This window comes from Lolium perenne, chromosome 5 (genome assembly GCF_019359855.2).
Source record: "Lolium perenne isolate Kyuss_39 chromosome 5, Kyuss_2.0, whole genome shotgun sequence".
NCBI classification, from domain to species: Eukaryota; Viridiplantae; Streptophyta; class Magnoliopsida; order Poales; family Poaceae; genus Lolium; species Lolium perenne.
In genome coordinates this window covers 254,110,074-254,252,605 of record NC_067248.2, presented here as the reverse complement: position 1 = coordinate 254,252,605, position 142,532 = coordinate 254,110,074, and the positions used below count along the sequence as shown (strand labels likewise).

Here is a 142,532-nt window from a genome sequence, read left to right as displayed (position 1 = left end):
ACCACACCACTACTTCTGGGGTTATTGATGTTATTGAGAGATATGCAGCAAAAGATCCAGCTTTGCGCAAGGCTTTGACTAAAGAAATGAGGATTTTCAGAGGTGCGGAAGGAGATTTTGGCCGAGTGACAGCCATTGCTGATAGAGATACAATGCTTCCTGGTATGCCACTTTATTTCCTTTGCTCATTTATATTAATTTTTATAACTTCAGCATTATGGTGTGCTAATATGCATCTTTTCTTTGCTCTAGATGAATGGTGGTTGACTTATGGATGTAGTGCTCCAAATTTGCAAAAGCTTGCTATTCGTGTCTTAAGCCAAACTTGTAGTGCTTCTGGTTGTGAGAGAAATTGGAGTTTGTTTGAACACATACATTCCACAAAGAGAAACAGACTTGAGCATCAAGTGATGAATGATATAGCTTATGTTCAATGCAACTCTAGGCTGGAACAAAAGTACTTCATTCTTGCTCTATTACATCTACTTTCTTATTTATTCCCTTGTTTATTTTCTATTTTTATATGGTTGCATCTTTCCATTCCATGTGTAGGTCCCAACTCTCCAAAAGAAACTATGACCCAATTTGTTTGGAGGACATTGTCAAGTTTGCTGAAGATTGGATTCTTGAAGATGATCCCCAAGTATTAAATGTGGAAAAAATTGAGAGATATCGGAAAGGTTTGGTGCCAAATGACAAAGAGATTTGCAATGCCATTGCCATGAATGGTAATGTTTCTCTTATATACTTGTCATTTCTGATTTATATCTATTAGTTCTTATATTTATCACACAAAATTGTGTACTTGTGTAGACGAGGCTCGCTGGATTGATGAAGATTATGAAAATGATATGAATGCTTCTCAAGAAAATGAACATAATGGAGGAGGTGAAGAGGAAGATCACACTGATGCAGGTCGAGTAGTTGAACATAATGGAGATGAAGATGACTCCTTTTATGAAGAGAATCGTGGCAGTGTGACAGATTGGACCTTCGAATACCGTTGAGTTTGGCGCCATGTTTCCCGAACTTGAGACTTTGAAAGTTTATTTCTTGCATCTGTTGCATCATTTCACTTGCATGTATGAGAACCTTGTTATATCAGACGATTATCAGATTATGTTCCTTGTTTAAATTCTAGAACCTTGGAACTTGGAAGTATATTTTCATTGTTACCTGTTTGTTCACTTGTTGGCTTGTTCCTGTACATTACAGTGTACATGCGTCCACTATGGCTGGAGCCAGACCTGGACGCTGCTAGCAGCTAGCCTGCTACATGCATGATGCATCTTAAATTCTTAATGATATATGCTTTGCTTTTGCCTGAATTCATTTTTGTACATATTTAAATGTTTATTTCAGCATTTATGAACAAAAAATATACCATTTTATATCTTAAAAAACCAGCAAGTGAACCGGTAAACCAGTGGTTCGACCGGTAAAAACCTGAACCGAGAGCCTCGCCGGTTCGGTCACCGGTCCGGTTTTTAAAACTATGGTCCTGTACGCTTAACAAACCAGCAAGGCCACCGGTTCCGGTTTTTCCCGGTTCAACCGCCGGTCTGGTCCGGTTTTTAAAACTATGGGATAAGTACTAACTGGCCTCGGATGTGTCAACCTGTAGTATAATTATTATTTTTTTACCTGTAGGATGATTTGCAAAGGTTGCGCCGCTACGTATGGGAAAATCACATGACAGCCGTCAACATTGTCGGTGTCAGCTGGTTCGTTGCACAATTACTGCTCGAGTAGTACAATGAAATTGCCATGTCGCTAATTACATCTCATGCATGCTGCCCAAGGAAAATCTAAGTGTTCCATTTTCATATTTTTGTTCCACATTTGAGTTTTCGGTTTAATCATACATACAAGTTGAACTGTTAGATTTCCTAAAATCAAGATCCTTGACGTACCTATACTGAAATTACCAAAATCAAATTTGACTTTTAGGTTTAAATTTCCATACTTGAACTATACTTTGTTCCCCGGTGTCAACAAAATTAAAATTGCGAGTATCTAATTAGTGACATGTATTTGTTACTAGTACATTAAAAACACTTCGACCAACGACTTAATTGGTGATCCAGGCTAGGCCGAAGGAGCAGACTGGACTTCCAGGCCATTTTCGACCTTGCATATTATCTCTCATAGGAATAGCATCCTTAAAAATTTGCCACATGAAAATTTGTATTTATAAAGGAATGTTTGCCTTCCAAATCAGTTTGTTATTTGGTCCATAAATATCTTTCTCCAGATTTTAATAGACAGATTTAGTGGATTTTTTTGTTACTCGTCAAGTGTTAAGTTACTAAATCAACATCGTTACTCAGCCAGCAAATCTTGTCACGATAGTTTCCCATTACTCAGCCAGGATAACTTGCAATCTCCTCCGAAAGCTCAGATTTGCAATCAGGTGCACATACATGCAACATTCAAAATTGAACTCCCTCCCCATTATCATTTAAACTGAACTGTCAAAAAAATTATCATTTAAACTGTCTCAACATGTCACGCAAATTAATGTGTTCCTTCTAGGACAAACAAAACCATCTAAAAGAGCAACAAGTGAAACGATAAAAAAGGCATCCTAGACCAGTACCAGCACATTCCAGAGCAGACTGCAATTCACACGAGATATAAGAACTGGGAAAGGGGACGATAATCATCTCTAAGTGAAAGAGTACAACAGAGGGCAATTCTTATAGAAGAAACAAGGACCTGTTTACATGAAGAACCTGGTGCTCAGGCAGCCATCGTATAAGCGTATATCATACAAGCTTCCACTTGGATTCTACCAAAATCATCTCTAGATTGCAACGAGTACACAGCAAAAGAGAATAATAATAATCTAGGATTCAGCCGGTTCATCTTCTCATGCACAATCGCTATCATGATTCAAAGGACACTAGTGACGTCCCTCAATAGACTCCCAGCCACATTCATCTGTATATTTTATTACACGGTGCTACTGCTGGAACGAAAGAGAGTATGAACCAGTGTTTGGATCTTTAACAGCCTTGAAATTGTCCACGCTCATTCCAAAGCGCCCCAGCACCGAGTTGCCCAAATCTTTCAGCTTTGCTGGAACAGATAAGGTAGATACATAAATTAGACAGGGAAAATATGAGCTAAATGTCGCAAGGTCAGGGTGCATAACCGCGCAATGACATGATCAAAATTAAATGGGACATTCCATTTAACAAACTCATGATATCTATGTGTATATGTTTAGAAACAGTTGTAAGAGCATATGAGCACTGCAAAACATTGGTACACTCCCTGCATATATTCCGACGCACTTTTAATCACTAAAAAGAATTATGACAGCGCGTAGATAACACAGTCAACCAGCTAGTGTCTCTGAGACTTAGGGGACCACTTCACATATAAGATGTCTAGAAGGTGCACTACAGTGGAATCATAAATACAGATAATGCTATTCTTGAAGTCTAAACATTTGTGAAGAATTTTACCCAGCATTTCTTCCTTCATTTTTTCTTTTTTCTCTGCTGCCAGTGGCTCAAGTCGGAACAGCGATTTCTTAGCTTGTGCATTTGAAGGATCCAGCTCAATTATTTTTTTCATGTCTGTGAAGAGGAACAGACAGACAAAACTCAGCACGGTTGGATTTTCAATGATAGCATACAAACTAATGTATACATGGAGAGTGCAATGATCTCAAATTGACAATATCAAGCACGTAATGAGGAAATAATCCAACCAGCTATAGCCTCGTCAAAGTGTTCGAGCTTTTCATGTGCTTCTCCCCTCCGAAGCAGCGCTTTCACGTATGAAGGATTCAGCTCAAGTGCTCTGCTGCACTCCTTAATTGTTTCATCATATTTCCCCTATATTACATGAAGTTAGCACTGGGGTTTTCATGTAACAAGATATGACCAAAATAAAATGAAATAACTTATTTGACAGGAAGCCCTGGTTCAGGTATATATAACACGCATTTAAAATTAATATTTTCACCAGATTAACAAGGGGCCTAGTCTAGCAAGTTTAGACAGCACAGTTCTTAACGTTGCTTAATAGCAAGCTTACACAATCATCATGTAATAATATACTATTGCAGAACTGCTACTGCATGTTCATTTCAATGAAATGACGAACAATGGCAAGCAAACATGGATAATACTCTATGTCAGTTGTTAACCGGTCAGAAAAAACGTCTTACCAATTTCAAGAAACATACAGCACGATTAGAATGGCATGCAGAGCATATATCTTCAGCAGATTCCAGCTCGGAAGCGATCTGCAATGCAATTTCATATTGGGACAATGCCTCCTCATATTCTCCAGCTCCAAAATGTTTGTTCCCTTCTGCTTTTGCATCATTCGCTTGGCTTCTAGCTTTCTGCGGCAAGTACAAGGGAAATCGATTTCAGTACAATCAAATAAATCCCTTCAATGTGATACTTCAGATACCCAGTCCAATGAAACGATAGCGGAAAAAGAAACAGCATACTAAGATCTGATGTTCCGAACAACAGATCTCACGAGGCTGCTAAAAGGTGGTAAACCCAATCGTTGTTTATCATGTACAATTGCACATGCACTTAGTGAACGTGCAATAATCTATCAAAGCAGCAAATTTGATCAACCATTGATAGCCATCTTTGCATTTGTTACAGATCACTAGATCAGATAAGTTCATACTTGCGAAAGGAAACACAATATGAAAGTAAGCACAGAAAGTAAAATGTCAGGAACACGTTTTGGTTAGCACCTACGGCTTCAGAAATTCTTAAACATGGATTTTCCATACACCACGTGCATAGCTTAGGTGTTTTGTTGGCAACAAAGGATTTATTGCATTCAATTAAACCTCTGTTACTTTTCAACTTCAGTTCTTCGCCTGATAAGGCCCGAGGAGTAAGAACACTGAATCGTGAGCCTAACCTATGGCGCCAGATGCATACCAATACTAAACACGATAGCAGGTGGATTTCAGATGATATCTCCTAGGAAGGCAGAAAGTACAGTTGCAAAGAAATCTGAAGACCCCACAGATCCCAGGAACCCCTAAATTCGTTCGCTGAGCAAGTACTACAAGCCATCAATTAAAATGCAATAATTACTAATCTTCGCATGATCTGTTAGCTCTTCCTGGTTTCAAAAGCAGAAAGGGGGAACTGAATGTTCTGGTTCGGTCCATGACAGTCTAGAGCAGAAACTATAACTAACCCTAAGGAACCAGTCTAGCATCCCCGTCGCTCCGCCTCGACGCAGCAATTCACGAACTCAGCGGAAGAAGAAAAAGAAACGGGGTGGGTACCTCCCGCAGCTGCTCGTCCGTGAGCGCGTCCTCGAAGGCCTCCTCCCCGTCCTCCTCCGCCGTCCTCGGGTCCGCGGCGGCCACGTACTCCGGGGGCAACGAGGGGCACGTCGTCTCCTCGACCCCCGGCTCCGGCTCCGGCTCGAGCTCGATCACCACCATCTCTCTCGTCTACGCGCGGTGGTCGCCGCCGTCCGTCCACGCCCGAGGGTTCGCCGTCGCCGCAGCGGTCAGCCCACGGGAGAGTGTAGAAGCTGGGTTACCGGGCGGAGGACGGAAAGCGAGAAATATCCAGAATGCGCACGCACTTTCGGCCCACGGCGAACTGTGGGCGGCAACGGAAGAGAGGCCCAAGCCCACAATCTGTTTTCCAGAAGTTCAGACAAAACCCTAACAAGTGTGTCTTTGACACTTCTAAGAAAAACCAGTGTGTTTTCGATGATATAATTCCGATAAATTGGAAAATTAATTTCATATTTTTTTTTTTGAAAAATCATCTTGAACACCAGTGAGACTTTTAAAAAATTGAAACTCAAACTTTTAGGTCTTCAAAAAATCTGTCGTAAATTACATAGCTAGATATATACGCTGAGAATGTACGAAAGAATTCCGTACTAACATACGTTAAAAAAAACAATTTCTTGCAAATAATGTTCCTATGTTACTACTCTCTCCGGTCCATATTAATTGTCTCCAACATAGTGTTAAATGTAGATGGGCTGCAGCCCAATAAGGCAGCCCATGTAGTCTACAATTTCTGAAATCTCAAGGCCCATCACGTTGGCAGCTTGGGACAGCCTTGGGGGACAAAGTTTAGTCCCACATTGCTAGTTGGGAGAGAGTTGGAGTGGTATATAAGGGCTACTGTTCTACTCCTTCCAAGTGAGTGAGAATAGAAGGAGCCCTCGCGCACTCCTCCTCCTCCGCCCGCCTCGCCTCGTCACGTCACGTCACGTGACGTGACTCGAGTTCGAGACACACTCAAGGAAGCCTAAATTTTTTGGTAGATCTCTCTCGCGAAGTTCCTTTGGCTGTGCTACTTTCGTCTTCTTCATCGACGATTCGGCTGCTTCATCGACAGATCCGACTACCCCATGGGCGGCATCAACAACTCCCATGGTGGTGGTGGTGCTGCTACTGGTGTGACCTTCCCGGTCGCGATGTACGTGCTTTTCCTCTCCTACCTTGCACTGCTACTTGTTCCATGTTCAGATCTGATGCATGTGCTTAGTCTGATGTGTGTGGTTAAATATGCTTGTGCATCTGTAATGTTGCTTTTGGTAATTAAACTCACACGGAAATTGCCTAATAATCCAACACATAGATATATCTGAAAACAAAATGTGTCTAGATACATTCATGTTAGTGACAGTAAATACAAATCGGAGGGGGTACTATACTATGTATTGTTAGAAATTTGTTTTCCCTAGAGCTCAAAACATAGCGAGTTTTCTAGCGAAATTCCGCACGGATATATGGGCCATGCATATGTGTATTTAGAAATATTGGTCGTAATATTTATAAAACTTACAGGTACCATTTTTTTTAAAGAGACACCGTGCGTGTGCGTGTGTGCGATGCACTGATGATGCTTACAATCAATTGGCACAAGAGGGAGAGGATACATCCCCCACGGAGGAAGAAGTATATCAATGCTGAACCGAATAAGCAATTAACGCAGCAGGCTAGTTCATATGTAGGCATTACATTTATGCAATCAGGAGGTACAATTATGCGGACAAGGAAAGGACAACCCATTGTACAGTGTAGTGGACGTAGGAGATGTCCGGAGTGGATATATGTGTGGTGTGGCGGACAGTTGCTGTCTAAATTAAGCAATGGGCATGCCCTGATGGCCTCCTCCCACTAGGGCTACCACCGTACGTAGAAGCGCTGAATCGGCACACGCCGGACCGCCAACCGACGTCGACGCGGAGCTGCCATGGCCATATATGTACACGCGCGCGTCAACATTCATGTCAGCTTCTCTACACGCGCGTGTGCCAATCGGCAAATCCAGTGTCCATAAATCCGGCAGGCCGGTCCGGATCGGTCAGACGCTCACCGGCCTCAACGTACCAGCCGTGAGGCCCGTGACAAGACGTCGCCCACCAATTGCAGATGTGTCCTGGTTTCACTTTAGCTTATCTCTAGCGGTCCGATGCAAACAGATCAAACGTGTTTATTTCGATCCATGAGGATAGAAAATTGGTAAAAATGTAGCGCAGCGGCATGATGCAAAGGTGACGTGCATGCCCGTCGCGTCTCGACGCATTCTGGTAGCACAAATTTAGACTCGAAATGCGTCGGCACGGATAGTAAACGCGCCCACGTTTGCGTCTCCCTCCTCTACCTACATGGCCCGCCCACCAGTAGCATATAGGCCGTTTCCTCTCCCGCCTAATTAACTATATCCTATGATCGCCGTACATCCAACAAGAGACTAATAGAGTTTGCGCCGCGATCGATTGAGCGGCCTCGGCGTTGCCAATGTGGTAAGACTTGGACTACTTCAATACGGAAATTTACATGGCTATGCATATCAAAAACATCTACCGAATTGCTTATTTTTGTAGGTGCCTCGTGCCTTGGATTACTTCAAGGCCACCGGGAAGAAAGACTACCACATGTTCCATCGTTGGAGGCCGGTCAAGAATGCTCCAAAGTGGAGGCTTGGCTATGAGGCCTACAAGATGAGCATCAAGAATGGCAGGGATGGTGCGGCGATTGCCCTAGATGGGGAAGAGGAAGCCCCTGGTAACATGCTCTTCCATCTCGGCCAAGGGCCACAAGGCCACCAAGGCCGATGTAATGCTTCGGCGCTTGCATTGAGTGAGACGTTGAAGACGGCGATGGCCTGGAAGGAGGAGACTATTGTCAAGATGGAGGAGAAGCGGCACTGAGAGAAAGAGCCCACATGTGCCACCTTCAACGACCTCACAAACAAGCTTTACAAGTCCAATATCTTAACGCTGAGGTCAAGTTGCTCACGGAGGAGAGCCAGATCATGCTCGCCAACTTGAGTGTCATGGATGCGGACCAAAGGGCTTGCTCCGAGAAGAAGCGAGCCATCATCCTCCAACGTGAGGCTTCATAGCACATATCTTTCTCTATCATACTTTGCCTATTTGATATTGAAACTTTCATCCTTTGCACATGGATTCGGTACTATTTGTGTGAACAACTAAATCCCCTAAAATAAAACGTACCGGCCTAGGCGGACCAAATGCGTGGGACCGCTGGGCATTGCCCATACCTAAACAGACACATGTGGTCGGATAGCCATTTTTCGTGTCTGCAGCCTCACTCAAATTAATTGAAATAGACACAAATAGTGCTCAGTAGACTTGTGCAACATCGAATGTATATCGTTATTCGTGTTCTTAAGTTGCAAGTTAGAATGCAACTGAGATTTTTTTAGTTGTAAGAAGGGTTGCAGCTGAAATTTTTCGGTCGTGAAGTTTGTAACCACGAAAAAATACCTCCAAACTATTAGATTTGTTTCGTGATCCGTGCTAATGGTAAGTTGCAACATGGTTATAACCGAGATTTGATGGAGTCATTCCATTAAGGACTAAATTCTCAGCAGAAATTGTCAAAAAAAAAAAAGATAGTCATATCCTACAAATAATATAGGCGCGACCCCGACCGGCCGGCGACCCCCGGCGACGGGGAGAAGTCGCCATGATAGTGGGTGGGCTCCGTGTTTCTCTGCCCCGGCGACGGGGAGAAGTCGCCATGATAGTGGGTGGGCTCCGTGTTTCTCTGCCCCGGCCGTGCCCCTCCCGGCCGGCCGGCCGGCCCTCGCTCCCTTGATTATCCTGATGCCTCTTCCATCCCATCCATGCTTCATCGCCGGTCCCCGACGTGGACACGGAGCGGCCGAGGCAACGACATTTTACTGCCGCTAGCTCAGACGTCAGCGCGATCATCAACAGCAGCCGTTGCGTGCGTGTTAATGAGTCAACCGTCAGGTGCGCGTAGCTGCTCTCTTCCTGATCAGGCGACCAGCTTGCGCGCGCGCCTGCGTGTATATATACTACCTACGAGCTCGATCCGGTACGCCATTGGCCGTCGGATTGCTCCGTACGCGCGCGCGTCCCTCTCCCCGCTGCAAACTCCGGCGCGCTGCACGCGCGCGGCAGACCAAGATGCTCTCGGCCGCCGGCGGTGTGGCGCGCTCCCTCGTCGCCGCCGCTGTCGGGGCAGGTGCGTGCGCGCGGGCGCGGCCACACATTTTAACTACGTACATGCACACCTTACTTATTGCACCGTGATTATACGCAATGTGTGCGGTTTGCAGCTGGTACGGTGATCGGCGCCGCGGCCGGCCTCCTCACGGGCTTCGCCACCGAGGAGTCGGAAGGCCTGCTCCGGGGCGCGCTAGTCGGAGCGGTCACCGGCGCGCTCGTCTCCGTCGACCTCGCCGACTCCCTCCTCAGGGTATGGACCTGCGACGTCTCCGCCATGGACACGCGCATCAAACGCACGGTACGTACACTCCTATGTTGCCGACGAAATTCGTCATTGACGAAGCTTGGGCAGCTAACATAATTAACCGAGTTCCGCTCGCAGCGGCTGCTGCTCCAGACCTTCGCGGCGGGGCGCCTCCTGCGCGGCTGCGCGTTTCCGACCACCAGCGGCCTAGGCGAGCACGACGACCTGTACGAGCCGAGCTCCGCGGTGATGGCCGCGCGGAGGGCCGTCGTGGAGAGCCTCCCGGCGGCGACGCTCACCAAGGAAACCGCGGCCGCGTGGCAGCAGACCACCTGCCCCATCTGCCTCCATGTCAGCACGCACACTTGCCTCTCTTGCTATATCTCCTATTCGATTACTAATTGACTGACGCGAGAGGTGATTGCTATATCTCTTGTTATTTCGATCAGGAGTTCCAAACGGGTGAGAGCGCCAGGAGGCTGCCTGCCTGCGGCCACGTGTTCCACCTAACGTGCATCAACAGCTGGCTCCTGTGGAAGCCCCAGTGCCCGATGTGCCGACACGCCGTCTACTAGCTAGCTAGCTACCGGCGACGGTGCCGCGTCGCCGGCGAGGACTATCTCGAAGATTGGCAGTCAGGAAATCTCCATCTGCCTCACGAACGCAGAGGACCGAGAAATGTGTTGTTTTTCTTGTACTACAAAAAATGTAGATGCTAGTGTCGTATCGTAACTACTGATCTGGATCAGAGTGGTCCTGTAACTACATTATGGATTCAAGTGTCCATGATTTGAAACCAGCTGATCCCTTCGAAAAGGAGATACCCTTGGTAACTGCTAGTCGTTCTCAGGTTTGTAGCTTGTTCAGGTTTACATTGTCTTGGAACCTTATGACAGTTAAACATGCTATTTACGATAACCGGTACATACCTAAGAAAGGAGGCGTTTCAGGAAAAAACAATCTAGGGTTTCGCCCCCCTTGCTAGCGACGCCACCGGTCTGTCTCATCATCATTGGCCTTGGGCCCTTGGAGGTTCGGCGGACCATGGCCTTTCGCCGCGAGAGGTTTCAGTTCTTTCTTATAGGTATTTGTGGTGTTTTCTTCAAGATGGTGAGGCGACGACTGCATGCCGAAGTCAGAATAATGTGCTCATCCCTCTATTCCCGTTCCGGCTGTGCGCCTAGCGCTAGCGGAGGGCGGGTGGAGCTGTCTTCCCGATGGATCTCCTAGGATCTGGTCGGTTATCGTGTTAGTTGGTGTTGTTGTAAGTCTGGCTCTTCCGATCTATGGTTTTTATCTTTGGCGATGGTTGCTGCTCTGGTGCGATGGTCTTTTCGGTTCTTAGCACGACGACTTTCTGTTTGTCTACTACAACAAGCTCTACTACGACAAGTTTTGCCCGGATCCAGTGAAGGAGGGGCGACGACGGCGTCGCGCCTTCGGCTCGCTCTTGTGCTTGTAGTCTTCGCTAGGTGCCTCAAGAATCTATTTGTAATTTGTTTTACTAGAAGAATTCTTTGTAATACTGTTGATGATGATTATCAATAGATCGGAGATGATTTTCGCAAAAAAAACATACTATTCACGACGTTAGTTCTGTTGAAACCAACATTTGCTGATGTGCACTCATTGATGGGGTGCTGGTAGGAGATAAACAACCTCGCAGCCTACCAACATGAAATTGACACAATGATTTACGTGAAGAAAACCCTCAACGTGAGTAGGAAAAAACAAATCTAGATACAGAGTCTTTTCTAAAATATCTATAGATTACAACACACTTCAGTGCATTGACCACCGGCAACAACAATAACAACCGTAAGAGCTAGGGCAGATATATCATAGTTTATGTCCCCTTCGATAATCGGAAAACTTCTATTAAATCGCAGATCCTATCAGCAACTAATTTGGTAAACAAGCAGACACATAAGTTTTCAACATGCCGAAAAAAATCATATCAATCAGACACTATTTGTCTACCCAAAATGTTCGTCTTCCAAAACTGTTTTCACTGATACAAAATGAGCCTTTACACCTGATAACCGCCTAGTGGTATAATTTGCATGGGTTGAGTTAGTTGCACCTTCATTAATAATAAAAAATCACTTGCACCTTGGGAATATTGTGTAATGTCAGTTTGCATCTCGACTATTTGATGTGCCCGCGGATCAGCCCCACAGCATAGATAGTCCTGATGTTGAACTTCTCTGATCAAGTCCTAGTACTACCCCCAAACAGACAATTTCCTGACGGCCTGACACAATCCTGATGGTCCTAGGCGTCCGTCAGAAATAAGTGTGGCTTCCTGACGTGGATGGACTTAAGTCAGGATAGTTGAAAACGCTCCTGACGTAAAGCAAAAAACCTTCAGGAATGAAGCGGGCCGTCGCGATTGGGAAATACTTTGGTGACGGACCGTCACGCTCCTGCTGCGCAGGCGCAGCCCGTCTGCGCGCGAACAGAGAGGAAAACTTTTGGGCCTTCGCGCGAAAAACTGGCCTTTCGTGACGTGGACCGGGCCAAACGTCAGGAAAGGAAGGGCAGTTGGAGCTAGTCTCGCGTGCTCAACCTCAGGTTATTCCTGACGATTCCTGGCTGTCAGGAATTTCAGCGCCTGGGTTATAGTGTAGCGTTGGAGCTCCTAGACCACGCAGGTTTCTTTACCCTGTCTCATTCGCCCGTCAGAATCCTTGGACTGTATAATTTGTTTGTTAATGGGAAGTGCTGGGCGTCCCCCGGGGGATTAGAATTCTAATCCCCCTGGTCCCCAACCGTCCGATCAACAGATCCGGGACGTTTTCGGCCGTCCGATCAAACCAACCAGACCTCTCTCCCACTTTTGCTACCATAATACACCAAAGTAGCAAAAAACGGTTTAATTGTAGCAAACTCTATTTTCACCTAAAAACACAGACCTCGCCGGAGACCCGCCGGAGACTCGCCGGAGACCCGCCGGAGACTCGCCGGAGTCTCGCTGGAGACTCGCCGGAGATGTCGCCGGAGACCCACCGGTAACCTCACCGGAGACTTAGTAGCAAAAAATATATGTTATAGTAGCAAAAACACACAAAGATTGTAGCAACCTTTTTTTACTATTGTAGCAAAACCAACCTCGTCGGAGACTCGCCGGAGACCTCGCCGGAGAATTTGTAGCAGAAAAATATACTATTGTAGCAAACACCTATAACAAATGTAGCAAAACCTAATTTCAATGGATTCTCGCCGGAGAGATTGTAGCAAAAAAAAGAATATTGTAGCGACACCACAAAACCAAAGTAGCAATACAAAATATTGGTATGTAGCAAAGACCTACTCGTCGAAATGAAATCCACAAAAGCGATGCTGCAATAGGGTTGTAGCAAAGGACGAGTTTGGTGCTCTCCGAAGCCATGGCCGCCTCAAGCTGCTTGCTCCATGGCCAACGACCTTTTGTAGCAGGGACGCTCGCAGCAGCGCCGCCCTAGGCAGGGACTCGCGAGGTCGTCGCCGGCGGCAGGGATAGGAGGCGCTTGGGGAGCGGGAGCGAAGCGCCGGACGGAGTTCGACGGTGTGGACCACCTGGAGGCGCGCGTGGTCGTCGCTGGCAGCAGGGGCAGGAGGTGCGCGTGGTCTTCGCTGGCGGCAGGGACCAGGAGGCGTGCGGCGGCACGGGAGCGAAGCGTGGCGGAGGAGCAGCAGCGCGGCGGCGGAGGAGCAGCAACCCGGCGGCGGAGGAGAAGCAGAGCAGCAGGGACCAGGAGGAGCTGCGGCCGTGGAAGGGAGGAGTAGCGGAGGCCGGCCATGAGCCCGGTGGCGGCGCGTCGCCCTACCGGCGGTGAGGAAGAGAGCTGGGCCGGCCAGCGGCGCGGGGGGGGGGGGGGGGGCGGCGCAGAGCTCCAGGCTGCCGTCCTGCTCGGGCGGGGAAGAAGAGTATGTGGTGAGGAGGAGGTGGGGAACGAACGGAGGCTCAGACGATAAGGTGGGCCTCACCTGGGGCGCGTGGTGCTCGGACTGGTGCTCGGTCAAGCGGAGGATTTGATTAGTTTTCCCCCGGGTGATGGCCAGCTTTTCCCTTTGTTAATTTGTGGCATGCTGATGATGTAAATATCATGGTTGGGATATTGTAAACTTGTTCAGCAATGTAGTTAATGAGCAAGCCAATGCACTGAAGTTTTTAGAAGTACTAGGAAGTTTGTCGCGGCGGTACGCCGCGCCCTTGGATGCTAGATTGTTGTTATAATATTTTGTAAGTACTACAATATACAATTATATAAGGTACTGGAAAAGTTTCAGTGTTTTCTAAAAGTGGTACTGTAGCAACATGTTTCGGTTATTTTTTCAGCCCACATAGGCATCGATGAAAAAAGTAGAGTGGTTTCCTCACAAAAAAATCACGAGCAAATTATTCTTCCCTAGAAGGAATCTTGGTTGCGGAGAGAATAAGAAGTAGAAGTGGAAGGGTCAAACTCATCAACCGTGCAAAGATATGAAGGATAAAAGTGTAAAATCAATTGTTTGAAACATATTAAAAATAGCCTTTACAATTAGAAGTTGTATTTTTCGTAGTCAAAGGGAAGGAATCAGAAAAGAGAGAACCGCTAATCTTGAGGTGATGGGAAAATATGGTAGTATGGGGAAAACCATTGGATGATTGTATGATGATGGAAAAAAAGAGGGGAATATGCCAACATCACTGCTAGTAGCACTACACAGTAGTGACCGAATTGCGCAGAACCCACACCAGTTGAAAGTTGTGACATATGATGGATCAATTTTTTTCGGAAACACCAGAAGGTAGTAGCATTTTTTTAATAAAAGAGACGGCGGATGGTCGAGTATTTTTTTTGCTGAGTTGCTACCAAAAAATGATGGTATTTTCTGTGGCTGAAAGATGCCGCGGGTGATGAAGGTACCATAGAAGAAGGTTCTAATATTCTTCCCAGGTGAAAAATGGAACAACAGGTGGAGTAAGTATATAGTTTCGATGGTAACATAGAAGAACACAACTTTATTTTCTAGGATGAAGAAGGTGGCGATTGTTAGATTTTTTTTGGAATTACCGCTGGAAAATTATGACATCGGCAATATTACCATGGATGCTGAAGATTTCTACCGAGAAATTGCTTTACGGGAAAATATAGGTAGCTACCGCCTCGCGGAAATCTAGTGCAAAATAGTTAACAGACAAATTTAAATTACCGCAAAAGAATTATGCTCCGGTGATAAATTATTGGCGGGTAATTAAAACTACTGTGAAATATTTGTACTGACGAATTACTACGTACGAAAAGTTACTATTGGAAACTTTGAAAAATAATTGTTGGAGATTTAAATAAAAAGGCATGAAGAGATGAGAGCGCAATAAAGTGGTGAGTAGGTAAATAGGCCTCGTGGGAAAAACTACTGCGGAACAGTTAACTCGAAAAATTATAATCACCAATGAAGAATTATGCTTCAATAAAAATCTATTGACCCATAACAAAATTGCTATAGTATATTTCAATGAACAAATTACTGCAAAACTTACTATCAATTTTTTAATAGAAATTACTATTGAAAAGTAATAAAAAAATTAAAGAATAAAAAAGGTGACATTGTTTGTGCCGCGTGAACAGTGCTCAACTGAATGAGGAAGAAAAAAAGGCCATTGGCCTTTATATCTAAAAGAGGAGCCGAAATAAGTAGTTTCTTTCAAGGTTTAGTAGCAAAAGGAATAGCAATCGAAGTTTAGAGTGCTCGTAATGCATTTTACATGAGGTAAACTGGTCATGTCAATAGGTACTGTTCATGATCAGTATCTGCAGTGAATGAATCAACCTGAGGCTTTGAAACCCTTAAGGCTTTTATATATAGTATAGGAAGTTTGTCGTGGGGGCACGCTGCGCCCTTGGCTGCTAGACTGTTTCACTAGTAGAAAAAGGGCAACCGTCTAAGCCTTTAGTACCGATTTCCTTACAAACCGGTATTAAAGGGGTTATTTGTACCGGTTCGAGCGCTCAGGCGGGCGAGGAGCTTTCGTACCAGTTCGTTAAGGGCTTTCGTACCGATTCGTGTTAGGAACCGGTACGAAAGATCTTCAACCCGAATTTCAGGCGCGGGTGGGGCCAGGGCTGGACCTTTGGTACCCGTTCATCTGAAGAACCGGTACTAAAGGATGCCTCCATATATGATCACTCCCCCCCCCCCCATCCTTTCTCATTTTCTCCTATCTCTCTCACATTTCTAAATATTCTGCACCTCTCACACTCCAACAAATCTTCATTTTTTTCTCCACCATTTTAACAAGATTAATGACATCCATCTATCCAAGGGTTAGAAATATCATCTTTTCTTCCGGCGTTACTAATTTAGCTCATTTCTTTGCTAGTTTAACTCGTATTATTTTTCTAGTGCTAGCAAGGTGTTCGACGAAATGTCTAAGTTAGGGATTTTATTTTTTTATATGCAATTTGAGCTCAAATTAAAGTATGTTTTGTAGGTTTTAGTATCATCCCCGTCCTCACCACCATCGATCGCCAGCGTCGTCCCCTAGCCGGCACCGTACCACCTCGGTGAGCCTCTTCTTTTTTATATAAAAAAGAAGGTTTTTATGTGATGAACTTGAATATTAATTAAGTTGGTCACTCATATATATATGATGTTGTGTAATTTATGATTTTTGATATACTTATATAATGCAGATGAGTCGATAATGGATGTACGGTGACCGGTGCCATCCCGACTTCATTAATGGCATGCATTATTTTCTCAATGTGGCCGAGGCAAACAGGCGGTCGAATGGTTTCATCTATTGTCCATGTAGTTCCTGTAAGAATATGAAGATTACTCTATGATACGTCTCCGACGTATCGATAATTTCTTATGTTCCATGCCACATTATTGATGATATCTACATGTTTTATGCATACTTTACATCATATTTATGCATTTTCCGGCACTAACCTATTAACGAGATGCCGAAGAGCCGATTCTTTGTTCATTGCTGTTTTGGTTTCAGAAATCCTAGTAAGGAAATATTCTCGGAATTGGACGAAATCAACGCCCAGGGGCCTATTTTCACACGAAGCTTCTAGAAGACCGAAGAGTCAACGAAGTGGGCCACGAGGCGACGATACGCCAGGGCGGCGCGGCCCAAGCCCTGGCCGCGCCGACCTATGGTGTGGGCCCCTCGTGACGCCCCCTGACCTGCCCTTCCGCCTAAAAAGCCTTCGTCGCGAAACCCCCAGTACCGAGAGCCACGATACGGAAAACCTTCCAGAGACGCCGCCGCCGCCAATCCCATCTCGGGGGATTCAGGAGATCGCCTCCGGCACCCTGCCGGAGAGGGGAATCATCTCCCGGAGGACTCTACACCGCCATGGTCGCCTCCGGAGTGATGAGTGAGTAGTTCACCCCTGGACTATGGGTCCATAACAGTAGCTAGATGGTTGTCTTCTCCTCATTATGCTTCATTGTCGGATCTTGTGAGCTGCCGAACATGATCAAGATCATCTATCTGTAATGCTATATGTTGTGTTTGTTGGGATCCGATGAATAGAGAATACTATGTTATGTTGATTATCAATTTATATTTATGTGTTGTTTATGATCTTGCATGCTCTCCGTTATTAGTAGGGGCTCTGGCCAAGTTTTTGCTAGTAACTCCAAGAGGGAGTATTTATGCTCGATAGTGGGTTCATGTCTCCGTGAATCTGGGGGAGTGAGAGAAACCTCTAAGATTATGGATGTGCTGTTGCCACTAGGGATAAAACATTGATGCTATGTCCGAGGATGTAGTTATTGATTACATTACGTACCATACTTAATGCAATTGTTCATTGTTAGCAACTTAATACTGGAAGGGGTTCGGATGATAACCTGGAGGTGGACTTTTTAGGCATAGATGCATGCTGGATAGCGGTCTATGTACTTTGTCGTAATGCCCAATTAAATCTCACAATACTCATCATATCATGTAAGTGCATGGTCATGCCCTATTTATTTGTCAATTGCCCAACTGTAATTTGTTCACCCAACATGCTATTTATCTTATGGGAGAGACACCTCTAGTGAACTGTGGACCCCGGTCCTATTCTTTACATCTGAAATACAATCTACTGCAATTGTTCTACTGTTCTCTGCAAACAATCATCATCCACACTATACATCTAATCCTTTGTTACAGCAAGCCGGTGAGATTGACAACCTCACTGTTTCGTTGGGGCAAAGTACTTTGGTTGTGTTGTGCAGGTTTCACGTTGGCGCCGGAATCCCTGGTGTTGCGCCGCACTACATCTCGCCGCCATCAACCTTCAACGTGCTTCTTGGCTTCTACTGGTTCGATTAAACCTTGGTTTCATACTGAGGGAAAACTTGCCGCTGTACGCATCACACCTTCCTCTTGGGGTTCCCAACGGACGCGTGCTGTACGCGTATCAAGCTCTTTTTCTGGCGCCGTTGCCGGGGAGATCAAGACACGCTGCAAGGGGAGTCTCCACATCGCAATCTCTTTACTTTGTTTTTGTCTTGCTTTATTTTATTTACTACTTTGTTTGCTGCACTAAATCAAAAAACAAAAAAATTAGTTGCTAGTTTTACTTTACTTGCTATCTTGTTTGCACTCTATATTAAAAACACAAAAAAATTAGTTACTTGCATTTACTTTATCTAGTTTGCTTTATTTACTGTTGCTAAAATGGGTACTCCTGAAAATACTAAGTTGTGTGACTTCACAACCACAAATAATAATGATTTCTTATGCACACCTATTGCTCCACCTGCTACTACAGCAGAATTCTTTGAAATTAAACCTGCTTTACTGAATCTTGTTATGCGAGAGCAATTTTCTGGTGTTAGTTCTGATGATGCTGCTGTCCATCTTAATAATTGTGTTGAACTATGTGAAATGCAAAAGTATAAAGATGTAGATGGTGACATTATTAAATTAAAATTGTTCCCTTTCTCATTAAGAGGAAGAGCTAAAGATTGGTTGCTATCTCTGCCTAAGAATAGTATTGATTCATGGACTAAATGCAAGGATGCTTTTATTGGTAGATATTATCCCCCTGCTAAAATTATATCTTTGAGGAGTAGCATAATGAACTTTAAACAATTGGATACTGAGCATGTTGCACAAGCATGGGAAAGAATGAAATCTTTGGTTAAAAATTGCCCAACCCATGGACTGACTACTTGGATGATCATCCAAACCTTTTATGCAGGACTGAATTTTTCTTCGCGGAACCTATTGGATTCAGCTGCTGGAGGTACCTTTATGTCCATCACTCTTGGTGAAGCAACAAAGCTTCTTGATAATATGACGATTAATTACTCTGAATGGCACACGGAAAGAGCTCCACAAGGTAAGAAGGTAAATTCTGTCGAAGAAACCTCTTCCTTGAATGATAAGATTGATGCTATTATGTCTAAGCTTGTGAATGATAGGACTAATGTTGATCCTAATAATGTTCCGTTAGCTTCATTGGTTGCCCAAGAAGAACATGTTGATGTAAACTTCATTAAAAATAATAATTTCAACAACAATGCTTACCGGAACAATTCTAGTAGCAACTATAGGCCATATCCTTATAATAATGGCAACGGCTATGGTAATTCTTATGGGAATTCTTACAACAATAATAGGAACACAACCCCTGGACTTGAAGCCATGCTTAAAGAATTTATTAGTACACAATCTGTTGAAGAAAAGCTTGAGAAAATTGATATACTTGCTTCTAAAGTCGATAGTCTTGCTGCTGATGTTGATCTTTTGAAATCGAAAGTTATGCCTCATGAAAATCACAATCATAAAATTGTTACTACAGCAAATGCCATCCAAGTTAGAATTAATGAGAATATAAGATTGATGGCCGAATTGCGTGCTAGGTGGGAGAAAGAAGAAAATGAAAAAGAAGATAATATAGCTAAAGTCTGGACTATTACCACCACTAGCAATGCTAATGCTTCACAAGTTTCTGCACCTCCTACTAATAATGGTAAAAGAATAGGTGTTAGCAATGTTTCTACTTCAAATGCAAAGCGCGAAAAACTGCCTGAAACTGCTAAAACTGCTGAAACTGCTTGTGATAAAACTGCTGAAATTTTTTCCAACATTGGGGATGATGATCCCATTGCTTTAGATTATAATGGTTTAGATATTGATGATTGACACATCTCTGAAGTTATAAAGTTCTTACAAAAACTTGCTAAGAGTCCTAATGCTAGTGCTATAAATTTGGTTTTCACGAAACATATTACAAATGCTCTCATAAAAGCTAGAGAAGAGAAACTAGAACGCGAAGCTTCTATTCCTAGGAAGCTAGAGGATGGTTGGGAGCCCATAATTAAGATGAAGGTCAATGACTTTGATTGTAATGCTTTATGTGATCTTGGTGCAAGTATTTCTGTTATGCCTAAGAAAATTTATAATATGCTTGACTTGCCACCATTGAAAAATTGTTATTTGGATGTTAATCTTGCTGATCATTCTACAAAGAAACCTTTGGGGAAAGTTGATAATGTTCGCATTACCGTTAACAACAACCTTGTCCCCGTTGATTTTGTTGTCTTGGATATTGAATGCAATGCATCTTGTCCCATTATATTGGGAAGACCTTTTCTTCGAACTGTTGGTGCTATCATTGATATGAAGGAAGGTAATATTAAATATCAATTTCCTCTCAAGAAAGGTATGGAACACTTCCCTAGAAAGAGAATGAAGTTACCTTTTGATTCTATTATTAGAACAAATTATGATGTTGATACTTCATCTCTTAATAACACTTGATATACACTTTCTGCGCCTAGCTGAAAGGCGTTAAAGAAAAGCGCTTATGGGAGACAACCCATGTTTTTACTACAGTACTTTGTTTTATATTTGTGTCTTGGAAGTTGTTTACTACTGTAGCAACCTCTCCTTATCTTAGTTTTGTGCATTGTTGTGCCAAGTAAAGTCGTTGATAGTAAGGTTCATACTAGATTTGGATTACTGCGCAGAAACAGATTTCTTTGCTGTCACGAATCTGGGCAAAATTCTCTGTAGGTAACTCAGCAAATTATGCCAATTTACGTGAGTGATCCTCAGATATGTACACAACTTTCATTCAATCTGAGCATTTTCATTTGAGCAAGTATGGTGCCTCAATAAAATTCGTCTTTACGAACTGTTCTGTTTTGACAGATTCTGCCTTTTATTTCGCATTGCCTGTTTTGATATGTTCGATGGATTTTTCGATTCCATTGACTTTCAGTAGCTTTGTGCAATGTCCAGAAGTGTTAAGAATTATTATGTCACCTCTCAACATGTATATTTTGATTGTGCACTAACCCTCTAATGAGTTGTTTTGAGTTTGGTGTGGAGGAAGTTTTCAAGGATCAAGAGAGGGAGATAATACAACATGATCAAGGAGAGTGAAAGCTCTAAGCTTAGGGATGCCCCGGTGGTTCACCCCTGCATATATCAAGAAGACTCAAGCGTCTAAGCTTGGGGATGCCCAAGGCATCCCCTTCTTCATCGACAACATTATCAGGTTCCTCCCCTGAAACTATATTTTTATTCCGTCACATCTTATGTGCTTTGCTTGGAGCGTCGGTTTGTTTTTGTTTTGATTGAATAAAATGGATCCTAGCATTCATTGTGTGGGAGAGAGACACGCTCCGCTGTTGCATATGGACAAATATGTCCTTAGGCTTTACTCATAATATTCATGGCGAAGTTTCTTCTTCGTTAAATTGTTATATGGTTGGAATTGGAAAATGATACATGTAGTAATTTGCTAAAAATGTCTTGGATAATGTGATACTTGGCAATTGTTGTGCTCATGTTTAAGCTCTTGCATCATGTACTTTGCACCTATTAATGAAGAAATACATAGAGCATGCTAAAATTTGGTTTGCATATTTGGTCTTTCTAAAGTCTAGATAATTTCTAGTATTGAGTTTGAACAACAAGGAAGACGGTGTAGAGTCTTATAATGTTTACAATATGTCTTTTATGTGAGTTTTGCTGCACCGCTTCATCCTTGTGTTTGTTTCGAATAGCCTTGCTAGCCTAAACCTTGTATCGAGAGGGAATACTTCTCATGCATCCAAATACTTGAGCCAACCACTATGCCATTTGTGTCCACCATACCTACCTACTACATGGTATTTCTCCGCCATTCCAAAGTAAATTGCTTGAGTGCTATCTTTAAACAATTCAAAAATTATTACCTCTGATTTGTGTCAATGTTTTATAGCTCATGAGGAAGTATGTGGTGTTTATCTTTCAATCTTGTTGGGCAACTTTCACCAATGGACTAGTGGCTTCATCCGCTTATCCAATAAATTTGCAAAAAGAGCTGGCAATGGGATTCCCAGTCCCAAATTAATTAATAAAAATAGACACTCCTTGATACGTCTCCGACGTATCGATAATTTCTTATGTTCCATGCCACATTATTGATGTTATCTACATGTTTTATGCACACTTTATGTCATATTCGTGCATTTTCTGGAACTAACCTATTAACAAGATGCCGAAGTGCCAGTTGCTGTTTTCTGCTATTTTTGGTTTCAGAAATCCTAGTAAGGAAATATTCTCGGAATTGGACGAAATCAAAGCCCAGGGGCCTATTTTTCCACGAAGCTTCCAGAAGTCCGAAGACGAAACGAAGAGGGGCCACGAGGCAGCCAGAGCATAGGGCGGCGCGGCCCGCCCTCGGCCGCGCGGCCCTATGGTCCGGCACCTCGCGCCGCCTCTTGACCTACCCTTCCGCCTACTTAAAGCCTCCGTGACGAAACCCCCGCACCGAGAGCCACGATACGGAAAACCTTCCGCAGACGCCGCCAACGCCGATCCCATCTCGGGGGATCCAGAGATCGCCTCCGGCACCGCCGGGAGAGGGGAATCATCTCCCGGAGGACTCTACGCCGCCATGGTCGCCTCCGGTGTGATGTGTGAGTAGTCTACCCCTGGACTATGGGTCCATAGCAGTAGCTAGATGGTTGTCTTCTCCCCATTGTGCTATCATTGTCGGATCTTGTGAGCTGCCTAACATGATCAAGATCATCTATCTGTAATTCTATATGTTGCGTTTGTTGGGATCCGATGAATAGAGAATACTTGTTATGTTGATTATCAAAGTTATATCTACGTGTTGTTTATGATCTTGCATGCTTTCCGTTACTAGTAGATGCTCTGGCCAAGTAGATGCTTGTAACTCCAAGAGGGAGTACTTATGCTCGATAGTGGGTTCATGCCCGCATTGACACCGGGACAAAGGACAAAGTTCTAAGGTTGTGTTGTGCTGTTGCCACTAGGGATAAAATATTGATGCTATGTCTAAGGATGTAGTTGTTGATTACATTACGCACCATACTTAATGCAATTGTCTGTTGCTTTGCAACTTAATACCGGAGGGGTTAGGTTGATAACCTGAAGGTGGAATTTTTAGGCTTAGATGCAGTTGGATGGCGGTCTATGTACTTTGTCATAATGCCCAATTAAATCTCACTATACTCATCATGATATGTATGTGCATGGTCATGCTCTCTTTATTTGTCAATTGCCCAACTGTAATTTGTTCACCCAACATGCTGTTCGTCTTATGGGAGAGACACCTCTAGTGAACTGTGGACCCCGGTCCAATTCTCTTTCTGAAATACAATCTACTGCAATACTTGTTCTACTGTTTTCTGCAAACAATCATCTTCCACACAATACGGTTAATCCTTTGTTACAGCAAGCCGGTGAGATTGACAACCTCACTTTGTTTCGTTGGGGCAAAGTACTTTGGTTGTGTTGTGCAGGTTCCACGTTGGCGCCGAAGCCCCGGTGTAGCGCCGCACTACATCTCGCCGCCATCAACCTTCAACGTGCTTCTTGACTCCTACTGGTCCGATTAAACCTTGGTTTCTTACTGAGGGAAACTTGCCGCTGTGCGCATCACACCTTCCTCTTGGGGTTCCCAACGGACGTGCCAACCACACGCATCAAGCAAATTACTGGCGCCGTTGCCGGGGAGATCAAGACACGCCGCCAGGGGAGTCTCCACTTCTCAATCTCTTTACTTTGTTTTTGTCTTGCTTAGTTTTATTTACTACTTTGTTTGCTGCACTAAATCAAAATACAAAAAAATTAGTTGCTAGTTTTACTTTATTTGCTATCTTGTTTGCTATATCAAAAACACAAAAAAATTAGTTTACTTGCATTTACTTTATCTAGTTTGCTTTATTTACTGTTGCTAAAATGGCCAACCCTGAAAATACTAAGTTGTGTGACTTCACAACCACAAATAATAATGATTTCTTATGCACACCTATTGCTCCACCTGCTACTACAGCAGAATTCTTTGAAATTAAACCTCGCTTTTGAATCTTGTTATGCGAGAGCAATTTTCTGGTGTTAGTTCTGATGATGCTGCTGCCCATCTTAATAATTTTGTTGAACTATGTGAAATGCAAAAATATAAAGATGTAGATGGTGATATTATTAAACTAAAATTGTTCCCTTTCTCATTAAGAGAAAGAGCTAAAGATTGGTTGCTATCTCTGCCTAAGAATAGTATTGATTCATGGACTAAATGCAAGGATGCTTTTATTGGTAGATATTATCCCCCTGCTAAAATTATATCTTTGAGGAGTAGCATAATGAATTTTAAACAATTAGATACTGAACATGTTGCTCAAGCTTGGGAAAGAATGAAATCTCTGGTTAAAAATTGCCCAACCCATGGACTGACTACTTGGATGATCATCCAAAGCTTCTATGCAGGACTAAATTTTTCTTCACGGAATTTATTGGATTCAGCTGCTGGAGGTACCTTTATGTCCATCACTCTTGGTGAAGCAACAAAGCTTCTTGATAATATGATGATCAACTACTCTGAATGGCACACGGAAAGAGCTCCAGAAGGTAAGAAGGGTAAATTCTGTCGAAGAAACCTCTTCCTTGAGTGATAAGATTGATGCTATTATGTCTATGCTTGTGAATGATAGGACTAATATTGATCCTAATAATGTTCCATTAGCTTCATTGGTTGCACAAGAAGAACATGTTGATGTGAACTTCATTAAAAATAATAATTTCAACAACAATGCTTACCGGAACAATTCTAGTAACAACTATAGGCCATATCCTTATAATAATGGCAACGGCTATGGTAATTATTATGGGAATTCTTACAACAATAATAGGAGTTCACCCCCTGGACTTGAAGCCATGCTTAAAGAATTTATTAGTACGCAAACTGCTTTTAACAAATCTGTTGAAGAAAAGCTTAGGAAAATTGATATACTTGCTTCTAAAGTCGATAGTCTTGCTGCTGATGTTGATCTTTTGAAATCAAAAGTTTTGCCTAATGAGAATCATCATAATAAGATTGTTACTACAGCAAATGCCATTCAAGTTAGAATTAATGAGAATATAAGATTAATGGCTGAACTGCGTGCTAGGTGGGATAGAGAAGAAAATGAAAAATTAGCTAAGAATGTAGCTAAAGTTTGGACTATTACCACCACTAGTAATGCTAATGCTACACATGTTGCTGCACCTCCTACTAATAATAATAAAAGAATTGGTGTTAGCAATGTTTCCACTTCTAATGCAAAGCGCGAAAAACTGCAAATCGCTAAAACTGCTTAAATCGCTCGTGATAAAGCTGCTGAAATTTTTTCCAACATTGGGGATGATGATCCCATTGCTTTAGATTATAATGGTTTGAATTTTGATGATTGCCACATCTCTGAAGTTATAAAGTTCTTGCAAAAACTTGCTAAAAGTCCTAATGCTAGTGCTATAAATTTGGTCTTTACACATCATATTACAAATGCTCTCATAAAAGCTAGAGAAGAGAAACTAGAGCGTGAAGCCTCTATTCCTAAAAAGCTAGAGGATGGTTGGGAGCCCATCATTAAGATGAAGGTTAAAGATTTTGATTGTAATGCTTTATGTGATCTTGGTGCAAGTATTTCTGTTATGCCTAAGAAAATTTATAATATGCTTGACTTGCCACCACTGAAAAATTGTTATTTGGATGTTAATCTTGCTGATCATTCTACAAAGAAACCTTTGGGGAAAGTTGATAATGTTCGCATTACCGTTAACAATAACCTTGTCCCCGTTGATTTTGTTGTCTTGGATATTGAATGCAATGCATCTTGTCCCATTATATTGGGAAGACCTTTTCTTCGAACTGTTGGTGCTATTATTGATATGAAGGAAGGTAATATAAAATATCAATTTCCTCTCAAGAAAGGTATGGAACACTTCCCTAGAAAGAGAATGAAGGTACCTTTTGATTCCATTATGAGAACAAATTATGATGTTGACACTTCGTCTCTTGATAATACTTGATACACACTTTCTGCGCCTAGCTGAAAGGCGTTAAAGAAAAGCGCTTATGGGAGACAACCCATGTTTTTACCTACAGTACTTTGTTTTTATTTTTTGTGTCTTGGAAGTTGTTTACTACTGTAGCAACCTCTCCTTATCTTAGTTTTGTGTTTTGTTGTGCCAAGTTAAGCCGTTGATAGAAAAGTAAGTACTAGATTTGGATTACTGCACAGTTCCAGATTTCTTTGCTGTCACGAATCTGGGTCTACCTCCCTGTAGGTAGCTCAGAAAATTAAGCCAATTTACGTGCATGATCCTCAGATATGTACGCAACTTTCATTCAATTTGAGCATTTTCATTTGAGCAAGTCTGGTGCCATTTTAAAATTCGTCAATACGAACTGTTCTGTTTTGACAGATTCTGCCTTTTATTTCGCATTGCCTCTTTTGCTATATTGGATGAATTTCTTTGATCCACTAATGTCCAGTAGCATTATGCAATGTCCAGAAGTGTTAAGAATGATTGTGTCACCTCTGAATATGTTAATTTTTATTGTGCACTAACCCTCTAATGAGTTGTTTCGAGTTTGAAAGAGAGGAGTATGATGCAACATGATCAAGGAGAGTGAAAGTTCTAAGCTTGGGGATGCCCCGGTGGTTCACCCCTGCATATTATAAGAAGACTCAAGCGTCTAAGCTTGGGGATGCCCAAGGCATCCCCTTCTTCATCGACAACATTATCAGGTTCCTCCCCTGAAACTATATTTTTATTCCATCACATCTTATGTGCTTTTTCTTGGAGCGTCGGTTTGTTTTTGTTTTTTGTTTTGTTTGAATAAAATGGATCCTAGCATTCACTTTATGGGAGAGAGACACGCTCCGCTGTAGCATATGGACAAGTATGTCCTTGGTTTCTACTCATAGTATTCATGGCGAAGTTTCTCCTTCGTTAAATTGTTATATGGTTGGAATTGGAAAATGATACATGTAGTAATTGCTATTAATGTCTTGGGTAATGTGATACTTGGCAATTGTTGTGCTCATGTTTAAGCTCTTGCATCATATGCTTTGCACCCATTAATGAAGAAATACATAGAGCATGCTAAAATTTGGTTTGCATATTTGGTTTCTCTAAGGTCTAGATATTTTCTAGTATTGAGTTTGAACAACAAGGAAGACGGTGTAGAGTCTTATAATGTTTTCAATATGTCTTTTATGTGAGTTTTGCTGCACCGGTTCATCCTTGTGTTTGTTTCAAGTAAGCCTTGCTAGCCTACACCTTGTATCGAGAGGGAATACTTCTCATGCATCCAAAATACTTGAGCCAACCACTATGCCATTTGTGTCCACCATACCTACCTACTACATGGTATTTTCCGCCATTCCAAAGTAAATTGCTTGAGTGCTACCTTTAAAATTCCATCATTCACCTTTGCAATACATAGCTCATGGGACAAATAGCTTAAAAACTATTGTGGTATTGAATATGTAATTATGCACTTTATCTCTTATTAAGTTGCTTGTTGTGCGATAACCATGTTCACTGGGGACGCCATCAACTATTCATTGTTGAATTTCATGTGAGTTGCTATGCATGTCCGTCTTGTCTGAAGTAAGAGAGATCTACCACCTTATGGTTAAGCATGCATATGTTAGAGAAGAACATTGGGCCGCTAACTAAAGCCATGATCCATGGTGGAAGTTTCAGTTTTGGACATATATCCTCAATCTCAAATGAGAAAATTATTAATTGTTGTTACATGCTTATGCATAAAAGAGGAGTCCATTATCTGTTGTCTATGTTGTCCCGGTATGGATGTCTAAGTTGAAGAATAATCAATAGCGAGAAATCCAATGCGAGCTTTCTCCTTAGACCTTTGTACAGGCGGCATAGAGGTACCCCTTTGTGACACTTGGTTAAAACAGTGCATTGTGATGATCCGGTAGTCCAAGCTAATTAGGACAAGGTGCGGGCACTATTAGTACACTATGCATGAGGCTTGCAACTTATAAGATATAATTTACATGATGCATATGCTTTATTACTACCGTTGACAAAATTGTTTCATGTTTTCAAAATCAAAGCTCTAGCACAAATATAGCAATCGATGCTTTTCCTCTATGGAGGACCATTCTTTTACTTTCAATGTTGAGTCAGTTCACCTATTTCTCTCCACCTCAAGAAGCAAACACTTGTGTGAACTATGCATTGATTCCTACATACTTGCTTATTGCACTTATTATATTACTCTATGTTGACAATATCCATGAGATATACATGTTACAAGTTGAAAGCAACCGCTGAAACTTAATCTTCCTTTGTGTTGCTTCAATGCCTTTACTTCGAATTATTGCTTTATGAGTTAACTCTTAGGCAAGACTTATTGATGCTTGTCTTGAAGTGCTATTCATGAAAAGTCTTTGCTTTATGATTCACTTGTTTACTCATGACATATACATTGTTTTGATCGCTGCATTCACTACATATGCTTTACAAATAGTATGATCAAGATTATGATGGCATGTCACTCCAGAAATTATCTGTGTTATCGTTTTACCTGCTCGGGACGAGCAGAACTAAGCTTGGGGATGCTGATACGTCTCCGACGTATCGATAATTTCTTATGTTCCATGCCACATTATTGATGTTATCTACATGTTTTATGCACACTTTATGTCATATTCATGCATTTTCTGGAACTAACCTATTAACAAGATGCCGAAGTGCCAGTTGCTGTTTTCTGCTGTTTTTGGTTTCAAAAATCCTAGTAAGGAAATATTCTCGGAATTGGACGAAATCAAAGCCCAGGGGCCTATTTTTCCACGAAGCTTCCAGAAGTCCGAAGACGAAACGAAGAGGGGCCACGAGGTAGCCAGAGCATAGGGCGGCGCGGCCCCTGCCCTGGCCGCACGGCCCTATGGTCTGGGCACCTCGCGCCGCCTCTTGACCTACCCTTCCGCCTACTTAAAGCCTCCGTGACGAAACCCCCAGTACCGAGAGCCACGATACGGAAAACCTTCCAGAGACGCCGCCAACGCCGATCCCATCTCGGGGGATCCAGGAGATCGCCTCCGCACCTGCCGGAGAGGGGAATCATCTCCCGGAGGACTCTACGCCGCCATGGTCGCCTCCGGTGTGATGTGTGAGTAGTCTACCCCTGGACTATGGGTCCATAGCAGTAGCTAGATGGTTGTCTTCTCCCCATTGTGCTATCATTGTCGGATCTTGTGAGCTGCCTAACATGATCAAGATCATCTATCTGTAATTCTATATGTTGCGTTTGTTGGGATCCGATGAATAGAGAATACTTGTTATGTTGATTATCAAAGTTATATCTACGTGTTGTTTATGATCTTGCATGCTTTCCGTTACTAGTAGATGCTCTGGCCAAGTAGATGCTTGTAACTCCAAGAGGGAGTACTTATGCTCGATAGTGGGTTCATGCCTGCATTGACATCTGGGACAGGATGTGAAAGTTCTAAGGTTGTGTTGTGCTGTTGCCACTAGGGATAAAACATTGATGCTATGTCTAAGGATGTAGTTGTTGATTACATTACGCACCATACTTAATGCAATTGTCTGTTGCTTTGCAACTTAATACTGGAGGGGGTTCGGATGATAACCTGAAGGTGGACTTTTTAGGCATAGATGCAGTTGGATGGCGGTCTATGTACTTTGTCGTAATGCCCAATTAAATCTCACTATACTCATCATGATATGTATGTGCATGGTCATGCTCTCTTTATTTGTCAATTGCCCAACTGTAATTTGTTCACCCAACATGCTGTTCGTCTTATGGGAGAGACACCTCTAGTGAACTGTGGACCCCGGTCCAATTCTCTTTACTGAAATACAATCTACTGCAATACTTGTTCTCTTGTTTTTCGCAAACAATCATCTTCCACACAATACGGTTAATCCTTTGTTACAGCAAGCCGGTGAGATTGACAACCTCACTGTTTCGTTGGGGCAAAGTACTTTGGTTGTGTTGTGCAGGTTCCACGTTGGCGCCGGAATCCCTGGTGTTGCGCCGCACTACATCTCGCCGCCATCAACCTTCAACATGCTTCTTGACTCCTACTGGTCCGATTAAACCTTGGTTTCTTACTGAGGGAAACTTGCCGCTGTGCGCATCACACCTTCCTCTTGGGGTTCCCAACCCCAACGGACGTGCCAACCACACGCATCACTCCTCCATGGTATGTGATTGTTGGACGGCACCCGAAGGATTCGGTTAGCCATGGCTTGAGAAAGAAAAGGTGGGGAGGAGTGTCATCATAATAAAACTAAAATAAAAAGGCACTCCTTCATGGTATGAGATTGTTGGCAGGCACCCGAAGGATTCGGTTAGCCATGGTTTGTGAAAGAAAGGTTGGAAGGAGTGCCACACAAAAATAAAAATAAAATGGGAGCCGCTCTTTGAAGGTTTGTCTGGCAAGGGGGTTAGAGTGCCCACTACCATTCGTTGACAACAACAAACACCTCTTAAAATTTTACTTTTATGATCTCTATATGTTTTCAAAATAAAAGCTCTAGCACAAATATAGCAATCGATGCTTTCCTCTTTGAAGGACCTTTCTTTTACTTTTATTGTTGAGTCAGTTCACCTATTTCTCTCCATCTCAAGAAGCAAACACTTGTGTGAACTGTGCATTGATTCCTACATACTTGCATATTGCACTTGTTATATTACTTTACATTGACAATATCCATGAGATATACATGTTATAAGTTGAAAGCAACCGCTGAAACTTCATCTTCCTTTGTGTTTCTTCAATGCCTTTACTTTGAATTATTGCTTTATGAGTTAACTCTTATGCAAGACTTATTGATGCTTGTCTTGAAGTACTATTCATGAAAAGTCTTTGCTATATGATTCAGTTGTTTACTCATGTCATTTACATTGTTTTGATCGCTGCATTCATTACATATGCTTACAATAGTATGATCAAGGTTATGATGGCATGTCACTCCAGAAATTATCTTTGTTATCGTTTACCTGCTCGGGACGAGCAGAAACTAAGCTTGGGGATGCTGATACGTCTCCGACGTATCGATAATTTCTTATGTTCCATGCCACATTATTGATGATATCTACATGTTTTATGCATACTTTACATCATATTTATGCATTTTCCGGCACTAACCTATTAACGAGATGCCGAAGAGCCAGTTGCTGTTTTCTGCCGTTTTTGGTTTCAGAAATCCTAGTAAGGAAATATTCTCGGAATTGGACGAAATCAACGCCCAGGGGCCTATTTTCACACGAAGCTTCCAGAAGACCGAAGAGTCAACGAAGTGGGGCCACGAGGTGACGACACGCCAGGGCGGCGCGGCCCAAGCCCTGGCCACGCTGACCTATGGTGTGGGCCCCTCGTGACGCCCCCTGACCTGCCCTTCCGCCTACAAATAGCCTTCGTCGCGAAACCCCCAGTACCGAGAGCCACGATACAGAAAACCTTCCAGAGACGCCGCCGCCGCCAATCCCATCTCGGGGGATTCAGGAGATCGCCTCCGGCACCCTGCCAGAGAGGGGAATCATCTCCCGAGGACTCTACACCGCCATGGTCGCCTCCGGAGTGATGAGTGAGTAGTTCACCCCTGGACTATGGGTCCATAGCAGTAGCTAGATGGTTGTCTTCTCCTCATTATGCTTCATTGTCGGATCTTGTGAGCTGCCGAACATGATCAAGATCATCTATCTGTAATGCTATATGTTGTGTTTGTTGGGATCCGATGAATAGAGAATACTATGTTATGTTGATTATCAATTTATATTTATGTGTTGTTTATGATCTTGCATGCTCTCCGTTATTAGTAGGGGCTCTGGCCAAGTTTTTGCTAGTAACTCCAAGAGGGAGTATTTATGCTCGATAGTGGGTTCATGTCTCCGTGAATCTGGGGGAGTGAGAGAAACCTCTAAGATTATGGATGTGCTGTTGCCACTAGGGATAAAACATTGATGCTATGTCCGAGGATGTAGTTATTGATTACATTACGCACCATACTTAATGCAATTGTCTGTTGTTAGCAACTTAATACTGAAAGGGGTTCGGATGATAACCTGAAGGTGGACTTTTTAGGCATAGATGCATGCTGGATAGCGGTCTATGTACTTTGTCGTAATGCCCAATTAAATCTCACAATACTCATCATATCATGTATGTGCATGGTCATGCCCTCTTTATTTGTCAATTGCCCAACTGTAATTTGTTCACCCAACATGCTATTTATCTTATGGGAGAGACACCTCTAGTGAACTGTGGAACCCGGTCCTATTCTTTACATCTGAAATACAATCTACTGCAATTGTTCTACTGTTCTCTGCAAACAATCATCATCCACACTATACATCTAATCCTTTGTTACAGCAAGCCGGTGAGATTGACAACCTCACTGTTTCGTTGGGGCAAAGTACTTTGGTTGTGTTGTGCAGGTTCCACGTTGGCACCGGAATCCCTGGTGTTGCGCTGCACTACATCTCACCGCCATCAACCTTCACCGTGCTTCTTGGCTCCTACTGGTTCGATTAAACCTTGGTTTCATACTGAGGGAAAACTTGCCGCTGTATGCATCACACCTTCCTCTTGGGGTTCCCAACGGACGCGTGCTGTACGCGTATCACTCTACCTCAAAGTCCCTTCACGTCCACCTGCTGGAGAACGGTTTCATGCCTAGCTATAATTGTTGGACCAAGCACGGAGAAAGAGGGGTTATATTGGAAGACACCGAAGAAGAAGAGGATAGTGACAACTATCCTATATTCACTGAAGACGGGTGATAGTAGAATGGGGGAAGACGAAGCTGAAGAAGAGCCCATTTTTGATGAGCCGATCTTTGATGACCCCGATGACGATTTGGGTTGGGCCATTCTTGATGCGAAGATAAACTCTGGAGTGAAAAGGAGAGGTTGAAGTTGGAGAAAATGTTAGATGATCACAACAAACTGTTGTACCCAAATTGCGAAGATGGCTAGAAAAAGCTGGGTACCACGCTGGAATTGCTGCAATGGAAGGCAGAGAATGGAACTTCTGACAAGGGATTTGAAAAAATGCTGAAAATAATAAAGAAGATGCTTCCAGGGGAGAACATATTGCCCTCTAGTACGTACGAAGCAAAGAAGGTTGTCTGCCCTCTAGGATTAGAGGTGCAGAAGATACATGCATGCATCAATGACTGCATCCTCTACCACGAGGAGTACGAGAATTCGGATGTATGCCCGGTATGTAGTGCATCGAGGTATAAGATCAGGCGAGATGACCCTGGCGATGTTGAGGGCGAGTCCACCCCCAGGAAGAGGGTTCCTGCGAAGGTGATGTGGTATGCTCCTATAATACCACGGTTGAAACGTTTGTTCCAAAACAAAAAGCATGTCAAGTTGTTGGGATGGCACAAAGAGGACCGTAAGAAAGATGTGATGCTGAGACACCCCGCTGATGGGTCGTAGTGGAGAAAAATCGACAGAGAATTCAAGTCAATTTCAGATAACGCAAGGAACTTAAGATTTGGTCTAAGTACAGATGGCTTTAATCATTTCGGGGAGCAGAGCTCCAGTCATAGCACCTGGCCAGTGACTCTATGTATCTATAACCTTCCTCCTTGATTGTGCATGAAGCGGAAGTTCATTATGATGTCAGTGCTCATCCAAGACCCGAGACAACCCGGCAACGACATTGATGTGTACCTGATGCCATTGTTTGAAGAACTTTTACAGTTGTGTCATGAAGAAGGTGTACCTATGTGGGATGAGCACGAACAAAAGGAATTTAACCTACGAGCGTTGTTGTTTGTAACCATCAATGATTGACCTGCTCTTAGTAACATTTCAGGGCAGTCAAACAAGAGATACAATGCATGCACACACTGTTTAGGTGAAACTGACAATATATATTTGGGAAACAAGAATGTGTACCTAGTGCATCGTTTATTTCTTCCAAACGCGTTTATGGAGCATCGACGCGATATGAAAAGATCTGATACCCCTAAACCCCTCCTAAAACTCTAAACCCTGAATTCTCTGCCGCGGCAGAAATTTATGCATTTTCTCTGCCGCGGCAGCCAACCTTTGGTACCGGTTCATATTACAAACCGGTACCAAAGCTCCCTTGCCCTGCGCTCTCCTGGGTGCCCACGTGGAGGCCCCTTTAATACCGGTTCGCAAGGAACCGGTACCAAGGGGGGGGGGCTTTTGTACCGGTTGCTTAACCGGTACAAAAGCCCCTCTGGAACCGGTATTGATGAGCGATTGTCCACTAGTGTCGTTATACTATAATATATAAGTTATCTAAAATACTGCAAACGAGTTTCGGTGTTTTGTAAAAGTGGTATTGTAGCGTCATGGTTTGGATTCTTCCCGCAAGGTAAGAATATTTTGTTGGTGCTTTCTTTGCGAGGAAATTGTTCTATTTTTTCTTGCTATTATAAGTTGTATTTTTGGTAGTGAAAGGAACGGAATTAGAAAAGAGGGAACCACTAATATTGAGGCGATGGAAGGGTAGTATGAGAAAAATATTAGGTACTCATAGGGCGATGGAAAAAAGACGAGGTAATATGACACTACACAATAGTTGTAGTGATCACAGCGGGAACAAAGCATACTGATTGAAACATGTGACATACGAATAGATCAAGTTTGTTTTCAGAAAAACCGAAAGGTTGTAGTATTTTTGTCGACTAAGAGGTGGTGGGGGTGGACTATTTTTATTTGTGGAGTTGCTACGGAAGAAAATGGTAGTATTTTCTCTTTGTAGGTGATAAAGGTATTGTAGAAGAAGGTTATAGTATTCTTCACAGGTGAAAGAGGCTACAAACTGTGGAGGAAGTATGTGTTTTCATTGGTACCATAGAACAATACAACTTTATTTTCCCCGGGTAAAGAAGGTGCCGAATGTTGGATTTTCTCGGAATTACCACTGGAAAATTATGACATTAGGAAATTACCACTAGCGCTATTGATTTCTAATGAGAAATTGCTTTTGGGAAAATATAGGTAGCTACCGCCTCATGGAAAACTACTGCAAAATGGTTAACGGACAAATTAGAACTACCGAAAAGTAATTATGCTCCGGTGATAAATTAATGGCAGGTAATTAAACTACTGTGAAATATTTGTACCAAAAAATTACTACGAAAAGTTACAGCTGAAATATTCAAAAAATTAATGTCAGAAAGTAAAAAAGTCATGTATAGCACGTAAGTAGACGAGAACACAGCAAATTGGTGAATAGGTAAATAGGCCTCGCGAAAAATACTGCAAAATACACGTGGTAAATTAGAATTACCTCTAAAGAATTATGCTATATTGAAAAATTATTGACGTATAATTAAATTTCTATAGGATATTTATGCCGATGAATTCCTAAAAAATATTCATTTTTTAAATTAATGTGGAAAAATAAAAAATAAATGGCACTGTTCATACGCACTGTTCATGACACATAAACAGTGTCAAAATGAACGTTGGAGCAGCAACAAACATCCTATGATATGAAAAACCAGAAGACCAACGATCAAGGGAGGAAAGAGAAAAGAAAGAGCTGAGAAGGTGGAGCAACCAGATACATCAATTAGATGCCGGAGAGGTAATCAAGAAATTTATGTGGGAAGAAACAAGGAAGGCAAATTGGATCTAGCTAGAATGCCACAAAACCATCTATAGTGTACAATGATGGCGTGGTGGACCGTGATTGGATGGAAATTGGCCATAAACAGTGCCTAAACCGCTCTCCGCGCAGCAAAGTCCTTCAGCTTTGATATAGACTAGGAAGTTTGTGGCACCCGTGTTGTCTACGATGCGACATTTTTTTTTAAAAAAAGCTGCATTTTTAGGTATAAGAGTGCAGGAGTCTTTTTCAAAAACAGCTGAATAAACATCTAAAACTCGAGCGCATCCTTGGTATCAAGATCGTTGGTTACAATTTCGTAGAAATAATATAATATCTGGATTGCTGAAGTATCAGGAAAGTGCTAGTGAAATAGACGGTGGATGGTGGAGTGCTTTTGTTTCTAGACCGTTGATCAAAATATTGTAGAAATAAAACAATGTCTGGTTTGCTAAAGTACAGTAGAAGTGTCGGTGAAATACGCGACGGATGGTGGAGTGCTTTTGATTTTGGTATTGCTACAAAAGGAATGGTAGTATTTTTCCGGCCGAAAGAGGAAACAGGTGATGGAGGAAATCTATCTTTTAAAGTTACCATAGAAGAAGGTCATTCAAGGTGAAAATGTGACGGATGGTGAAGTAAGTATATTTTTTCGATGTTACCGTAGAAGAATACAACATTATTTTCCCGAATAAAGGGGGGGGGGGGCGGATGTTGATTTTTTTAAAATCACTTTGAAGAATTATGCACTAATAAAGAAATATATGCGGGTAATTATTGTCCAGAACCACAGTTGAGGTTGAAGGTTCGTGTAAAAATTACTACCCTTGTGCGTCATTGCAAAATGACCGACTAAGAAATATGCGGCCTTAAATAATTAATAGTAGGTAGTTAACAGCGTGTTTCATAGTTGACATCCGCAATGTTCAAGATGTCTATTGAGAAATTGCTTTCTAGAAAAATATAGGCAGTTGTTGTCTCGCAAAAAATTACTGCCAAAACTAATCTTGAGGTTGAAATTACCACGATGTTGCACCGTTGAGAAATTATCATCATTGGAATATACGCCCTCAAATAATTAAATATTAGGTAATTAACTATCTGTTTCATAGTTGACACAAGAAAATTACTGTTGACGGTTCGAGGATTTCACTGAGCAATTGTTTTTGAGAAATTATAGGTAGTTAGGGTTGCAAAAAATGGCTGCTATATTGTTAACGTGACTAATTATTACGGAAGCTAACTATGTTAAATGACCATCTAGTGTGAGAAATTACCATCAGAGTCTTTAAATTTTGTTAGTGCGACAAACTATTACGAAAACCGATGATCTACTGCTAGAAATTACCATCATATACTTCGAAAATAGTATGAGGATTTTTTTTAAAAACCAGAAAAGCAAAAAAGGTGCACTGTTCACGTGCCCAACACTGACCAAATCAAGGAGAGAGCTGCAAAGTGGCTCAACTTTTATATATAATAGTAAATATTATTATATACTAGACCATGATGGCGCGCCCATCCTCTTTAAGACATAGTGATATGAATTTACACAAATGTGTGGAGACAATTGGGCAGTCGATGCTAACTCCAGTTGATGATGCCATCTCATATGATAATCGTTTAGGCAGCCCCATCCTTCATTGGATCAATACACTCCCCCTCTTAAAATATAATAACTTTGAAATTCATAAAGTTTGTATAAATACATGTGAAATGGAAAATATTTACATACCAAATGTAACAGTTTCATTTATATATTCACAAACCATATAATATGCTCCTTTCATTCCATATCAGTTGTCGCTGATTTAGTATTATACTAAATCAACAACAACTAATATAGAACGGAGGAAGTATTATATACTATATTAATTAGTGGTCAAAATCGTACATCAAAGGCTGTGCGAGAAAGGTGTGCCTTATATTTTGAAACCGAGGGAGTATTGCTGCAAACCCATTTAAATAAATCTTAGAGTGTACATAAAATAAGATATAATTCATACAAATAATAATATATACACATAAAAATGAGTGTGGACATTTTAAGTTCAACATAGGGACCTAAAATTCATGTCTCGTATCATTCATTACGAAGCACCACATTCCGTTCGAAAAAAGCTCAGATAAACTTCAGGCAAGTCATATACATTCAGTTCAACTTCTTCACAATTATTATGGCAACTGTCAAAGTATGAGTTGCGAAGAAAAATTCGTTCTAGTCAAATCCAAAAACACTGGATGTAAATCGCTTTATTAGTCACAGTGAGTAAGCTAAAATAAAAACTCCATAAAACTGCATCCAAAGTTCTAAAGGTTGATTTTGGTCACCGTGTTGACTGATTTCAGGAAGGTTTTCTACTAACATGCACATGCAGAGAATTATGTCAAAAACCAAGAGCAAAGAGCTAGGTCTTCCAGCCACCTTAAATTTCTCTAAGCTTTGTAGGAAAATAATATAACAACCAGGAAGATTGTATTAGCAGGTGTTATGGCCATTATTTTTGCTAAAAGAGAACTCTGTAAAAAATATAAGCAAATTACCATATGATTTAATTTGAATAAACAACGGTAAATCATGACTAGAGAAACAACATGTAAACGAAACATGCTGATCAACAAAGTAGATGAATAGATAGCATCTAGACAAAATAAACCTATTGCATCTACTCCAAATAGCAGTACTATAAACTCTAGCAAGATGTGCAATAGGTAAGATAGAAACACGTACGGTTCAGTGTTGGTCACAACAATGGTAGCGATGTTGGCAGCCACAGCAGCAACGTTGGCGTTGTCGCCCATGTTGAGGTTGCCGAAGAGTTTGTCGATGTCCTGGAATAAGTCGTGGTTGGGGAACTCGTCGTAGGACGACGTCGTTTTGCCAATAGTCGCGCGTAAGCGCTCCCTAAAAACCTGATTACCCCTCACCCGTACAGGTCTACAAGAGGCAGGATTCCGGTGGCCTACTGTGTCTGTCGGTGCACTCCGAAGGATGGGATGAGGAAGATGAAGGCGACGACGCAATGATCTGGAAAGAGGCGGTCACATATGGTGTCTCGTACATGCTAGGGTTCGCGTCCATGCTTATATAGTATTAATTTTTGTGTGTGCCACATTCATACATTTTAGAACCCCATGTCATGATATTTAGCTACCTACTGTATATACTTAGAGTTATCTAGTGTGGGTAGTTAGGAGGGTGGTTGTACCCCCAGCCCACCAGAGTTCAAAATATAGGTTTAACATGTGTCTCATAAAGGCGAAATATTCATAGGCGGCGTTCCCGTTGACAGCGAGGCGTCTGTGGCGACTTCATCAATTTCAGGACCCAATCCCCCGACTCAGTCCTCGGAGGTGCTCATGGTGTAGGGTGTGTGCGCGCGTTCATTGGGGTGAGTCTATGCGTGTGTATATGAGCGTCTGTGTTTGTACTGTGTTTCTAAAAAAAAAGAGATTTGATAAAACAGACATGCATCAACTATTATATCATTGGTATTATCATACAATGGAGTCATGGTCTAGACCGCACATAGGCTTATTCATGGGTATTCAGCTAAATACCCATAATTTTTTGCAACAAAAAATTAGATACTATTCATTCCAAGCGATCGATTCGGTGGCGGCGGTAGCGGCCGGCGCAACGATCGATCCCGCCGGTGTGCGGTAGCGGGGGAGGTGGCCGGCGGGAGCACTAGGGGCAGTGTGACGCCGTTGCAAGGGCGATCACGAATCGACGCGGAGCTGCAATCGTTGCAGGCCACACGCATAGTCGCACAAGACATCTTAGTCACGGAATTTTCTCAGGGTAGGTAGGATCAAATTCTGAATCCAAATTGATCTATTTAAGTTTCCAAACTAGCAAATCAACAATTGCTCTTTCAATTAAAGTTAGCTATTGACGGTTAGGCTTACTTTGACGTTTTGCATTGGATTTTTTTTTTTGGCTTTGAATACCCATTGTAATTATCGTGTGCCCACCCATGAGACCGCATGAGTAAGAAAAAAAGGGTGTGTTTGGTTTAACCGCGGATCTATGTCACTACAGGACGGCCCTAGCTGGCGCTCGCGCGCCAAATTCTTATGGAGCGATCAGTTTCCAACTACCTTTTCTTTCCATTTTAGGCAAATTTTGGACTGTAGTGCATGCTATTGAGGGAAAGTTTTGCATGCATACACAAACAGACGAATTTGCTGATGTCAGCCAGAATCTTTCCCAATTTCGTATATTCAAAACATTTTATCTCCTAAATGAAAACTTAGATTTAAGATCCGCTTTCACCAACAAATCCGTCTCGACGAGATCTTCAAAACTAGCACCCATGTTAATATGTTTCGACAAACTTTTTTTCTGGCTAAAAGTTATCAACCCTCTCTGTTTGAATAATCAATCCTCCGTACTTAAGTGATCAACGGTGAATGTATAAAATTATCAACCTGTTGCACCTATTCAGGGAAAGTTCTGCATGCATGCACAAATAGACGAATCTGCTGATGTCAGCGGAATATTTTCCAAATTAAAAAATTTAAAACATTTTAACTTTCAAACGACAACTCCAAATTAAGATTCGCATTTACCAATAAATCCGTCTCGACGAGATCTTCAAAACTAGCACCCATGTTGATATGTTTCGACAAACTTTTTTTCGGGCTAAAAGTTATCAACCCTCTCTGTTTGAATAATCAACCCCTCCGTAATTAAGTGATCAACGGTGAATGTATAAAATTATCAACCTGGTGCAGGCTATTGAAGGAAATTCTTCATGCATACACAAATAGACGAATCTGCTGATGTCAGCGGAATCTTTTCAAAATTTGAAAATTCAAAATATTTTAACTTTCAAACGACAACTCTAAATTAAGATTCGCTTTCACCAATAAATCCGTCTCGACGAGATCTTCAAAACTAGCACCCATGTTGATATGTTTCAAGTTACTTTTTTCGGGCTAAAAGTTATCAACCCTCTCTGTTTGAATAATCAACCCCTCCGTACTTAAGTCATCAACGGTGAATTTATAAAATTATCAACCTGGTGCAGGCTATTGAGGGAAAGTTCTGCATGCATGCACAAAATAGACGAATCTGCTGATGTCAGCGGAATCTTTTCCAAATTTGAAAATTCAAATCATTTTAATTTTCAAACGACAACTCCAAATTAAGATTCGCTTTCACCAATAAATCTGTCTCGACGAGATCTTCAAAACTAGCACCCATGTTCATATGTTTCGAGAAACTTTTTTCGGACTAAAAGTTATCAACCCTCTCTGTTTGAATAATCAACCACTCTGTACTTAATTGATCAACGGTGAATGTATAAAATTATCAAACCGAAAGTTAATTTTATTTTAAACATTTTAGCAAATCTTTTATAGTTTAGAAGCTATCAACCCGGTGTCCTGTTATTTATCCACAGTAAATATAAATAACTATCAACCCTAAAAATCTAACTCCATTTCGAATATTTTGGCGACTCTTTTTAGTTTACAAGTTATCAACTAGGTGCTCCGTTATTTATCAATGGTAATTATAAAAAACTACCAATCCTAAAACGTATTTCATTTAGAATATTTTAGCGAACATTTTTTTATTTTACAAGCTATCAACCCAGTGCCTCGTTATTTATCAATGATAAATATAAATAAATAATAACCCTAAAAAGTATTTCATTTAGAATATTTTAGCGACTCTCTTTTAGTTTAGAAGCTATCAACCCGGTGACCCGCTATTTATCAATGGTAAATATAAATAAATATCAACCCTAAAAATTTAATTTAATTTAAAATATGTAGCGACTCTTTTTTTGTTTACAAGTTATCAACCCGGTGTCCCGTTATTTATCAACGGTAAATATAAATACCTAGCAACCCTAAAAAGTAATTTTCATTAAGAATTTTTGGAGCAACTTTTGTTAGCTTACCACTTAAAACAGTACTTAATTTGAGTAGCAAGTGGTAGTTCATTTGAGTTGCAAGTGGATCTTTCCACCCGTTATTTTCCCCCTTAAAAACCACTGGCCCGAAAAAGGGAATTGCAAAAGGACCCCATTAAATATGAATTACCGTACGAAAAAAACCCAAAAGGGAATTGCAAAAAGAGAATTGAGAGTCTGCCTCGTGCTGAAGAAAAAGAGTGAGATGCTATGTATATGCATGCAACAACTTATGAAAGAGTGCTGAAAAGTTGGCTCATTAAATGCAAATCCATTAGATGCTCTGTGCATGTGCATGCATGCAGTGTGAACGCTCTTGGCTGCATGCAACTTGCAAAGTAGTAATACAAGCTGTTAGTGTGAACACGTGTGAACGTAATTAAAACACTACGTGATACAAAGGGAATTGAGTCGCGCTTTCGCGCGAGCGCTCCGCGCCGACAGAAACCGATCGCTCGAGCGAGCGATTGCCAGGGAGGGGATTCGGTCACTACATGTAACTCGCTAGGATGATAGTCTAAACTGAGACTTGTCCACCTTGCAAGAAAGATAAGATATTTTCTCCAATGTATGAGATGCCCTCTCTTATTAACAAATTTTGCAGTTCAGGTTTTAGTCATGTTCTAAGATAATCTTAGGAGCGTGTGAGCAGTAATTATTGTAGACAACACTAGACATGACCCCAGTGCATACCATATGGTCCTTCTGGAGGACGTGCAATATTATCAACCACTATATACCTAGTCGATATGTCGTGTGTGAGTGCATTCCTTTTTCTAGGAGACTTTCTTTTTGAGCGAGGCCTTCATAGGGAACTTGTTCAACCCATGACAGTATTTATTCGAAATATTGTACTCCCTCTGTATTCAAAAGTGTGTACGTGTGGATTTTTTAAAGCATATTTAGGATTTTGTATTTGGAATGTGTCATTCACCATTCTCACTTCTTCAATTTTTTCACCTCCAACAAGCTAAGTGCATGTTGGAAATAAGAAGACCATATGTTAAATACTATCTGTCTTGATTCTCGTATGAACGAGAGAAAAATATTTTTTACTACTTCAGCATGACTCATGAGAACAGGTAGCTGTAAGCCCTTGCTCACGAGCCACACCCTTCATCACTTTTCTGTTTCTTGCACCATGGTCATACTCAAGATTTATCTATCCCCCAGCAAAAAAGTTTTACATGTCCTTTTCGTCCACTTCATATCATGTTTGTTTTGTGTGAACTCAAGTGGCATCATGCTCTCAGGCATTTCATCAAGCACCTCCTGTGCATAAGAAGGGATAAACAAACCAGCATACACCTCGTAGATTACTGGGGCAGCCAACCAAGATTCACACACAATAGCACGAAGAAGAAACCAGAATACCCATAAGCATCCAAACCAATAATTTCTCAAGCACCTGAGATTACACGCTGTGGTACTGCTGCTGCAGCGAGTGCCCTCGATTCACTGCACATGTGGTCTAGTAAGAGATGAGTACAGAGGGATAGATGAAAAGATATGCCCGAAAAACTCATTTCAATAGAAGCAGAGATGGAATTCTTATGATAGGAAACTAGCTCCATCCCGACTAGTTGACTGTTCCGGTTTCGGCTTGAGGGAAGTGCTTTAAATCGATTCAATGTCATTCTTCTTTCCGGATCAACGATGAAATGGAATCAAAACAGGAGGGAGGTTGCTTTTTGCTTTCGACTCTCCTCGTCTCGTGGTTACTGGTTTCCTTTTCTCAATGAGTCTAAACTCTACTTTTCATCTCGTATGTGATGTGCCAGTTGTTTTTATCGATAAACAAGACGCATTCTATCACAAGCCAAGAAAATAAGTCTAGCACCATGTGATAATATTTCTAACATAGCTCCATTGAGTCCAATGTCGGTTATGGAACCAATTCCTAGAATTATGAAACCCATGTGAGGAAGAGGCTATTCTTTTTTTTAATCCAAGAGAAGTTGAAGCTGCATTCCCCAGGGAAAATCTATAATGAGCATGAGGTAACAATTCCATGTTGATCCGAATCAATCCGTATGCTCCCATCTTTCAGAGGATTCCCGCTAAAAGCATACATGTACTGTAATGCGCTTCCCGAACTCCGATTCAAAAAAAAATGGAACCACCTAGACTTTGGGAAAGGGGAGTAGCGGACCTTAGGCCGAGATGTGCAATCCTACGGCACATTCCAGTCATCAAATAAAGGAAATCGCAATCCAAAATCCCATTCTCAACTAGCAGAGGAAAGGAATAACGATTTAGGGCATGGTTTGACTAGAACAATACGTTCCCCACGAGAGGCGGGCAAAGCCCACTAGAGACTAAGAAAGCATGCCTGTGGAGAAGAGGCGTATGCCAAGTCAATTGGTCCGATTGTACAGGCAGATCGATACTTGTTTCCGGTCTGCTTTGGGCAGAGGGCAGAATCTATTGATTGAGGAAAGGATTGTTATCCTACATACAAAGGAAAGAATCCCGCCAAACCAAGACAAAGTACGGTCTTCCTCACTAGTTGCTGCTGCCCTTACTAGTTTAGTTGCTATTGCCCCCACGCTAAGGGCGCTATTGGTCCATGCGATGCTTGGTTAAGTTATTCACCCGCTTTCTCGGACTCTTGGTAAGCTCGTATGATTATCCACCTCCACCTTTAGCTCGTGGGTTGGCTCTCCGATTTCTATCGCGACCTATCAATATTGGAAAGTAAAGGTAGTGAAAATGCACACCTTAGTGGTAACGGCAGTTTTAGAAAGCACCTCTGCCTTTCCTGAAACTCAAACAACCTACTAGGCTAGGCTGGCTAATCCAGACGAAGAAGATAGCGAGAAAACGACTCCTCAAGCCGAAGTAAGGGCGGGACCATCTTCTTTTCTGACCGTTTGGAGCTGCTCACAAGTATTAGAAAATGAAAAGTACATTTTTTATAAACAAATTTTAAACCTAAACATCCACTTATCTAAAAATGGAGGGAGTAGGTACGAATCTAGAAACCTATCACTTCTATCGTGTAGCTTGTGTGCACGCACGTACTCCAATCAGCAAATCAACTCCCCATAGGGGTCAATCCTCCCCGTCTGCCCGCAGGGTCTCGATCGGGCACCTGTCTCAACCGTATATATGCACCATGACAGACATGCAAATCGACCCACGAATGCAAATCGTGCCCCTCGTTTCTTCCTCCCGCGCTGTCCCAGCCGGCAACGCCCCAACGACGGGGAGAGGTCGTCCTGTGTGGGTGGGTGGGCTCTGTTTCTCTGACAGGTGCCCGTTCCCTCCCGGCCCTTTGCGCCATTAACGCGGGAACCCGAGCTCGCTTGGATATCCTGATGCTCGCCGGTCCGCGCCTGCAGCTCGCCGGTCCCCGACGTCGACACGGAGCGGCCGGGGCAACGACATTTTGCTGCCGCTAAGCTCTAGCGTCAGCGCAATCATTGACAGTAGCCGTCGCGTGCGTGTTAATGAGTCAACTGTCAGCTGCGCATTGCTCCTCTCCTCCTGACCAGGCGACCAGCTTGTGCGTGTGTACACTGGTGGAAAAACAGGCTTCGGGTGAGCCCCATAAGTCGCGATGCTGCAGGATCCGCGACAAATGGTACCTTTAGTCGCGGTTCGGGAGGAGAACCGCGACCAAAGGCCTGGGCCCAGGGCGCTCGGTGGCCAGCCGGTGCACGTGGGGGGTCTTTAGTCGCGGTTGGCCAGGCCAACCGCGACTAAAGGTGCCCGAAGGCCTTTAGTCGCGGTTGGCCAGGCCAACCGGGACTAAAGCCCCTCCCCTATATATACCCATCCAGCAGCCAACACTTAGCCATTTGGTGCCATTCTCTTCACAAGCTCACAAGTGGGTGTTAGGTTTGCTTTTGGTTCCTCTTATGCACATAAGGTGTTTGATGAAATGCCCCAAGAGCATGAAACAAACATGATATGAAGTGTTGGAGCCACACTTGAGCTTTCTCATTTATTTTTTCCTCCTCGATCGCGGTTAGCAACTTGAACCTTTGATGTGTCGTTGATAAAATGTGCATGTGTGTGTAGTTCATTGTTTAATTTATATTGTTTGTAGCTAGTTAGTTTAACAAATGCATGATGGTTAATTATATATTTTATATTATAATAATGCAGATGAATCGACAATGGATGTACGGTAACCGACTCTCCGGCGAGTTCAGTGCGGGTTTGAAAGATTTCCTCGTAGTGGCTAATGCGAACAAGCAGGAGGGTTTTGTTATCTGTCCATGTGTTAAATGTAAGAATCAGAAGGGTTACTCTTCCTCAAGAGATGTTCACATGCACCTGCTTCGGCACGGTTTCATGCCAAGCTATAATTGTTGGACCAAGCATGGAGAAAGAGGGGTTATAATGGAAGAAGATGAAGAAGGGGATGATTTCATCGATGAAAGCTATCTTGCTCATTTCGGTGATACTTTCATGGAGGATGCTGAAGGTGAAGGGGAAGGTGAAGGGGAAGGTGAAGAAGAGGCACGTGATGATCCCGTTGATGATCTTGGTCGGACCATTGCTGATGCACGGAGACGCTGCGAAACTGAAAAAGAGAGGGAGAATTTGGATCGCATGTTAGAGGAAAATTTTGAGACTTAAAAAACTAAAAGAAGACTTGTAATTTGAGACTTAAAATTTTGACTTTTTTTGACTTAATAATTTTGACTTAAAATCTTGACTTAATAAAACGTACTAGATCTAGGGGGGAGACGGAGGCCCGAAGGCCGGCCGGGGGCGCGCGCCACACACACGCATTAGGACGGCGTGCCACACACACGCACTAGGGCGCCGAGGACACATAACTTAACCACCGCGCGAGGGTTATGTGTCCTCGGCACCGCCACCGCCCTTTCGCCACCGCCCTTTCACCACCGCCACCGCGCGCGTATACTGAGGGGGGAGCGAGCCCCTCGTCGCCCCCTCCGCATACGCCTCCCTCTCCGTGACGCCGTCGTCTACCGCCCCGTCTCGCGCTCTTCCGCGACACCCTCTCCCAACCCCTTCCAGCTCGCCGGCCCCCTCCTTTTTGCCACCGCCCTTTTGCCACCGCCACCACCCCTTCTTCACTTAATTAATTTGTTTTGACTACATGTTTTCAGGACTGACATATGGCGGACGATAGAGCTGACCCGATTCTGGACAACTATGATCCGGACGCTGAAGACCATATGTTCGGCATCATAAAAGGCGATATTCCATATGTGCCGACCGGAGAAGAAGAAGATGATATCTCTTCTTATCTGAACCTTGAGTGTGAAGATGAAGGGCGCCGTCGGCAGTTGCAGATGATGCCGAAGAAACGTCGATAAACGACGATCTTCAATTGGAAGTAGCAACCACCTCCGCGCCGAGGTATATATATATATATACATATTGAGCGTACGGTGATACAACTAACTGATTTGAATAAATGTGTGTGTACTAACGCGCGCGACTCTCTTTCTTATTTTAGCCCTCGGCCGGATCGTCGAAAAATCGAGTACGTCGTCAAAGCGTGGCGCAACCAAGACGATGAAAGCAGGAGAAACATGCACCATCGATGTTGTCGACGAAGAAACCGGCAGCCGCTGGAGCCCAGCAAGAACGCCACCAAGTTTGTCGCCCAATGCGGAGCCGTTGTTAGAGACAACGTCTCGATCACCCGCCAGAGTGGAATGAGCCAAAGAAGGCACGTGTTGGTTTCACTTTTGTCGATAAGAGAGAAAAAAGATTGCTTCAACAAGCTTATGGAACATTTCGTTCTACCTCCTAATACCGCAAATACGATGAGGAGGTTAACTATATTGCTGAAAACAAGAAGAGGCTCAAGCTAGTGAAACTGTTCGCTCTTTCTAGGTTGGCCACAGCATTCCGGAAATACAAGCAAAATCTAGCCCATGACTTTGTCAACCAGGGCAAGACTCGGATTTCAAAGGACAATATGAGAAACTGCAACATGATTGGCCAGAATTTGTGAAGCAAAAGAAATCGGAGCAGTTCCTTGAACTATCGAAAAAAAATAAGGAAAATGCGGCCAAGAAGGAGTACAATCATAAAATGGGGCCGGGAGGGTATCGCTTTTGGCAGCCTAAGTGGGAGAAGATGGAGAACGAGCCGAGGGCGCGAGGAATCCGTCCAGTACGGAGGGATGGGACCCAAGGGCCAAAAGCTGGTGGTACGGGCATGGGGGATCGCTGAACCCGGAGACAGGGAGTGTGTTTATCGGGGCAAAATAATTACACCCACCCAAAAGCTTATTGAGGCAATGAGGGAGGCTCAAGAGGGGAGGATCAGGTTCAACAGAGAGAACGACGCCCGACAAAAGCCCTCGGGAATCCCGAACACGGAGGACGTATACGAGGCATGGGGCCCATTCCGTGGAAAATAGGGTTCCCGGAACGATGACCCGTACGGTTCTGAAGCCGTAAGAGAAAGATGGATCGGGATGCAGATGTTGTGGCGAAGTTGGTAACGGAAATGGATGTGATGAAGAAAACCGTGAGTGTACTAGTCGCCGAAAGAGATGCAGCTCGGGCGCAAGATGCTGAAGATCATCCAATGGATCTCGGAAGCCAGCAGAGAAGAAGCAGCGTGGCTTCCACGGAGGCCTCACCGGCTGGTGCACCGACGATAGAAATTACTGCACCGGAGCCTCTCGGTGGTCGAAATTACTGCACCGGAGCCTCCTCGCTACCCCGTGGACGATATAAAGGAGATGAAAGCATGTCATCTGTATTATCCTATCGGGAACATGTCCATGAAGGTAGCCATCGGCAGTGCTTTACCACCTGGAGCACTCCACCACAACAACCCCATTCAAGATGGCTATGCTCGTGTGACGGTGGAGGAGATAGTCCAAGGGTTTGAGAACCTGGACATTGACATTGCTACACCTGAAGGGGTGAAAAGACTTGGAGATGTCAAGCGCCGGTTCATTCTATGGCGAAGAAATTTATCAAGTTTCCGGGCGAGGCGCCAACAAGTCCACCCCGTACGGTGGTGGTGGTGGCGGTGGCGGTGACGGTGGTGGTGGCGGTGGCGGTGACGGTGGCGGTGGCGGTGTCGGTGTCGGTGGTGCTTCACCTAATACACCTCATTCACGTCAGCCCACGCCGCCGCCCCCGGTCCTCGTCCGGCGGGTGATCGACACACCGTACCGCCCCAATCCACCTCCGGCGAAGAAGCGAAGCAGTCTGGGTTATTAACCCGGACCCTTACGTACCTAAGAAAACAAAGGTACCGGAGGTATCAGAAGCCTCTCCCCACGAGGCCTTGGGAAAGTAGTGCCGAGGAAGTCGAGGCGGGCGCGGCTGCTGATTTAGAGAAATGGAAGGCGAGCGTCAAGAGGAAAATAGAGGGCGAGCCCAAGCCGGTATATTCGACAAGGAAAAGCAAAGTGGGCTAAGTCATTTTTGAACACACCGTCCCAAGCCGCGAAGAATCTGCCTCGACGACTATTTACGTGAACTTCGTAGGCAAGCACTCGCGTTCAAGAACAGGAAAGAGTTGGCGGAGAAGAAAGCCGTGAAGGACGAGGCCGAGTCAAAATTAGAAAGGGGGAAAGAAGTTGCCCAGCTCGGGAACAAAGTAAACAATCGATCGCCCCGCTCATAGTGCAAGCCGCCGATCCGGATGCCCCCGATATCGTAGCAGCTGCGGCAAGACATGGATTGACCGTAACGAGTGCCGAGAGAACAAGCGGCCGAGTTAGGTATCACTCTTCGTGCACTCGCTAGGCCTTGATGAGGCGCCAATGAAGGACGTAGTATTTACATATGTGAAGAATGGCCCTCTCGTCGAGCCTGCGCAGAAGGGGATCTACCTCGACAAATGCTAGGTCTGCTAAATTGGTACAAGGGTTACATAAAACATAAAAACGCCAAAGACTATATCTATGCGGAAGTTAGATATGAGCATCACTTCAAACATTACCGGGTACAAATTCCTCTGAGTGAATTGTTCCATTTGTTCAATCTGCGCGACCTCGACAAATCTATCATCGGTTGCTACGTTACGTAAGTGATTTATTAATTTCTACCCCATCTCGTTCATTGCCTCGCACCGTCCTAACTATCTTGTTGTGTACGCTATTATGCGTAATGAAGAAGCGGGAAATGCGAATAAGGAACATCCATGATGTTGGGTTCATTGACCCACACATCGTTAATTCACATGTGTTAGAACACCACCCCGCCGACGTGGAGGATGACTGTGGCGGTTTATTAGAAAACAAAGAATGAAAAGTGATATTCTATTTCCTTACCATTTTGGGTGAGTGTTTCTGTCTTGAGCACATTCTCTTTTGTTTACTCCATGCATGGTATGTGGCTAATCGATGAGTTATGCATGATCGTGCATGTATCGTGTCCGCAGGTTCCACTTGGATTCTTATGGTAATTAAAGTTCGGACCTCCTCGGTTCTCGTCCACGACTCTCTGAATATGGATCCGGCGCTTTGGGGCGACATGAGAAAAATGTTGCAAAAGTAATTATTTTCATTCATTTGCGCTCTATATCGATCGGCCTATTTCGTTCATCATTTCCTAATATCAAGTAACTAATTAATAACTCTCTTGTTTATTTAATTTTCTTTGCCTCGTAGGGTTTGGAGACGGTTCGTAGATACCAAGGTCGGTGAATTCAAAAAGAGCTATCTTTTAAAATGGCGGTGCGGACGATCGGGGATACTCAGCCACCGGGGACCAATCTATGTGGATACTATGTTTGTGAGAGGATCCGGAGATACCGCAATGAGCGGGACCGGACGTGTGAGAACAACATCCGAGGAATAACCTCCGGAAGACGCTTAGTCCGAAGCTCGCTTCCGACCACTTCAAGAGGAACTAGCTGGATGGTTGGCGAGGAAGTCATCGATCCTAGAGGAGAACACTATTACGATGACGTAGAACTTTATATGCACCAGAATTTGTAACTAACTTGTTCAAAATTGTATATGGTCATCCGATATTGAATATATATTGTATATGGTGATCCGATATTGAATATATATTGTATATTCCTCTTGAATTCTTTTTGGTTCTAATTTCAAATTTGTTTGAAATTGTACATTCATATGCATGTATGTATACAGTACCGTAGAATATGTGAAACTCCTTCAAAATTAAAACCCAAAAGAAATAAAATAATACAAATTAAAAAGAAACCAGATTTAGGGGGAGGGGGGCTAAAACCCTAAACCCTGCGGAGGCCTTTAGTCGCGGTTGGCCTAAATATGTGAAACTCCTTCAGAATTAAAACCCAAAAGAAATAAAATAATACAAATTAAAAAGAAACCAGATTTAGGGGGAGGGGGGCTAAAACCCTAAACCCTGCGGAGGCCTTTAGTCGCGGCTGGCGGAAGAACCGCGACTAAAGGTCCTCCGCCCTGGCGCTCGCCTGCGGCCCACGTGGACGGGCCTTTAGTCGCGGTTCGTAAGGAACCGCGACTAAAGGGGGGGGCCTTTAGTCGCGCAGCTTTGGTCGCGGTTGCGCCACCGCGACTAATGGCAGTTGCCAACCGCGACCAAAGCCCTTTTTTCCACCAGTGGTATATATATACTACGTACGAGCTCTGGTACGCCATTGTCCACCGGTTTGTTCTGTATACGTTTACGTCCCTCTCCCCGCTGCAAACTCGATCCGGCGCACTGCACGCGCGCGGCAGAGCAAGATGCTGTGGGCGGCCGCCACAGCCGCCGGCGGTGTGGCGCGCTCCCTCGTCGCCGCCGCTGTCGGGGCAGGTTCGCGCGGTCACACATTTTCAACACGCACATCTTAGATCTTACTTAATTATTCAATATATGGACTTTACGCCGTGATATATATATACGCAATGTGTGCGCTGCGCAGCTGGTACGGTGATCGGCGCCGCGGTCGGCCTCCTCACGGGCTTCTTCAACGAGAACGGCCTGCTCCGGGCCGCGCTGATCGGAGCGGTCACCGGCGCGCTCGTCTCCGTCGACCTGGCCGACGCCCTCCTCAGGATATGGACCAGCTGCGACGATTGCTCCATGGACACGCGTATCAAACGCACGGTACGTGACACTTTGCATGCTGCCAACGAAATTCGACATTTCGTCGCTTGCGAAGCTTGGGCTACTAACCGAGTTCTGCTCGCAGCGGCTGGTGCTCCGGACCTTCGCGGCGGGCCGCCACCTGCGTGGCTGCGTGTTCCCGACCATCAGCGGCGCGCTGGACGCCCAGATGGACGCGCTGCCGCACCAGTCGGCGCACCACTACTTCGGCAGCAGCCTAGCTGATGGCGACGACCTTTTCGAGCCGAGCTCCGCGGTGATGGCCGCGCGGAGGGCCGTCGTCGAGAGCCTCCCGTCGACGACGCTCACCAAGGAAACCGCCGCCGCGGGGCTGCACACCACCTGTCCCATCTGCCTCTATGTCAGCACGCACACTTGCCTCTCTTGCTATCTCCCATCCGATCGATACTAACGCGAGAGGTGATGCACGCGCTCTTTTTTTTTCTTTTTCTATCAGGAGTTCAACGCGGGTGAGAGCACCAGAAGGCTGCCGGCTTGCAGCCACGTGTTCCACCTGGCATGCATCGATAGCTGGCTCCTGTGGAAGCCCCAGTGCCCAATGTGCCGACGCGCCGTCTACTAGCTAGCTACCGGCGAGGATTATCTCGCTAATTGGCAGTCAGGAACTGTACATCGGCCTCACGAAGGCACATGAGGACTCGGGAGTTCTCTCGTGTGACCATGAACATTTTTCCGATAGAGGAATGTGCTGTTTTTTTTTTCAGGTAAAAAGGACCTTTATTAAGTAGAAAGGGCTACACAAAGCGGACGCGGATTTTTGGCACCTAGGCCCCAGCGCGGAGTGTATCTGGACGGCTGCGGGTGCGTTCAAGATTCGGAATCAACGTAGCGATTAATTGGACTAAAAATGGTTTTATAGCTGAATACGGAAGAATACGAAGACGCGTATGGCATTTAGTAGCAGCTGCGTACGTCAGCAGCACATGCTGGAACACCGCGGCCGGTTGCGGCTTTTGAAGTGGACCGTCAATGCTAAGGGAATAGCACTTATTGTTCATGGTTGGCTCTTGCCTACCAAGACCAACAACGAGGCTGTATTTATTCTCCCGTGGGCTACAGTGTCGTCTTCAACCTTGGAGAAGGCTGGATGCCTTGCAGCGCGAGCTGTGCTGTAGGGTTCGCACACAAGATCTGCATGTGAAGGGCCCCGTATGGATGTTGCGACTCAGTGCAATGTGGAGGCCAGGCTGCAGAGTGGGTTCCCGTTCGGCAGGTGCGTGTGCTATTTCTGGTAGATCTGCAACTCGCTGACTTTCCTAGTGGATCAATTCTGAAATTCGCTCTATGTGTCGATCCAGCTCGCTGGAGACCGTTCCAGAGGTTTCAGAGAGTGACACAGTGGAGGATTCGTTGAAGGACCAGAGGGATGCACATCCGAGCTCGTCTGAATTGGAGTTGTTCCAGGATGTAGACAGCCAGGGGGCAGCGATTGCTACATCGCAAACAGCTGTTGGCTGGACACGCAGGTAATTCTATGTAGCTAGCTCTAGTGTAAGCGCACCAGGCTTTGTGCATGAACCTCCCCAGGTAAAATGGTTGCATCTGAATTTTGCGACAATACCATAATAAGATGCAAAAACAACGCTAGGGCATCTGATTTTTGGGACAAGACCATAATAAGATGCAAAAAACAATGCTAGGATCAACTTCTCTAGAGTTGATCCAGCATATAGCAGTCGCACGTAGGATATCAGATTACTTTTTAGCTGCCGGCGTCTGTTCATTGTGTAAACTAAGCTAGCATAGTTTCCATCTTAATGCAGGCCTAGGCATGGTGTAATGGGTGATGAAAGGCATACGAGGGATGACCGTGTATCAGCTCTAGAGAAGTCGTTCAGAGGTTTTGCTGAAAGGAAGTCTGTTGAGATAGTTAATCCATGTGTTGGACTCACATTTGATTCGATTGGGGAAGCATACGATTACTACAACCTGTATTCGTGGGAATGCGGTTTCGGTATTCGGTATGGGAAGAGCAGAACAAATGTTAAGGGGACCAAATCAATGCAAGAGCTGCTTTGCGTCTGCGCGGTACAGAATCAACTATAACCCTTTGTATTCTTATTCCTTCATTCAACGAGAATACATATTTATTGGTTCTTTTTTTTTGCCCGATGTTCAGGGTAAGCCGAAGGAGGTTAACACAACATCTTGTCGTTGCCAGTGTCCTGGGATGGTTAGGCTTTTGAGGACTGACGACCAGGGCTGGTACATAGCGGAATGCCGGCTGGTGCACAACCATAGGATGCTTGTAAATTGTGCTCAGAAACTACATTTTCCGTCCCACAGGCACATAGACAAATACACCCGTGAATTGGTTTCACAGCTAAGGGAGAACAATGTGAATCTCAGCAAGGTGTATAGTATAATTGGAACTTTTTTTGGTAGAATTGAAAATGTGCCTTTCACAAAGCGGTGCCTCCGTACATTGTGTGGCAAGATAAGCAAAGAGCAAGCCGACGATGATGTGAAGAAGACAATGGAGATTTTTTCTGAGTTAAAGGAGAAGGACAGTGAGTTCACGTATACCGTTCAGGTAGATGCTGACAGCCGCATACAAACTTTGTTGTGGACAAATGGAAGGAGCAAGCTGCAGTATCACCATTTCGGAGACATCGTGACATTTGACACCACTTACAAGACAAATCTCTATGACATGCCTTTTGGTATTTTTGTCGGGGTAAACAACCATTTCCAGAGTGTGCTATATGCAGGAGTTTTGATGCGTGATGAGAAGATAGAGAGTTTTGAATGGGTTTTCCGTGAATTTGTTAAGATGATGGGTGGGAAGAAACCAATTACAATACTGACAGGTTTGTTTCCTTTGTGTTTCATCTGTGCACTTATCCTATTTCATTAGTTGTATGTGCTGATATGATATGATCCTATAAATGCAGACCAAGCGAGGGCTATGGAGGTGGCAATTGGAAATGTCTTCCCAGGGACAACACACCGATGGTGTAAGTGGCATGTTCTGCGCAAGGCTAAGGAGCACCTAGGGATGCATTATACGAAGAAAAGTGGCTTCCGTGAGGAATTCCATAACCTTGTTGATGAAATGCTGACAGTCGCAGAATTCGAAAAGGGTTGGCAGGAATTGGTTGAGAAGTATGGGTTGGTCAGCAACACTTTCCTTATACAAGTGTACGAGGTAAGAAAGAAGTGGGCGAAACCATACTTCAGCGGCAAATTTTGTGCGAAACAGACCAGTACTCAAAGAAGTGAGAGTGCAAACCATATGTTGAAGAATTATGTACCCCCCGCATGCCCCATGAATGTATTTGTCAAACAATACGGGAAGTTGCAGTATGACAGGGAACAAGAAGAGGGGTTCCAAGAAAAAAGAACAAGCCTTGTAAGTGTCCTTTCCTTTGTTGGGCAAAACAAACTTTTTAATTCAGTATTTTTCATTGGGTTGTAACTGCAGGCAGGCGCAGTGATAAAGAATAACGAGCCAATCGAAAGGCATGCTAGCAAAATATACACCCGGGCAATGTTTGAAATGTTTGGAAGGGCATTATATGTTGCTGGTTCATACACTGTTGAGGAGGTGGAGCCCCAAAAGAAGTACATTGCTGTGCATATGAGCCCTGAAACAAGGCCTGACTGGTACAAGCATCGATATGAGGTGTCCGTGTCAGCTGACGGTAGCTACTATACATGCGAGTGTGGCCGTTTCGAGCACATGGGGATGATCTGCTGCCACATATTGAAGGTATCTTAATTTTTATGATGCATTACCATGGGAGAATGTCTCGTAACTTGCGTTTCAGTGGTTTTAACCTTTGGAGCGGCTTGCATTCTGTTTCTCCAGGTGCTTATAACAAAAAATGTGAGGAAGATACCAGATAAGCATATTATGAAAAGATGGACAGTTGATGCAAGGGACATTCTTCCTGATCACATCAAGCACTACCAGAAAGACATGGGCCCTCCGGAGGCGATAACCTTCAGGCACTCTGCCATGTATATTACTGCCCTTGAATTGGTACACATGGGTGACACAAACCCTGATGCATTTGAGTGTGTGATGTCTGGGCTGTGTGAGCTAAAACAGAAAGCAGTCGCGCTGTGTGATGTGAATGATGGGAAGAGCATTGTTGAGAAGTCTAGGGCATCGTCATTGGCGAACTCTGTTGAGTCACGGCAGGCTAGTTTAGGGAAGAAGAAACAGGCGTCGGCGGATGGCTCCGGCGTTGGTGCATCTTGCTCTTCCAGTTCTTTTGTCCGTGGGCAGCTCTTGAATGAGGACAGATGTGAGGTAACGTCGAGGGCAACCGTACTAGTAGAAGACTTGCTGGCACCGGAGCGGCGGCTGAAGCGGGGGTTGCCTACAACAGCTAGAGACAAGCCACCGTATGAGCAGAACTCGAAGAGGACTCGTTTCTGCGGAATATGTCGTGCTGCAGGTCACAAGCGCACTACTTGCCCACAGCGGGGGGACAGGCCGGTGAACCAAAGGAAAGAGCCGCAATGCAGCAACTGTGGGCTGACTGGCCACAGGAAAACAAGTTGTGTGAAGCCAATGTACAGCATGATTCCTAGTGTGCAAGCCAGGATAGAATGAGCTGCTTGATGCTCTCCCGTCCAGGATAGATTCTTAATAAACCATAGGAGCCTAAATTTGGTTTCCCCTTGTTTGATTGTGTTTACAGCGTAATGCAAAATGCTTGGTCACTTGACCGCAACAACTTGTACTGTGTTGTCACTGCATTGCAGCTGGTGCGTGGCAGCCTGCAAAAAAATAAATTTGCATTTATCAGCATACATATAAATGCTTGGATATGGGTGTAACATTGAATGGTCTTATATTTTCAAATTTGAATGGTGCGGGACGCTGAATTTGTCTTTATATAGCTTGTGCTATTCTTTCTGTTTGCTCGCAGCTAGCAGTGTGTGCGCTGAAGGGGTGCGTGGGTGAAAGGCTAGGAAGTTCAGCTGTACGTGCAGAATGGCCGGGGTTTCGCTGGTTCTGCCTGCTAGAGGTCGCTCATATGTGTGGGGGAGAAGCTCGTTCGTTACAGATGAGGTACGTTCAGGCTGTTTATTCTTTGAATCTGCATGTGCTTTGTTGTTCCAATACTGAATTGAGCTCAAGGGTCGTTGTTTGGTAAAGTGCACCTTGGGGCAGGACATGCGGGCTTGCTCGATCCAAGGGATTCTGCTGGGTTCAGGGACAGAGAGCGATGGTGTTGAAACAATGGTAAGCAGAGTATCGTGGTGTGCGAAATAAGTTTCAGATAACGCGCCCGTGTTTTTTTTTCTGAACTTTCTTTTAATCAATAAGGATTCAGCTGACTCGAAGACTAAGGCAGTTGGCCACACTGTTGTTCGTGCATCAGGCAGTGCAGTGTCCGAGGTATTGTATGCGTTGCTCTCCTCCTATTTCCCTGAAAATTGGCACGATCTTAGTTTTAACCCTATAACCTGAATTTCAGGAGCAGTTGCTGGAACCTAAGCTGGAGGGCTTTGACGATTCAGAGTGCAAGCAGACGGTTGGCCACGATGAAAAAACGAGTATGCATGAGGAGGTGGCATCCTCTGCGTCAGGTCGGAAGCACGCTTTAGAAGATACTGATGATGATGCTGACAGCAACACATCCAAGAGAGCACGTTTATGCTGATTAGGCTGCAACAAACAGTGCTAGCGCAACTATGTGTCGCCATGGGGGAGAAAATCATGGAAAAAATTTCCTGCTTGCAGTGAGCAAAGTCGGAATGAATAAAATAAATTGTTCTCTACTTTTGTACTATGTTACTTGCGTAAGTTCTCCTTGTTGCATTGACTGGTACTGGAATGATCAGTTAATCTTCTCCTGCTCGTGTATTTCATCGTTGATATGATTAAAAAAAAATTGTTGTTAGAGTGTATCTTTTTCTTACATGATACTTGATTAATGTGTCAATGACTTGTATGCGTGGTGGGTTTTCATTGGTTCTGGCGAGAGGAATAGACGAGGCTGCTGCACAGTACGCATGCGCGACGTGGGCGGCCCATGATGAATAGTAAGCCCGTACGGCCAGAATATAGCAAGATTGTTTTTCCGGTGCGTTTGCATACGGGAGAGGGCTATTTGGGCCTCCGGGAGCCAGAGGACCCCAGGTAACTTTCGCAAACGTCAACGTTCTTTTCGTCAAGCCGGAATTTTTTCACTCACTGAGAAATAGGAGGATGCCTTATTTTTTGAACCAAAACAGTACAACCCTCTTCATTGCTGTGGTTGGCTCATGTACTTATGGCCATTTTGATAGTGTAGCAGCGCGTAGGTAGCCCGGTGCCTCTCGCTAGGCTTCTGCTCTTCCAGCCAGTGGTTTAGAGAGAGATAGAGAGAGGAGTAGAGAGATAGTGTTGAATTTGATTTGACACTTGCAGTGTACCGTTTTCATGGCGCGTTAAAGCCCTTGGCTCGCGAGCGGAGAAGATAATAAAGCTGGCAGGAGGGGTCGCAGCGCGTCTCTGAATTTCATCGCCTTCTAGCTCCAGTCTTAGCAAGGAAGGAAGCCTGGTCCGAGAGTGGGAGTGCGCTTGGTCCATCCAGCAATGGTGAGAAGCTCACCTCCAAAACTCCATTGCTTGCCTTCTTTACTGAGACAGTCTGCATATGCTTTTGTTTTCGTCTCTCTAAATCTTTCTGAATCGTCTGCTGTTCTTGGGTTGTACTGGTTCGGTTCTTTGGGGAATGAAAAACTTCCGGCTGCCCCACTTAGATCTGTTAGCTAGCATTGTCCAGTCTTTGTTGAAATCTTTGTCAACCGCTTGTGTTGCCATCCCAGGTCAATGGGGTTCCTGGTTTAAAGACTGCACAACAGCTTGTATTCGTGTATGGTTTTGGTGTGTAGATGGCGTTGCTAAATCCTTTGCATTTTAATGTGTAGATTTTGTTTCGTGCCTGTTTGCAATCAAAGTTCTTCCTTTTCTCTGATTTGACACTTTCTTACTCGTGCAGCTGAGAACACGAGATTTCCTGGGTGTCGGAAGCAGTGTTGCTTCGAGCTCTGGCTTGGCACCTGTTGACCGTGTCGGCGAGGGTGCTGATGTGGAGGATCCTGATGAGTTCATTGTTGGGGATGAAGTCGGTAAGATGCCCAGGAGTGGTCGTAGCACGGTGAACAGCTCATTTGCTCCTAAAGATCTGTTCGATGCAGTTAGGGGCTGGAGTGAGCAAGAGTTGGATTTGGTGAGGGCTATGGGTCTAGCAGGTTTGCTTCTGCTGGACAGGTTCTCGCACTTCAACAGGGATTTTTCCCAATTTGTGTTGTTGTGCATTGATACCAGCAAGAGCAGGCTAGTTCTTGGCAAAAAAAGGTATGCTGATATAAACGAAGAGACCTTCTGTCGCATTGTTGGAGCAAGGTTGGGAGGGAGTGTTGAGATTCAAAGGACAACAGGGCCACCTTCGCCTCATGAGATTTATGATGCTCGTGTGGCTCTTGGTCTGCCAGGGCAAACTGAGATCAGCACTTATGTGCTGATGACGTTGCTGCGCACACCAAGGCTCCATCCTCTTTCTGATGTAGATGCTGCAAGGGTGAAGCTAGCTTTTGGAATGCTTGCAATATCAGTGTTCTTCAGCCCAAGAGATAGGAGGGCTTATATACCAAGGGATGCATACCTGCTTGCAGCATCAGCTGGCGACATTTGCAACCTGAACTGGGGAAGGTATGGAGTTGAGGAACTGCTTGATGGTGCTTGGAGGGTACAGGTTTCAGTTAGCAGACACGTCAGAGGTGGCACGGTGTATGGTTGCCTGCTTGCAGCACAGGTATCCGGGAAAAAAACTTGTGGTTTTTTCTGAATTAACCACTACAATGGAAGATGATCATATGGTGGTTCATTTTAGTTATCTTTCATAGGTTTGCTTGAGTTTACATTCCTTGGTCTGTTTGCGACAAAAAATTCAGTAGTTCTCATAAGCTAGAGTTTGCCATATTGTTTGCATTCGCCTGTGTATGAAAAAAATGTGGCCGTGCTCGTGCTGGAGAAACAGTCTATAAATTGTTGCAGTTCCTTGCTGATTATCTTATTTGTGTAGCTTGGTTACCTGTTAGACATTTAGTAGGTGTCTGTTGTTGACATAGGATGCCTCCCAAGGTGCAGCAGATATATTTGTTGTTGGAACTGTTTCTTCTGCCATTGCTGTTTCAGTTTTTATAAACGTCTGTCGACCATGTTCATAACATTTTATGAATTATATAATAGTCTAAACACATATATATACATATGGCAACAATTCAGTAGTCATGGCCTGCCTTTGCATAATTGTAGATTGCATATATGAGCCAAAATTTGGAGAATCATTCATTTCGCTCACCTTTTATTGTGGCAGTGCCTGTACTTTGACAATGTTGCTACCGGAACAATTGGGGTTGATCGTTCACTGGTGCCTAGGATTGGGTATTACACGGCAGCAACACTAAAAGCTCTGATTCACCACGACACACTACTGCTCCCATCGGAGAAAGTTTATGGGATGTTCAGGGTGGGTATCAGGCTATTTTTTTTAGTTGTATACCATGCTTGACAGAGTTCCCTGATGTGTCGCATGATATTTACCAGGGGATCCACAGCAGGGCTTCGCTACTGAGGAATGCACCACTATGCAATATAAGGCGGCCATCTTCGGAGGTCCGCGCTGGACGATCTGTACCTGCTGGGCGGGTGGTGGAGCCATTAGACACAATAGATGTGGCATGCCTGCAAGGTGTCCACAGGCACGAGGCGCCAACCGTTGGGTCACTCCTTGAGGGAACTGTCGGGGTTTCTAAAACAATGCAGCCTGACCTATGTGCTGAATATGAGAATATAGTTCGTCAGGTGACTTGAATATGTGTAAAAACATGCATGAAAGGATTGGCCATTTTTTAAAAATAATATCGGTGGTTTGTATGTGTTGTTTGTAATCTCGCGACTTGCTTTCATGGAGGCTGGTGATTTGCTAAGGAGAGGCTTCTCAGAGTTGGACAGGAACAGCCGTAATCGGGAAGCCAATTTTTTCCGTGACCTACACCTGTCTGGACAGGAAACAATTAAAGTTGTTGAAGCCTTCGAGAGAAGGGAAAGGGTTGTGAGGTTGCAAGGTATACAGTACCTGCTTAACCATTTGGTGGAGCGGGGTGTTGGCAAGTATGTGCCTAGCCTGGAGAAGCATCTTGGTACTGTGACTGGCGCACTATCATGTGAGTATAGTATTTTGCAGTGGAATAAATTCGGCGATGCTATCGTTATTCGAAGACTTCCTTCAGTTTAACACTGCCCTTGCTACAATGTTTTGTTGTAGGTATCCCTGGGACATCAGCAAGAGTTATTGATGTGGACGAGTTTATCGGGACAAACATGTCAAGGGGTAATTCACATTTAGTGTTACAAGAACTCTGGGTGGTCATTGGTCCTGTGTTTTGTATGTACAATTAATTGTTTATCATTCCAATGTATGTTTTATGCAGGGATACAATTTTCTGAGCGCCTTCGTGAGTGGAACATGACATCGGGGGGGCAGCACCTATCTGATTACCTTACGCCTCCTGTTCCATCTATGCTAGCTGGTGTTAGCTATGTGTCGCAGCATCCATCTACGCCCAGACAATGTTTGGTTGCCTCTTCTGCTGGTGTTAGCCATTTTTCGGCGAGTGCAAGGACGGGTGATGTTTCATTAAGTGATGCAGGTAACTTCATGGGGGTGAGAACGGCAACGGTACCAGTAGTTTACAATGCAGTGCCAATTAGTTGTGTGCCGTATGTGAGCAGCCATGCTGTAAGCAACTTTGGCGTGCCACTATCCGCTGGGAGTGGAAAAACATTTGAGGCAATTTATGTTGGCGAAGGGGCGAGTAATATATGTTGCGATGGCCATGTGCAACCAGTTTGCGTGGTGACAAGCCCGCCTCTGCTGGTCAGCACTAAAAGAGCCGAAGCGACTGAGACATCACCACTTGATTTCCTGGCTACAACCGCGCTGACAACTGCAGGGAAAGGGTGGCAGGTATCAACAGCAATGAGTATGGCTGACTTAAGGGGTGCGTCGTGAGCATTAGCTTTGGTTCATATTTTTTAGATGTGCACACTTCTAGCCTAGTTTGTTCATTTGCATTTCCCTTTTGTGTGCAGGTGGCCTTGGTGGGGTATGTAAGCCTGGATGGGGTTCTGGCAGCGGATTGTTTTTTGATGATGGTACTGGTTTAATCCCAAATGAGATAGGACAAAACGATGATGATATGAAAATGATTGGGACTGATGGTTTTACGACAGACAAAAAAGGTAATGCTAATATTTGTAGACGGGATGGCCGTTTGTTGGATATTTGCTTATTGTTGAAATGCATGAAAGTTTTAAAATTTTTGTAGAGCATGGAAAAGAGAAAATGGACTGCAGCTATGGTAATCGGCAGAAGAGGCGCAGCTTGAGTAGCATATTGCGTGTATCTGAGGGGCTAGAGTACATTGTATACACTGCCAAGAAGAAAAAGGGTAAGTTGGATTTTATACTGAATATTGTAAGCATGCCGAGGGAAATTGTAGCGAGTGTTGTCCACTAATGGAAAAGGTTTTCAATCGGTTTGCAGTGTCCTTGGATGTTGCGACAACCGTGGGAGTAGAAGCTGCGACCAATCAGGTCGGTGTTCCAAAGGATGGCCCGGCGGGCATGGTACAGTCAGAGGCGGTGGTTGGTGCACCTGGGTTGACTCATGTTGATCGTGCCGTGCCGGTTGGGGCTGAGCAGAAAGTTGCGATTGCGGATGATCCTCCAAGTCTGGCTTACTTTGAGCCAAACTATGTTCTGGTGCACAAGAAAAAGGTGGTTAACCGTGTGCCAGGTGTGTGGCCATTTGGTGATGGGGAAACTTATGAATTGCCGGACATCTGTCTAGCCAATGATGGGTACATGAACATGATATTCTGCAAGCAGGAGTTCATGAAGAAGTAAGCACTCCTTCCCTCATTTTACTGTGAAAATTGTTTTGGTATGTGGTTTCATTTGAGGGGATAGAAAAACTTTATGTGGTTTTCAGGCTTTGGGTGGTTCACACAGTTCCCAGATTGTTAAAAATGAGCGGTTTTGATATTCTTACTGAATTCCACAAGATGGGGACCTTGCGTGGCAAGGGGTTCGAAATAGTCCGCCGCCTGCTTAACTATGTTATGAGTTCTTACTATAGCGATGATGACGTGTCGAGGTTTGGTCATTGCATGCCAACCAAATGGATGGTGAGCTGGTCAGACATTAGCTTTTAATATTGTTTCAGCTGCACAGTAGAGATAATGTCTGACTGATGCCTGCAAATGCAAATTGTTTTTTTGGGTTTGTAGGATATTGTTATGGAAGGTGGTGATTATTCAATGGCATCGGAGCTGAGAGCAATGTTTACAGGGGCAGAAGTCAAGTTTGATATTGAGACGTGCCATGTGGTATATGAATGATCCAGCCCAACATTATGTGCTACGCCCGCTTTCTGTCTTTTTATTAAAAATTGTAATGTGTTATTGTTTGTTGTTTAGATTTGGCTTCCACACCGCAAAGAAGATGGTACCTATGTGGTGTATGGTGTGGACCTGTCCTTGGAGATGATACATGTCATGGACCCGATGAACACTGATGAAGGCCGTGCTGTTCTTGTGGACTTGCACAAGGACACATGTGGAAAAATCCTAGATGGTTTCATTGCATGTGCTGATGCCTTCTTTGATGGGTGGGAGCTTGATAAGAGTGACTGGACATATGTTTACCACGCGTATATGCATGCAGCCAGCTCTGAGTAAGATATATTATCGTGTATAAATTGTGATGTCCTAAAATGTAGCACATCAGTGTGTAAACATTTCTGTTTCATGGTTGCCAGGGAGGACACACCGTGGTATGTGGTGCACTACATCCTGACCTTTGATGGCCTGAATTTTGCGGAACTTCCGGATTCGGTAAGTGCCTTGAGAACTATGCTGAGGTAAAAGGGTTATATTTCTCGTACCTGTGTTTGCTGTCCTGATGAAAATGAACTTGTCACTTGCAACAGGGTATTCTTGTTGGCTTGAGGACCCAGCTGATGATGATGGTCCTGAACATGCCTGGCAATGTTGGGGACGCGCCTCTGTCGGTGAAGAAGCCAAAGGCTTCAGTGTGGCTCTGAGCTGCAAAGTTATATAATATATGGTATAATTTGTATTTCAAAAATGGGCCATGTTGCCTTATGTAGAGGACCAGAGTATTGTAATGGGATATGGTTTAAGTTTGGCATGGTTAAAAGACCTAAATATTTATGAGACATATGTTGTTTGTGGTGCAATTGTGGAAACAGCCGTGCATGGTGAAGATCTCTATGTCATGTCGTGATATCGAAAATGTACTGCCGATCAAGGTAGTGTATACAAATTGCAAGCATGTATGGGCCGATGCGTGAGAAGTATGTCATTTTTTCAACATGTGAGTGGATGAAAATTAAGGGAAAAAGAGATGTTTGGTGTTGTTTGGTGTTGCGGTGGTTGTCTGTTTTGGCGGCGTTGGACTGGAACACAAGTGGTGTTGACAAATTGTTTGGTTGCTATTGCGGTTTACCAGGTTGTCGGACATGGGGGCAATTGCGACCTGCTTGTTTGGCATGCTTGTGTGGTGCACGTGAGAATGCGCTCTTATATATGTTGGATCTTGGATAGAAAAAATCATGGGAAAAAAATAAGAATGTGGTGTAAGCCTGACAATCATATAATTTGTCTTTGTTGTGCAAGCAAGTTACATAGGTTGAAGAAACTAGACCTGACTACTTGGAAATCTAGTGAGGTTTGTCAGCCCTCGGCTATCGTTTTAGTACAGAAGGTTACAAATTGTGGCTAACCCCAGGTGATTCTAAAGGTAACTTGCCAAAGTCTTCTGGATCTCATGAGGTATTGTTCCAGCGTTTTCTTGAATTGATGCAAGTTGTACGAGCTGGAATCCCTTCTCCCTTGGAATAGATTCCTGGTTGTATGTGGGTATCATCGTCAAATGCACGTGGGATATGGAAGAAATATTAGTTTCCGGTTCACTAGGTTACTCACATCTGATAGGGGTTCCTCGAGGCTTGATCCATTGAAGTGCCTGGCGATGTGGGTGATGCATATCCCAGACTCCTCCCTGGAAAGTTTGGGAAGAATGTTTATTGAAAGCTGATAAACCAGTGTTGGACTATATTGATTTTGCAAACTTACATGGTAAAGCGCGTGGAATGGAAGTGTGGGAATTTCCTTTTCCAGTTATTGCATTCAACGTGCCATTTTTTGAAAAACTTGTAGATGCATGTGAAAAGAGCAATGTGGATTTTGTCCGCAACAATATCGTGGAGCCTTTTTTTCTCAGGGTGGCTGGGGATATGTGTGGTTGGGTCAAATATATTGATAACCTTCTTGAGCATATCCCATGTGTATAGGCACCATCCAGCTTCCAGGATAACAGGGACGTGGAACTGAAAAGGATTAAATAAATTGAACTTATAGCTGATTAGGTGAATTTGTCGACTTATAAGCTTCGTCTGGTGTTTATAGACTTGCAGAATTGGTGTGTGCTGGGGGCATACCAGTCTGCAGTTTGCGATGTTGTAGTTGATTTCACTTCCACAGAATTGCGCTTGTATCGACTTCAACTCTACTACTTTGTCACCAGCAAGTATTGTTGTCTGCAGGCAAGTTGCAGCTTATTAGAGTAAGAAAGGGTGTGCAGAACAATAGGGATTTGCATGCAACATAGATTCAAGAGCTGAGAATGCGTACCGAGAAGTCTGGTTCGAAGTAGTGTCTGAATACATCGGTCATGCCTTTGTACAGGACGGTCAAGTCTATCTGGCGGAGCCTGCGGAATACAATTGAACACATCTCGTGCTCAAGCATACCAGCCCCAACAATCTGGTCTGTTACGGAGCTAGTAGGCATGGAGATGTAGCGTGGCGTTTCGTGTGTAATGCAAGGCCTGGAAAAGAATTGTTGCCATTAGGATGGTTGGTGTCGGAGGATACAAGTGTGGCTGGATTGTGCGAAGTGTGGACCCTTACTTGTTTTGTTCGCCCGGTGGCAGTGACCGAAGTATCTTGAAGAGCTTGTCTTGTATGGCAATGGACGGATATTCAGTTGATGCACCCGTTGCCCAGTGAGGCTGGGCATAGTAAGTATGCTGTGCGGTAAGCACTGGAATATCTGAACTGGCCTGTCCCATGATGACAGCATCGTCTGGAGCAGCAGTGTCATCGTTGTACATCATAATTCCTCCGACAATGATATCAGCCCATGTCTTCACCATTTCCGCGGGGGAGCGTGCGGTGCAAGGCTTGAGCTGTGCCGGTGTTCGCATGGAGGTTGATGCAGTAGCGAGGATATCTGTAAAGCAGAAATAGCAGGGGCTGTTAATGTACCCAAGTGTTAGCTGTGACAGTTGGTCCGCCGTGTTTGTGGCCAGTGCTTGTTTAGTCCATATATGTAAAGAAATTAAGTGCATACCTCGTGGCATGCATGTGTGTGGCGATGACTTGTCGGAGCTGCACCTCGTTTTTTTGCTGGCGTTTGATGAACTACTACCCACTGGAAAAAATATAGGCGGTCAAGCATGGAGGTGATGGTGTGCAGGCAATATTGGGTGGTAGAGGCTTGTGGTTACATACCGTCTGAATCACACATTTGTAGCCTGCGGCGGTGTGTGTTTGTTGTGGCGGCTTCAGTTGTTCTTGAATGCTTCTTGATTATACACGGGAGTGACCGTATAGAGCAGCAGACACATGATTCAGATATATCAGAGGCAATCTTGTCAACGAACCTGATGTTGTCCGAGATAATGCTGTTCTTGAGAGCATTTACCTGCTGGAGACAGATGGCGTTGTGGTATTTCATCATTATACCTATCTCACTTGCTGCCTGCATGTTTCATGAAACGAGATTGTAAGTACATGCTTGGGCATGGTGTGTCAACTAATTGAATAGGGGATTGAATGTTAATTCGGAACCATATGTGGGTAGTTGTCTTTGATATAGTTTGAAAAATCCGATGCGCTTGTAAAACGAGGCGTCTCAGGTAAGGGGGAGTTGGCGACAGTTGGTGGGCGGCCACTCGGTTCCTGAATGTGGACCTGCTTGGCCTTTGTGTGTGCCGGTATAGTTTGACGTGTGGCGGTTGTGATCCTTGGGGTCATGCGGTCGGGTGGGGTGTCCCACATACTCCTTGTGTAGCATATCTGTGTCGCGTCGCGAATCTGTAATTGTTGGAGATGTTAGTTAATTGACATGAAATAGGTGGCAGTATAAGGTTTGTTGCACTGTTGCGAATAAGTATATCAGTGGTTTTGGACCTGCACATCGCCGTAGTCAGCTGGGCCTTTTGCAGTGCCGGCGCATTGGTTTATCATCCTCCTAAGGCTGACATCGTCGTATGCAGATATCCTTGGCAGGCTGTCGTGGCGCATGTTGAAAATGCCGAGGTTTATGTTGTCTAGGTAAAAGATCTGCAGAAAGTGCAAAATCATTAGACCATGTTGGGGTGTTTTCATTTTCCATTTTGCAGTGTTAAGGAGTCGCATAGAAGAACCAACCTGTGCCCAGAGGTGACATCCTTGTAGGTGAGTAACAGCGGAATTGTCTTGTATGTCAGCTTTAAGTTTTTGGACCCCAGCAAACAATTCGAGAAGTACATATTCACACCAGTTGAAATCCTGTATTTGCTGGGTGTTTGCTAATGCTCCCCAGTAATCAATTGTCGTGTACTCGTGTTTTGTTCCAGGAGCTAGCAGATGTCCCATGATAAAAATAACAAAGGCCATTTTGAAGCTATCCTTCTCTAGTGTGCTGGAAGTGTTCTCACAAATGTCCCGGTTGATGACAGTTTCTGCAAATTTTAGAATGTGGTTGCCTTTTTCAGGCATCCCTAACAATGCCCTAATCATCTGTATGGTTGTGTCGCTGCATTTTGCATCTGGAGCCCTGATGTCTCTACTGCCACATGGTATACCAAGCACTTTGTATACATCGGCTGCCCAGAATCTAATTTTCCTTTTGTTGTCAATGACAATGGATCTAGTGGTGACATCAATTTTGCTCATAATCCACTTACTAAATCTAAGATTCAGTTTGGACAGCAATGGTAATTTGAGCAGCTGGGAAAAACCAATTTCTTCCACTAGGAATCGCTTGTATTCAGATAGTTGAGAAATGACAGCGTAAACCTTTGGAACAGATGTGCGCGAGGTAGGAGCTGGACCGTTGTGTTGTTCATCTTCATCTGGGTCGTCAGGGATGTTGGCGCTGGAGTTGAGGCTTGAAGTCCTTCCATTGGATGCAGACATGCTTGGTGGGGTTGTTGTCCTGCAGTGGTGGTACAGAAAGAGAAGAAACAAGCTTGTGGTTTGTCGATGGAAAATGAGCAGCTTCAGTCAGCTTTGGAGGTGTGTGGAGTTCATGTACCTGGAGTTTGAAAATGGCTGTTGTTCTTTCTGGAGCGTCTGGGGGAGAATGAGAAGATGGAGCTGTGCATCCGGATTAAATGGCAGCAATGAATTGAGGACGACAATGAATGGTGGTAGATGAGGATAAATAATAATGGTGCATTACTGAAAAACATTAATTGGAACCACATAAATATCTCGGTTACATAGGTGGGGTACATGGTTTTGCTTAGGATGGTAAATTACAGTGCTAATGGTTGTTGATGGCTAATGTGTTACTAATGGTAGTGATGACAGCGCAGCTACAGGCTGCCGTGCCAATTGAGGCCTAATCCGAACCTATCACCCTAGATCTTGGCTCCAAGGAGGAGCAGAACACCGATGAGTGTCGCCATCCCTATGAACATGAGGTTCCTGATGTCAGCCTGTGCTTGAACCATCGCTGGATGCTGCTGTTGGAGCTGCAGTGGGGCGGGCAGGTTGAAAATGTGTCCCCACCTAGCACGGAGGTAGTCGATGTATGCATCCTCCCATTTCCAGAAACCGCATCCGTTGGGCTGATACAAAGAAGGGGACAGTTAGATCTGTCAAAATGGTGGTTCGGTACGATGAGGAAAGACCGCAAACTGTCCATATAGACAAAAAAGATCAAATTGGTGTGCGGCACTTTACTTACCCCGTGGAATTCACACTTGTAGAAGTGCCTGCCAGGATTCTTCAATGTATGGGAGATGAACCAGCATACAACTCCCAGGTTGCACCTTGGGCACCGGATCAGCGGGAGGGGCGCGATATCCTCCTGTTGCTGGTGAGGGACAAGAGCAGCGGAGGACGACGAGTTCGCCATGACGGGAGTGGCACAGGAGGGCAGATCGGCTACGCGGTGATGGGGATGATGTTGGGAAGCAGGGGAGGCTTGGAGGAGAAGGGGATCTGCAGATTAATGAATTGCGGTGCGACGATCTAGAGGGGGGCGCGTGAGAAGGTCAACTATGGGTGGGCCTGCCGATGCCTTATGCTGACGTCTTCATGTGGGCCAGGGTAGCGCGGAATACAAGCAGTATACGTTGTTCCGCCGGGTGCGAATACGGCTCGCTATGTATGCATACGACGGAAGGACATATCGCTGCCGTAGGCTCGGGAGGGAACGGGTGGTCAGATTCCATGGGGGGTCGTCGCTGGGTGCTCCACCATATTTTCGTACACAAAGCCCCCGATCCAACTCCTGAATAACAACATCAGGGCCGGAGCCGAGCCCAAAATTCAGTTCGATGTTTTGCTCTTGCTAAGTTAGAAAGACAGTGATTAATCCTAACTTTCAAACGGTCCACTTTTAAAAAGTTGCACCCGACCGAACGCCTCGGTGGCTCTGGGCATCTCCTCGGGCTTCTCACTCCAACCCCGCCTCACTGCTGCTGCCGAGCGCGAGCTCCAGGATGTCCGGAGCATTTTGAGCTCCACTGTCCTTGCCGCCGGGCAGGATCTTCGCTCTATCGACACTCCCTCGGCCCCACCGTTCAACACAAGGGAGGCATACCGCATGCTCTCCCCGACTCATGCCTTGGATGTATCCGCATGCACGTCCTAAGGGCTTAGGCTGCCCGCCAAGGTGCGAATCTTCTCGTACCTCGCCGACATCGATAGGCTCTGTAAGGGTACATTGCTCCTATGTGTGGTTTTGGTAATTAATGACAACCCCTATGGACTAATGTTTTCATTGAGTTTATATGAAGGAATATTCCATAGGTACTACTTGTACTCCATGTGTTGGATTCAAGTATGGATGCCATGAAGATAAAGATATATCTTGTGTATTGGCATCATGATCATCGGTTTGAAGATAAATATGTGATATGACCAACAAGAAGAAATGAAGATGGAGTTCTTATGTGGAACTCAATATTAGCCATGCTCTATCTTAAGTGAGTATGAGAAGATACAAGGTTGAGTCGTGCAAGTTCAAGATGAGCATCTCAAGTGGATCACATGCTTGAAGCTTGCCATCCATTTGGTAATAATGGACATGTGAAGATGTGCATCAATGGAGCTTTCCCATCATGATGTATGGGGGAGCATTTGTGAGTCTTCACGAAGCAACGATGATCAAGTTGGGGCATTCCGGTTTGAGAAGAGCTTGAAGAGCTATCATCAAGATCAAGCGGGATGCGCAAGGCAAAGGTATGGCCTTGCTAGGTTTTCCTTTTACCGGTCTCAAGGTGGTTGTTGGGAGACCGGATTATAGGATAGATAGCCGCACTATCAAGAGGGGCTTTCGGTTGGGTAACTTGATCACATCGTCTTAGGGAGCTCAATCCTTTGCATACTTTGCATATCCTTATTGCTTCTTGGTGTTTATCTGTGTGAGGTTCTTGAGCTTGTTGCTAGCTTTACAACAAGCCCAAGTTCATCGAAAACGGAATCCGCATGCATCTTCTTTTGCGTTTTCGAGTTTGGACGTCTTCACCGTTTCTTGACGGTGGGAGACTCCCACTCTAAAATCTTCTAAAATGTTCTGTGAGGAGTCTCCATATTTCCAGTTTTTGTTGGGGTTCTATTCGTCGTTATCTTTCCAACAAAATTGGTTTCATATCAATCGGAGTTCGGGAGCATTAGTTATTAAAGAAAAGGGGTTCTCCAGCAGGCCGCCGGTCATAGGTCCGGTTGGACCGGCCCGTGCGCCGGCAGCTTCCGGTTTGCCGTCCGGTCGACCGGGCGCTGGGCGAGCGCTCCGGCGCCAACCGGCTCTGCGCTGACGGCAACCGGGCGACGTACTGGAAGACACGAAGAAGTCCGCGGTCAAGGTCCGGTCTGCCGCCCGGTTTGGACCGGCGGGTCCGGTCCCTGGCCCGGTCCGACCGGGCTCCCTACCGGGCGCCCCCGGCGCCAACCGAGCTCTGCGATCGCAACCGGAGGAGTATCGCGCGTCACTTCGAGGGTCCGGTCATGATCCGGTCTGTCGTCCGGTTTGGACCGGCGGGTCCGGTCCCTGATCCGCCGGACTGCCCTCGCCTGGCTGTCCGGGTCGTGGTCCGGTTGACCGGGTTTCTCGGGAGAAAGCTGATGTGTCAAGTGAGCAACGGCCATATTTCAAGTGACACTATAAATAGCCCTTCTTCCACCTTGAGCAAGTTAGTTCTTTCTATTCTCTCACCTCCATTGTTGCTATTTGAAGAACTTGCTCTCCCCCTTGATTCCTCCAACCATTCTTGCTCATATTTGAGGATTTGAGAGAGGAGATCTAGATCTACACTTCCACCAAACCATTTCTTCTCTAAGTGAGGGAATCTCTTGGGATCTAGATCTTGGAGTCTTTGGTTGACTTTCCCCCTTGTTCTTCCTCTCCAATCTCATCCTAGCATTCGTTGCTTTGGTGGGATTTGAGTGTGAAGGACTTGAACACCTCCGGTGTTCTTGCTTTGCATCATTGCATAGTGTTGAGCTCTCCACCACGATTTTTTCGAGTGAGAGACCGTGAGCTTGTTACTCTTGGAGGGTGACCTCCTAGTTGGCTTGGTGATTGGTGCTCCGGTGATCTCTTCAAGAAGATTGTGAAGAGGCCCGGGCTTCTCCTTCGTGGAGCTTGTGAAGTGGTTGTGGAGCTTGCCATCTCCGGAGCGGAGGAAAAGCTAACCATAAGGAAAGGGCCATTATCCTTCGTGGGTGTGGTTCGGAGAATAGGGTGAGCCTTCGTGGCGCGGGGAATCCTTCGTGGGACCTCCACTCCTCCAAACGTGACGTACCTTGTTGCAAAGCAAGGGAACACGGGAATACATCATCGTCTCCGCGTGCCTCGGTTATTTCTATACCCGAGCTCTCTTTCCTTGTGATAGCCATCGTGCTTGAAGTACATATTTCTTGCTATCACTTGTGCTACATATATCTTGTGCCTATCTTGCTTAGCTCTAGTTGCTATTGTTACACTTAGTTGAGCTTAGCATATTTAGGGTTTGTGCTTGTAAACTAAACGATAGTTTAATTCCGCATTCATACAAGACAAATCCGCAAGAGTTTGTAATTGCCTATTCACCCCCCCCCCCCCCCCCTCTAGGAGACATCTCGATCTTTCAGGCTCAGCACGCGAGCCAACGTCTTCTCCAAGAGTTGTGCGCCCTCCGAAGTGTGCGTGGCATGCCCCCTCCCAGAGACGGGGAGGCACCTCTTCTTCGCCGACTGCCCTCTTGCTTCTGAGGTGTGGGGTCGGATGGGCACCCCCATCCCGGCGGGATCCTTCTCCTTCTGGGACTTGCCACCTCCCCATGGGACGGCGACCCACGTCTGGCACACCGGTCTCGCGATAGTCATGTGGTCGATCTGGAAGGCGCGGAATGACCTCGCCTTCAACGCCAAGACTTCCTCTGCGGGCATGGTGCACCGCAGGGTGGCCAACAACCTTGCTCTTTGGAGATGGAGATATAGGATTCATGACCGTGGGCAACTCGACACTCTCTGCAATTTCCTTCTATCCCCCGTGTAACCCCCTCTCCGTCTTGTACGAACGGTATGACTGCCAAGTCACCTCGAGGATATGGAGGCATAGCCCCAGCCTATGCATCAATTGATGCATATGGCCATTCATTTATTTCATAGTAGCAGTACAGAAAAGTTCAACGTTTACAATCACGGATCAGCTAAAGTCGACACATGAATCAACCAAAGAAAAAAGGGGCTCATATAGCAACTATCCATCCGTTATTCTATTAATGTGTCGCCACCCAGCCTGAAAAATTTAGTCCTGGGCAGCCATTAGCAGCTGGTTGCATCCAGTAGCCATATTCTCCCGATGATCCTCCAGGAGTAAGAAAGCCCAAAGTTGAACCCAATGAGTAGCATGTTGGATAACCTGCAAGAAATTGGTACCCTTTTGTCGAACGATCCATAGAAGGCTCCTTCGTACCAGCAATAGCTTGAGCACAGTCTGACTCGATGATAATAGGTAGTTCACTCCTTGCAAGGGCGAGCTTAAGACCCTCACGACACACGCATAGTTCAGCTTCCACAGCTTCAGCACAGTATGCAGATGATAATATGTCGTTCACACCTTGCAATGTGCTGTTTTGTTGGAGTACAAAATATGCAGATCGATGATATTGTCGTATGGTAACTGCTGATTTGGATCAAAGTAGTCCTAGCTATAAGTACATTATAGGACCATTGGTCTCATGCATCCATGCCGTGACAAAGATTGTTGCCAAAATAATGGCCACTAGATTGACACCGTTCATGAACTCCCTTGTTTCACGTGTCCAAAGTACCTTCATCAAGACTAGAAGTATTAATGATGATTAAATGTATCATGTATGTGCGGAATTATGCGAGAACTATCTACTTGCATCCTTCATGGTCATGGTATGAGTGGCCGGAGCCGGAGCGTGCATGCGTTGGTTTGGGTAAACCATGTGATGACCCCGATATGGAGCTTTTCTATGCTTCAATTGTCATCGACATTGGCAATGGGAAGACCACCAAGTTTTGGCATGCTCCTTGGCTTGATAGATTGAAGCCCAAAGACATGGCCCCTACCTTTTTGGCATATCGATGCAAAAAAATAATTTTTTGATTTGCAAGGCCTTCAACAACTTTTTTGGATTCGTAACTAAAACTTTGATGATGGCATCTCAGTTCTCTACATCACTGAGTTTTACAACCTTTGGAGCAATCTCCAATGCGTCCACCTCACCGAGGGCGCTATGAACACCATCTCTTGGAGGCTCCCCAAGTCCGGAATATATTACTTGGCACAATTTGAAGCGGCCCCTACTTCATGAAGCCGGCCGTATGGGACAACTAGGCTCCTTTGAAATGCAAGTTCTTTGCTTTGTGAATTCTCAAAAATAGGGTGTGGACGGTGAACCACCTCACTTGCCGTGGGTGGATAAATTGCGGCCTTTGCCTATTTTGCAAGAGAGACAAATTGTGTCAGTTAGACCAGAAACCCCAAATATAACATGAGCTACATGGCTTTTTTTTCTCCAAAATTCGAATCAATATTCTTAGTTTTAGAAAATTCTGAAACAAATTTTCAGATGTAGCCAATGATGTACTCCCATTATGCAAAATCTCAGGATGAAATGTGTTGTATCTCTGGATGAAACAAATTTGTGAATTTTGCGCAGCCCAAAATACTCAGTCTTCCGTATTTCCCTTTGCACAATGGTAGAGTACATCATTGTCTACCTCTAGATTTTTTGTTCATAGTCTTTTAAAACTACGAAAATCTAATTTTGAAGAAAAGGATCCCGAGCTTCAAAACACCACACTTCAGTTAGACATAATATATATCAACAGGCTTATACATTTTACTAATTTACAATGTTTTTTCGAGAAACATCATGAAAGGTATATTAATTATATAGAAACACGATGTTAGTTCTATTAACTAAAACCAACTTTTACTGATGTGCACCTATTTGATGAAGAAATAGAGAGTACAGCAAACTGATAGCTCTTGAGTATCGTTGTCACTTTATCTGGTGTATCAAACCCCTTCTCGAACCGTGTATTACTTTTTTTTTTTGCAAAACACATACATTCACACATAGATATACACAGTTATCTTTATAAACGCACGTACACCCTACCGCTATAAGCATCTTCAAAATACTGAGTCAGAGTCTTGAGATTGACAAAATCACCACGGATGACTCGCTGTCGACGAGAACATCGCCTCCGATCCCATTAAAGAATATTTCATCTTTTAATAAAACACCAAAATGTCAAATCTAATGTTTAAACTTTGGTAGGCTAGGGGGACTAGTGCCCTCCTGAGGTTGAATTTAATAGCTGCTGATCTTTTCAGAAAGATGATTATAAAGTGAAATGTATGAACACCCTACTGCTGCTTTTACAGTACTACAGTACATACTTCTACAGGACTTGATCTAACTTACAAGTACAGAAATAACACGTGGATACATTAAAGATCCTATCAGGACTCGCATCGCCGCACTAGCTTCAATACAGGTTTATGTGCATGCTTGGAAACTTGCTGCTGCAACTCTTGCTTGATTTCGTCGCCGTAGGAACCCTTCAGCCACACTTCGTTGAGCTTTCCTAGATGCCCTAGTCCAGAAATTCTCAGAGACGCCCCATCAGAGCAGCGAATCTTCAGCACCTCAACTTCGCCAGCCACCCAGTTTACAAAAGTTACCTGTAAATTGGAGCTGCAATCGATCTCTAGGACCCGTAGCCTCCAAAAGCCCTCATTTACAGGCGCACTAAAATGGAGTTCCCCATCTTGAACGGGCTTCATACAAAGGCGACGTAAGGAATATAAATATGGATGTTCGCCACGGAAGTGCATGTCCTCTTGCAATAGTATAGTCAACTCAATATCTAACTTCTTGAGATCATCAAGCTGTTTGATCCAAATCGGCAGTTTGTTTATGTGCCCGTGCAACTTAAGGCTCTTTAGGGTCTTGGGTGGCTGGGGAATCATATCACCAAAACAAGCAAATAGCCCCTGCTTATCCTTATCGAGTCGCACTGACAAGGACTCCAGATAACCATGGCCTGAGATGAAATAACACAGATCTTTGATGTTTCGCCTGTTTATGCCAGATACGCCGAGTTTGCGCAGTTGTGTAAGGTTCTTAAGCTCCTTCAGGATTGCCTTTCCATTAGGAATACTGACATTGACAACACCAAGAGTATGTAAGACCGTCAAGCTCCCAATACCTACAGGAACCTCAACACCATCATTATCAAGTCGGCGTCTGTGCAACTTGGATAACCAGCTAGACACCAAACTACGTGTCTGGCAGCTCCGTGATAGCGGTGTTGACGCATGAACCTCCTCTGTTGTTTCCTGTACTGTTGTAACCATGTCATCACTGCCCTCGGTTGGTGTGGATGTCCGGTCAACATTTGTTGTTGGTGTACTTGCAACAGATTCATCAGCTACATCTGATGATATGATGGTGCCGGCTCGAATGTATTGCAACTTCCGCAGCTTGATGATGCAAAATGGTAGCATGGCTATTGAGGTGTGTCTGACATCCAAAGTTTGAAGCTGCCTCAAGCCACCAAATGATTCTGGTAGATGGCTTATCTCTTGGCATCCTCTCAGAGAGAGGAATTTAAGACGAGGTAGTACCTTCGCGATCTGCTCAAGGTCACCATCTAGTAAACCCGATGTGCCTGCCACATCTAACACCCGAAGTAGACTAATGTTGGAAGAGAGAAAGAATGACATCCACTTCCCAAATACGGTCAAGGACCGTATACGCGACAAGTCCATGCTCCTAAAGACCGTGATGTCCCTGTCCCAACTCCTCCTTATGGTGAGATGTTGTCCTGCATGTTGCGAGTTCAGGCTGCAATTCCCCTCTAGTGAAAAGACAAGGTTGTCTTCCATTGGCCGTGAAATGATGTATTCATGAAAGAACCCATTGACTTGGTATATGCACTTCATTGCTTTCTCAGATTGTTGGATTATGCTCAAGTTAATGAGTTCTGAAAACAACGTCTTCCCATTCTCCTCTGCGGTACCACTATATGTGTCCCTGCAATAACCTTCAGCAATCCAGCGTCTGAACAAATAACTCCACCTTATGTTGTGGTTGGGAGGGAAGATTGACAGATAGAAGATACATGGCTTGAGGTTATCAGAGCAACCATCAAAGTAGGACTGCATCCAAGAAAATAGATCCCTTAAACTGTGACACCCTTGATCGGTCTCCAACTTGCCCATAAAGTCATCATTTAAATCCTTCAACAACATGTTGCAGTCATTGTAACCTTTAGCTATTTTTTTGGCAAAGAGTTGGCCTATAGTAGCTATAACTTTAGGAATCCCGCCACATCTGCCTATGGTATCTTCATAAAGTTCCAACTCGTCAGGAGTCAATTCCTTTCCATCCCAGGTTATCTGAAATCAATAAATAAGTCAGTTTCTAAAATTTTGTGAAATCTCAATTATACAAACTGTAATTTCCACAAGTAACTCGGTCGATCTGCATATCTTTTTCTTGTTTGCATATCAAATCAGAAATAAATTTGAATTGGAACTCCTAATAATACCATGCCTGACATGGCTAAACCTAGTTTTTCATTATTCTGATTATTTTTTAAACTCAATATTACCATGTTGAGTTGTATCGAATTCAAGGTTCTTTTCAATATGAATTGACCTATTGATGGATAAGCCATCCCCGCCCAACAAGATTTGCCTGGTCGAGCCACTAATCTGGTCTGCCACGGCTGCATCATTCCTTCACTGGTTCAACACTGTTAGAAACTTCGAATAGGCTTGTGTTTTCGGGGCATTGCCAGGTCCGGCCATGTCCCATGTTGGGTCATCTCAGCCGGCTTCCCGGAAACAGGCGGTGCATCAGCACCCGTACCATGCAGGCACGACATGCTAGATGTCATGAATAGTTCACACGGCATGCTAGTTAACATGAATAGTGTATAGGACGTGTTTGACCTTATCTATACTGGTCAGCAGCATGGTAGATGTCATGGACCCATCACATCGGAGTTAGATGTGATGTTACCTTTGACTTTGTGGTCTCTCAAGTACCTATATAAACAGCAGCACATGAACGAGAAGTGTGTGGAAAATCATTTCCTCGTTTCAGTCATCACTTCCTCTCTTCTATTCTTAATTCATAGGAGTTGTTAGTTTGGGCCAACAATTGTTATCAGAGACTCGTGAGAGATCAGGAGAAGGAGAGCGGTAGCTCGCTTGTTCTCTAGCAGGTGGTCCGTGAAACCGGTGGTCCGTGGCCGATGCTAAGAGTAAACTTATCCTTGCCCCTTCCAAATTTCTGATGTAATTTTTTTTTTGTAATTTTTATGCCCCCACAAATCTTTACTCCTGGATCTGCCATTGGCCATCGTCATTTTTTAAAACTCAAGGTATACGTGTATGTAATGTTTCCAAAATTTAAGATCTGCCACGTGGGCATGTACAATGTACCACATGTCTTCTCTTAGCAAACAAATTTCCTACCAAATTTAGTTGATTCTCTTAATTGCAAAGGATAACACTAAGAGACAACGCATTGTACGTGTTTTAGTTATTGTCTTCTCTAGATGACGTGGAAGCATAAGAGAAGGCGTGTCTTCTCTGCCATTGTACATGCCCTTACACATTGCCAGTTGTATTATTCATGCTGGACACCTCAGCCGTCTTCTTACCTTTGGCAGTTGTATTATTCATTAGTCAGATTTTTTAGTAGGATTAGGGGCCCATTTAAAAGTTTGGCAAAGGGCTCCAGATTATACCGGCCCGGCCCTGTTGGGAGGGGGTGTAGATGATGAGGCTCGGGGTGACCTAGGTACGGGGCTGAAGAAGCAACTCGAGGCTATCAAGTTCGGCAACGGTGAGGACGTCGTGCATGTAGTCTCTCGTGTCGCAACTCGGTGTGCTCGGGGTGAAGATCAGAGAGTCGGATGCCGTTCATAAGTTCTTCTCTGTCGTCCCAAAGAAGTTCTCGTAGATGGAATGTTCCATCGAGATTTTGCTCAACCTCAACACTCTCTCCATGGAGAAACTCATCAGCAGGTTCAAGGCAGCAGAGAAGTGCCACCAGGTGGATAGGATAGAGGCCAATCATATCGGCAAGCTCCTCCTCTCTGAAGAGGAGTGGCTCACATGGATGAACCATCGAGATGGAGGCGCATCGGCCAGCCAAGCCAGACGCGAAGGCGACAAGGCGCGAGGCTGCCGCAAAGGCAACCCTAGTGGGCGATGCCCCAGGAACCGCGACACGTCGAAAGCCATGGGTGCGTTTGGTAGCCTGCATCCTCCTTGACTCGCATGGGGGGAGCAAATTTCGGTCCGTTTGGATGCCTGGGCCGAGCCGCGTTGTCGCATTAACCGGTTCTCAAAGCACCCCCTGGGACAGGCCCTGGAGGAACGCCCAGAATGGCAGTTTCTTCGGGGCCAGGCCCGTTGCGGCCAGAAGCCTGCACGCGTGGAGGAGGGAGGCGGAGACGCCGCATCCCTTCGGGAACACGCGCCATAATTAGCCTCACTGCTTCCCTCTCCTTCCTCTCACTCGCGACTGCACTCTCACCTCCCTCAAACTGTCACATCACCCGGCGGTTCCCCTCTCGCCGACCAATCCGCCGCACCGACGCAGCGAGGAGCAACGGTACCGGAGGAGACGTCGGCGACCAGGACCTCGACATTGGCCGCAATCTGCTCCGCAGTCCTCATCGGCATCTCGTCTTCGCCCGCGACCTCGAGCTCGTCCTCTGCCGGAAGAATGGCGGTAAGTCCCTCTCCTTCTCACCTTCGTACTCGTTCTGTTCAAACATGCCATTTTCGGGCATTTCCGACGACATGCACATTAGATCTGCTAGGGTTTTCGTTAGGATAGCGGTCGGATTGACGTTTTGCAAGGTGTTCGTCCCCATTTCTTGTAGTTCTTGTCCAGTTCTTGCATTTCACGGTCTCGATTTGCGTAGATCTGTTACTATAGTGTCGGATTGCGGTAGATCCTTCCTAGACCGGCCTTTGGATTGCTGAAACTGGCAGATCTTACTGTGCATGCATAGAGGCGAAGGTTTTTTTGTGTTCGGGTTTACTATGTTGTCATTGTTGTGCGAAAAGTTGAGCTGAGTCGCGCTAGTTTGTTCAGACGCAAGAGGAGTGGGAGGACTTGAAGAAGGAAGTTGCAATGCTCAAGAATATGCAGAGAACACAAGCACAAGTGATGAGGGCTAAGAAACAGGAATGGGAGGCAGAAAAACAGGCTTTGGAGGCTGAGAAGAGAAAGATAGAGTATGACGTATATGATCTGCTTCAAGTGAACTTTGCAATCAAGGACAAGCTCAAGAGGATCCGGGCTACTTGTGAGGAGTGATGAATGTGATGTAGACGTGTTGTATGAGAATTTGTAATGTGGCCTAAGTACAATTTGTAATGTACCCTAAGTACCACTCGTAATGTACTCAATTTGAAGTGCCAATTCTGTTGTTTCTTGATTGAACTAGGCCAATGATTATACCCTGAGATCATAGTATGAGATGATTGATCAGAACCTATGGCATGACTTAACATGACCAAGCCATTGGTTCTGTTCAAATATCTCCTACATATGTCCTCATTGTATGAGGCCTCTGATACCCTGATTTGCATGTTTCTGCTTCTTCAGTTCTGCATTGGCCAATGATTCAACTATGTCACAACGACAGGCATGGTGTTGTCCTCAAACTTAGTCATATGTGTCGTGTTACTGGCACACTAGACTTAGTTTGGGGACAGTCCCTCTACCTGCCGTGTGATCCTACATATGATGCCTCGTTCTGATATGTCTGGTGCATTGGCCAAATGATTCAACAAAGGAACAATGGCAGGCTAGGTGGTGGCCTCAAACTTAGTCATGTGTGCCACTGTCGTAGCACACTACACTTAGTTTGTGGCCACTCCCTATGCCTGCCGTGTGAGCAACTGTATGAGGCCTTACTAATGTTATCAATGTCCGTTTTCATCTACACTACTTGTGAGCACGCACACCTCTAATTGCTTCTGTTCTTCTAGCAGACTAAGAAAATCAAGCTTGGGTCACCTGCTGAGGTTCCCGGCGAGGGACCGGCGAAGAAGCGTCGTGGAAGGCCGGCTAAGGTCGGCCACTTCCACGACGAGCCAGGGCCGGACCACTTTCTCAAAATCATCTTCAAACCCACTTTCGGCTGCCTCATTATCCCTAAAGCTTTCGTCAAGTGGTTCGGAGATATCCCTTCCAACATCATCGTCACCACCAACACCGGATGAAACTGGAGGATGACTACGAGGAGAGAAGGCGATGACGCATTCATCGACTAGGGATGGTCGGCCTTCGCCATCGCCCATCAGCTGAAGGTAGGCTAGTTCGTCACCTTTAGAAGGGTGTCCTCCCTGTAGTACAGTGTGGTCATCTTCGACCACACCTGCACTAAGGTGGTGACGAGGTGCCCGTACCATGGCGATGGCACCAGGTGCGTCGTCTCCGAGCACCATGTTTGAAGCTAACCTGGTGCCATGTCAAGTCTAGTTGTTGCTCGTGTCTAGTGTCTTGAACTATGATCCTCTCTGCCGTCTCCAGAACTATGATCGTGTCTGCAAAATGTTGTGCCGTGAACTTGTGTCGTCTATGACCACTACTAAGTTATCTGTCGTCTATGATTGTATTCTTACTTGTTCTTACTTGTGCTGTTGATCGCTGGTAACCTCACCACTGAAGGGAAGAGGTTACCAGAACCGGATTATGGGTTGCAACCAAACAGCAGAGCGCCAATTTGGGCTGCTACAAGGCCTGAAAACTAACCTACCAAACGGCCAGAGTCCAAATCTCTACGGGGCCGAAAAATATCCGTGCAGGCCTGATACGTCTCAAACGTATCTATAATTTCTTATGTTCCATGCTAGTTATATGACAATACTCACATGTTTTATATACACTATATCATTTTGATGCATTTTCCGGCACTAACCTATTAACAAGATGCCGAAGCGCCAGTTCCTGTTTTCTGCTGTTTTTGGTTTCAGAAATCCTACACAGGAAATATTCTCAGAATTGGATGAAACAAAAGCCCACGGTGTTATTTTGCACGGAGCCTTCCAGAAGTCCGAAGAGGAGACGAAGAGGGGCGACGAGGCGGCCACACCCTAGGGGGGTGCGGCCCCACCCTTGGGCGCGCCGCCCTATGGGGTGGGCCCCTCGGGCGCCTCCCGACTCTGCCCCTTCGCCTATATATTCTCTCCGTCGCGAAAACCCTATCACCGAGAGCCACGATACGAGAAAAGTTACTGTGACGCAGCCGCCGCCAATCCCATCTCGGGGGATTCAAGAGATCGCCTCCGGCACCCTGCCGGAGAGGGGAATCATCACCGGAGGACTCTACATCATCATGCCCGCCTCCGGATTGATGCGTGAGTAGTTCATCCTTGGACTATGGGTCCATAGTAGTAGCTAGATGGTTGTCTTCTCCTCTTGTGCTATCATGTTTAGATCTTGTGAGCTGCCTATCATGATCAAGATCATCTATTTGTAATGCTACATGTTGTGTTTGTTGGGATCCGATGAATATTGAATACTATGTCAAGTTGATTATTGATCTATCATATATGTGTTGTTTATGATCTTGCATGCTCTCCGTTGCTAGTAGAGGCTCTGGCCAAGTTGATACTTGTAACTCCAAGAGGGAGTATTTATGCTCGATAGTGGGTTCATGCCTCCATTGAATGCAGGACGATGACAGAAAGTTCTAAGGTTATGGATGTGTTGTTGCCACTAGGGATAAAACATCGATGCTTTGTCTAAGGATATTTGTGTTGATTACATTACGCACAGTACTTAATGCAATTGTATGTTGTTTGCAACTTAATACTGGAAGGGGTGCGGATGCTAACCCGAAGGTGGACTTTGTAGGCATAGATGCATGCTGGATAGCGGTCTATGTTCTTTGTCGTAATGCCCTAAGTAAATCTCATAGTAGTCATCATGATATGTGTATGAATCTCTATTTGTCAATTGCCCAACTGTAATTTGTTCACCCAACATGCTATTTATCTTATTGGAGAGACACCACTAGTGAACTGTGGACCCCGGTCCATTCTTTTACATCTGAAATACAATCTACTGCAATCTCTGTTCTCTGTTGTTTTCTACAAGCAAACATAATTCTCCACACCATACGTTAATCCTTTGTTTACAGCACGCCGGTGAGATTGACAACCTCACTGTTAAGTTGGGGCAAAGTATTTTGATTGTGTTGTGCAGGTTCCACGTTGGCGCAGAATCCCTGGTGTTGCGCCGCACTACACTCCTCCACCAACAACCTTCACGTGGCCTTCATCTCCTACTGGTTCGATAACCTTGGTTTCTTACTGAGGGAAAACTTGCTGCTGTACGCATCATACCTTCCTCTTGGGGTTCCCAACGGACGTGTGCTTTACCGTCACAAGCGGCTCTTTTTAGCCGCCGTTGCCGGGGAGATCAAGACACGCTGCAAGGGGAGTCTCTCACATCCAATCTCTTTACTTTGTTTATTGTCTTGCTTTACTTTATTTTATTTTCTGTCTTGTTTGCTTTCTTTATATCAAAAACACAAAAAAATTAGTTACTTGTTTTACTTTATTTAATTCGGTTTTGCTTTGTTTATTTTTACTATTGCTAAAATGAGTAATCCTGAAGTTGAAGTTCGTTCTTTTAAGCAACAATGGGAGAAAGTTTTAAAGATGCTTGGTATAGAATTAGTGATGCTCATCATAGGTGCACTAAGAAACACTCCACTATTATCCTCCTTAGGAACTTTTATGTTGGTATATCTAGCTGGAATAGGTATGTTCTTGATACTCTTTCAGGGGGTAATTTCCTAGGTACTCCTGCTTTAGAAGCTAGTTGCATCATTGAGAGTCTAGTTGGAATACCACCTGTTAATGAAGCTAAAATTGAAATCTCTCTTGAGCATGTCATGAAAAAGTTGGAAGCCATAGAGAAAAATCTTCCAAGTGTTGAGACTAAATTGGGAATATTACTTGATAATACTGATAAACTTGATAAATCCCTAGGAATTAATGAAAGAATTGCTATTTTAGAAACTTGTGCTATCCATGATAATCAAACCCATAGGATTGGTGAACTTGAAGAAGCTATGGGAACCTTGGGTTCAACTTTTTCTTCTCTTAAATTTAAGGAGAAAGCTTATGTGGGTAAGGAGCAAAAATTCATGTACGTCTCTAAGGTGCCTAAGCCAAAGAATTATTATAAGCCTAAAATTGATAAAACCCTTAGTACCACTATGGAAAATTTAGATAATGGAGCATCTAAGGTAACCTCTGCGACAAATTGTGTTTTTAAGGAAAATTATGATGTTGATGCTTCTTCTCTTGATGTTACTTGATTTGCACTTTCTGCGCCTAGCTGAAAGGCGTTAAAGAAAAGCATTTCTTGGGAGATAACCCATGTTGTTTTTATTTATTTTGCTACTGTTTTGTTGAGTCTTGGAAGTTGTTACTACTGTAGCAACCTCTCCATATCATGTTGTTGTGCCAAGTAAAGTCTTTGATAGAAAAGTTGATACTAGATTTGGATTTCTGCGCAGAAACAGATTTTTACCTGTCACGAATTTGAGTAGATCTCTCTGTAGGAAACTCGTAAAATGCTGAAAAAATTCATGCGTGATCCTCAGATATGTACGCAACTTTCATTCAATTTGAGCTTTTTCATCTGAGCCTGTTAAGTGCCTCGAAAAATTTTGTCTTTACGGACTGTTCTGTTTTGACAGATTCTGCCTTTTATTTCGCATTGCCTCTTTTACTGTGTTGAGTGGATTTCTTTGTTCCATTAACTTTCAGTAGCTTTGGGTAATGTCCAGAAGTGTTAAAAATGATTGTGTCCTCTCTGAACATGTGAATTTTTGATTATGCACTAACCCTCTAATGAGTTTGTTTTGAGTTTGGTGTGAAGGAAGTTTTCAAGGGTCAAGAGAGGAGGATGATATAATATGATCAAGAAGAGTGAAAAGTCTAAGCTTGGGGATGCCCCCGTGGTTCATCCCTGCATATTTCAAGAAGACTCAAACATCTAAGCTTGGGGATGCCCAAGGCATCCCCTTCTTCATCGACAACTTATCAGGTCACCTCTAGTGAAACTATATTTTTATTCCGTCACATCTTATGTGCTTTACTTGGAGCGTCTGTTTGTTTTTGTTTTTGTTTGAATAAAATCGGATCCTAGCATTCGTTGTATTGGAGAAAGGCACGCTCCGCTTTTTCATATGAACACTGGTGTTCTTAGCTCTACTTTTAATGTTCATGGCGGAGTTGAAAACCGCTTCGTTGATTGCTATTTGATTGGAAACAGAAAATGCTTCATGTGGTAAATGGTATATTGTCTTGAATAACTTGATACTTGGCAATTGTTTTAAGCTCTCATAGATCATGTTTAAGCTCTTGCATCATGTAGTTTAAACCTATTAGTGGAGAACTACCGTAGAGCTTGTTGAAGTTTGGATTGCATGATTGATCTCTCTACAATCTAAATATTTTCTGGTAAAAGTGTTTGAGCAACAAGGAGACAGTGTAGAGTCTTATAATGCTTGCAATATGTTCTTATGTAAGTTTTGCTGTACCGGTTCATACTTGTGTTGCTTCAAACAACCTTGCTAGCCAAAGCCTTGTACTGAGAGGAAATGCTTCTCGTGCATCCAAAAACCTTGAGCCAAAACTCATGCCATTTGTGTCCACCATAACTACCTACTATGTGTTATTTCTCTGCCATTCCAAAGTAAATTGCTTGTGTGCTACCTTTAAAAAAATTTCATTCCTTGTCTTTGCAATACATAGCTCATGGGAAAATAGCTTAAAAACTATAGTGGTATTGAATATGTTGCTTATGTATCTTATTTCTTATAAGTTGCTTGTTGAGCGGTAACCATGTTTCTGGGGACGCCATCAACTTTTTACGCCTTTGTTGAATATCATGTGAGTTGCTATGCATGTTCGTCTTGTCTGAAGTAAGGGTGATTTATCATGATTAAATGGTTTGAGTATGCATATTGTTAGAGAAGAACATTGGGCCGCCAACCAAAGCCATGTATCATGGTGGAAGTTTCAGTTTGGACATTAATCCTCAATCTCTTATGAGAATATTATCTATTGTTGAATGCTTAAGCATTAAAAAGAGGAGTCCATTATCTGTTTTCTATGTTGTCCCGGTATGGATGTCCTCAAGTTGAGATCTATCAAAACTGAGAAATCAAATGCGATCTATCTCCTTGGACCTTTGTACAGGTGGCATAGAGGTACCCCTTTGTGACACTTGGTTGAAACATATGTAATGCAATGATAATCCATGAAAATCCGAGCTAATTAGGACAAGGTGCGGGCACTATTGGTATTCGATGCATGAGGCTTGCAACTTATAAGAGGTTTTATGCATAACACATATGAATTATTACTACCGTTGACAAAATTGTTTCCATGTTTTCAAAATAAAAAGCTCTAGCACATGAGTAATCCATGCTTCCCTCTGCGAAGGGCCTTTCTTTTACTTTATGTTGAGTCAGTTTACCTACTTCTTTCTATTTTAGAAGCAAACACTTGTGGCCACTGTGTGCATTGATTCTTACATGTTTACCTATTGCACTTGTTATATTGCTTTATGTTGACAACTATCCATGAGATATACATGTTACAAGTTGAAAGCAACTGCTGAAACTTAATCATCCTTTGTGTTGCTTCAAAACCTTCTATTAAGAATCTATTGCTTTATGAGTTAACTCTTATGCAGGACTTATTGATGCTTGTCTTGAAAGTACTATTCATGAAAAATCTTTGCTATATGATTCAGTTGTTTAGTCATTATCTTTACCATTGCTTCGAATCACTTCATTCACTTCATATGCTTTACAATATTATTGATCAAGATTATGATAGTAGCATGTCACTTCAGAAATTATCCTTGTTATCGTTTACCTACTTGAGGGCGAGTAGGAACTAAGCTTGGGGATGCTTGATACGTCTCAAACGTATCTATAATTTCTTATGTTCCATGCTAGTTATATGACAATACTCACATATTTTATATACACTTTATATCATTCTGATGCATTTTCCGGCACTAACCTATTAACAAGATGCCGAAGCGCCAGTTCCTGTTTTCTGCTGTTTTTGGTTTCAGAAATCCTACACAGGAAATATTCTCGGAATTGGACGAAACAAAAGCCCACGGTCTTATTTTGCACGGAGCCTTCCAGAAGTCCGAAGAGGAGACGAAGAGGGGCAACGAGGCGGCCACACCCTAGGGGGGCGCGGCCCCACCCTTGGGCGCGCCGCCCTATGGGGTGGGCCCCTCGGGCGCCTCCCGACCCTGCCCCTTCGCCTATATATTCTCTCCGTCACGAAAACCCTATCACCGAGAGCCACGATACGAGAAAAGTTACTGTGACGCTGCCGCCGCCAATCCCATCTCGGGGGATTCAGGAGATCGCCTCCGGCACCCTGCCGGAGAGGGGAATCGTCACCGGAGGACTCTACATCATCATGCCCGCCTCCGGATTGATGCGTGAGTAGTTCATCCTTGGACTATGGGTCCATAGCAGTAGCTAGATGGTTGTCTTCTCCTCTTGTGCTATCATGTTTAGATCTTGTGAGCTTCCTATCATGATCAAGATCATCTATTTGTAATGCTACATGTTGTGTTTGTTGGATCCAATGAATATTGAATACTATGTCAAGTTGATTATTGATCTATCATATATGTGTTGTTTATGATCTTGCATGCTCTCCGTTGCTAGTAGAGGCTCTGGCCAAGTTGATACTTGTAACTCCAAGAGGGAGTATTTATGCTCGATAGTGGGTTCATGCCTCCATTGAATGCAGGACGGTGGACAAGTTCTAAGGTTATGGATGTGTTGTTGCCACTAGGGATAAAACATCGATGCTTTGTCTAAGGATATTTGTGTTGATTACATTACGCACAGTACTTAATGCAATTGTATGTTGTTTGCAACTTAATACTGGAAGGGGTGTGGATGCTAACCCGAAGGTGGACTTTTTAGGCATAGATGCATGCTGGATAGCGGTCTCTGTTCTTTGTCGTAATGCCCTAAGTAAATCTCATAGTAGTCATCATGATATGTGTATGAATCTCTATTTGTCAATTGCCCAAGTGTAATTTGTTCACCCAACATGCTATTTATCTTATTGGAGAGACACCACTAGTGAACTGTGGACCCCGGTCCATTCTTTTACATCTGAAATACAATCTACTGCAATCTCTGTTCTCTGTTGTTTGCTACAAGCAAACATAATTCTCCACACCATACGTTTAATCCTTTGTTTACAGCAAGCCGGTGAGATTGACAACCTCACTGTTAAGTTGGGGCAAAGTATTTTGATTGTGTTGTGCAGGTTCCACGTTGGCGCCGGAATCCCTGGTGTTGCACCGCACTACACTCCTCCACCAACAACCTTCACGTGGCATTCATCTCCTACTGGTTCGATAACCTTGGTTTCTTACTGAGGGAAAACTTGCTGCTGTACGCATCATACCTTCCTCTTGGGGTCCTAACGGACGTGTGCTTTACCGTCACAAGCAAGGCCACCAAACAAAGTCGCTTTTATGGTCCATGGCCCGTCTTGGACGCGCAGGGGGCTCCTTCCCGCTGCGCCAATGATGAAGGAAATCGGCTCAGGCAACTAACGCCGCTCCCATGTGTCTGTACTGCGGAATCGCCGGCCATTGGGTGCAGGATTTCCGCAAGAAGCGTGATGAAGCTCACCCGATGCATGGTGCAACCAACAACGACAACATGCAACTCATGATGCAGGTGTGCACCATGGGGTCCGCACCACAACTCCAAGTGGCGACTCGCCAAAGCACGGAGTCGGGCACCCTTGTCTTGACCGGTGGCCGACTCGACCGGTGGCTGAGTCAGAGGGTGAGTTGACTCCGCCGAAGGAGCGCACTCTGATCTGCTGGACAACCCAGTGGGATCTCTCGACTCAGGACCAGTAAGAGTCTCGCCTCACGGAGTTGGAGTCACCTCGGCTCACAGAGTCGGAGGCGACACCAACGCAGCAGCCTAGTCAACAGCGGCCAACTTCCTCATGCTAGATCGTAGCTGCCAACTTCCTCGGAAGCAGGCACAACACCGACCCGCAGATGGTGCATGCAAAATGGGGCGAAGGTGATATACTTATGTGTCTTGAGATTCGGTAAGGTACGGTCCCACATGAAAAGAGAATCTACAGCTGTCATATGTCTAAAACTAACAGTACTTCTGACAGGACTGTATCTACCATCTAATAAATTTGGAGGGACTCTATAAATTTAGCACGTCATATCGCAGGACTACATAGTCATGTCATAGGAACTTCATGCGCAAATAATAGAGGACTATAGATATAGGTCACGGAATAAATTTTAAAATATTAAATATTAAATATTAGACTCATTTTGACGAGCTCGTCGCGGGGAAGTCAAATATGCAAACAAAATCTCATTTATATTTGTTCCGTGAAAGTTGTGCTTGTTTTTCAATTCGTAATGTAGTTGGAGAAGGGAATCTCCTGGTACGAGTGGTGACATGTGCGGTCCCCCACTGGTGGACATCCCAATGACATGCAATGGCTCAGATTTTACTTGCACCCCATTTCATAAGTGACAGAGCATTTTCGGCACAACACTAGCTGCTAGCTTCCCAGAAGTAGGTAGTGCATCAGCACCCGTACCAGGCAGGAGCGGTAGGGCATGACATGCTAGATGTCATGAATAGTTCATACGACATGCTAGATGTCATGAGTAGTGCATATGACGTACTTGATGTCATCTACAGTGATCAACGCCATGGTAGATGTCAATATCGATATCCGCTTGTTCAAAAAAAAAATCGAAATCCGATGTAATGTTAACTTCAGACTTTGTTAGCTTGTCCCGGAAATAACTTTGTACATACAAGTATGGATGAGGAAGTAATCGTTACCGCTCAGAGCAGCGTGTTGCTTTGAAATCCGGAGAAAAGAAAAGTTAGAAGTCGTTTGGAAGCCAGACTTTCATTTCGTTTGTAGCATTTTGAAATAAATACATGTATTCATTTCATTTACATTGTAATTCCAGAAAAGGACACTTGTTTGATTGCCACAGAAATTGCAAATGAAAGCAGAATTCAATATTGAATTTGTAAATGACTTCCACAGAGAAACACAAATGACATGTCTCAGCTTGAAATCGTGTTTACCCATGGCGTTATTTTGCTGGATTTTCTAAATGAAGTTCACGATCTTACCTTTCAGGGTGAAAATTGAATGTCTGGACTTAATTGGTTGTTCCCGGTAATAACCTTGTTGAAGACATTGTTTTGAGAGCGGGAACTTTCTTCAGGGTAAAACCTATGATCTATGATCGAACGATGACAGTACTTGTGCATTGTTTATTTCTTGGAGGCGTCGCTTTTAGAGAATCTGGACTCTGAGAAACGCAAATGACAGGTCTCAGCTTGAAATCGTGTTTACCCATGGCGTCATTTTGCTGGATTTCCTAAATGAAGTAACGCCCAATTCTGTGGTAACCAAATAACCCACTTATAGAATTCCAAAATGAATTCCACGATTCCAAGCCCAAATAATGGATACCAAACGACTTCTTAGAGGAATTCACTTGTGCGCCAGTCTTGCATTTGCTTACAGCACTGAGACATGGCATACAGTCAGACTGCCGCGAGATTCCCTGAAAACTACACGGGATTTTTGGGACGTGCTTTTCTCCATATCCTTCCTCCGTCCTTTCTCTAGTTCATCTCTCTCATCGCCTCCACTTCCCTGCCTTCTCTTCTCTTTTTCTTATTCCAGCGATGCCAGGTGAGTCGTCCGCGCATCGGCGGCGCTGCCCACCACCGCAGTGGCTTCCGTTGTGTTGGCGCAAGCTGCTCCGACAAAATTCCCCTTTACCGGCCGCCTTCTACTCCGTCGTGAACCGCCGCCACCCAAGAACAGCATGCCAGGCCACACGGCCATGTCGCACCCGGCCGCGCCTATTTCTGGCCGACACCGGCATGCCAGCCTAGGCGAGCATCTCACCGGCGTGTAATACGACCACCGACGTGGCCACATTCAATTTTTGTTCCACAAGCTCACCCCGCCCACGGCGTCGCTGGTACGCGAGATGGCGTCAGGCAATTTTTTTGATGGCCTGACCAGTTGACGCACCACGAACGATTGTCTCGGCCAGCTCTCCGCCGCGACCCAATTTCCGTTGTGGCGTGCCCAGAGGCTGACCATGGAGCAGCTGTCCCTGAGACCCACCAATGCATGCCATGGCGGCAAGCGACACTGGGAACAACTCCTCTAGCAAGCGGTCCAGCACCAAATCAGGCAGGTCGAGCAGCAAGAGCGCATCGTCGGCGTCCGTCGCCAAAGCGGCCGGACAACGCGTGCACCCTCGCGCATCGGCTTCGCCTTGGACGGCGACATTATTCTATGCTCAAGGCCGAGCCCCCGCACGAGCATCCAGGACTTGTAGGAGGCGGCGCGATGAGGACTAGCTTGAAGGCCAGAAGCCACTTAGCGCGGAGCACACTGTCCCGTCCCGTCGCGGCATCGTCCGCTCCTCTGTTCGCTGAGCAAGGCAAGGAGAGGAGTGGGGAGAAACGGAGGCCCGACAGCGACGTACTGCACCTGCGGAGAGGATGGGAGGTGCGGTAGCTTCAATGTGAAGCAGCCATGCCGGCGGGCAAAGGAAGGAGGCGGCCACGAGCGCACAAGGTGGGCGGCGGAGAAAAAAACTTGATTTTTTGTCGGCGGCGAGAGCGAGAATCTGGGTGGAGGAACTTGAGGGGAGCTGGGAAATGGCGTCCCAAAGTGGTGGCTCTTTGTTTCGTACCTACCTACGGAGTCAATAGTAGTGTTCAGGGGGGTGAGTAATGACAACAGCGGCAGTCACTCTGTTGTCTGGTGTGTCGACCGGAGTAAAGGCCGGGGAAAGGCAGCCTCACGCGACGGAATAAGTGCACGCAGATGAATTCCTCTTCAATTACTTTTCTCTGGATCTTAAAGCAACCTGCTTTGCTTTCTGGACGGTACATTACTTCCTTACCCATACCTATGTGTACAAAATCCGCGCTCTCTCAAGTCCCTATTTAAAGGGCAGCACGTGAATGAGATATGTGTGGCGAATCATTTTCTCATCTCAGTTAGAATCGTTAGTTTGGGCCAACAAGCACGATTTTGCTCTTTTCGTATCCTTCATTTTCCAATGACAATGTCATGCATCTCTATTATTTTTATCATCACAAACTAGTAATATTAAATTTTATGGAATTAGCAACACATGACAAGGCCTTTCTGCACCCGGTGCATATGCACCTTTTATTTGAAATGCATTTTAAGTATATTTAAAAATGTTTAAATTGATATAAAAAATATCTCATGCATACCTTAACATGTTACATACTCACGAAGTTGTTTCAGCAAAAATCAACATGTTTTCTGTCCTGTGTAAAAAAGGCAAATTTTTGGCGCTAAAATAGTCTATTTCCCTAGATATTTTACGTCTTTTTTACATAGGGAACAAAATATTTCGGTTTCATGGGAAATTTTACGTGCACACATAGAACATATTCCTACATGCGAATTTTTTTCCTAAATTTTGTAACTTTTAAAAATATGTTTTATGCATACCAGGTGCATATGCACCCGGGATCAGTTTTGCATTTCCACAACACATACACAAATCAAATTCAGCACCTATATTTGCTTGTAAGAAATACTACCTCCGTTTCAAGGAATAAGACGTTCTTGTTTACGTGCTTTTTGTTTGATCAAGAATTACTTCAAATACATAAAGATTGTTTATATGAAATTAACATCATTAAAAAGTGTTTTTCAGTACGAATCTAACGGTGCTAATTACATATAATACAATCAAGATTTTGTTTCTCAATTTTTATGGTTAAAGTTCGTTTTGGAATACATGTGCGTCTTATTCCTTGAAACCGGAGGTAGTAACTGATTTTTGTGGGGAGCATGATTTACTTGTTTATATACTTGTATTCACCAATGCGCTGTACCAAAGGAGTGTGAATGATGATTGCTCAAATTAAATATCATTCCGTTGTCAACGTTCTGAACTATACATAATTATCTCAAAATCATGAGTTACTTTTTCAATTATGCCACCCGCTATCCGCATTGCACTAGGCTGACCCAATCCTCTATTTTAAACCTTGTGTACGAACAAAAGAAAGCAATATACCCTGATTGAATAAGGTATATATAATAATGAAATGGTTAAGAGCACACACCTTTTTGAAGAGAGTAAGCGCTGCGTCAGCTTCAAGACCTTTGACATTGACCACTTGATCTTCATTATCTACACAGTGTGTAGCGATGCTTTCTTCATTAGTAATTACAATGATACATGCATTAGTAGAATCGGGTAAGAAGGCAGCTTTTATCAAGTCCCAATCCTCTCTGGACTGTAATCCATCGATAACAACGAGGCTTCTGTACTCGCACATTATTCTTCGACACTCTTGAACCGGATCTTGCCCTTCCATGATACCAACTGCTGCCTTTTCCTTAGCTTGAGTATCATCTGAATGAAAATCTAGGAGCAGATGACAAGACAAGTCAGTCAAATTAAATGGACGAGTCACGTCTACCCAGCTGCACATTGTAAATTCCGGCCGATATTGAGAACCTCTGTATGATTCGCCATCCTTGAAATTATGATTCACTCCAAGCATCAGGTGGCAGTACAGACTTCTGACCACAGCTGATTTCCCAATACCAGCAATTCCCCACACTGAGGACACACTAGGAGCCAAGAAAAATAAACTGCAGCGAATCTCAAATGCTGATTGATTCTGACCCCCAACAAGTTGAAATGTGTTGATCAAGTCACGTGCCTCTGCACTCCTGTTGGAGAATACGCGAGAAGCACAACCCTGCAAGTCAGATGCATAACTGTTAAACTAGCACAAGCCATGCCCCAACTCTAGTCTACCATGCGTACAAAATCTTGTACAGCTCCAACCAGAACAAGTTAGTAAACATAGCCATTGGATTCACAGATGTTCAAGCTCCACATAAACCAAATCGATGCATATGATTTTTAGTTTCCTTCTTGGTCAACTGATACTCCCTCCAGCCCAAATCAATTGTTGCGGCCCTCATACATACAAATACCATGTCCAGTTCACATACTATGTCAATCAATTCAGGGCGGAGGGAGTAATATTTTTGCGAGTTAATTCGATAATATACCACTACGAACTTGCCCATGTGCTCATACTCTACTCAGAAATTTCTGATTCCAAATATACCACTTGACAATTACGCTAAATATATTTTTATTAAGTTGCGATTTATTTTCCCTCAGCCTTTTGTGCTTATTGATTTTGCTGTTATAATGCAGTGATGTTGTTTCCCATTCCCTACAGGAATGGCGCGCTGCGCCGACGGCCAAAAGTCGGGGCCGTTGGCGTATGTGCCTCCAGACCAGCTCGCCAAAAGGGCCGTCGGCGTAGAGATGCCCTCAGCGTAGGAAACGGTACGCCGACGGCTGCCCTCGGCACATCGCTGCATTATAACAGAGGCGGGACCCACTTGCTGGCGTTCTAGGTGTGGTTCCGCCACCACGCTGGAGTCGGGACAGAGGGGGAAGCGCGTCTACTAGCAGAAGCTGATGCCAAGGCCAAGCCTCGGTTGCATAGTTCAAAAACCGGACAGGCGACAGAACTCAAGTTTTTGCAAGTCAGCCGGACAAGGAAGTGAACCAGAAACTGAGGCGTAGACGCAAATTATTTGTTAATAAGAACCAGACAAGGAAGTGAACCAGAAACTGAGGCAACAGAAACCTAGTTCACTTCCTTGTCTGGTTCTCACAAATTATTTGTTTAATTGGACAATAATACAAATGAAAATAACTCTACCAGGATTCACCAATTTGTGTTTGTTGTATAAAAAAATTACGGAAAGAAGATACAATTTATAAACTAAAGAGCAATGAATGGTAAGATCCAAACCGTAAACTTAACGGTAGTACATTTGAGACCTCATCATCTTTCTAATCCTGGTCTATAAAAAACATATAATTAATTGAAAAATACCTCAAGAAATTTTGTCTTCATTTCAAATTGATGTATTTCAAATTCAAAAATATTTTTTTTACAAAACATACAATATAGGGTGAATTATTTGCAGGAAATTTAAACATAATTTTCGGAAAAATTAGTTCATTGTTGTGGTTTCTCATTTGAATAAGTGATTATCAAGTACAAGTACTATCTAAAATTACAAGGTTTAGAAAGCTCAGAAGCTGAATTTAGAAATTAAATTCCAGACATCATTTCAACCATGAAATGGAATATTTTCCCTAAATACATATATGTGTCAAGTAAATTAATCCGTAGATTAATGATATAATAGAGATTTAGCTCATTAAGGAAATTATCACACCTTTATTGGGGGACAAGGGGCCGCATCAGCTTCTAGACAATTCATCTTGATAACTCGATCTCCCTTGTCTACACAGTGAGTGGCAACAGTTGCAACATTTGTAATGACAACAATACGGTTTGTAATTGGATAAGATAATAAGGTAGCTTTTATCAAATCCCAATCATCGGTGGACTGTAGACCCTCAATTACGACAGTGCATTTGTATTCACGGAGAAATTTAGTACACTTTTGAATCGGATCTTGGCCTTCCATCATACCAACTGCTGCAGCTTTCTTGGCACGAAGATCATCTGAATAAAAATCCAATAACAACTGCATTGAGAAGTTTTCCAAATTGAAAGGATGGAACACATTAACCCAGCTAAACATCCCATGTCTATCTTCTTTGGAAATTGGACACCCTTGGTATTCATTCTCCCAATAAGTATCTGACTCAAGCATCATGCGATAGCACATGATTCTAACAAGAATTTTACCGGCATCATCAGGTCCCCACAACGAGGTCACACCAGGATTACTTAAATTTATCTTAAGCTGATTCATTTGTTCCGAATGCGTGTCTCCAAATTTTGAGAACCAAAAATGTGCGAACCATTCACGAGTCTCTCCCAATCTGGTGGAGAAAAAGTAACCCCTACCCCTTTGAGTAGCCTTGTTCCCTTCAACTCCATAGTTTTGGCAACCCTATATGTAAAGATACATAATGTATTAAGACGGTCAGATGGTCTGATCGACCTTTTTCATTATGATTGTGCACATCAATGAGATGGCAGATGACACAGAAAATTGAGTTCAATTTAGGTTGAGGTGTGTAAGCATTCATACCTTTATCAAGGGGCGGAGCATAGCGCTGGCTTCCAAATCTTCAATATTCAGAACTCCATCTTTTTCTGCACAATGTGTGGCAACACTTGAATCATTTGTAATGATAATAATACATCCTTTAATGGGCTTGGAAAAGAAGGCATTTTTTATCAAGTCCCAGTCATGTGTGGACTGCAGATCATTAATAACAACAAGGCAATCTTCTTCTTGCAGAAACTTGTAACACTCTTGAGTCAGGCTTTGCTCTCCCATCATACCAACCATAGCAATTTCTTCGGCTTGGAGATCTTTTGAACGAAAACTTACAAGTACGCGCCGAGAGAAGACATCCAAATTGAAAGGAACGGGTACGTCAACCCAGCTGTGTTTTTGAAATTCAACTCCTTCAAATTGGTTACACTTATACACTATGCTGTTAAACACTTCATTAATGCGTGCTGATTTGCCATCACTAAGTCCCCATACCGAAATCACACCACGACACCTTATTTGCCAAACAAGATCTCCCATACCACTGCGACGCCCTACCTGTAAGTAAGATGTTAAACTCGAAGGCCATGACTTAAAGCTTCAAAACCCCATTAATCCAATTGTGTGTTCATCTTTAAGATTCTATGTGCAGTTATCTTCTCCACTTTTATGAAAACCACAGTAAGCATGGGTTAGGTTCAGGGTTGGGAGTTTCGGGAGGGTGGGCGATGGTTTGTGTGGTTATTACGTTTGTTAATATTGTTAAGTACTCTAACCCCTATTTATCTAGGATAAAGTTATTCTACAAAAATTCGGAAACTAGATATCACACATTGCAGCAATTAGGATTCCCGCATTTTGTTTCAGTAGCTAAATATCCCATATTGCAGCAATTAGGGTCAACATGGGTTCGACTAGGAACCACATGACAAAACTCAGTTTGACTATATAGCTAAGTCATCTTCTCTATTTTACGCAAAATACACTGGATTTTCAAAATAACTTGCATGGTTGTAGTAAGTGCTTTTTTTTCTGGAACATTCTTTAAGGCGTCTCAAATTTTCACACAAAACATCAGATGATAAAGGACATAGCGATGGCAGCATAAGATACATACATAGTTAGAGTAACTCAAATTTACAATAATCTATCAATATATGTCATCTTTTTTTAGGATTCAATATAGTTCATTTAATATAATTCCTGTATGATTGATGAAGTATAGCTATGAGTAATGATCTATTTAAACATGCAAACATACTTATAAAGTACTATTAAGTCATACTTTTACAATAATCTATCAATATATGTCATACTTATAAAGTATGTGATTGGTCAGATGAAAATAGTGTCATCTGATTATCATAATAATACATATTTGTATAGCAAATGGTTTAAAAGTTGACGTCCATTAAAAATCAAAAACTTCAATTATTTTAGAATGAAGTGTAGTTTGAAAGTAGAAGACGTTTTTGTGGGGTTAATTACCTTCTTGGCAAATGCACAAAGAGATTGATCATTAGTGAATCTCCGGAGCTCTGAAACTTGGTATGTACCCCCTGTACACAAGAGTGCAGTTCTTAATTGCTTTGTGGACACGATGATTCGGCTGCCGTTCTCATTGTCCTGCAGGCACACTCTGATGGCATCCCAGTCAACCACACTGGAAACTTCTTCTAGAATGATGAGATATTTGTGCGCCTTCACTTGCTGCATGAGCTCGGCCTTCGTGAGATGGTCCACATCTATGTTTTCTTGGTGAGAGCTCATGTAGAACTGAGTCAGCAAGCACTTAAGGAACTCGTGAGGATTAAAAGGATGTGTCAACTTTACCCATGCACGTCTTTTGAATGCTCGGCGGATTTCTGGGTCCCCATACAACATGCTGAAAATGGACGTTATCCCAAGATCAGCCGCCGTACTTCCCCACACGGAGATAATTTGGAGGGCACTCCCTTCACCCATGATCAGTTTGTCCAGGTTGGTCATGCCGCGTCGCTTCCCAGCAGCCTCCCAGACCTCAGTTAGCATGTGGAATGCTGATGGGTTGGCGGTGGCCAGGGCCGCCTGCTCGGTTGGCGTGGTGGTCTTAGCGAGGGAGCCGGAGTCGCTGATGAGGTTGTAGCGTGTGTTCCTCTGGCTTGCATCCTCAACCCTTACCTTGAGCTGCTTTAACTCGGCCACCGCCCTGTCCAGGTCCCGAGTACGGGGTGGTGCCATGCAGGAGGGCACCAGGCGCCACAGCCAGACAAAGGCCGAGTTGCTGTCCAGGTGGACAACAAACTCAACACAGTCTTCGACATCAAAGGCTAGGTCCCGGAGCTGCCTCACCCAGGTCCTCACCACTTCGTTGTTGGCGCGTTCTTTGTTGGCCACCTTTAGAAAGGATTGCATCATCTGGAATTCAGCTGTGATGTACCGCAGGTCTTGCTTTGCCGTCACCCTCAGCTTGCTCTCCTCATCAATCGCCAACTGGATCCTGCTTAGCGTCCCCTCCACCGCCGTCTTGGTCAACCCAAGAGCAAAGTCCGCCATTGTCCAAAGGTCTCTAGAGTTTGTTTCTTTCTTGTGTACTAGTGTGGGTAGAAGGCAGCAGGCGATTCCCTAATCTGCAGATGGTTTATAAAGAGGGACAAAAAAAAAGGAAGAAACCATATCAGGAGAAGATGGTAGAAGGCAGCAGGTGATCTGCTAATCCGCAGATCTTTTAACCGTGCATCTCTCATTTTTTCGAAAATGTGAACCTCTACTTCAGTTCTTCAACAGAGTTCATAATTGGCCATGTGGTACCAGGCACACATGAGCCCTGAGATGTGTCTTGTATGCAAATAAAATTGATGATGTATTAAGGTTCACAACATTTGCTACTAATCAATTAACTAGCACAATGACCATTGAATAACTCGGATTAGGAAAAAAAACAAAGACTGCAATCCGTCCCCAAAACAAGAACAGAGCCATTTATATTTGTTCGGGCTACACTTACGCTGATGTAGCAACAGCAGTTTAGAGAATCTGGTAGCAAACCTAGCTGCAGAGGCATGCATGCTTAATTCTCACAGAGCTGCTGAAGAAATGATACACGTGATATATTGAAAAATAAAGGTAGGAAGCCCTTATGGAACCACTAGGAAAATGAAGCACAGAGTGGACGATGAACCACAGAATTATTGAAGGGAGGGAGTGCGAAATTACCTTCAACCATATGGATGGATGGGTGGATTTTGCTCTAGCCAGTAGTGCAGCTTGTGGAAGAGCCAGAGAACGGAGCTTCGCTTATGTAGATGAAATGGACGTACAATGGAAGTTGTTTAACGGGACCCTACATAAATCTTTAAACTATGATGAATCCACTTAGTCCTGTCTTTGCAAGCCAGCTAGTCCTACAGGTGATGCTGCTAGCTAGTAGTAGTATGATCCAACAAAAAATTGTAAACGATTGTTTAATTAGGAACGGCACCATATTTTGATCAGATTCGCATGCATCTATCGATGTATATCCACATGCAGTTAGTAATTCGTTACAGGTAATGGAACAAAGAAGACAAGGCTGGCCGGCAGCTAGTGATGCCCAAAAAAGGTACACCTACCCCTGTAGAATGCATGCACCTGCAACCATATACTACCAGAAAAATATATAGTTTCCAGATCAAGTTGCAAGAGGCTAACAACTCTTGGCAACAAAACAGAAGAGACCCAAAGGATGGGATAAGAGGCACTAATTCCCATGCCTAACCAATTAGGTTTCTTATTAATTACAGGTAACCCTGCTGTGAACACTGATGTGGAATAATAACTTTATCATCAATCAATCAGTCACCTAGAGTGGTGGTTGCAGGGTTGCTTTATGGAGTGAGGACATGCATGAGTGAGCAGCATGTGAATTTGAAAGCATCGATCAGGTTATGACTAAGCAGCATAAACCTAACCTGATTGCACTGCACAAGAACAGCTAGACATGGATTCCCAGGGGAAAAAAGGCCAAGTTTGAATTACCACAGGTTGTGCTTCACCATATCAAGCTCACAGTACGATTGCCAAACTTCACAACGCAAATAGATGGATCATACACACAAATTTAAGCTATCGGTTTTAAATCCTGGCGTCAATCGCTTGGGTGAGCTCTCAGATCCCAGCCAGAACTTTTTCTAGCCAAAAGTGTGAAGTACAAACCTTGGCCCTGGGTGCCATACAGTGTTCGGAGATAGGTTGATCAGGGTTTGGAGGTTCATCGCAAATATCCTACATCACAAAACAATAGGTCACAGAGTCCACTTGTCGCAGCAATAAATTGGAGAAGAATAGAAGTCCAGAATACCTTTATCATCTGGTGCTCCCCTCCCCTTTGTATCATTTCCACGACCTGCCAAGTCTCATGTCCAATATGTCAGTTTAGAGAACTTCTGGTTCCATGTCCAAATTGTACTCAGCATATTTTTCTCGTACTTAGCACACTAAATTAGCAAAATACACAGACTGAACTAAATGGTCCTGCTAGCCAAGAAAACTACTGATTCCTACCTTTCAGCCTTCGTTTCAGCAGTGATGAAAAGGAAAACTTGAAGCATCCACACATTCTGTGCTGATTTTGGCTTCCTGCTGCAGTGAAGGAAAATAGATTACAACAGGCAAAATTTCCAAGGGTGTACAATGTACACGCGAGATTAACAGAGGTCCTAACTGAAACAAACAGGTCACTGAAGGAGGCACGAACCTGTACTCATACAGATTGGAGGGAGGAAGAGAGAAGAAAGCGCGAGGTGCTCTGGTGTGCCCCGCGCGCCCCGCCGTACCCTGGACTGCCCCGCCGCGTTCATCTGCGAGCATCGACCACACTACCGCTCCTTCGCGACCTCCAGCGCTCAGGTACGGTGCGCGCGTGCCTGAGGAGGCCAGAGTTCCAAATCGTAGAGAGCGAGGCCGCGGAGACTCTGCAGCCTGTCGGGGTCGAAGCAGAAGGGCCGCGCGCGGAGCACAGGGTCGAGGAAGAACCCGCCGATTCGAGCGGTGTGGACGTCAATAAGACGTGCTGGTGGAGGGGTTGGCTCCGCCGCCGCGTTACGCTCCCCCGTATCGGCGGGATTGATTCAAGGTGGCCGCGTAGAAAAGCTTTGCCGCCGGACTTGGAGAAGATAGCCGGCGGCGGCGGCGCTACTGTGTGCAGGAGGTGGTGTCGTCATGGTAGTTTTCATCGGCGTGGATGGACGGATGAGATCATCTGGATCTTCAACACCGGTGCTCTTTTACTAGTGGTGATAAATCTCAGTTATCTGTTCGGGTGAATTTTTATGTTTAACTTCGAAACAGTTATACGGAGTACTTTCCATGTGTGCAAAATCCACTGTGAAGATGTCGAAAACTCAATTTCAACGTTTTAAATAATTCTTTTTCAAAAATACATATATGTACACTATGAAGCATGCACATTTTTAATCTGAAATACCGTGTATTAGGCTTAGAAAAAAAGATTAGAAAGTGACACTGTTCATGCTACCAGATCTGATTTTTTGTAATATTTGTGAGGAAGAATACAACATATTTCATATTGAAAATTTTCACACGGATAAATCATGATGCATCAGCGAAAACAAAACAAAAAAAAACCCGAAGAAACCAAAGCTTCCGTGTAGATAGGGAATCAAAGCGAGCTAAACTAGACCAGGTCCATCGGCGTCCGACATGCGTAAGGGGGTGCGCGGCCCGGGGCTTCGGCGACGAAACATGCGGCGTATTGGTTTTACTATCACTGGCGTGCTCGCCTCCATGGAGCTCGCCGACTCCCTCCTCACTATATATGGACCTGCGTGTTCCTGACCATTAGTGGCGCTAGACGCCCAGATGGACGTGATGTGGTACGTGGTATGAAATAAACAACAATACTTTTTGTGTGAAATAAACTACATTACTAATTTCAAAGTAACTTGAATTGTGCTACAAAGGGAAGAAGAAGAAAGGTGTTAGAGATCCAACTGCAATAAGGAAATTCTTGGATAAACATGGTCCAGACAACAAAGTTAATCTTGTGTTCAATCACCTAGGACAACCATGTGGCCTGAATACGCCGAAGTTGGCAATCTTCATATGATCTTGTGTAAAAGGAAAATAAATCTCGATGGGTTATACGAGCGGAGGAAGGTGCCCTAATTAGAAAAGGACGGACCCTAGAAGGTAGTGAAGGCATTCTTTCACATTGAGGAAGAACACGAGCAATGGGTAATGAAGTTAGCATCCAAAAAGTGTAGGGCCTTTAGGGCACATCAGAAGGATACATAATATGATAATGAGTTGTTCATGAGGCAAAATATTATAAATGACTAATGAAAGAATTCCATCAAAGCAATGGGAAAAGTCCTGCAAGTGTTGGAACTCGCAAAAGCTTTTTGCAAGTATTTGTTCATACCATATAGCAGTTTCTGTTGCAATGTGATTGATTTGCTTAACTAATTTTATCAAATGCAGAGATAGACAAACAAGAATAAAGAAAGTAGGGGGTTCAAGAGAATGCTCACCATATTGTGGTTTAAAGAGCTTTGCAGTTGGAATTGAACAGGATGTATGTTTTCTAACAACTACTAGTTAATGGGCTAATATTTGGTATAATTATGTGTAACATTTGGAAACTACATGAAATTAAGAGGAACAGAGTTGTCTCTAGAGCAGAGTTTTATACCATTGTACACACAAACGAAAAAGAACAACCAGTGGATACTTACACTGGCCAAAAAAAATATAAGCATAGTGGAACATTTTGAACACAATAAACTTGTTTCAAACTTCTTCACAACTAAATGCAGCACTCCTCTGTAATAAATTAACATGCTAACATAAACAAGGAATTGGAAAGGAACCAAGAACTCATTGGTGAGGCAAATAAACAAGGAGACTTATACTCCAAGATATTCCCAGAAACAAGGAGGTACAAAATGCATAGTTTGGGCCTAATGGTTTGTGGCAAAACCTCACAGATTCTTGACCAAGCACTTGTTGCACTTAAAGATTCCAGAGATGAAAACAAGGAGCTAAGGGAAATGATCAAAACTATGGCAGAAAGTCAGAAAGCTCTAGTCATCAAGAGTCAAGTAATGGACGAAAAGATTGAAGTCCTGATACTAAGTCAACAACAAGCAAGCACAGAAAATGAAGAATTTCTTTCGAAGAATGATCAAGAAAATGATGGTGCAATTAAGGATACAAGGAGTCAACACAATGAAAAAGGAATAGCTACACTCAATAACAGTCAAGCACCAGTGAAACATACAGAAACAAATGTTGTCAACCATATTGTCAGTAACAATCAAGGAGCAATCAATAATACTGAAGCAATGGAATTTAAAAGTATTCAAGGAGGACCAATATCATTCATTCAAGCAACAAAGGAAAGCAGAAACCAAGCCACAAGAGGACAAAAAGGAAGAACAAACAGCTCTGATACCTGTCAAGCAACAAGTTACTTGAACAACAAAACAAGTTCAAGCAATAGTGCTAGTGAAGAAAGAAGAGAAACATAAAGAAACAAAAACACATCAAAATGAACCGAGGTAATGTGGTGAAACTAAGAGGATACAAAGGGAGAAGAAACTAGATGCAATCCTACTTCAAGAAGAGATTAAAGAAGAAAAAGACAAGGCAAAAGCAGATGATGATGGGGATTTTAAGAAGATATTGCAGTCACAAGAGGTAAGATGGGCACATACTTTACTTATGCATGGTTCATTCCTTGATAAATGTCCTCTTTGTAATGTTACTCTAAAGTTTATGCATAATTATTGCTTAGATCGATTCACTAATTGAAACTGGAAAAGGTACAAGAAAATACTGTTGCTAGGCTCAAGTGTAAACTGCATTATAAAAATGAGGTAACAAATTTATAATGCACATTGAGATTCTAAGAAAAATAAATCATGCAACATTTTTAAGTATGTATGTTTTTATATGGCATAATTCAAATATATGCATTAAAAGAGAAATTGAGGTATCTATGAGATCAGCAAACAACATAGAATTGGTAGTGTCAACAACCGTTTCCAATGTGGATGACAAAGAATTGGATCCAGATTATGTAGAGGTCCTGTTAAACTATGTTGTGAAGAAAACAACAATGCTGCCACGTGCACATGGGATGATAAAGAAGATGACCAGCGCTCAAGCAACATATATGTATTCTTTGGCCTCAGATTCATGTAAGAAATATTAAAACTATGATAACTTGTTGTCTTCATCAGCTATAGATGAATATATAACTTGTTTTATTTATCTAATGTAGATAAATGCTGTCACCTAATCAGATATTGTTCACCAACTAATCTTGAAGGAGCATGAGCAAGAGATTGATTGGATTGAGAAAGATGGAGTCACAACAATCTCAGATAAGAAAAAAAAAGAACAAGAGGTGCTCAACACAAGTTAGTGCAACAACACAAGATGTCTCAGAATGATGGATTTATAGAAGGTATGAATTGCATGCTCAACAGAACTTAGCGCAACTAAAACTGGAGTTTTTTTTGGACTGCTATATAAAATAGAATATTCCATAAACTTAGTTAAACAGGAATTTTTTTAATGTTGAAAACATTTGTTTCATGCCGTTTTTTGAATTTCTTGTAAGAAATGTTGTAATCTCATTGTTCCATGATGAATGGCTGAGATCATAGTAAATATTTTCAGATGGAGATGTGCTGACTTGGGAGTTGGATTGCAACGGTGCCAGAAAGTAGCTTCCTTGTGACGGTAAAGCACTCGTCCGTTGGGAACCCCAAGAAGAAGGTATGATGAGTACAGCAGCAAGTTTTTCCTTAGTAAGAAACCAAGGTTTATCGAACCAGTAGGAGTCAAGGAACACGTGAAGGTCGTTGGTGACGGAGTGTAGTGCGGCGCAACACCAGGGATTCCGGCGCCAACGTGGAATCTGCACAACACAATCAAAATACTTTGCCCCAACTTAACAGTGAGTTTGTCAATCTCACCGGCTTGCTGTAAACAAAGGATCAATCGTATGGTGTGGAAAATGATGTTTGTTTGCAAAGAACAGTAGAGAACAATGATTGCAGTAGATTGTATTCAGATGTAAAAGAATGGACCGGGGTCCATAGTTCACTAGTGGTGTCTCTCCAATAAGATAAATAGCATGTTGGGTGAACAAATTACAGTTGGGCAATTGACAAATAGAGAGGGCATAACAATGCACATACATATCATGATGAGTAATATGAGATTCACTTAGGGCATTACGACAAAGTACATAGACCGCTATCCAGCATGCATCTATGCCTAAAAAGTCCACCTTCGGGTTAGCATCCGCACCCCTTCCAGTATTAAGTTGCAAACAACAGACAATTGCATTAAGTATGGTGCGTAATGTAATCAACACAAATATCCTTAGACAAAACATTGATGTTTTATCCCTAGTGGCAACAGCACATCCACAACCTTAGACTTTCATCCTTTGTCCAGATTCAATGGAGGCATGAACCCACTATCGAGCATAAATACTCCCTCTTGGAGTCACAAGTATCAACTTGGCCAGAGCCTCTACTAGCAACGGAGAGCATGCAAGATCATAAACAACACATATATGATAGATTGATAATCAACTTGATATAGTATTCCATATTCATCGGATCCCAACAAACACAACATGTAGCATTACAAATAGATGATCTTGATCATGATAGGCAGCTCACAAGATCTAACATGATAGCACAAGAGGAGAAGACAACCATCTAGATACTGCTATGGACCCATAGTCCAAGGATGAACTACTCACACATAAGTCCGGAGGCGATCATGGTGATGTAGAGTCCTCCGGGTGATGATTCCCCTCTCCGGCAGGGTGCCGGAGGCGATCTCCTGAATCCCCCGAGATGGGATTGGTGGTGGCGGCGTCTCTGGAACTTTTTCCGTATCGTGGCTCTCGGTAATAGGGTTTTCGCGACGGAGGGAATAAATAGGCGGAATGGCAGAGTCGGAGGAGGCACGGGGGCCCCACACCATAGGGCGGCGCGGGCCCCCCCTTGGCTGCGCCGCCTTGTGGTGTCGGCCCCTCGTGGCCCCACTTCGTATCCCCTACGGTCTTCTGGAAGCTCCGTGGAAAAATAAGACCCTGGGCGTTGATTTCGTACAATTCCGAGAATATTTCCTTTGTAGGATTTCTGAAACCAAAAACAGCAGAAAACAGGAACTGGCGCTTCGGCATCTTGTCAATAGGTTAGTGCCGGAAAATGCGTAATAATGATGTAAAGTGTGTATAAAACATGTGAGTATTGTCATAAAACTAGCATGGAACATAAGAAATTATAGATACGTTTGAGACGTATCAAGCATCCCCAAGCTTAGTTCCTACTCGCCCTCGAGTAGGTAAACGATAACAATGATAATTTCTGAAGTGACATGCTATCATAATCTTGATCAATACTATTGTAAAGCATATGAGGTGAATGAAGTGATTCGAAGCAATGGTAAAGACAATGATTAAACAACTGAATCATATAGCAAAGACCTTTCATGAATAGTACTTTCAAGACAAGCATCAATAAGACTTGCATAGGAGTTAACTCATAAAGCAATAAATTCTTAGTAGAAAGTTTTGAAGCAACACAAAGGAAGATATAAGTTTCAGCAGTTGCTTTCAACTTCAACATGTATATCTCATGGATAATTGTCAACACAAAGTAATATGATGAGTGCAAATAAGCAAGTATGTAAGAATCAATGCACACAGTTGACACAAGTGTTTGCTTCTAAGATAGAAAGAAGTAGGTAAACTGACTCAACATAAAGTAAAAGAATGGCCCTTCGCAGAGGGAAGAATGGATTGTTATATTTGTGCTAGAGCTTTTATTTTGAAAACATAGAAACAATTTTGTCAATGGTAGTAATAATTCATATGTGTTATGCATAAGACATCCTATAACTTGCAAGCCTAATGCATAGATTACCAATAGTGTTCGCACCTTGTCCTAATTAGCTTGGATTTATATGGATTATCATTGCATAACATATGTTTCAACCAAGTGTCAAAAAAGGGGTACCTCTATGTCGCCTGTACAAAGGTCCAAGGAGATAGATCGCATTTGATTTCTTGTTTTTGATAGATCTCAATTTAGGGCATCCATATCGGGACAACATAGAAAACAGATAATGGACTCCTCTTTAATTCATAAGCATTTAACAACAGATAATATTCTCATAAGAGATTGAGGATTAATGTCCAAACTGAAACTTCCACCATGGTACATGGCTTTAGTTAGCGGCCCAATGTTCTTCTCTAACAATATGCATACTCAAACCATTTGATCATGATAAATCACCCTTACTTCAGACAAGACGAACATGCATAGCAACTCACATGATATTCAACAAAGGTGTAATAGTTGATGGCGTCCCCAGAAACATGGTTACCTCTCAACAAGCAACTTATAAGAAATAAGATACATAAGCGACACATTCTTCATCACAATAGTTTTTAAGCTATTTTCCCATGAGCTATATATTGCAAAGACATAGAACGGAATTTTAAAGGTAGCACTCAAGCAATTTACTTTGGAATGGCAGAGAAATACCACATAGTAGGTAGGTATGGTGGACACAAATGGCATAGGTTTTGGCTGAAGGATTTGGATGCACGAGAAGTATTCCCTATCAATACAAGGCTTTGGGCTAGCAAGGTTGTTTGAAGCAAACACAAGTATGAACCGGTACAACAAAACTTACATAAGAACATATCGCAAGCATTATAAGAATCTACACTATCTTCCTTGTTGTTCAAATACCTCACCAGAAAATATCTAGACTTTAGAGAGACCAATCATGCAAACCAAATTTCAACAAGCTCTATGGTAGTTCTTCATTAATAGGTGCAAATTACATGATGCAAGAGCTTAAACATGATCTATTTGAGCACAACAATTGCCAAGTATCAAATTATTCAAGACAATATACCAATTACCACATGAAGCATTTTCTGTTTCCAACCAAATAACAATCAACGAAGCAGTTTCAACCTTTGCCATGAACATTAAAAGTAAAGCTAAGAACACCAGTGTTCATATGAACGAGCGGAGCGTGTCTCTCTCCCACACAAAGAATGCTAGGATCCGATTTTATTCAAACAAAAACATACAGACGCTCCAAGTAAAGCACATAAGATGTGACGGAATAAAAATATAGTTTCATTAGAGGTGACCTGATAAGTTGTCGATAAAGAAGGGGATGCCTTGGGCATCCCCAAGCTTAGATGCTTGAGTCTTCTTGAAATATGCAGGGATGAACCGCGGGGGCATCCCCAAGTTTAGAGTTTTCACTCTCCTTGATCATATTGTATCATCCTCCTCTCTTGACCCTTGAAAACTTCCTCCACACCAAACTCAAAACAAACTCATTAGAGGGTTAGTGCATAATCAAAAATTCACATATTTAGAGGTGACATAATCATTCTTAATACTTATGGACATTGCACAAAGCTACTGAAAGTTAATGGAACAAAGAAATCCATCAAACATAGCAAAACAGGCATCGCGAAATAAAAGGCAGAATCTGTCAAAACAGAACAGTACGTAAAGACGAATTTTTTAGCGGCACTTAACTTGCTCAGATGAAAACGCTCAAATTGAATGAAAGTTGCGTACATATCTGAGGATCATTCACGTAAATTGGCAGATTTTTCTGAGTTACCTACAGAAGGGGCTACTCAAATTCGTGACAGCAAGAAATCTGTTTCTGCGCAGTAATCCAAATCTAGTATCAACCTTACTATCAAAGACTTTACTTGGAACAACAATGCAATAAAATAAAGATAAGGAGAGGTTGCTACAGTATTAACAACTTCCAAGACTCAAATATAAAACAAAAGTGCAGAAGTAAAATAATGGGTTGTCTCCCATAAGCGCTTTTCTTTAACGCCTTTCAGCTAGGCGCAGAAAGTGTGAATCAAGTATTATCAAGAGATGAAACATCAACATCATAATTTGTTCTAATAATAGAATCATAAGGTAACTTCATTCTCTTTCTAGGGAAGTGTTTCATACCTTTCTTAAGAGGAAATTGATACTTAATATTCCCTTCCTTCATATCAATAATAGCACCAACAATTCGAAGAAAAGGTCTTCCAAAAATAATGGGACAAGATGCATTGCATTCAATATCCAAGACAACAAAATCAACGGGGACAAGTTTATTGTTAACCGTAATGCAAACATTATCAATCCTCCCCAAAGGTTTCTTTATAGAATTATCAGCAAGATTAACATCCAAATAACAATTTCTCAATGGTGGCAAGTCAAGCATATTATAGATTTTCTTAGGCATAACAGAAATACTTGCACCAAGATCGCATAAAGCATTACAATCAAAATCATTGACCTTCATCTTAATGATGGGCTCCCAACCATCTTCTAACTTCCTAGGAATAGAAGTTTCAAGTTTAAATTTATCTTCTCTAGCTTTAATGAGAGCATTTGTAATATGTTTTGTAAAGGCCAAATTTTTAGCACTAGCATTAGGACTTCTAGCAAGTTTTTGTAAGAACTTAATAACTTCAGAGATGTGACAATCATCAAAATCTAAACCATTATGATCTAAAGCAATGGGATCATTGTCCCCAATATTCTGAAAAATTTCAGCAGTTTTATCACAAACAGTTTCAGCAGTTTTAGCAGTTTCAGGCAATTTTGCACGCTTTGCATTAGGAGTAGAAACATTGCTAACACCAATTATTTTACCATTGATAGTAGGAGGTTTAGCAACATGTGAAGCATCAACATTACTAGTGGTGGTAATAGTCCAAACTTTAGCTACATTATTCTCGTTAGCTAGTTTTTCTTCTCTTTCCCACCTAGCATGCAATTCAGCCATCAATCTAATATTTTCATTAATTCGAACTTGGATAGCGTTTTCTGTAGCAAATGACTTAATATCTTTAGTTTCATTAGGCATAACTTTCAATTTTAAAAGATCAACATCAGCAGCAAGACTGTCAACCTTAGAAGCAAGAACATCAATTTTACCAAGCTTTTCTTCAACAGATTTGTTAAAGGCAGTTTGTGTACTAATAAATTCTTTAAGCATGGCTTCAAGACCAGAGGTTACACTCCTATTATTGTTGTAAGAATTACCATAAGAATTAACATAACCATTACTATTATTAGAAGGATATGGACTATAGTTGTTACCAGAATTATTCCTATAAGCATTGTTGTTGAAATTATTATTTTTAATGAAGTTCACATCAACATGCTCTTCTTGAGCAACCAATGAAGCTAAAGGAACATTATTAGGATCAACATTAGATCTACCATTCACAAGCATAGACATAATAACATCAATCTTATCACTCAAGGAGAAGGTTTCTTCAACAGAATTTACCTTCTTACCTTGTGGAGCCCTTTCAGTGTGCCATTCAGAGTAATTGATCATCATATCATCAAGAAGCTTTGTTGCGGCGCCTAGAGTGATGGACATAAAAGTAGCTCCAGCAGCTGAATCCAATAGGTTTCTTGAAGAAAAATTCAGTCCTGCATAAAAGGTTTGGATGATCATCCAAGTAGTCAGTCCATGGGTAGGGCAATTCTTGACCAAAGATTTCATTCTTTCCCATGCTTGGGCAACATGCTCATTATCCAATTGCTTAAAATTCATTATGCTACTTCTTAAAGATATAATTTTAGCAGGAGGATAATATCTACCAATGAAAGCATCCTTACATTTAGTCCTTGAATCAATACTATTCTTAGGCAAAGATAACAACCAATCTTTAGCTCTTCTTCTTAAGGAGAAAGGAAACAATTTAAATTTTATAATGTCACCATTGATGTCTACGTTCCCCCTCCTTTCCTGTAGACAGTGTTGGGCCTCCAAGAGCAAAGGTTTGTAGAACAGCAGCAAGTTTTCCCTTAAGTGGATCACCCAAGGTTTATCGAACTCAGGGAGGAAGAGGTCAAAGATATCCCTCTCATGCAACCCTGCAACCACAAAGCAAGAAGTCTCTTGTGTCCCCAACACACCTAATAGGTGCACTAGTTCGGCGAAGAGATAGTGAAATACAGGTGGTATGAATATATATGAGCAGTAGCAACGGTGCCAGAAAATAGCTTGCTGGCGTGTAGTTGATGGTGGTAGTATTGCAGCAGTAGTAACACAGTGAAACGATGAAACAAGCAGTAGTAATGCAGCAGTATTTAGGAACAAGGCCTAGGGATTAGACTTTCACTAGTGGACACTCTCAACATTGATCACATAACAGAATAGATAAATGCATACTCTACACTCTTGTTGGATGATGAACACATTGCGTAGGATTACACGAACCCTCAATGCCGGAGTTAACAAGCTCCACAATTAATGTTCATATTTTAGTAACCTTATAGTGTAAGATAGATCAAAAGACTAAACCAAGTACTAACATAGCATGCACACTGTCACCTTCATGCATATGTAGGAGGAATAGATCACATCAATACTATCATAGCAATAATTAACTTCATAATCTACAAGAGATCATGATCATAGCATAAACCAAGTACTAACACGGATGCACACACTGTCACCATTACATCGTGCAGGAGGAATAGACTACTTTAATAACATTGCTAGAGTAGCACATAGATAAATTATGATACAAACACATTGCAATCATAAAGAGATATAAATAAGCACCTCACTATGCCATTCATCAGTGAATAAGTATTCTGTGAAATATAGCCTAAGAGACCCACACGGTGCACACACTGTCACCTTTACACACGTGGGACAAGGAGTCTCCGGAGATCACATAAGTAAAACTCACTTGACTAGCATAACGACATCTAGATTACAAGCATCATCATATGAATCTCAATCATGTAAGGCAGCTCATGAGATTATTGTATTGAAGTACATAGGAGAGAGATGAACCACATAGCTACCGGTACAGCCCCGAGCCTCGATGGAGAACTACTCCCTCCTCATGGGAGCAGCAGCGGTGATGAAGATGGCGGTGGAGATGGCAGTGGTGTCGATGGAGAAGCCTTCCGGGGGCACTTCCCCGCTCCGGCAGGGTGCCGGAACAGAGACTCCTGTCCCCCAGATCTTGGCCTCACGATGGCGGCGGCTCTGGAAGGTTTCTGTGGGTTTCGTCGAACGCATCAGGGTTTTCGCGACGGAGGCTTTAAATAGGCGAAGAGGCGGCGCAGGAGGGTCGAAGGGGCGACGACACCATAGGGCGGCGCGGCCAGGGCCTGGGCCGCGCCGGCCTATGGTCTGGGGCCCGATGCCCCCTCCGGTCCTTCCCGGGTGTTACGGATGCTTCCGGTGAAAATAGGAACTTGGGCGTTGATTTCGTCCGATTCCGAGAATATTTCGTTACTAGGATTTCTGAAACCAAAAACAGCAGAAAACAGGAACTGGCACTTTGGCATCTTGTTAATAGGTTAGTTCCAGAAAATGCACGAATATGACATAAAGTGTGTATATAACATGTAGAAATCATCAATAATGTGGCATGGAACATAAGAAATTATCGATACGTCGGAGACGTATCAGCATCCCCAAGCTTAGTTCTGCTCGTCCCGAGCAGGTAAAACGATAACACAGATAATTTCTGGAGTGACATGCCATCATAACCTTGATCATACTATTTGTAAAGCATATGTAGTGAATGCAGCGATCAAAACAATGTATATGACATGAGTAAACAGGTGAATCATAAAGCAAAGACTTTTCATGAATAGCACTTCAAGACAAGCATCAATAAGTCTTGCATAAGAGTTAACTCATAAAGCAATAATTCAAAGTAAAGGCATTGAAGCAACACAAAGGAAGATGAAGTTTCAGCGGTTGCTTTCAACTTGTAACATGTATATCTCATGGATAGTTGTCAATGCAAAGTAATATAACAAGTGCAATATGCAAGTATGTAGGAATCAATGCACAGTTCACACAAGTGTTTGCTTCTTGAGGTGGAGAGAAATAGGTGAACTGACTCAACAATAAAAGTAAAAGAATGGCCCTTCGCAGAGGGAAGCAGGGATAAATCATGTGCTAGAGCTTTTCAAGTTTTAAAATCATATAGAGAGCATAAAAGTAAAATTTTGAGAGGTGTTTGTTGTTGTCAACGAATGGTAATGGGTACTCTAACTACCTCGCCAACCAGACTTTCAAGAGCGGCTCCCATGAAGGACGTTATCTCTACCAGCAAGGTAGATCATCCATCTTCTCTTTTGTTTACACATGTACTTTAGTTTTTATTTATTTATGGGTGACACTCCTCCCAACCTTTGCTTACACAAGCCATGGCTAACCGAATCCTCGGGTGCCTACCATCAATCTCATACCATGGAGGAGTGTCTATTTGCAAAATTAAGTTGCTTGCTGATGAATCAGAGCAAAACATGTGAAGAGAATTATTAATGCAAGTTGTAATTAATTGGGGCTGGGAACCCCATTGCCAGCTCTTTTTGCAAAATTATTGGATAAGCGGATGTGCCACTAGTCCATTATGAAAGTCTGTCAAGAGTAAATGACAAGGTCGAAAGATAAACACCACATACTTCCTCATGAGCTATAAAACATTAACACAAATTGAGAAGCATTTTGAAGGTTTAAAGGTAGCACATGAAGTATTTACTTGGAATGGCAGAAAATACCATGTAGTAGGTAGGTATGGTGGACACGAATGGCATAGTGGTTGGCTCAAGTATTTTGGATGCATGAGAAGTATTCCCTCTCGATACAAGGTTTAGGCTAGCAAGGTTATTTGAAACAAACACAAGGATGAACCGGTGCAGCAAAACTCACATAAAAGACATATTGTAAACATTATAAGACTTTACACCGTCTTCCTTGTTGTTCAAACTCAATACTAGAAATTATCTAGACCTTAGAGAGACCAATTATGCAAACCAAATTTTAGCATGCTCTATGTATTTCTTCATTAATAGGTGCAAAGTATATGATGCAAGAGCTTAAACATGAGCACAACAATTGCCAAGTATCACATTACCCAAGACATTTATAGCAATTACTACATGTATCATTTTCCAATTCCAACCATATAACAATTTAACGAAGGAGAAACTTCGCCATGAATACTATGAGTAGAAACCAAGGACATACTTGTCCATATGCTACAGCGGAGCGTGTCTCTCTCCCATACAAGCATGATGTAATCCAATTTATTCAAACACAAACAAAAATAAAAACAAACCGACGCTCCAAGCAAAGTACATAAGATGTGATGGAATAAAAATATAGTTTCAGGGAAGGAACCTGATAATGTTGTCGATGAAGAAGGGGATGCCTTGGGCATTCCCAAGCTTAGACGCTTGAGTCTTCTTAGAATATGCAGGGGTGAACCACCGGGGCATTCCCAAGCTTAGAGCTTTCACTCTTCTTGATCATAGTATATCATCCTCCTCTCTTGACCCTTGAAAACTTCCTCCACACCAAACTCAAAACAAACTCATTAGAGGGTTAGTGCATAATCAAAAAATCACATGTTCAGAGGTGACACAATCATTCTTAACACTTCTGGACATTGCCCAAAGCTACTGGAAGGTAATGGAACAAAGAAATCCACCCAACACAGCGAAAGAAGCAATGCGAAATAAAAGGCAGAATCTGTCAAAATAGAACAGTCCGTAAAGACGAATTTTAAAATGGCACCAGACTTGCTCAGATGAAAATGCTCAAATTTAATGAAAGTTGCGTACATATCTGAGGATCACTCACGTAAATTGGCATAATTTTCTGAGTTACCTACAGAGAATTAGGCCCAGATTCGTGACAGCAAGAAAACAGTTTCTGCGCAGTAATCCAAATCTAGTATTGACTTTACTATCAAAGACTTTACTTGGCACAACAAAACACAAAACTAAGATAAGGAGAGGTTGCTACAGTAGTAAACAACTTCCAAGACACAAATATAAAACAAAGTACTGTAGCAAAATAACATATGGGTTATCTCCCAAGAAGTTCTTTTTTTTTATAGCCATTAAGATGGGCTCAGCAGTTTTAATGATGCACTCGCAAGAAATAGTATTTGAAGCAAAAGAGAGCATCAAGAAGCAAATCCAAAACACATTTAAGTCTAACATGCTTCCTATGCAAAGGAATCTTGTAAATAAACAAGTTCATAAAGAGCAAAGTAACAAGCATAGGAAGATAAAACAAGCATAGCTTCAAAAATTTCAGCACATAGAGAGGTATTTTAGTAACATGAAAATTTCTACAACCATATTTTCCTCTCTCATAATAACTTTCAGTAGTGTCATGAGCAAACTCAACAATATAACTATCACATAAAGCATTCTTATCATGAGTCTCATGCATAAAATTATTACTACTCCCAACATAAGCATAGTTATTCTTATTAATTGTAGTAGGAGCAAATTCAACAAAGTAGCTATCATTATTATTCTCATCAAGTGTAGGAGGCATAGTATTATCATCATAAAAATTACTCTCCATAGTAGGCGGCACTAAAAGACCAATATCATTATAATCATCATAAATAGGAGGCAAAGTATCATCAAAGAAAATTTTCTCCTCAATGCTTGGGGGACTAAAAAGATCATGCTCATCAAAACCAGCTTCCCCAAGCTTAGAATTTTCCATATCATTAGCAACAATGGTGTTCAAAGCGTTCATACTAATATCATTGCTACTAGCATGCAAATAAGATTCCATGGGTTTTTTAATTTTCGCATTAAACCATTCATGTCTTGACTCAGGAAATAGAATAAAAAGCTCACAGATGTTTTCCATTATGCCTTACTAGTGTAAACAAGAAACAAAAAGATGCAATTGCAGGATCTAAAGGAAATAGCTTTGAGTACTTACGGCGCCGGAAAATAGCTTAGTAGCCGAGGTCCGGAGTGTGAGTACCTTTTACCTTTCCTCCCCGGCAACGGCGCCAGAAAATAGCTTGATGTCTACGTTCCCCCTCCTTTCCTGTAGACAGTGTTGGGCCTCCAAGAGTAGAGGTTTGTAGAACAGCAGCAAGTTTTCCCTTAAGTGGATCACCCAAGGTTTATCGAACTCAGGGAGGAAGAGGTCAAAGATATCCCTCTCATGCAACCCTGCAACCACAAAGCAAGAAGTCTCTTGTGTCCCCAACACACCTAATAGGTGCACTAGTTCGGCGAAGAGATAGTGAAATACAGGTGGTATGAATATATATGAGCAGTAGCAACGGTGCCAGAAAATAGCTTGCTGGCGTGTAGTTGATGGTGGTAGTATTGCAGCAGTAGTAACACAGTGAAACAGTAAACAAGCAGTAGTAACGCAGCAGTATTTAGGAACAAGGCCTAGGGATTAGACTTTCACTAGTGGACACTCTCAACATTGATCACATAACAGAATAGATAAATGCATACTCTACACTCTTGTTGGATGATGAACACATTGCGTAGGATTACACGAACCCTCAATGCCGGAGTTAACAAGCTCCACAATTAATGTTCATATTTTAGTAACCTTATAGTGTAAGATAGATCAAAAGACTAAACCAAGTACTAACATAGCATGCACACTGTCACCTTCATGCATATGTAGGAGGAATAGATCACATCAATACTATCATAGCAATAATTAACTTCATAATCTACAAGAGATCATGATCATAGCATAAACCAAGTACTAACACGGATGCACACACTGTCACCATTACATCGTGCAGGAGGAATAGACTACTTTAATAACATTGCTAGAGTAGCACATAGATAAATTGTGATACAAACACATTGCAATCATAAAGAGATATAAATAAGCACCTCACTATGCCATTCATCAGTGTATAAGTATTATGTGAAATATAGCCTAAGAGACCCACACGGTGCACACACTGTCACCTTTACACACGTGGGACAAGGAGTCTCCGGAGATCACATAAGTAAAACTCACTTGACTAGCATAACGACATCTAGATTACAAGCATCATCATATGAATCTCAATCATGTAAGGCAGCTCATGAGATTATTGTATTGAAGTACATAGGAGAGAGATGAACCACATAGCTACCAGTACAGCCCCGAGCCTCGATGGAGAACTACTCCCTCCTCATGGGAGCAGCAGCGGTGATGAAGATGGCGGTGGAGATGGCAGCGGTGTCGATGGAGAAGCCTTCCGGGGGCACTTCCCCGCTCCGGCAGGGTGCCGGAACAGAGACTCCTGTCCCCCAGATCTTGGCCTCGCGATGGCGGCGGCTCTGGAAGGTTTCTGTGGGTTTCGTCGAACGCATCAGGGTTTTCGCGACGGAGGCTTTAAATAGGCGAAGAGGCGGCGCAGGAGGGTCGAAGGGGCGACGACACCATAGGGCGGCGCGGCCAGGGCCTGGGCCGCGCCGGCCTATGGTCTGGGGGCCTAGTGCCCCCCCTCTGGTCCTTCCCGGGTGTTCTGGATGCTTCCGGTGAAAATAGGAACTTGGGCGTTGATTTCGTCCGATTCTGAGAATATTTCGTTACTAGGATTTCTGAAACCAAAAACAGCAGAAAACAGGAACTGGCACTTCGGCATCTTGTTAATAGGTTAGTTCCAGAAAATGCACGAATATGACATAAAGTGTGCATATAACATGTAGAAATCATCAATAATGTGGCATGGAACATAAGAAATTATCGATACGTCGGAGACGTATCAACCATCTACATCCTTGTACTTTTGCATTTCACAAAGTTCAACAAAATTATTGAGATGGGCAGCAGCATCATCAGAACTAACACCAGAAAATTGCTCTCTCATAACAAGATTTAGTAAAGCAGGTTTAATTTCATAAAATTCTGCTGTAGTAGCAGGTGGAGCAATAGGTGTGCATATGAAATCATTATTATTTGTGCTAGTAAAGTCACACAACTTGGTGTTCTCAGGAGTATTCATTTTAACAGTAGTAAATAAAGCAAACTAGATAAAGTAAATGCAAGTAACTATTTTTTTGCGTTTTTAATATAGAGAACGCAAACAAGACAGTAAATAAAGTAAAGCAAGTAACTAATTTTTTTGTATTTTGATATAAAGAAATCAAATAAAGCAGTAAATAAAGTAAAATAAAGCAAGACAAAAACAAAGTAAAGAGATTGGATGTGAGAGACTCCCCTTGCAGCGTGTCTTGATCTCCCCGGCAACGGCGCCAGAAAAGTAGCTGCTGACGTGGGAGTTGGATTGCAACGGTGCCATAAAGTAGCTTCCTTGTGACGGTAAAGCACTCATCCGTTGGGAACCCCAAGAGGAAGGTATGATGAGTATAACAGCAAGTTTTTCCTCAGTAAGAAACCAAGGTTTATCGAACCAGTAGGAGTCAAGGAACACGTGAAGGTCGTTGGTGACGGAGTGTAGTGCGGCGCAACACCAGGGATTCCGGCGCCAACGTGGAACCTGCACAACACAATCAAAATACTTTGTCCCAACTTAACAGTGAGGTTGTCAATCTCACCGGCTTGCTGTAAACAAAGGATTAATCGTATGGTGTGGAAAATGATGTTTGTTTGCAAAGAACAGTAGAGAACAATGATTGCAGTAGATTGTATTCAGATGTAAAAGAATGGACCGAGGTCCACAGTTCACTAGTGGTGTCTCTCCAATAAGATAAATAGCATATTGGGTGAACAAATTACAGTTGGGCAATTGACAAATAGAGAGAGCATAACAATGCACATACATATCATGATGAGTAATATGAGATTCACTTAGGGCATTACGACAAAGTACATAGACCGCTATCCAGCATGCATCTATGCCTAAAAAGTCCACCTTCGGGTTAGCATCTGCACCCCTTCCAGTATTAAATTGCAAACAAGAGACAATTGCATTAAGTATGGTGCGTAATGTAATCAACACAAATATCCTTAGAGAAGCATTGATGTTTTATCCCTAGTGGCAACAGCACATCCACAACCTTAGAACTTTCTGTCACTATCCCAGATTCAATGGAGGCATGAACCCACTATCGAGCATAAATACTCCCTCTTGGAGTCACAAGTATCAACTTGACCAGAGCCTTTACTAGCAACAGAGAGCATGGAAGATCATAAACAACACATATATGATAGATTGATAATCAACTTGACATAGTATTCCATATTCATTGGATCCCAACAAACACAACTTGTAGCATTACAAATAGATGATCTTGATCATGATAGGCAGCTCACAAGATCTAACATGATAGCACAAGAGGAGAAGACAACCATCTAGCTACTGCTATGGACCCATAGTCCAAGGATGAACTACTCACACATCAGTCCGGAGGCGATCATGGTGATGTAGAGTCCTCCGGGTGATGATTCCTGATGACCCACAAGTATAGGGGGTGTATCGTAGTACTTTCGATAAATAAGAGTGTCGAACCCAACGAGGAGCAGAAGGTGTTGACAAGCAGTTTCGATGAAGGATTCACTATAAATGCTCACACACAAGTATTCAGGGGGTTTTGATATAGCAGATAAATAAAGTACGAGTAAGTAAAATGCGAGAGAAATAATTGCAGCGAGTGGCCCAATCCTTTTTAGCACAAAGGACAAGCCGGTTTGTTTACTTATAATGACCAAACGTTCCTGAGGACACACGGGAATTTAGTCTAGTGCTTTCGCTTCATATAGCTGATTAATCTTCATTGTTTTGATAAGTGTTATGTGGGTGAACCTATCCTAATGCACCACCCTTCCTAGGAATAATACATACTTGTGATTATACCTCTTGCAAGCATCCGCAACTACAAGAAAGTAATTAAGATAAATCTACCCACAACCTTAAACTCTGAGATCCTGCTATCCCTCCTGCATCGATATACCAACGGGGGTTCAGGTTGCTGTCACTCCGGCAACCCCACAATTAGCAAACGAATACAAGATGTATTCCCCTAGGCCCATAAAGGTGAAGTATCATGTAGTCGACGTTCACATGACACCATGATACGCGTACAGCACGCGTCCGTTGGGAACCCCAAGAGGAAGGTGTGATGCGTACAGCAGCAAGTTTTCCCTCAGTAAGAAACCAAGGTTTATCGAACCAGTAGGAGTCAAGAAGCACGTTGAAGATTGTTGGTGACGGAGTGTAGTGCGGCGCAACACCAGGGATTCCGGCGCCAACGTGGAACCTGCACACCACAATCAAAGTACTTTGCCCCAACGTAACAGTGAGGTTGTCAATCTCACCGGCTTGCTGTAACAAAGGATTAGATGTATAGTGTGGAAGATGATGTTTGCAAAGAACAGTAAGGACAAGTATTGCAGTAGATTGTATTCGATGTAAAAGAATGGACCGGGGTCCACAGTTCACTAGAGGTGTCTCTCCGATAAGAAATAGCATGTTGGGTGAACAAATTACAGTTGGGCAATTGACAAATAAAGAGGGCATGACAATGCACATACATATCATGATGAGTAGTGTGAAATTCAATTGGGCATTACGACAAAGTACATAGACCGCTATCCAGCATGCATCTATGCCTAAAAAGTCCACCTTCGGGTTAGCATCCGCACCCCTTCCAGTATTAAGTTGCAAACAACAGACAATTGCATTAAGTATGGTGCGTAATGTAATCAACACAAATATCTTTAGACAAAGCATTGATGTTTTATCCTTAGACAAAGCATTGATGTTTTATCCCTAGTGGCAACAGCACATCCACAACCTTAGAACTTTCTGTCACTGTCCCAGATTTAATGGAGGCATGAACCCACTATCGAGCATAATTACTCCCTCTTGGAGTTACAAGTATCAACTTGGCCAGAGCCTCTACTAGCAACGGAGAGCATGCAAGATCATAAACAACACATAGATGATAGATTGATAATCAACATAACATAGTATTCCATATTCATCGGATCCCAACAAACACAACATGTAGCATTACAAATAGATGATCTTGATCATTATAGGCAGCTCACAAGATCTAACTTGATAGCACAATGAGGAGAAGACAACCATCTAGCTATTGCTATGGACCCATAGTTCAGGGGTGAACTACTCACACATCAATCCGAAGGCGATCATGGCGATGAAGAGCCCTCCGGGAGATGATTCCCCTCTCCGGCAGGGTGCCGGAGGCGATCTCCTGAATCCCCCGAGATGGGATTGGCGGCGGCGGCGTCTCTGGAAGGTTTTCCGTATCGTGGCTCTCGGTACTGGGATATTCGCGACGAAGGCTTTAAGTAGGCGGAAGGGTAGTCACGGGAGCTGACGAGGGACCCACACACTAGGGCGGCGCGGCCCAGGCCCTGGCCGCGCGGCCCTGGTGTGGCGTCGCCTCGTCGCCCCACTTCGTATCACTTTCGGTCTTCTGGAAGCTCCGTGGAAAGATAAGACCCTGGGCGTTGATTTCGTCCAATTCCGAGAATATTTCCTTACTAGGATTTCTGAAACCAAAAACAGCATAAAACAGCAACTGGCTCTTTGGCATCTTGTCAATAGGTTAGTGCCGGAAAATGCATAATAATGATATAAAGTGTGTATAAAACATGTGAGTATCATCATAAAAGTAGCATGGAACATAAGAAATTATAGATACGTTTGAGACGTATCAAGCATCCCCAAGCTTAGTTCCTACTCGTCCTCGAGTAGGTAAACGATAACAAAGATAATTTCTTAAGTGACAGGCTATCATAATCTTGATCAATACTATTGTAAGCATATGTAATGAATGAAGTGATTCGAAGCAATGGTAAGACAATGATTAAACAACTGAATCATATAGCAAAGAATTTTCATGAATAGTACTTTCAAGACAAGTATCAATAAGTTTTGCATAGAAGTTAACTCATAAAGCAATAGATTCTTAGTAGAAAGCTTTGAAGCAACACAAAGGAAGATATAAGTTTCAGCAGTTGCTTTCAACTTCAACATGTATATCTCATGGATAATTGTCAACACAAAGTAATATGATGAATGCAAATAAGCAAGTATGTAGGAATCAATGCACACAGTTGACACAAGTGTTTGCTTCTAAGATAGAAAGAAATAGGTAAACTGACTCAACATAAAAGTAAAAGAATGGTGCCCTTCGCAGAGGGAAGCATGGATTGCTATATTTGTGCTAGAGCTTTTATTTTGAAAACATACAAACAATTTTGTCAACGGTAGTAATAATTCATATGTGTTATGCATAAGACATCTTATAAGTTGCAAGCCTCATGCATAGTATACCAATTGTGCCCGCACCTTGTCCTAATTAGCTTGGATTTACATGGATTATCATTGCATAACATATGTTTCAACAAAGTGTCACAAAGGGGTACCTCTATGTCGCATGTACAAAGGTCTAAGGAGAAAGTTCGCATTGGATTTCTCGCTTTTGATTATTCTCAACTTAGACATCCATACTGGGACAACATAGACAACAGATAATGGACTCCTCTTTAATGCATAAGCATTCAACAACAGATAAAATTCTCATATGAGATTGAAGATTGTTGTCCAAACTGAAACTTCCACCATGGATCATGGCTTTAGTTAGCGGCCCAATGTTCTTCTCTAACAATATGCATACTCAAACCATTTGATCATGATAAATCACCCTTACTTCAGACAAGACGAACATGCATAGCAACTCACATGATATTCAACAAAGGTGTAATAGTTGATGGCGTCCCCAGGAACATGGTTATCGCTCAACAAGCAACTTATTAAGAAATAAGATACATAAGCTACATATTCAATACCACAATAGTTTTTAAGCTATTTTTCCCATGATCTATATATTGCAAAGACAAAGAATGGAATTTTAAAGGTAGCACTCAAGCAATTTACTTTGGAATGGCAGATAAATACCATGTAGTAGGTAGGTATGGTGGACACAAGTGGCATAGTTTTTGGCTCAAGGATTTGGATGCACGAGAAGTATTCCCTCTCAATACAAGGCTTAGGCTAGCAAGGTTGTTTGAAGCAAACACAAGTATGAACCAGTATAGCAAAACTTACATAAGAACATATTGCAAGCATTATAAGACTCTACACTGTCTTCCTTGTTGTTCAAACCCTCACCAGAAAATATCTAGACTTTAGAGAGACTAATCATGCAAACCAAATTTCAACAAGCTCTATAGTAGTTCTTCATTAATAGGTGCAAAGTACATGATGCAAGAGCTTAAACATGATCTATTTGAGCGCAACAATTGCCAAGTATCAAATTATTCAAGACATTATACCAATTACCACATGAAGCATTTTCTGTTTCCAACCATATAACAATGAACGAAGCAGTTTCAACCTTCGCCAAGAACATTAAGAGTAAAGCCAAGAACACATGTGTTCATATGCAACAGCGGAGCGTGTCTCTCTCCCACAAAAAGAATGGTAGGATCCAATTTTATTCAAACAAAACAAAAACAAGAACATAAAGACGCTCCAAGTAAAGCACATAAGATGTGGCCGAATAAAAATATAGTTTCACTAGAGGAACCTGATAATTTGTCGATGAAGAAGGGGATGCCTTGGGCATCCCCAAGCTTAGATGCTTGAGTCTTCTTGAAATATGCAGGGATGAACCACGGGGGCATCCCCAAGCTTAGAGCTTTCACTCTCCTTGATCATATTGTATCATCCTCCTCTCTTGATCCTTGAAAACTTCCTCCACACCAAACTCAAAACAAACTCATTAGAGGGTTAGTGCATAATCAAAAATTCACATGTTCAGAGGTGACACAATCATTCTTAACACTTCTGGACATTGCACAAAGCTACTGAAAGTTAATGGAACAAAGAAATCCATCAAACATAGCAAAACAGGCAATGCGAAATAAAAGGCAGATTCTGTCAAAACAGAATAGTACGTAATGACAAATTTTTCTGGGGCACTAAAATTGCTCAGATGAAAATGCTCAAATTGAATGAAAGTTGCGTACATATCTGTGGATCACGCACGTAAATTGGCATATTTTTGTGAGTTACCTACAGACAGGGCGACTCAAATTCGTGACAGTAAGAAATCTGTTTCTGCGCAGCAATCCAAATCTAGTATCAACTCTACTATCAAAGACTTTACTTGGCACAACAATGCAATAAAATAAAGATAAGGAGAGGTTGCTACAGTATTAACAACTTCCAAGACTCAAATATAAAACAAAAGTGCTGTAGTAAAACAATGGGTTGTCTCCCATAAGCGCTTTTCTTTAACGCCTTTCAGCTAGGCGCAGAAAGTGTGAATCAAGTATTATCAAGAGATGAAGCATCAACATCATAATTTTTTCTAATAATAGAATCAAAAGGTAACTTTATTCTCTTTCTAGGGAAGTTTTCCATACCTTTCTTGAGAGGAAATTGATTTTTAATATTACCTTCCTTCATATCAATAATAGCACCAACGGTTCGAAGAAAAGGTCTTCCCAAAATAATGGGACAAGATGCATTGCATTCAATATCCAAGACAACAAAATCAACGGGGACAAGGTTATTGTTAACCGTAATGCGAACATTATCAATCCTCCCCAAAGGTTTTTTTGTAGAATTATCAGCAAGATTAACATCCAAATAACAATTTTTCAATGGTGGCAAGTCAAGCATATTATAGATTTTCTTAGGAATAACATAAATACTTGCACCAAGATCACATAAAGCATTACAATCAAAATCATTGACCTTCATCTTAATGATGGGCTCCCAACCATCTTCTAACTTCCTAGGAATAGAAGTTTCAAGTTTTAGTTTCTCTTCTCTAGCTTTTACGAGAGCATTTGTAATATGTTTTTTAAAGGCCAAATTTATAGCACTAGCATTAGGACTTCTAGCAAGTTTTTGTAAGAACTTAATAACTTCAGAGATGTGACAATCATAAAAATATAAACCATTATGATCTAAAGCAATGGGATCATTGTCCCCAACATTTTGAAAAATTTCAGCAGTTTTATCACAAGCAGTTTTAGCAGTTTTAGCAGTGTCAGGCAGTTTTGAACGCTTTGCATTAAGAGTAGAAACATTGCTAACACCAATTATTTTACCATTGATAGTAGGGGGTGCAGCAACATGTGAAGCATTATCATTACTAGTGGTGGTAATAGTCCAAACTTTAGATACATTATTCTCTTTAGCATTTTCTTCTTTTTCCCACCTAGCATGCAATTCAGCCATCAATCTAATATTTTCATTAATTCGAACTTGTATGGCGTTTGCTGTAGCAAATGACTTAATATCTTTATCTTCATTAGGCATAACTTTCAATTTCAAAAGACCAACATCAGCAGCAAGCCAATTTTTCCAAGCTTTTCTTCAACAGATTTGTTAAAAGCAGTTTGTGTACTAATAAATTCTTTAAACATGGCTTCAAGACCAGAGGGTACACTCCTATTATTGTTGTAAGAATTACCATAAGCATTACCATTATTAGAAGGATATGGCCTATAGTTATTACCAGAATTATTCCTATAAGCATGGTTGTTGAAATTATTATTTTTAATGAAGTTCACATCAACATGCTCTTCTTGAGCAACCAATGAAGCTAAAGGAACATTATTAGGATCAACATTAGATCTACCATTCACAAGCATAGACATAATAGCATCAATCTTATCACTCAAGGAGGAGGTTTCTTCAACAGAATTTACCTTCTTACCTTGTGGAGCTCTTTCCGTGTGCCATTCAGAGTAATTAATCATCGTATCATCAAGGAGTTTTGTTGCGGCGCCTAGAGTGATGGACATAAAAGTACCTCCAGCAGCTGAATCCAATAGGTTCCTCGAAGAAAAATTCAGTCCTGCATAAAAGGTTTGGATGATCATCCAAGTAGTCAGTCCATGGGTAGGGCAATTCTTGACCAAAGATTTCATTCTTTCCCATGCTTGAGCAACATGCTCATTATCCAATTGCTTAAAATTCATTATGCTACTTCTCAAAGATATAATTTTAGCAGGAGGATAATATCTACCAATGAAAGCATCCTTACATTTAGTCCATGAATCAATACTATTCTTAGGCAAAGCTAGCAACCAATCTTTAGCTCTTCCTCTTAAGGAGAAAGGAAACAATTTTAATTTTATAATGTCACCATCTACATCCTTATACTTTTGCATTTCACAAAGTTCAACAAAATTATTAAGATGGGCAGCAGCATCATCAGAACTAATACCAGAAAATTGCTCTCTCATAACAAGATTTAGTAAAGCAGGTTTAATTTCAAAAAATTCTGCTGTAGTAGTAGGTGGAGCAATAGGTGTGCATAGGAAATCATTATTATTTGTGCTAGTGAAGTCACACAACTTGGTATTCTCAGGAGTATTCATTTTAGCAGTAGTAAATAAAGCAAACTAAATAAAGTAAATGCAAGTAACTAATTTTTTTGTGTTTTTAATATAGAGAACGCAAACAAGATAATAAATAAAATAAAGCAAGTAACTAATTTTTTGTATTTTTATATAATGAGCAACCAAAGCAGTAAATAAAATAAAGTAAAGCAAGACAAAAACAAAGTAAAGAGATTGGAAGTAGGAGACTCACCTTGCAGCGTGTCTTGATCTCCCCGGCAACGGCGCCAGAAAAAGAGGTTGATACGCGTACAACACGCATCCGTTGGGAACCCCAAGAGGAAGGTGTGATGCGTACAGCAGCAAGTTTTCCCTTAGTAAGAAACCAAGGTTTATCGAACCAGTAGGAGTCAAGAAGCACGTTGAAGGTTGTTGGTGACGGAGTGTAGTGCGGCGCAACACCAGGGATTCCGGCGCCAACGTGGAACCTGCACACCACAATCAAAGTACTTTGCCCCAACGTAACAGTGAGGTTGTCAATCTCACCGGCTTGCTGTAACAAAGGATTAGATGTATAGTGTGGAAGATGATGTTTGCAAAGAACAGTAAGGACAAGTATTGCAGTAGATTGTATTCGATGTAAAAGAATGGACCGGGGTTCACAGTTCACTAGAGGTGTCTCTCCGATAAGAAATAGCATGTTGGGTGAACAAATTACAGTTGGGCAATTGACAAATAAAGAGGGCATGACAATGCACATACATATCATGATGAGTAGTGTGAAATTCAATTGGGCATTACGATAAAGTACATAGACCGCTATCCAGCATGCATCTATGCCTAAAAAGTCCACCTTCGGGTTAGCATCCGCATCCCTTCCAGTATTAAGTTGCAAACAACAGACAATTGCATTAAGTATGGTGCGTAATGTAATCAACACAAATATCCTTAGACAAAGCATTGATGTTTTATCCCTAGTGGCAACAGCACATCCACAACCTTAGAACTTTCTGTCACTGTCCCAGATTTAATGGAGGCATGAACCCACTATCGAGCATAATTACTCCCTCTTGGAGTTACAAGTATCAACTTGGCCAGAGCCTCTACTAGCAATGGAGAGCATGCAAGATCATAAACAACACATAGATGATAGAATTATAATCAACATAACATAGTATTCCATATTCATCGGATCCCAACAAACGCAACATGTAGCATTACAAATAGATGATCTTGATCATGATAGGCAGCTCACAAGATCTAACATGATAGCACAATGAGGTGAAGACTGTAACATCCCAAATTTCAATAAAAGAAAGTAGAAGATTCCACAGAGCAAAATTTCAAACCAACAAAAACTTTTTAAATTTCATATAGTGCTATGCATAGGACTTGTGCATTTGAGTGATATGCCATGATGATTGTTATTATGTGTATAAGCTAATCCCTAAAACCCTAATGTGATCATGAGAAGATCACACACCAAATAAATCCAAAAGAGGAAGAAAATCAAATAAATGAAAAACCCTAAAACCCTCACATATGCCCTATGGCATTTTTATAAATTTTTGACCCTAGACCAATTTGGTCTTCACCATTAGTTGAATAATGTTAGTAAACACTTATTACAACTTTTGGAATCAAAGAATCACAAATCAAATGGATTTAAAATACAAAACTTGCTCACATATGATAATGGCCAAATCTGCCAATTATAGTCTGGTCACCACTTTGAGCCCTTGCAATTAAAATTTTCAAACTAAACCTTGCTAACTCTTTGCACCACATCCAAGTCAACATCAAGGTGAACACTTTTTGTAAAGATCACCATGCCAAATTCTTTCTTGATCATTAACTATGCTCAACCAAAGTTGCAACATTTTAATAGATGCAACAATCTCACACTTAGCCCAATTTGCAAAACTTTGAATTTAACAATTCCACCACCACACTCCATCACCTCTGGTCAGTTCTAACTAAATGAAATACTCACAATTCAAAACTTGCAACCATTTGAATTGAATCAAATTTGGACAAAATTCAAAAATGGCATCTATGTAACTATTTGACACTATTTGCTATAGTGATCTACCTCATCAAATCTACCTCAACCCTAGTCCAATTGGTCCCCTGGTTCCCTCTAACCATCAAAGAAGCATAGTAAACCTAGAGAGAGGAGGAGCAAGGCTAGGACATGGCCATGCCGGCCATGTCGCCAACCCGACGACCTCCCCCTCTTTTCTTTCCTTCCCCAACCTGGCCACCTCGCCAACGCTCGCCACCACACCCTACTGGACATGCTAGAGCAAGCCCTGGTCGAGGAGGAGCTCGACAGCCGCCGAAACACGCGCGCCCAGTGGTGGCCACGCCATGCCGAGGACGTCGCGAGTGAGCGCCGCAGACGCGCCCTGGACACGATCCGTCCCACGCAATCACGCAAGCCCTGGACCCCCTGCGAGCAGGTTGAGCACCACCGTGCCACCGCGGACGCGCCCGACACGCTCGCCAAGCCAACCCGTGCCCGCCGTCGCCGGAGAAGGAAACCCTGACCCGCCGCAGACGCGCTCGACACGGAAGCAACGCGACCAATCCAGCCACCGCCCGACCGCGCTGTCGCCGCCAAACGCTTCGCCAGGAACTGCAGAACAGCGCCGCGCCCTCGCCTAGCTCGATAGCTCGCCGGAGAAGCCGCGCCATGGTCGACCGCATCACTGCCCCGCAGCACCCTCGCGTCCCTATAAATAGTGCACTCCTCTGAGCAATCCAAGCACACCATCGCCTTCCCCTCTTCTCACTCGACCACCAGAGCCACTCCACTACCTCGATTAGCCACCGCCGCCGCTCAATTGCTACACCACTGCCCGTGACCGCCGCTGAAGCTCGCCGTCGATTGGAGCCGCCCCAGGACAAGCCGACGGTACCAGGAGCTTCGCCGTCGTCGGCATCGTCCCCGAGCACACTGCCCACCCTAGCTGGAGCCACGGTGAGCGCTCCGACCCCCTAGTGCCGCCGCGCCAGTGAGCTCCTCTCGCCGGTGATGACGATGAACGAGCACCGTTGGATTAGATTCTAATCCAACGCGCCAGTTTAAAACGTACCGCTTCGGGTTTTATAAGTCGCTGACGCGCGGACCCCACCCTGTCAGCACGCCGCGCGTCTGTGGACCGTGGCTGGGCTGGACTGGGCCGTTTTAATTCGAATCTGGCCAAGTTTCATTTCCCGCCGGCCCTGTTAATTCAAATTTCTTTTAAACAAACCCAAACCATTTCAATACTGCCCAAACTTTGAAAAGCCATAGATTCAAATTGGCTTAACCAAATTCAATGAATTTTATATGGTTGTAAAGCTAGTAAAAAGATCTACAAAATGGCACTGGTCCCATGACCAGATTAGTTGTAGAATTAATCTGATAAAAAGAAGAAGGCAGGGACTTTTCCCTATTCAAATAATTACTAAAAATCAACTAAAATAGATATTAAGTTAATTCCAACTCTAATAGCTCACATTTGACTTACACCAATTGTTAATACAAGAAAATGGTGTGGTCACTTTGCATGATCATGCCCTAGTTTAATTAATGGACAATATGGCTAGTTTATGTAGTTGATATTGTCCAAAACTATTAAGTAAATCATATGAAGTATTATACTTCATTTAAATCTTGTCTCAAATGAATTCATGTGATGTTTGGACCCCTGGACAAACTCACTTATATGAATTGCTTGGAGATTTAAATCATATGTAGCATTATTAAATGGTATGAGGTGGTCTGCCTCATTTAAATCATTTTCTCAAATGATGATGATGAATGTTTGACTTAGGTCAATACATGTTCATGTATGATTGTTTGGGAAATTAAATCTTAAGGAGATTTCAATGAGAGGAAACTATTTCTCAAGAACCCTATGGAAACTATCATTTACATATTAAATGAGAGGAAATTATTTCTCCTCAAGCAACACAACCAATGCACCCTAATTAGTTTAATTGTGTGCTTAGAATAGTTTGTGTGATTATATGTGATGTATTGGAATAGCCATTAAATTAGTTGAGTGATTATACTCGTATTTAAATTTAGACGCTAGCACCGGAGAATACCCGGAAGAAGAAGGTTGCTACCAAGAGGAGGAAGAGGAAGGCTTTGAGAACTACCAAGGCAAGCTAATATTCTTGCAAAGTGCAAAGCCCCTTTGGGGCAAGGCACCATAGCTTTCCTTTCTTATCATAAGCCTATCCCAAGTTTCTACCTTGCAAGTTTTTACTTGTTTATTTCAAAGAGTTGCTTTTATAGTTAACTTTGGTCAAAGTGAAAGAAGATTACTAGAGTAGTGAAGTTAGTCTCAATATAGCAAAGCAAGATAGCACCCCTCATGATTTAGAGCTAGTGCTAATGAATTAAAACTTGACTACTCTAGATGGGAACATGTGAATGTTGAAATGAATTTGAAACCTTGGAATGAGGAGTCATTCCATTGAATGATTTTTGAAGGTGAATGTGACCAAGAGAAGATGGTGATTTTTGATAAAACTGGTATTGGTTTGAATGCGATACCTTTCCAATATTGAGTACCCCCACAATACCTGATTATGGGTAGGGCTTAACTGGAAATTTATGCATCCTAGTATGGGTTCCCTCTGAACACACATCATAGGGGTTATGCCGAGGCTGCCTCCGTTGTTGAGAAATGATGTGAATTGAGGTGAATTGTACGGCCAAGCCCTGTGCAGTTCCCGAGTTGACAGTTGGTCTTCACCGGGAGGCCAAGCTCATGGGGAGAGGTGCTCATACTAGGGTATGTAAGTGAAAGGTTAGGGTTGATGATCCGCGTACTGAGTTATGATGATTCGGGGTAATCCCGACGAATGAATTCAAATGTTGTGGCACAAGTGTGCAACCTCTGCAGAGTGTAAATCTATTCGAATAGCCGTGTCCACGGTTACGGACGGTTGGAAAGGCCATACAGTTGTCCAATGTCAATCTTTGGAAATGATGGTGAATTTAATTGTGAAGTGGTGAATTGAATTGAAATCACCACTTGAATGATGGGAATGACACTAATGTTCCCACTTGAGTTAGTCAGCACAAGAATAAGCTTTTTCTCAAAGACTTGTGAACTAAAACTAGCTTTATGCAAATAAACTAGAGCTTAGCAAACCTTACTAGAAATGTCTAGCACTTACACTAGTATTAGTTTGCGAGTACTTGAAGTACTCACGGCTTTGTCCCTGGCTATTCAAATGGCCAGAGTATGAAGATGAACAAGGAGATGACCAGCAGGACGCCTACGACAACTAGGAGTCTTCCGACGTCAAGCGTTGGCCTGTGGACTAGAGAGTCCGTGTATCTTACGCTTCCGCTATGAACATGTGTTTGTTCGTTGATCAATAGATCAACTATTCGTGTAATATGGATGATGTGATTCCAAATTGTAAGACAATATGGTTTGTAATGAATGATGACTGTGATACTTAACTATTATGCCTCGCAACAACATTAATCCTGGGATTGCGATGTATGACATAATAGGCATTCGGACTTAAAAATCCGGGTGTTGACAAGTTGGTATCAGAGCCATTGTTTGACCTTAGAAGACCTTAGTTAGAATGGGGGTTCTGAAAAACCTAACTTTGAAATCAAATGAAGGGAATATTTGTGAAAATTTACTTACACTCTTGTCTTGGAGACTTTTTCAAAATATGATGAATCATGTCTATCTTATTTGAATCTACTTAAAATTTTGCCACACCTGTTCACTCTCTAACTTACTTATCCATTTTGCTTTCAGATGGAGCCGAATGAACCCCTCAACACCAAGTTTTACCAGCTTGGGAACGGAGGGAGCTTGATCTTCGAGCACGACCTCAACGCTCTCTCGGACTTCCTTGGGCGCCCGCACCCTGAGTTCCACGGAATTCAGGTGGATGACACCCCTGGAGGAGAGTTGCAGTGGATCATCACCGCTGACTTGAGGGGCAAGATGGAGCCTCCCACCTCGGAGAGGATCCTTTTCTCCTTCCGCGAGAGCAACTGGCTCGATGGACTCGCACGTGGCCTTCAGGAGGCACTTGTGCGTCTCTGTGGACAGAACGTGGTGCGCATCCTCGCCTCTCGCTTCACGCATCTCTTGAGGCGTGATGCCATGGGAGTACCCATGGAGCTGCACCCGCACCCGGAGTTGAGGCGCCATGCTGAGCACCTGGACTTCATGCTCTACCAGACTCAGAAGGACCTCGATGCCACCCGCGTTTACGTGAACCAGACCCATGCTCACATCATCGAGCAGGGTGAGGCGATCAAGCTGCTCAACAATGACCGCAAGAGCCTTCGCCAGCAGCGTGCCAAGAAGGACGCTATGATTGTGCGCCTTCACGCCAAGATCACGTCTCTTGAGGCCACTGTCAAGGCCCAGGAGGATCAGCTTAGAGAGATGGAGGAGGACGACGGAGGTATCGACCTTCAGGGAGGAGGAGCCTTCTTGAGCGACGACGACGACTTTGAGGAGGACGAGTTCACCGAGGAGGAGGACTACGAGTTCCTGGAGGCAGCCCCGACGTCTTCGTCCCGATCGACGTCGACACCGAGGAGTAGTCACACTAGTTTCACTTATGTAGGTGTGAGTTGTATCTCGTCCTTTGTATCGTAGCATGAGAATGGTTCTTAAAACCATTGGAGTATGGGTGTGTTAGTTTGTAATGTGTGTTGAATGAATGAATGAATGTTATGTTTGTCATGAAAAGACTACAAGTTTCAAATGTTTTCAAACTTCTCAAAAATCAACCATAGAGATTTCCCTCTTATCTCATGATCTTCCCTATGTTCAGATGGCCCCTCCCAATCGCAACAACAACGATGCCATGATGCAACTGCTGCAAACCCTGCTAGCTGACAGGGAGACAGAAAGGGCTGAACGCCAAGCCAATATCGCAGCCTTGCAGAACCTTGCCAACCAAGGCCATGGGAATCATGACCACCCAGGGTCCAAGCTCAAGAACTTTCAGAACACAAACCCTCCGGTGTTCAGCAAGACTGAGGAACCACTTGACGCCGACGACTGGCTCCAGACCATGGAGAACAATCTGGAGGTAGCCGGAGTAGAAGCCAATGAGAAGGTTTTGTTTGCAACCCATTATCTCACTGGACCAGCCCGCGCTTGGTGGACAAGCACCCGTGCCATGAACGGAGGTCAGTTCATGACTTGGGAGGAGTTCAAACTCAAGTTTAGCAAGTACCATGTACCCCCGGGTCTTATCAAGAAGATGAGGGATGAGTTCCGTGAACTAAAGCAAGGTCGCTTGATGGTGGTAGAATACCGCGATAGGTTCCTTACCCTGTCAAGGTACGCCCCCGACGAGACCGACACCGTTGAGAAGAGGAAGGAGAGGTTCCTGAACGGACTACATGATGAGATGCAGACTGTCCTTGTCAACATCCCCTTCGCAGATCTTGAAGCCCTTGTCGACTCCGCCATCCAAATGGAGGGCAAGCTAAACCAAGCCAATGAGAACCGCAAGCGCCGCATGATGAACCAGAGTGGGTCTAACCATACCCAGAAGTATCGCCCCAGCTCAAGCGGAGGTTTCACTCCGAGAAACAACAACAAGCCCCCGATGCAGAACTCGCGCCCCGGTTATCAGAACCGGAGTGGAGGAAACTCCAAGCCAGGAGGCTACAACAACAACAACTACAACAACAACAACAACTTCAACCGCGCTCCGCCCCGAGCTCCCAACAACAACACCAACACCAACACCGCTCCAAGGACCGGAAGCAACGCCATCCCCGTTGCGACCAAGGACAAGGTCACCATCACTTGTTATGAGTGTGGTGTAGTGGGGCACTACTCCAACGAGTGTCCCAAGAGGCTCGCCAAGCTCGCAAGCAACACCGCTGCACCTGCTCAGCAGCAACGCCGTGTCTCCACCGGCAAGAAGTTCGCCCCCAACAACCCCAATAACCGCAACGGCCGTCTCTACCACATGAACGCCGAAGAAGCCGAGGAAGCACCAGATGTTGTACTGGGTGATGACCCACAAGTATAGGGGGTGTATCGTAGTATCTTCAATAAGTAAGAATGTCGATCCCAACGAGGAGCAGAAGGTGTTGACAAGCAGTTTCGATGAAGGATTCACTGTAAATGCTCACAGACAAGTATTCAGGGGGTTTTGATGTAACAGATGAATAAAGTACGAGTAAGTAAAGTGCGAGAGTAACAATTGCAGCGAGTGGCCCAATCCTTTTTAGCACAAAGGACAAGCCGGTTTGTTTACTTATAATGACCAAACGTTCCTGAGGACACACGGGATTTTAGTCTAGTGCTTTCGCTACATACGGCTAATTCATCTTCATTGTTTTGATAAGTGTTGTGTGGGTGAACCTACGCTAATGTACCGCCCTTCCTAGGACTAATACATACTTGTGATTATACCCCTTGCAAGCATCCGCAACTACAAGAAAGTAATTAAGATAAATCTAACCACAGCCTTAAACTCTGAGATCCTGCTATCCCTCCTGCATCGATATACCAACGGGGGCTCAGGTTTCTGTCACTCCGGCAACCCCACAATTGGCAAACGAGTACAAGATGCATTCCCCTAGGCCCATAAAGGTGAAGTGTCGTGTAGTCGACGTTCACACGACACCACTGAAGAATAACACCACAACTTAAATATCATAACATTGAATATTACTCAACCATACTTCACTACTAACATTTAGACTTCACCCATGTCCTCAAGAACTAAACGAACTACTCACGAGACATCATATGGAACATGATCAGAGGTGATATGATGATGAATAACAATCTGAACATAAACCTTGGTTCAACGGTTTCACTCAATAGCATCAATAACAAGTAGAAATCAACACCGGGAGAGTTTCCCCTATCAAACAATCAAGATCAAACCCAAATTGCTACAGCGGTGACGATGTGCAGCGGTGGAGACGGCGGTGATGATGATGAAGATGATGATGATGGTGATGGAGATGATGTCCAGCTCGATGACGGTGACGATGGCGTCGATTTCCCCCTCCGGGAGGGAATTTCCCCGGCGGAACTCAGCCTGCCGGAGAGCTCTTTTCTCTCTGGTGTTCTCCGCCTCGCAGAGGCGGCTGTGACGCTCTGCGACTATTTCCCTGGGGCTTAGGTTTTCGGGACGAAGGCGTACGCGAAGAAAAGGAGGCGAGAGGGGGCTGTGGGCCCCCTCCTCACAGGGCGGCGCGGCCAGGCCTTGGGCCGCGCCGGCCTATGGGGTGGGCCCACCTCGGGTCCCCTCTTCTCCCCCTTCTGGCTCCCTTCGTCATCTGGAAAAATAGGATTTTTCATATAATTTCTATCAGCTGTTGATCTTCCGAAATATTGCATTCTGACGGTGCTTTTTCCAGCAGAATCCTGGCTCCGGTGCGCGATCCTCCAATAATCATGAAACATGCAAAATAGATGAAATAACATAAGTATCATCTCCAAATATGAAATATATCAATGAATAACAGCAAATTATGATATAAAATAGTGATGCAAATTGGACGTATCAACTCCCCCCAAGCTTAGACTTCGCTTGTCCCCAAGCGAAACTGAACTCGGTAAACAGGACCACATGTTTATGGAGTGAGGAGTCGATAAATAAAATACGGACAAGAAGCTTCACATTCATTCACACAAGATATTTTAGTAAACAACTTTCTCATATAATTCAACTTGAAACAAGTATAAGGTAATCACAAATAAAGGTGCATAAGAAATCATAGTTGGTGATGGCAAACTCCGTTCTTGGTCAAAGAACAGTTAGCAGATTATACTTATCTATTGAGCAGCGATCTCATGTTAAAGTTTATATGGCACAACTTGCATACTCAATCATAATAACCTCCTCATGATCATTGATAACTTGCAAAGCTATATTCATTCAGATAAAACTTGTACTAAACAAGGAAGAATAAAAGACATGATGAAGCAAATCACAATATAATGGTTTGATCACAACAACTCAAATGCTTGCTTAAGATGGAGGGAAATAGGTTTACTGACTCAACATAGAGTAAAAGACAGGTCCTTCAAAGAGAAAAGCATCGATTGCTATATTTGTGCTAGAGCTTTAGTTTTGAAATCAAGAAACAATTTTTATCAACGGTAGTAATAAAGCATATGAGTTATGTAAATTATATCCTACAAGTTGCACGCCTCATGCATAGTATACCAATAGTGCCCGCACCTTGTCCTAATTAGCTTGGATTACCCGGATTATCATCGCAATACACATGTTTTAACCAAGTGTCACAAAGGGGTACCTCTATGCCACCTGTACAAAGGTCTAAGGAGAAAGTTCGCATTGGATTTCTCGCTTTTGATTATTCTCAACTTAGACATCCATACCGGGACAACATAGACAACATATAATGGACTCCTCTTTAATGCATAAGCATGTAGCAACAATTAATGTTCTCATATGAGATTGAGGATATATGTCCAAAACTGAAACTTCCACCATGATTCATGGCTTTAGTTAGCGGCCCAATGTTCTTCTCTAACATTATGCATGCTCTAACCATTAAATGAGTGGTAAATCTCCCTTACTTCAGACAAGACGGACATGCATAGAAACTCACATGATATTCAACAAAGAGTAGTTGATGGCGTCCCTAGGAACATGGTTATCGCTCAACAAGCAACTTAATAAGAGATAAAGTGCATAAGTACATATTCAATACCACGATAGTTTTTAAGCTATTTGTCCCATGAGCTATATATTGCAAAGATAAAGAATGGAAATTTTAAAGGTAGCACTCAAGCAATTTACTTTGGAATGGCGGAGAAATACCATGTAGTAGGTAGGTATGGTGGACACAAATGGCATAGGGGTTGGCTCAAGGACACAAGCTAATTGTAACATCCCAAAAATTTCAAAACAAAACAAATGGATTTCCCATTCTCCAAATTTTGGAACCAACAAAAACTTTTATTCAAATAAGTATGATCCATAGTGACCTTGCTTAATTCTTGTGCTATTGCCATGTTTGCTTGTTATAGTAGTTTGAAATAATCTTAAACCCAATACCCCACCTCTCTTTTCACCATCCTAGTTAAAATAAAATAAAAGGAAATTAAATAAGAAAAAGGTATATGTGCCTATGGCTATTTTTATAAATCTTTACCCTAGACCCTTCCACTTTATTTAGAGGATTGGACAAACTTCATAAACCTTATATAGTACTTCTCAAGTCATTTCCAAGTTGAAACCAAAGAAAATAAAAAGAAACTAAAAATGCCATGGAGGCATATGAGAGTAATTTAGCAAAATTGTGAAATTGAGAAGCTTGACCCTAAGACTTGTTGTGAATGGTGGGATCACTCCTATATACCATTTCAACACTCAACAACACCATTTGGGTCAAGCCAAGTCAAATTAAAATTCAAATGCAACCTATGCATAGAGGCATATGTGGCACTTAGCCATTTTTCCCAAATCTTGTTCTAAGCATCTAGACCTTACCCAAATGGTGTGAAACCATCTTTAAACTTAATCTCACATCACATGGACCCTAGACCTTGCCCAAATAAAGCCAAGGAAAATAAAATAGGAAATCAAGAAATTTGGATTTTCACCTCTTATGTGTTTATGGCCATTTTTGCAAATCTTTGAACAAGACCATTTGAATTGGTTTCAATGGTTGAAAAATGTTTCTAAACTAATAAGAATCACATTATAGTCAAGAAAAGTCAAATCAAATGGAGAGAAACCAAATAGTGAGAAAATCCCAATTTCACTCACATACACATAAGGCCAATTTTGCAAATCTTCACCAAAGGCCACCATTGCTTGATCTATGGTTTGTAAAACTCTTATATATGATAAACAAACACAAATGCATCAAAGAAACACAAATCAAATCAAAGGAAAAATCAAAATTCAATTACATGTGATCATGGTCACTTTTGACCTTTTTAATATCTTACCCACTTGGAACCCTTTTATTAAGAGATTCTTAATCCAAACCCTAACAACTCTTTGCACCTCATCCAAGACCTCATCAAGATGAACAAGTTTCGTGTTGACCACTTTGACCAAAGCTTTGACCATTGCTCAAAATAGTCAAGCCAAGATGCCACCTTGAAACAAATTCTAGATTCCCTCCACTATTTGAATTTTTACCAAACTTCTCCAAAATTCAAACCAATGCCACACATAGTTGCCCAACATCAATTAGAACACATCCATGCAGAAAATTGATCAAAAATAAGTACAAGGGAGGTCATTGCACTAAAGGGAAGAAGTACACATAGAATCAAATGGAGGTACAACCACTTTACTCATCACTCTCTCACTTTTTCTCTCTCCCTCTCTTTCCATCCTTGATAGTACACCATGGTACTCTGAATACACATCAATGAGTGACTCTACCTTAGCCATGATCATCACCATGCCCAAGCATGCCACTCATGGCATGTACCACATACACTTTTGGAAATAATCCAATGTGCACCCTCTAGCCCTTGTCAATCTTGTGCCTCTGGTCATACACACTCCACTCATCACAACCAAACTTGCAGCACATTTGTTACACAAGAAATCATGCACATAAGACCCATGCCAAGCCATGCCATTGAAATGGACACCACCATGCCAACCCCTGCCTTTCCACTTCTTTAGTCACTCTCCCCTTGTCCCTTAGTCATGCCTTATCATACTGGACCCAACCCTGCAAGAATGGACCAGAGAAGATGCCCAAAGGACCTCCATGCCACCACATGCCATCATGGTGCTCACCACCAGGCTCCACCCTACCCTGGTCCTCTCCTCTCTACAAAACCTTGCCAAACTAGCTCCCCTCTCAACACTGAGCATACTGGACATGATCTAATACCAAAAGGAACACGACACGCACGAGAACGCATCGTGATCACCACGCACGGACACGCCAGAGCATGCACCAGCACCACTCTGGACGCCGCAGTACACCTCCTCGCCTGGACACCGTCGTCCTCCTCTCACTCTCTCCTTGCGCACGTGCACCCTACACCACCCCAGCACACGCCCAGACAAGCGCCATTGGTCGCCCATGCCACGAAGGCGTCGCCATGATCAAACCCTCCCGCGCCAGTACTGCAAGGACGGCGACGAAGCCCGCACGCTCTCGTCCATCATTGGCCACGCTAGCACACTCCCTAGCTCCACTTAGACGTCACCTACGCCACGCGCACCCCTCCTTGCCCCTTCGCCGTCCAGAAGCGCCACGCCATGAGCGACCCGACGTGCACCCTCGCAGACCACCTCGCCCTATAAAAGGGAGGCATTCCCTGGACGAATTCCTCACCCCATCTGCTTCCCCTCTTCCTTCTGAGCCTCCTCGATCCCTCGCTCATCCACATTGCACCGTAGAAAGCTCCAATCGCATCCACGATCGCCGGAGTCCGCCGCAGAACCACCCGTCGATTTAGGCCACCCCAAGCGACGCTGCGACCACCATTCAACTCCTCGTCGTCGACAACCCCGTCTAGCGTCCGCGCCGCCCTTTGCCGGAGCTTCCTCACGCCGCCGACCCCCTACCTCTGCCGCTCCAGCACTCCCCTCTCGACGACGAAGACGATGAAGCTCCACCGTAGATCCTCGATCTAATCCAACGGGCCAGGTTAGCACATAACGTTTCGGGTTTTAAGACAGGCTGACCGCTGGGTCCCACCTGTCAGCTGGCCCGCGGCTTTTGAAACGTTACTGGGCTGTGGTTTCTCTGTTTCAAACCAATTGGGCCCAATTCTTTTCCCGCCTAAGCCCAAGATTTGAATTCGTTTTAAATCTTTTCCTTGAATTTGCTCACAGATGCTTTAATCAAATTCAAATAACTTCAAATCGACTCAACCAAATTTGACCAACCTTATATTGTTGGAAAGCCCATGAAAATCTTGATCCAACCCCACTAGATTCAACCTCATATCTTGGGTAGATTTTGAATAGCAAAAATAACAAAACAGAAACTTTTTAGTATTCAAATAAATATAGAAAATCAACCAATTTGAATTTTGAAGTGAATCCAATTGCAATAATTCACATTTAACAAACTCTAATTTATTATGTAAAAATATGATATATGTTCTGTACATAATCATGGGCTAGAATCAAAATATTGGCTAGGTAGTCAATACTAGTCCATTTTTAAACTATACCAAATTTTAGAATTTAAATCTATGAGGTGTAGCACCTCTTTTAAATTATTTTCTCAAGTGATATGAAGTAATGTGTGACCTCTAATTGCTTAGGCTCATACTTGCTCACTTATAGAATTTAAATCAAAATAGTATTTAATATTGCAATGGTTATTTTATATCACATGAGATGATGAGTCTCATTTAAATCACTTTTCTCAAATAATAAGTGTGAAGTGTTGACCTTGGTCAACCTGGTATCATCCCTGGTTATTTGAGGAAATTAAAGCTTAAGAAGAATTCAATGAGAGGAAATTATTTATCCCAAACCAAAGAGAAACCCTAACTCCAATTTTCAATGAGAGGAAATTATTTCCTAATGATTAAATAAAGAAACCCTAGAATCATTTTTGGATAAATGTTAAGTAGTGATACTAGATCAATTGTGTGAGCCATTAAGGCTAATTAAGAATACTTAAGTGTTGTTTGGTGATTGTATCCTCGTATTCATTTATAGACGCTAGTACGGGAGACTATCAAGAGGAAGAGGTTCTCTACCAAGAGGAAGAGCAAGAAAACTTTGATCACATCACCAATCAAGGCAAGCTAATATTCTTGCAAGATAATACTCTTGCAAAGTGCAAAGCTCACCATGAGCAAGGCATCCCCCATTTATTTTATGTTCATGATCCTATTTCCCAGTTTTACTTTACAAGCTTTATTTACTTTTGTTTTATCAAAGTATTTCTTGATTTATGTTTCACTTGGTTAGTAGTGGATTAGTACAACAGTATCAAAGTTAGCCTAGAAGCAAAGCAAATTACTTAGCACCCCTCATACCTAGATGCTAGTGCTAAATTAAAATTGGCTATTCTAGATGGGAACTTGTGTGTGTGAAATGACTTTGAAAACCTTGGAATGATGAGTCATTCTATTGAAAGATTTTGAAGCAGAATATGACTGGTGAATGACTTGGTGAATTTTACCAAAACTGATGGTTGGGTTCGGATGCGATACCATTCCAATTTTACAAGTACCCCCACAATACCTGAATCTGGGTAAGGCTTAGCTGGAAATTTATGTGTCTTAGTATGGGTTCCCTCTAAAACAAGCGTCATCGGGGTTATGCCGGAGGCTGCCTCTACAACAAAAGGAATGAGGTGAAATGACGTGAAATGAGGTGAATGTCCGGCCCAAGCCTGCGCTCCTGTGCCGACTGTCTGTCTGTCTTCACTGGGAGGCCAAGCTCATGGGGAGAGGTGCCTATACTAGGGTATGTAAATGAAAGGTTAGGATTGGTAGTTCGCGTACTGCGTACGATAAATCGGGCCAGTTACCCCTGACGAACTATTGCAATTGTTGTGGCACAAGTGTACAACCTCTGCAGAGTTTAACCTATTCGAATAGCCGCGTCCGCGGTTATGGACAGTTGGAAAGGCCATACTGTTCCGTCATCAGACATTTTTCAAAAATTTTGAATGGTGAATTGTGACTTGAATTGAAAGGTGACTTTGATTTTGAATCACACCTGAGTTGTGGGAATGACACTAATGTTCCCACTTGAGTTAAGCTAGGCAAATGAAAAGTCTTGGTTTACTAAAGTGCTTATGAAATAAAACTGGCTTTATGCAAATGAAACTAGAGCTTAGCATCCCCTTCCATAGTTGATAATACTTACCTTAGTATTAGTTTGCGAGTACTTTAAAGTACTCATGGCTTTGTCCCTGGCTATTCAAATGGCCAGACTATGAAGAGGAGTACCAGAACCCGGAAGAAGGACAGCAGGACGTCTACGACAACTAGGATCACTCCTGACGTCAACAGTTGCCTGTGGAATAGATGGACTACTACTACGCTACTTCGCTTCCGCTATGTGTTTTGTAATTGATCGATAGATCATCTACTATTGTAATGAGACTGGATCATGTGATCCTTTGTTGTAAGACAATTACGATGTTGTAATGAATGATGTTCTGTGATATCAATCTATTATGTCTCGCAAAAACAATATTCCTGGGATTGCGATGAATGGCATAATAGGCATCTGGACTTAAAAATCCGGGTGTTGACAAGTTGGTATCAGAGCCATTGTTTGACCTTAGGAGACCCTAGTTAGAATGGACGTCTGCAAAACTTAGTTTCAAAACAAAGAAGTGAAAATTTGCGAAAAACTTATTCTCACTCTTATCCTTGAGATCTTCTTCAAAAAATGAGAAATTCATGCCCTCCTTTTCATTGCCATTTCTACATAAAATTTTGCACACTGGAATACTTCTCTAATTTACTCCTCTTTGTTCATAGATGGAATACAATTGGGAGTGCTATCAGCTTGGTCACGGAGGAGAACTGAGGTTCGAAAAGGATTTGAATCAACTAGTGGAATATCTAGGACACCCGTATCCCGAGTTCTTCGGAATACCCCTCAACAACCACTCCGGAAAACCCCCTCGGTGGGAAGTTTCTATGGATCTACGAAGAAACCTTGGAGCCCCGGTATGGGAAACCATCTGGTTTTCTGTAAAGGGAAACACTTGGGAGGAAGGACTAGACAGAGCTATGCAAGAAGCAATTTTCCGTCTGTGTGGACAAAATGAGAACAAGATCAAGAACACTCGCTTCATCTACTACCCAAGACATGACTCCA

The 142,532-nt window shown here is 43.2% G+C and overlaps 9 protein-coding genes across 15 annotated transcripts in view; 6 read left to right on the top strand and 3 right to left on the bottom strand.

The window, feature by feature from the left end:
• Positions 1-1,062, top strand: part of LOC127302759 (uncharacterized) — a 2,544-nt gene extending 1,482 nt beyond the window's left edge. The window contains exons 2-5 of the mRNA XM_051333310.1: positions 1-162; positions 253-457; positions 553-728; positions 814-1,062. The exon at positions 1-162 is cut by the window's left edge and continues 165 nt beyond it. Of these exons, the coding sequence (XP_051189270.1) occupies positions 1-162; positions 253-457; positions 553-728; positions 814-1,007 (737 nt within the window). The 3' untranslated portion in view covers positions 1,008-1,062. The remainder of the gene's footprint in view (positions 163-252; positions 458-552; positions 729-813) is intronic.
• A 1,607-nt stretch (positions 1,063-2,669) lies between these two features.
• On the bottom strand, positions 2,670-5,549 carry LOC127302758 (uncharacterized). Its single transcript, XM_051333309.2, has 5 exons — positions 5,285-5,549; positions 4,184-4,363; positions 3,722-3,848; positions 3,474-3,587; positions 2,670-3,081 (listed from the first exon to the last, which is right to left on the bottom strand). Exons 1-5 carry the CDS (start codon positions 5,444-5,446, stop codon positions 2,966-2,968), a joined length of 699 nt encoding a protein of 232 aa, XP_051189269.1. The 5' UTR covers positions 5,447-5,549; the 3' UTR covers positions 2,670-2,965.
• Positions 5,550-9,152: 3,603 nt separating this feature from the next.
• On the top strand, positions 9,153-10,554 carry LOC127302756 (NEP1-interacting protein 2-like). 2 transcript variants are annotated; one of them, XM_051333307.2, is made up of 4 exons: positions 9,153-9,493; positions 9,588-9,775; positions 9,875-10,072; positions 10,171-10,554. In XM_051333307.2, exons 1-4 carry the CDS (start codon positions 9,436-9,438, stop codon positions 10,294-10,296), a joined length of 570 nt encoding a protein of 189 aa, XP_051189267.1. In that variant the 5' UTR covers positions 9,153-9,435; the 3' UTR covers positions 10,297-10,554. The 2 variants fall into 2 exon arrangements, with proteins under 2 accessions (XP_051189267.1, XP_051189265.1); XM_051333305.2 differs by having other exon boundaries at positions 9,162-9,493; positions 9,860-10,072.
• Positions 10,555-51,092: 40,538 nt separating this feature from the next.
• Positions 51,093-52,283, top strand: LOC139829721 (NEP1-interacting protein 2-like). The gene is made up of 4 exons (XM_051333303.2): positions 51,093-51,230; positions 51,340-51,524; positions 51,610-51,885; positions 51,982-52,283. Exons 1-4 carry the CDS (start codon positions 51,161-51,163, stop codon positions 52,105-52,107), a joined length of 657 nt encoding a protein of 218 aa, XP_051189263.1. The 5' UTR covers positions 51,093-51,160; the 3' UTR covers positions 52,108-52,283.
• A 281-nt stretch (positions 52,284-52,564) lies between these two features.
• Positions 52,565-56,320, top strand: LOC127302755 (protein FAR1-RELATED SEQUENCE 11). Its single transcript, XM_051333302.2, has 7 exons — positions 52,565-52,758; positions 52,844-53,011; positions 53,309-53,573; positions 53,665-54,355; positions 54,440-54,897; positions 54,970-55,257; positions 55,357-56,320. Exons 1-7 carry the CDS (start codon positions 52,697-52,699, stop codon positions 56,107-56,109), a joined length of 2,685 nt encoding a protein of 894 aa, XP_051189262.1. The 5' UTR covers positions 52,565-52,696; the 3' UTR covers positions 56,110-56,320.
• Positions 56,321-56,629: 309 nt separating this feature from the next.
• On the top strand, positions 56,630-57,356 carry LOC127302757 (uncharacterized). The gene is made up of 3 exons (XM_051333308.2): positions 56,630-56,745; positions 56,830-56,901; positions 56,981-57,356. Exons 1-3 carry the CDS (start codon positions 56,677-56,679, stop codon positions 57,164-57,166), a joined length of 327 nt encoding a protein of 108 aa, XP_051189268.2. The 5' UTR covers positions 56,630-56,676; the 3' UTR covers positions 57,167-57,356.
• Positions 57,357-58,320: 964 nt separating this feature from the next.
• Positions 58,321-63,661, top strand: LOC139831821 (uncharacterized). The gene is made up of 16 exons (XM_071821160.1): positions 58,321-58,332; positions 58,490-59,305; positions 59,622-59,699; positions 59,870-60,022; positions 60,100-60,357; positions 60,563-60,719; positions 60,821-60,886; positions 60,987-61,205; positions 61,648-61,797; positions 61,884-62,006; positions 62,102-62,459; positions 62,549-62,744; positions 62,847-62,945; positions 63,036-63,292; positions 63,377-63,452; positions 63,548-63,661. Exons 1-16 carry the CDS (start codon positions 58,321-58,323, stop codon positions 63,659-63,661), a joined length of 3,132 nt encoding a protein of 1,043 aa, XP_071677261.1.
• Positions 63,662-68,089: 4,428 nt separating this feature from the next.
• On the bottom strand, positions 68,090-68,879 carry LOC127298364 (uncharacterized). The gene is made up of 2 exons (XM_051328243.2): positions 68,601-68,879; positions 68,090-68,481 (listed from the first exon to the last, which is right to left on the bottom strand). The coding sequence occupies exons 1-2, from the start codon at positions 68,769-68,771 to the stop codon at positions 68,272-68,274; spliced, it is 381 nt and encodes a 126-aa protein (XP_051184203.1). The 5' UTR covers positions 68,772-68,879; the 3' UTR covers positions 68,090-68,271.
• A 5,720-nt stretch (positions 68,880-74,599) lies between these two features.
• Positions 74,600-100,817, bottom strand: LOC127302753 (uncharacterized). Of its 6 annotated transcripts, none has more exons than XM_051333301.1 (9): positions 100,330-100,817; positions 100,137-100,211; positions 99,934-99,978; positions 97,104-99,857; positions 95,646-96,173; positions 94,818-95,504; positions 93,058-93,304; positions 92,660-92,964; positions 74,600-76,790 (listed from the first exon to the last, which is right to left on the bottom strand). In XM_051333301.1, the coding sequence occupies exons 4-9, from the start codon at positions 98,148-98,150 to the stop codon at positions 74,850-74,852; spliced, it is 4,755 nt and encodes a 1,584-aa protein (XP_051189261.1). In that variant the 5' UTR covers positions 98,151-99,857; positions 99,934-99,978; positions 100,137-100,211; positions 100,330-100,817; the 3' UTR covers positions 74,600-74,849. The 6 variants fall into 6 exon arrangements, with proteins under 6 accessions (XP_051189261.1, XP_051189257.1, XP_051189256.1 ...); XM_051333297.1 differs by having other exon boundaries at positions 92,660-93,304; positions 97,104-98,224; positions 98,602-99,857; XM_051333296.1 differs by having other exon boundaries at positions 92,660-93,304; positions 97,104-98,224; positions 98,811-99,857.
• Positions 100,818-142,532: the final 41,715 nt, after the last annotated feature.

What these genes read in the sequence shown, in the direction of transcription:
- LOC127302758 (XM_051333309.2), bottom strand. Translation starts at nt 5,446, where the DNA reads ATGGTGGTGATCGAGCTCGAGCCGGAGCCGGAGCCGGGGGTCGAGGAG. An exon ending in CGGACGAGCAGCTGCGGGAG is followed by an intron (nt 4,364 to 5,284) that starts GTACCCACCCCG and finishes TACTTGCCGCAG; the next exon opens with AAAGCTAGAAGCCAAGCGAA. An exon ending in CTGTATGTTTCTTGAAATTG is followed by an intron (nt 3,849 to 4,183) that starts GTAAGACGTTTT and finishes CATGTAATATAG; the next exon opens with GGGAAATATGATGAAACAAT.
- LOC127302756 (XM_051333305.2), top strand. Translation starts at nt 9,436, where the DNA reads ATGCTCTCGGCCGCCGGCGGTGTGGCGCGCTCCCTCGTCGCCGCCGCT. An exon ending in CGCCGCCGCTGTCGGGGCAG is followed by an intron (nt 9,494 to 9,587) that starts GTGCGTGCGCGC and finishes TGCGGTTTGCAG; the next exon opens with CTGGTACGGTGATCGGCGCC. An exon ending in CCTGCCCCATCTGCCTCCAT is followed by an intron (nt 10,073 to 10,170) that starts GTCAGCACGCAC and finishes TATTTCGATCAG; the next exon opens with GAGTTCCAAACGGGTGAGAG.
- LOC139829721 (XM_051333303.2), top strand. Translation starts at nt 51,161, where the DNA reads ATGCTGTGGGCGGCCGCCACAGCCGCCGGCGGTGTGGCGCGCTCCCTC. An exon ending in CGCCGCCGCTGTCGGGGCAG is followed by an intron (nt 51,231 to 51,339) that starts GTTCGCGCGGTC and finishes TGCGCTGCGCAG; the next exon opens with CTGGTACGGTGATCGGCGCC. An exon ending in CCTGTCCCATCTGCCTCTAT is followed by an intron (nt 51,886 to 51,981) that starts GTCAGCACGCAC and finishes TTTTTCTATCAG; the next exon opens with GAGTTCAACGCGGGTGAGAG.
- LOC127302755 (XM_051333302.2), top strand. Translation starts at nt 52,697, where the DNA reads ATGGATGTTGCGACTCAGTGCAATGTGGAGGCCAGGCTGCAGAGTGGG. An exon ending in AGTGGGTTCCCGTTCGGCAG is followed by an intron (nt 52,759 to 52,843) that starts GTGCGTGTGCTA and finishes GTGTCGATCCAG; the next exon opens with CTCGCTGGAGACCGTTCCAG. An exon ending in GCTGTTGGCTGGACACGCAG is followed by an intron (nt 53,012 to 53,308) that starts GTAATTCTATGT and finishes ATCTTAATGCAG; the next exon opens with GCCTAGGCATGGTGTAATGG.
- LOC127302757 (XM_051333308.2), top strand. Translation starts at nt 56,677, where the DNA reads ATGCGGGCTTGCTCGATCCAAGGGATTCTGCTGGGTTCAGGGACAGAG. An exon ending in GCGATGGTGTTGAAACAATG is followed by an intron (nt 56,746 to 56,829) that starts GTAAGCAGAGTA and finishes TTAATCAATAAG; the next exon opens with GATTCAGCTGACTCGAAGAC. An exon ending in CAGGCAGTGCAGTGTCCGAG is followed by an intron (nt 56,902 to 56,980) that starts GTATTGTATGCG and finishes CCTGAATTTCAG; the next exon opens with GAGCAGTTGCTGGAACCTAA.
- LOC139831821 (XM_071821160.1), top strand. An exon ending in CGGGACAAACATGTCAAGGG is followed by an intron (nt 60,887 to 60,986) that starts GTAATTCACATT and finishes TGTTTTATGCAG; the next exon opens with GGATACAATTTTCTGAGCGC. An exon ending in TTGCGGAACTTCCGGATTCG is followed by an intron (nt 63,453 to 63,547) that starts GTAAGTGCCTTG and finishes CACTTGCAACAG; the next exon opens with GGTATTCTTGTTGGCTTGAG.
- LOC127298364 (XM_051328243.2), bottom strand. Translation starts at nt 68,771, where the DNA reads ATGGCGAACTCGTCGTCCTCCGCTGCTCTTGTCCCTCACCAGCAACAG. An exon ending in ACAAGTGTGAATTCCACGGG is followed by an intron (nt 68,482 to 68,600) that starts GTAAGTAAAGTG and finishes TCTTTGTATCAG; the next exon opens with CCCAACGGATGCGGTTTCTG.
- LOC127302753 (XM_051333295.1), bottom strand. Translation starts at nt 98,150, where the DNA reads ATGGCGGACTTTGCTCTTGGGTTGACCAAGACGGCGGTGGAGGGGACG. An exon ending in CCCCTTGTCCCCCAATAAAG is followed by an intron (nt 93,305 to 94,817) that starts GTGTGATAATTT and finishes TCTGACTTGCAG; the next exon opens with GGTTGTGCTTCTCGCGTATT. An exon ending in CGCTTACTCTCTTCAAAAAG is followed by an intron (nt 76,791 to 92,659) that starts GTGTGTGCTCTT and finishes TATTGATTTCAG; the next exon opens with ATAACCTGGGATGGAAAGGA.